A 113,289-nucleotide genomic window follows, 5' to 3' on the forward strand; every position below is an offset into this window, starting at 1 on the left:
AGTCCGACCTCACGCACCTGCGGCAGGTGAGCGGCGAGGTCGCGCGCCGCTAGCCCCCCGAGGCGCGGTCGCGCTCTTCCCCTGGCTCCCCAAGCGGGCCACTCCCACCGCACTCGCTAGCGACCAAACTGAGCGCGCAGCGGGGGTATAAAACATGCATTTTACACAGCCTGAGCATTAGCACGCTAGCGTTTAGCCCCTTAAGTCGCGCCGACCTGTATTCAGGCCCGAGTGGGTTTACGCTGGAATAATTCTGTAATTCTGACTACATAAACACACTCCACAAGGGTTGCATTTCAGAAACAACCAGGACCAGAACCCTTCAGTAAAAAGGGTTCATGCATAGCAGCCATTTTATTTTGGGTATGTTATTTTCAGGCTTGTGTTAAAAAAGTGGGCGGACACAGAAGAGGTTAACTTTCTCTCTGTTGGTCAGCATTTTACCATTCCTTCAGGAAAAAAAAAGCTTGAAACATTTTCTCATTCGGAAACACAACAATCTAGTTTCATCACATGGGGATTTTGGCCTGGTTTCTGGAGTTCTGAGACTGCATAGAGCTGGATGATGAATTTTCACGTCGAAAGTTTGTTTTAAACCCAAAAACCAACAGACAGACAAAAACACAGAATGGTTTGCCTGACATTGTTGGAACGATTCCACACCTGCATATAAAGAAGTTAAAGCATTAGGACTCATGGTCCATTCCAATACTCGAAAAATGCAAAAGGCTAGATTGCCAACAACAGCAGGTATCAAAATGGCCGTTCGTTTTTGTGGCTCATATCCTGCAGACAAATCCTGCAATTTGAGGCGGGCAGGCAGGTTTATTTATTTGCTTGTCCGTGAATGTTGCTTGAACAGACATGACTCATCATAAATAAGCATAGCAGCTACCATTATTTCATTACGTGGATATGCGTGAATTTATTCAACCAACGCTTTCCAAGGATGCATTTATTACCAACAAATTTGATTTCAGATGTTACAGTGGCAAATAAATTGTTTTTCAATGTGAATACTGAACATGGGGAAACAATAATATAACGTGACTCATCCATTTCAATAATGTACAGAACAGTTTCTGAATTAGCCTAGCTGAGGTGTAATTAACTGACAATAGAATGTAGACTGTCACAGTATTGCTACAATAGGTCTGTGTGAAGTGAATTAGTGCTCTAGTGTATGTTCAGACATTGTGCACATTGCTTGGTTTGTATACCACGTTATTGTCAACTTTGATCTAATGTTGCTGAGTACATGTTAATTAGTATCTCAACATCAACCGCAATGTCAGGTTCGTAATGGTACAGGCTGCTGTACATGCAAACACTTGTGCTTGAAACTTACGAGCCGTTTTGCAGCTTTCAATAGGCTGACCACATGTAAGATATGTGATTGGCTATTGGACTGTTTTTGGACTCGTCAAAAAGATGACGCTTACGATAGAGCTCTTTCATCAATAATTGACGTCGGACGTTTGATGACGGAGAAGCAGATAAGCTGTCCCAGTTTTCTTCACGCCTCCTTGTTCTCCGATTCCTCCGCTCATCTCCTCCCCTCCCTTCCTCCTCGTACTTCTGGGTAGGAGGTGAGTGGTGGTGGGTGGGGGGGGTGGAGAAAAAGAAGCAAGTGTGAAAAGTAATGGGACCCGTGTTCTCACTAACCTGCAGCGAGTCCTCCCGTCCACCAGGTGTCAGTGGAGGAGGGCCGGGGGCTGGCGCGGGAGTTCCAGTGCCCCTTCTTCGAGACGTCGGCGGCCTTCCGCTACTACATCGACGAGGTGTTCGCCGCCCTGGTGCGGCAGATTCGGCAGCGGGAGGCGGAGGCCGCCCGGGGGGGCGAGAGGAAGGCCAGGCGCCACCACTCCTTCTGGACGCGTCTGAGGTCCCCCTTCCACAAGAAGCAGCACTCCAAGCACTGAGGGAGGGGGGGCGGGGTGGTTGGGGGGTGGGGGGATAGAGTTAGGGTGGGGTGATTCATGGTGGGGCAGCACACTCCACAGAGAAAGAGGGATTAGGATTAAAAAGATGGACGAGGGATTGAGGAAATAAAAAAGAGGGATATTCAGAGGGAGGTTACCTTAATTTGAGGGAGGACCATGTTTGATGGAGGAGCGTACTGTAAAAAAAAAAAAATAGAAAAAGGAGAAAAGTTGGGAAGGAGAGCTGGATAGAGGGACTGTGCATGTCAGGAGAAGGTCTGGGTCAGTGAGTGAGAGAGGGAGAGTAGAGACGGAGAGGAGAAACAGGGAGAGAGAGAGAGGAGATATAGGGAGATCTTTGGGGCGCTGAGAAAACTGTGTGGATGTCTTTGTTTTTTGTTTTTTTTGTGATACCACAAACAGGTTCTCTGTGAATTATAGTCCAAATACAGTCTGGTGGCCATATACTATACACTGTGTCAATGTGCAGAGAACCTTTTGTTGTTCAAAAAAAAATGATATTTATTACATATGATATGGAAATGATACTTGGTACAGTTGGTTGGTTTTTTGTCTTCTGGCATGAATGGATGTCAGTTTGTACAACCGAAAAATTGTGCATTTTGAAACCACGGCTAGCTAACGTGCCTTAGCATTTAGGGTAGTTTGCCTCGATCGCTCAAAACCGAACGTAACCCGTTTCGTTTTTGTCCGTGCTCACGTCCACACCCGTGTCCGGCGAGGGCCGGCACATTTACCAAAACCGTACCGGCCGCCATTTTTCTTTTACAGTTCTTATTCACATCGGATGATTATCTCTGTGCTATCCAGTTCGTTTACAGCAGAAGCAGGCCGCGCACGTGGTGATGTGCAGTGCGTTGTGGGCGTGTACTCAGGCGATGTCCTTGCGAGCTTCCTGTAAACCAGCTGATGTAGAGAGCCCCGGATCCAGAGAAGACATCTCGGTGCATTAACAGTTCTGCTGATTCGCTGTCTGACAGTAGCTAAGATATTTACCCAAGTTATCTGCAGCTGGCTAATGGAGTTGATGTTATCCTAGTTTCCTGCCCAGCTGAAGATTAGAGAAGGTATTTACAGTCATTTTTGACACAGCTGGATGATATAGAGGATATGAACCCCCTTTTTGGGGCAGTTGGACCGTAGAGATGATATTTACCATAGCCTTTGTGGGTTTTTGGATAAGGTGGACACTATCGCTGATATTTACCCCGTTCCTCGGTTGACTTGTGGCACAGTTGGATGCTACAACTGATATTTACTCTGATCTTCAGTGGGTTTTCAATGCAGTTGTACCCTATAACTGATATTTACCCCAGTATTAGGTAGGCATTTTTAATAGAGCTGATGTTTATCCTGACCTTTGGTTAACTTTCAGCACAGTTGGACGTTAAGAGCCGATATTTACCCAAGTCTTTGGTAGGTTTTCAGAAAAGATGGACACAAGAGCAGATACTTACCCTAGTCTTTGGTAGATTTTCAGCACAGTTTGATGTTAACACCAATATTTACCCAAGTCTTTGGTAGGGCTTCACAAAAAGGTGGACACTAGAGTGGGTATTTACCCTAGTTTCATTAGGTTTTCAGATAAGTCCTGGGTGTGGCACAGGGGCACTGCCCTGCTGTTACCTGATTGGCCGGCACAGGCACTGCTGTGTAATATTAAAGACTTGAATGGCTTATGCCTCTCCACAATGGGATCTGAACATGACTTCTGTTTATAGCCGCCACTAGGAGGCCGACACACCAGCTGTGCACTTATTACACCCTGTTAAGTTTTGCATCTTGACTGTATGTGAGTTCTGGCAGTACTAAATGCTTTTAAAAAGATTTTTTTTTATATGGGGCCATGTACCAGACAGTGCTGTTAGTTTTGTGTGTGTGGGTGTATGTGTGTGTGTTTTCGTTTAGTTTTTTTTGTTATTGATGTCATTTTCTTATCATTGTGGTTGATTATTGTATTTTCCTTAATTTATTTTCTTTTAACATGCTAGAATAAAAAGGACTGAAATTTTCAATATTGGATTTGTGGTCTGTTAATAAAATGTTTTTTAAAAAAGAATCAAAAGAAATAACCCTCGAAGAGAGATTGTGTCGTCAGAGGTGGTACTTCTGCGCCCCCGCGTGGCCATTGCGTAATTCGTCTTTTTTTTAACAAGCAAATATGACAGGGACTACAATTCTGAAATTTATATATTTTTTAAATGAACAAATAAATTAGCACGTCTTATGTCATCGCTTAGCAAAAGACCGCTCGGGTCTACGTGAGAAATATAAACATGGGAGGATCTTGCTAATTTTCTGCCCTAAAATACGACACATGAGGAAATTAGGCTTACCCACAGTGTGAAAGATTTTAGCAATTTTATTAATATGCATCAACTACCCCGGGAAGCAAGGACTGGAATAGGCTTGTCGGTGATTTCGCTATCTAGATCAAGGACCTTGATCTATTTTGAAAAATATAATAGCAGCTATGAGTTGCACAGCAATTATTTCAATCGTGTTCTGATATCTGTATTGTCTACCGACCTACTGTAAAATAATTACGGTACCCGTAGTTGTGAAAATAGTGTAACTGGTAGTTTATGTAATGTAGTTTTCTAGTACTTCACATTGTAGTCTGTCTTTTACGCCAACGCACTTTCAGTCAGCCATACTCGATTTTGTCCCTCCGAAGACACCGTCGTTGTGTACAACAAAGTTCATGTTGAAGTGAACATATTAGCTAAAGCTGCTACCTTGCTCAAAGGCTGGGACGTTTCGGGAACGGTTTAATATACCATAACGCACTATACTCCATATTTTGCCAAGCTGAGCTATTCTACCCAAGGATATTTAACGTACTGACTCGACAGACGCTGTAGGGTGACATTGAACCTACTCCGGAGGAAGGCCCCACTACAGTCGGGGTTACGAGTGGAAGTCGGTCCCCGCTGAAGAAACATGGATTCGTGGGTTCGTTTCAATGCACAGAGCCAAGCCAAAGAGAAGCTTTTCAGGTGAAGTATGCTAACACAACTGCTATCGGGTTGCCTGTCATTCAGTCAACGTATTTTAGCAGAGAACAGCATTTACTTTGCAGCATTATAGCTAGTTGTTGCAACTGTGAATTATTCACCGGGCCTCCGCTGAAATTAAAATGATACACCTTACTCTTGCACAATACCTTGTCGATTGCCGAACAAACCTTTTCATTTCGCGCATTTCTACGATATGAACCTTTTATGAACAATTTGTAACTTGCCCAAATATAAAACAAGGAACATGACTTAATTGTTTAAAAAAAAACAAAAAAAAAAACGTAAACTACGTAAACTGGTGGCATGATTACTCTCAATCTAGTGAGCTAATCCGCTGCCATTCAACTATCGATTGTCTAAATTAGGTAGCTAAATATATTAGCTGGGAGCGTTCACGTTAACAATGCGGATAGCTAACACAGTCGTACAATTTGCATATTCATCATCTCTGCAAACTGATGGTTTCAGCGAGCTTAGTGTTTAGTGGTTGTTTAACCTAACTTTCTTACCGAATTCGCATGTCCAGTGCGGTGTACATATGGAATATTTTATGCATTGCTCATAAACACTCAGGCATGATCGGGTGGCTTCTAAAATAACCTCTCATCCAGCTGACTGACACCTGCAATCACTGGCTGTAATTGTCAAAGACTAGAAACCTGTGCTTTTCCTGAAATGGGCGCCTTTGCTTTAATTAAGTGACTCCAGAACTTGTAGGCCTGGATCTTGTGGGCACTGGTGGATTGTGGGTGTATCTAAAGTGGGTCGCAGGATATTCACGCGACTGTTTTTATCTGTTGTTTGGGCAGGACAGGGAACTCGCTGTAAAACATTTGTACTTCTGGTGCGTTTAAAATAATCTTTATACTTAATGTTTTTAAACCCCCAACACCAACCCCCCCCAGCAGCCTATAATAAACATGAAAAATATATTCCAGTTAAACATTGCACCTGTTATATGCGCTGCAGTAGTTATAGCATACTGTACACGCAGGTGGGTACTGGGCTCAGAATGTTTGACAATCCCTGTTTTGGGTAATCTCAGAATATTTATAGCCTTGTAATAGGTTGCGACAGAGATGCTAATAGCGTATTGAGGATACTGTTTTCCGCCGTTCTGATTTCTGAACTGTTATCCGTCTTCAGGGCCGTGCAGTACGCTTGCACATTGCTGGGCTATACGCTGCAGAAGGGCGGGACAGGCAGCGATCTCTTGACGAAGGTCAAGCAGCTTGAAGCGCACGTGAGCCTGGTGCGGAAACGTAAGTGAGCGCCAGACACGCTGCCTCACCGGTATTTAGAACTCGCACACCCGCTCTACAATCAAAATTTTCGGCACCAATACCGTTTTTTTTGAGAGAGGAGTGAGACTAACTGAAGTCTTGGTGCTGTGTGTTTGGTATATTGAGTTTTGACTCAAGTAACATGGCTGTGTATTTCTTTTCTTTATGCATAAGAGCTGCCTCGTTCATTGTCCAAATTTCACACTTCGGGGATAATGAAAGTTTTGTTGTCCATGCACCCCCTGCCCCGCCCGCAGTGATGCGGCTGGGGAACTCCGCGGAGGCGCTGGAGGCCGCCAAACGGGCGATTCACCTGTCGGACTGCGTGCTGCGGCTGTGCATCACCGTGTCGCACCTGAACCGCGCCATGTACTTCGCCTGCGACAACGTGCTGTGGGCCGGCAAGACTGGGCTCCTGCCCAAACTGGACCAGACCAAGTGGAGCCAGAGGTCCTTCAGGTGGGTGGAGCTGGGCGCGGGGAGTGGGCGGGGTTAGAGGCGGGGGCTGGGGCAGAGAGGAAGACCTTCCCTGATCCTGTCATGGTATAGCATTCTTCACCCACATTGAACATTAAACAAGACTAGTGGGGTCAAATTGCCTGTTCTTGTCATCGTAGTGCACAGGTGGGCAATGAAGGCTGTGTCTGTTTCTGGGTTTCTTACCAACTTCTGGCATTAATTATTTAACTACCAAGTATTTATGCTATCTGACGTTCTAGCTACATATCCTGATAAACGCCTGACTGACAGCCAAAGATTGTTCTTTGTGTCCCAATGTGAAACGTTTTAACTGGTCTAATCTGGGAGTGAACCAGTGCTGGTGTGTACAGCCAATCAGCTCTGCTAGAAACAAAAACATGCACTCACACTGGAAAAGAATTGGCCACCCGTCATAATGTATTCTTGTGTCCACCTCTCTCAGAAACGGAATAGACAGAGAACACACTTGAATTTGCAGGGGCCCCCCCCTCAGGTTTTGGATGGTGTGTAACGGACCCCTGGCTGTCTCTGTCTGCCTTGCCTCTGTGCAGGTACTACCTCTTTGCCCTCATCCTGAACCTGACCCGGGACGCCTACGAGATCAAGCTGCTGATGGAGAGGGAGTCCCGGAGCGGGGGCGCTAAGGGGGCGTGGCTGAGCCCGTCGGCCCCGCCCCCGGACGGCGGGGAGCAGCCACAGAGCTCCGCCCCCCAGTTCCCGGTCCTCTCCCCCGCGGGGGCCCTGTCCCCCCGCCTGCAGCAGGAGCTCCGCCTGCTGGTGACCGTGCTGCGGTCCAACCCGCCCCTCCTCCTGGACCTGGTCCGGAACGTCTGCGACCTGTTCATCCCCCTGGACCGCCTGGACCTGTACCGGACCGGGCCCGGGTTCGTGGGCGCGTGCGGCCTCGCCTCTTCCGTCCTCTCCCTGCTCACCATCGTCTACCCCTGGCTGAAACTCAAACCGTAACACCCCCACCCCCCACACCCACCCCACCCCTCGCCTTCCAGGGGTACCGCACGAGACCCCCCTCAGTCTGGACTTGGTTATTTCAGGGGAGTCGGAAGCGGAGGAGGAGATTGACGTGTGTGTGTCACATGGCCTGATGATGTCACTCTGAAGCAGCGTGTGTTTCATGCCAGGGCATCCCTCAGTGTTTTGCAGGGAGTAGCGTGTGTTTTTATTCTTTTTGGAAGTGGGCAGGGTCAGGACTGGATTCAACTACCCGTCTGCCAGATCAGTGGGTTCCAAACCCTGTTCCTGGAGATCTACCGTCCTGTGGGTTTTCACTCCAACCCTAACGAAGCACAGCAGCCAGAGATCTCCTTGAGCTGCTAATTAGTGGAATCGACAAAATTAGGGTTGAAAATTAGGGTTGTAAATCTTAAGGTAGATCTCCAGGAACAAGGTTGGTTGCCACTGTACTAGAGTGTCTCTCACACTCACACAAACACACAGCCTGTGTTTGTTTACACTGTGCAGTAGAGGACGGTCTAGATCCGCTATTGTGCAGCTCAATTTGTTTGTAATGGTTTGATTGTTTTGGGTGGGGGGTGGATATATCTACCCTCTTCCTCCCCCTTCTTATTAAAATGAATTTAAACAAACGTGGAAGTACTGGACCTAGACCACAGGCCATAATGCGGTTCTGTACTATACATACGTGTAGTTTTAACAGTTGCTACATTTTTCAAACTTGAGTTTAAGCCATAGTTTGTGTGTGCTTGTGTGTGAGTTTTGGAAGGGGTGTACAGTGAAATGCTAACTCGTATGCCGTATGTTAAGTGTGTGTTTTAAAAGAGTGATTTCATATACAGACTAATTTTGAAAAGTGTACTGAATTCTTGTTGGCCACACCTCAGGAGATTGTAGTCTCTCATACCCCCCCCCCTTTTTTTTTTTTTTTAAGGCAATGGTATTGTCCATCTTCCATTAATTTATGCGTTGGCCTGTTCCAAAGTCGGAGAGCGGGGTGAGCTTGCTTTGTGTTGGTGGTGAAAAATGACTGTGAACTCCAACAGTACAAGGGCCCTCCCTCTAGCCATGCTCAGAGATGGCAGGCTTGGCACCGGTCGTGGTTGAGCGAGGATGCATGTTGCCTGTAGCCGCCGTCTGGAGATTTAAAATAATTTTTGCAACCTGGTTTCACGCAATATTGCTTTTTTGGAAGGTGATTGCAGACAGATTTGTTTTTATAATTCAAAGAGACTTATGGGGCACCCAAGGCTGTTCTCCGTCATTCGAGTTTGCATCACCGTTGTTTACTGTGTGTAACTAATTACCGCCTGCAATAAGTAGATTAAACGTATAAATATTTTCTTCTGGGAAATGGCAGTTAATGTTTGAAAATTTAAATCTGCTAGGATAGTATGGCTTGGATGTACCCAGCGCCCACCCAAGGGTCCAAATAAGGCAGAGTTTGAAAATTCCTGGCATGTCCAACCAATCATTTTCCCTCTTTTTCTTTTCCCCTTTATGTATTTTTTATGAGCCGCCTTGGGTGCCTTTTTTTAAAGATCATGACCTCGCCAAACTATTGTAAAGCTGAATTACGAGCACATCTGATATATGTTAAATATTGTACGGTATTGTAAATGACCGTATTTTGTAACCAATTTATGGTTCTGGTTATGAAGGCCAGTGGAATGTTACAGATGTCTTCCTCTAATTTTGGAGAGGGGGGATTTCTTAGTTTTTTTTTATTTTTTAATAAAGCGGCAGGATTCCAAGAAAATTAAAATCTCGACTGTACAACGCAAGCTAATCTTAACGTGGCCACATTGATGGCATTAAATGCGAATGTTGTCATGCGAAAACAGAATGCGATTTTGGTTTGTGTTGTCATGCTTTTGCTGTTATGCCTTGCATAAAATTTTTGGCCGGAATAAATGAATAAATATACGAATCGGTGTCGGAAAGGCTACACTTTATGCAGACGTGTCGCAGTGTGAAATGTGAGTGTGTGGCGTCATCCTTCCTCTGACTTTGACAGAGTTTGAGTGTGAATAATAATTTATAATTTACTGATCCGTATTTTCTGACTTCCCCTACTTTGGAATTGTAATGTAACTATTGTGTTAGATTTGGTCCAGGTGGAAGATCGCCCCCTACTGGCCCATCAATACCTTGTATTTCCAAAGGTACACGTAAGCTGCGGAAGCAGTAGCCTTCCAGGCCTTGAGTTTCATGACCCTGTTCTAGAATGCTGCGACATCACCAGACCTGTGACGCAACTGAGCATTCCATTATCGCCACGGCTACATGAGTCATCAGTCTCTTACTCCATGGGCTACCACTGCCTGTAACATGGGTCAGAACTGTCTGTACTATTGAGACAAAATGGAAATGTACATCCCATTAGTCGAGAGGTACGAGGGTTAACCTGATGATGCACTCACAATAGATATTGCCCCCCTTCAACTCTGCAAAACAAAGTATTTACATGCACATTGCACTTTACCCTAGGTATTCTCCTAGAGTTGCTTACAAATAAGTGCATATTGCAAGAACAAGAGTTGCTGATCTGAAAAACCAATTAAGTCACAAAATGTAGGGGTTTTACCACTGCTGGTTGGTTCGCATCACTGAAGCGTCACACGAGGATTCCTAGCTATTTTGGGGGTCTGTGAGGCATTGTTCCCCCCTTTCAGTCAACCCATCTTCACCACATTGCCCATAAATGTGAAATATGAGGAAACGCACCAGCCCGTAATTACCGGTGTTCTCCCAGAAAGCACACCTGAGCTTCAGCAAGAACATTTACAGGCCATAAGAAGCATTCACTCCATATAAACAGCAACACTGGTCCTGAAGAGCCACAGGGTCTGCTGGATTTTGTTTTCACCTTAAAAATCAATGGCCAGTTCAGACCCAGAAAAACCTGGAATACTGAGTTAACCGTGCCATAAATTTGTCTGGGTTTAATCGATTGATTAATTTCTGAGTAACAAGGAAAACCAGCAGACCCTGCGGCTCTCCAAGACCGGGGTTTTACAGAAACCCAAACTGTTCTACATGCTGCAGTTCTTTCAATGGACACCAGAGGGAGCGCTTACTCTCTCAGTGTGGGCAAAAGGCTGGGTCAATGCTGGAGGTTTCTGTGAGGATTTTACACACACACACACACACACACACCAAACAAAAGTAATTATAGGAGACCTGCATCAGGTCAAATGAATTCTGCCTGTGCCCTCCGTGTCTGTCAGTTGATGTCTGCCTTTCTGTTCATCTGTCTGTCCGTCTGTCCTCTTACATAAAGTGCTGCCTGGGTGTAGATTTGGGGAGGAAGAGCCTGGCTTTAACACGTGAGCTCAGAAGTTTTGCAGATCATCTGTGCTGAAAGACTTCCTGTCTCCCTTTACTGGTGAAGGACAATACAAAAGAGACAGAGCATAGGGTACTTAATTCCCTCTCCATCTGCCTGCTAATGCTAATAATATGAGCCTAATATGAAAAGGTAAGAGAGAGAAGGGGCAGCTTGACTTGACCCTTTAAAATAGAGGTGAAAAACTGAATCCCAGGGGGACCACAGAGTCTGGGTTTTTGTGGTTTCCTTTCAATCAGCTGCCAATTAAGATCTTGAGATTTTTTTTTGTGGATTGCTTCGTCAATCGATGACATCAATAAAATACTTAAAAACCAGCAGAGACTGTTGCCCTCAAGGACTGGAGCTTGACACCTGTGCCAGCTCACAATTACGTGATTAGAATGTTCCTAACTGAGCATTCTAATGCTGATGTCACAATCACTACCGGTAATTGAAAGCGATTGAGTTCTAGAACATGGACTTATAATTTTGAGGAAAAAAAAGGGGGGGGGGGGGTTGCCGAAACGTGGGCAACCTGCTGGTGAGCCAGATGATGTCATGCTGGGAGGTCCATGTGTGGAGATGACTGTTCCACAGGTGTGTGTGCATGCCAATTACTGCTGTAGGCGTGTGAGTAGTGGTGACTGTCCCTCAGGTTTATGTGTCTGTTTGTATAATTACTTCTGTAGGTGTGTGTGTGTGTGTGTACATCTCTGTGTGGTGATGACTGTTCAGGTATGTGTGTATGTTTGTATGTGTGAGTGTGTGGTCATGACAATTCAGGTATATGCGTGTGTTTGCTTGTGTGTGTGCGTGTGTGTGTGTGCGTGTGTGTGTGTGTGTTTGGGTGTGTTTGTGTGTGTGTGTGTGTGTATTTGTGTGTGTGCGTGTCTGTGTGTTTGTGTATTTGTGTGTGTGTGTGCGTGTGTGCATGTGTGCGTGTGTGTGTGTGTGTGTGTGTGTTTGGGTGTGTTTGTGTGTGTGTGTTTGTGTGTGTGTGTGTCTGTGTGTTTGTGTATTTGTGTGTGTGTGTGTGTGTGTGTGTGAGAAAGAGAATGTGTGGGAGTAAACGTGCATCATGGCTCAGACAATGCCCCTCCCTCCCTCCACCCCCACACCACTCACTCTCTATTCCACATGCACTCATTATCAGCTGTCTAATTACCTCCGCTGCTCGTTAAGAGCTGCTCAGTCTCACCCTCAGCGTATACACTGGGATTTCACGTGTGTATGGGGAGGGCGGGAGGGGGGTGTGGAGGGGTTAGAGGGGGGTTTGCACTGTTAAAGAATAGCGTCAACAAATGCGGAAATACCGTATAAGCCAGAAACAAAAACACCATTTACTCCATTTCTCCCTCCACCCACGCTCTACGCATGAGTCTCTCTCTCTCTCTCTCTCGCTCTCTCCCTCTGCCCTCTCTCTCTTTCTCTCTCCCTCTCTGCCCCTTCTCTTTCCTCCTCTCTCTCTCTCTCTCTCTCTCCCCCTCTCTCCCCCGGAGTTTTGATTTTTGTTTATGAGCAGGAGAGGCTCGGGGGTGGAATCATTGCCTATACAGCCATTAACATGGCCGTTTGTTTTTAATCTGTTACTGTTGCGTGGGCATTTGCCAAGCTCCCCGGAGACCGGGGTGTTTGGTTATCGGGCAAATCACTTTTTATTTATTTTATTTTTGATTTTTGATTTTTTACATTTTCATTTCTCCCCCCCTGCCGCCACGGCGAGATGCACAAACACGGGCACGGCTGTGACATCACCGGTGACATCATCGGAGGGCCCGCGGAATGGCCGGGAGCAGACGGCGGGATCGCGACTCGGGTCGGAGTCCGCGCCCCGTCGACTGCAGGGGGGCCTGCTTCTACTTTGGGAACATTCTGCGCACATGGGACGAGCAGCGATACGTTCATCTGCCACAGCAGAGCGCCTAATACAGAAACCTATGTCACGAAATGCCAAAACGTGAGCAAGCATGAAACACCCTATATGACATTTTCCCTGAACTTCTAGCTTAATTTACGCTTTAAGTTTATAAGTTACTTATACAACACTAACATGAGTAATTGTATTTCACCTGTGTTCTACACCTAATATTTTCCTAAATGTATCCCAGCATGCATATAGGGATATATGACCAGTCAGGAACATTGCTGACTAAATCTGAGGTTTCCAAACTTTTTAATTTCAGCACCCCCTAAACTGACCACAATGGTCCTGAGGACCCCTTCATCCAGCTCAGTAGAATGATTAATCCAGGGGTCCCCAATCCTGGTCCTGGAGAGGATTCAGAATCACCATGTTAATCATACACTATATGACCAAAAGTATCTGGACACCCCTTGGTCTGGGGCTGTTGTTCATGGTCTGGGCTAGCCCCCTTAGTTCTAGTGAAGGCAAAGCTTAATGCTACAGCCTACAATCACATTCTAGATGATTCTGTGCTTCCCCAACAGTTTGGGGAAGGCCCTTGCCTGGCCCTTATCTGCATGACAATGCCCCCGGGGACACAGCGAGGTCCATATAGAAATGGTTTCGTTGAGATCAGTGTGGAAGAACTTGACTGGCCTGCACAAAGCCCTGACCTCAACCCCATCCAACACCTTTGGGTGTCAATTGGAAAGCCAACTGTGAGCCAGGCCTAATCGCCCGATCAATGCCTGACCTCACTAATGCTCTTCCGGCTGAACGGAAGCAAATCCCTGCAACCATGTTCACTCCTCCTCTCATCCCCCGTTCCGTCTCTCCTTTTTAGGCCCTCGTTCGACAGGAGAGGCGTGAACAAACACGACGGTGGAAACGAGCGGGAAAAACGTCACATTTGCTTTCCCTCTCTGACCACGCCCACACGCTTTGTTGTTCTCCCGCCCCCTCTGCATCCCTCTCTCTCTTCCCCCTGTATTCTCTTTCTCTCTCACTCATCTCTCCCCATCTCTCTCTTTAAAGCTGATTTTATGTAGATACTGTATATACTGCAGCTGTGAGTACCAAAGCAGCAGAGGCAGATAACTGTTTCCCTTCTGAAGTTAGAGCTGCTGTGTAATGACTGTATGTGTGGTTCAGCTGTACGAACAATGGGCCTCATTAGAACGTAAACTGCGCGTAAGAACGTTTCCAAACATTTTGGCATTCATCATTTTTTTCTTTTCTGTTAGTATTCATGGTTGTTTCCTTAACCTAATCACATGAACGGGATTATCCATAACATTTACAAACAGCATTCATCATCCCATACACCTGGGATATGCGCAAAAACAAAAGTCTGTGTCATGAATCCCATATTGGTTTTTCATAGGGACATTTTAAAGAACAAAAGTAAGAATACGTTTTGTGAATGAGGCCCAACATGTCTTTGATTTGTAATAATCAATAAAAGTGGTGTCATTCATGAGGCGCAATCGCCTGGCGCAAATTCCCCCTTTTACAAAACGGCATATTTCATATTAATATAAAGCGACCGGAAAAATGCACTTTAAATAGTTTTGTAATAATAACTATGTAATTACATGTGGATTAGGGTAGTGCAAAGCAAAGGATTGAACCCCTAAATCTCCCCAGAGGAAAAGGACCCCAATGCAGTAGTGCGTTGGTACCCTGTGCCTGTGGAAACCATAGTCCGGGTCGTGTGCAGGCATCAGCCTGTAACAGCGGTGCCAAAAAAATAAAGGGAGGGGGGAGAGATCGAGATAGCAGGTCGGGTGGGGGGGGCATAGAGAGGTCGAAAATATAATTTTTAACATAAAACAAAATACTGGAAGCACGGTAATTACCCCACGTCGCACCTACGAGCAGCCATCCGGCCGAATAGATGTAAATGACCGTGCGGTAAGCAGTACGGGAAAAACAGAGCGAAGTCGGCGCGTCGATTACCGGCACCTGCCAAACCTGGTGAGTTACAGCAAGCCCGTGTCTAACGGTGACGGACATGCGGGGGAAAGCACGTTCAGCGGCTGCCTCCCTCTTCGAGCGGACACGTGTAGCCCCGTGTCCGGGCGCTCTCTCTCTCACTCACGGGTCCGTTAGCCCCCGTCGCGCGCCGTCGCCCGGGGGGATGAGCATTTATGTCCTCTGTAAACAGCATCCTGAACAAAATAACCGCTTTAGCGCCCGGCACCTGGCGCGCTTATCTCCCCCTTCGGAATCGGACAAACACCGCCATTCAACCTGCTCCTTCACCAGGAAACACAGCCGCCGGGGCGGTCCTATTGTCAGGTTGTGACTATCGGGAATCCACCCCCTCCGATCGCACCACGGCAACGTGCGCTTGGTTGAGGCTTGGCGGAGGTAGTGGAAGGATGCTGCGTCGTCCTTTTCTCGCCGTTCACACAGATGCGGCTCCTCTCCACACTCCATGGAAACGGATTTTAAAGTTTCTGCGCAGCGAAATCCCCACCCCCGCCCCGTCCCGTCCCGTCCCGTGACATTTTCTCTAACTATGGTTCATTAAAAAAAAAAAAAAAAAAAAACAGTGTATTAGAGCCGTCGTCGTGTGGGATTCAGCCTTTGCTCTCAACTCAAAAAAATTAGCCCTTGAGCAATGTGTCACCTTCCTTGTTGGTTCATTTTTTTCTTTAAATGCTGATTTTTTTATTCATTTCAAAATTATTCTCGCTAGGGACGAACAAAATGTTACTTGAAAATGATGCTCAGTAAAATTGGTCACACGAGAAAACCCCGGTTAAATCGCATTTCAGTTGGTACCCATGGCAACAAATGAACTGGACAATTGAGAAAGGACTCGTGGGAACCTGACAGAAGGCTCGAGGCGACAGAATGCGTTTGGTTGAGCAGACCAAGAATTTATAAGTCTGCACAGCACTGAAAATGGTTATTAAACTCAGTAAATATACTCAGTGAAATATATATAAAAAATCCAGAGTTTTGCTGTTGGGTAGTCCTCAGCTGATGGTGTTTGAAAGCTAGAATTCCTCGAGTGAGCATGTCTGTTTATACTTTTTTTTTTCTGGGCTGTTTGAATTTGGGGGCTGGGCAGAGCCATTGTTGACAGTGCTGCTGAAATGATGGCCCTATTGAGGCCGACGGAGGCCGCGAGGCGCGCTGGGGGTCAGGTGACAGCTGCCTCGCGGCGCACGAGGGGGAGACGGTGACGCCTTTCCGGGGCGCGGAGGACGTAGCCGGGGGGGGGGGGGGGCGCTCCGCGTGAGGTGCACGGGCCACAGGGTCCGGGTCGCGCATGGCAGCCCCTTTCCGTTTGAGGTCCAGAAAGCCCGTCCGTCTCAGAACCAGGGCCGGGGGGGGGAGGGGGGGGGCATCTGCGAACCGCAGGAGACGCCAGTCTGGCTGCGTGAAGATGACGATGGTGACAGAAGGGAGGAAGGTCGACCCGAGCTCGCCTGTCCGTCTGTGTTCTGTTTCTATTTTAGTCTCTTTCCTCCTCTTCTGCTAATTTTAAACCGCCCCTCCTCCCTCCACGCACGCTCACATTCAGTTATTTACGTCAATTACATTCTCATGTTGTTTATTCTGTCCTGCCCCCCCCCCCCAAATTTATTCATGCACCCCCCCACCCACCTACCCAGGAGCTGAACCTACCTGAGGTTAAGCTCTGTACACAAACAAGCACAGAATGGTCCAGACCCACGGCGCAACTCACTTCCGCAGACACATTTTAGCTCGCACCACCTGCAAATGCGTCCCACAAAACGTCCCTCAAAGGTCGTCCGTGAGTGAGTGAGTGAGTGACCACAATTTGCCATGCATAGCCCATGGCGGCAGTTCCTGTGCGCCGTGCGAAAAATAATAAGTAAATGACGGAGCGGACTCCAGCAGACTAAAGACAAGGCGTGAGGTTAAACCGACTGGGCAAAGCAAAGGGCGGTACCCCAGGCGGGCTGTACCCCAGACGGGCTGACGTCAGACCGCAGCCGTGCCCGCCGCCCACCACCCCGACCTTTCCCTGAAGGAAACGCGCCCGAGCCCGTCTGTTTGGGGTATAAATATCCCTGCAGTGAGGCTCACAAAGCACATTTACTTACGTACTTACAGACATACACTACATGACCAAATGTTTCTGGACACCCTTTGGCCTGGGGCTGTTGTTCATGGTTTAGACGAGGCCCCTTAGTTCCAGTTAATGTTACAGCATACAATCACGTTCTAGACAATTCTGTGGTTCCCCAACAGTTTGGGGAAGGGCCTTTTCTTGTTTCAGCATGACAATGCCCCCGGGCACAGAGTGAGGTCCATACAGAAATGGTTTTGCCGAGATCGGTGTGGAAGAACTTGACTGGCCATACTGGATCAGAAGCCCGGACCTCAACTGCCCAATCCACCACACTTTTGGGTAATCAGATTTTGGTAGAATTAGCAGCGAAGGGGGGGACCAACTCTATTTTAATGCCTATAATTTTGGATGAGATGTGGATGTCAGGAGTGCACATACTTTTGGCCATGTAGGGTACATAAATACATACCTGTGGGCATTGAGCAGACAGTCTTATCCAGGGCAACTTAAACAGATTACATTTCTGCATACAATCCACTTATATAGCTGGTTATTTTACCTTTATCAATAGTACAACAGCAGTGACACCCTGGGAATCAAACCCATGATTTTGAAGTTACAAATCCACTCGGTTATAACTTGCACCATCACTCACTGTCTGCCGAGTTCAGATAAGTGTAACATCTCAGTGTTTTTGACCAGTTTACAGCAAAATGGAGGTACTTCCTGTTCATTAGGAACCATGTGACCTCGCTCTCTTGAAAAGGATGTACGTGGTCGATGTCCACACCCAAGCCATCATTGCCCCTCTGTCCCATAAACCTGGGGCTTGTTTGTTTAGGTTTTCCTTTTTCCCCCCTCCCCAATTTTGTCCTGCTGCCCACTCATCACAGGCTTATCACCTCTTATTTGTAGTTTGTTTGTGATGTTATCCCCCCATAGAGAGCCTGTAAGTATCACGTTTCATCCTACAAGCTTACGATGAGAGATATACTGTAAAAGCTAATCATGAGATACGATCGTATGATTATGTTACTCTGAATAGGTCGTTCAAATCCAAAACAAGTAGCGGCGGGGGCTAGACAGTGCAGTTTATTGTCCTCTGTCTTGTTTTCAGACGCGTTTCGCAAGATCGGCAAAGCCAATCCACTGAAATCTGATCTTGGACTTTGCTTAAGTTTTTTTCAGTTTGCATGAGGGCGCACAGGAAATCTGCAACACAAAATAAGCGAAACGTGTTTGAACACAAGTTCTACAGGGGCACGGAATCCTCCGGAAGAAGGCGGGCAAAAAAAAAAAGCTGTTTTTATGTTTTAGCTGAAGTGGGGGGAAAGTAGGAAGTGTGTAAACGTGAAGTTTAGATTAGAGTCACGTTACTTTTACTAGAAAACAGGATTTAAGGCATTCTCATGTTTAAAATGCCACAAAAGCTTGGGTAAGCGGATTACCTGCTCCCTTATCCCGTTCTGTCTTACCCCCTTCCTCTTTATGGGGTTATGAGAGGAATTTCCCCCAATCTGGTGCGCTATTCCATGCTTTCGCAAACTCCTTATTTCAGTTCCTGTCTGGAGTTGAGGACACGGCTATTTTCCATTCAGCCTATCGTTCCTTGTTTCTTACGTGTTTTTGGGAAACACGCACACCTTTTACCTGCTTTTGAGGACCCGGTGCTTAACGAGGGCGTCACAGGGGTGTGAAGTTTGGGGAAGACGTTGCCATTGACTGCATTATTTCATGAGCATGTACTGTTGGTCTGGTCCGCAGAAAGATGGTTTCAGGCACTGAGATGAACAGGAGTCCTTTTACAGGGGTCTCCTGCGTTGTGTTTGTGTGTGTGTGTGTGTGTGTATGTGTGGTGCGTGGTGTGTGTGTGCGTGTGTATATGTGTGGTGTGAGTGTGTGTGTGTGTATGTATGTGTGGTGTATGGTATAGGTGTGTGTATATGTGTTCTGTGTGTGTATATGTGTGGTGTGTATGTGTGTGTATGCATGTGTATATGCGTGGTGTGTGGGTGTGTGTGCATGTGTATATGAATGGTGTGCATTTGTGTGTGCGTGTGTACATGTGTGATGTGTTTGTGTGTGCATTTGTGTGTGTATATGTGTTATGTGTGTGTGTGCACGTGTGTGTATATGTGTGTATATGCATGGTGTGCATATATGTGGTGTGTGTATAGATGGATATACGTGTGCGTCTCTGTGCATGGTGTGCATGTGTGTGTGTATATTTGTGGTGTATGTGTGTGTGTGTGTGTGTGCGCGCGTGTGTATATGTGTGGCGTGTGTGTGTGTGCATATGTATATGTGTGGTGTGTGTGCGTGTGTATATATGTGGTGGCGTGTGTGTGTGTGAGTGTCTCTGGCAGCTCGAGCGCACATGCGTGTGCACGTGTGTAAATGTGTGTGTATATGCATGGTGTGTGGCTGTGTGTGTGTGTGTGTATATGTGGTGGTGGTGTGTGTGTGTGAGTGTCTCTGGCAGCTCGAGCGCACATGCGTGTGCACGTGTGCGATGGCAGGCGGCAGTTTGTGCAGCAGATCAGGCTCCGCACAACCCCCCCCCCCTCCCGTGTGCCGCCAATCACACAGCGTGCGCATGGCGGGAGGCCGCCGCCCCCGGCCGCCACCGCGCTCTCCGGCGCCGCGGGGGCAGCTCCGGCACGGCGGTTAGGGAACCAGATTCGGCGCTTCCAGGTCGGAGGTTCGATCCCCTGGTGGGACGCAGCCGTCGTGCCTCCTGACTGAAGTACTTAACCTGAGCCGCTCCGGTAAGTATCCAGCGAATATAAATAGATCCCATGCAAATTACAGGCTAGATAAGCCGCCCTGGATAAGCGTGGCTGCTATGTGCTGAAGTGTGAGGACAGTGGCTTTGAGTCAGCAGGGCCCCTTATTAAACTCCCTTGGGGGCAGAGGCGGGTCCACTGTGCTGGTGCGTGTGTGATGTTTTGTTCTTTAGCGTTCTCTTATCCGGGGTCACTTTCTGAAACACGTACATGAAAGGTCAGGTAAAGACCGAAGAGAATGCAAAGTCGCCAAAAGTCACGACCTGGGCCCTGTTTCACGAGGCGGGATTACTGAGTTAGCTGGATAACAGCGCTGCGTAAAACACGGAAACCCTCCCGAATCTGGAACATGGACTGAAGTGAAAAGAACTGTTCTGGGTTTTACTCAGCGCAGTTATCCAGCTAACTCAGAAATCCTGCTTTGTGAAATACTCCCCAGGAGTAGAAGCCGTTAAATAATCCTTGCAGTCCTTCCCCACACCAAAACCTGCACGCTTTTCACAAGCTCACACCGAACGCCTCCACCAATGAGAATGCGTAGGCGTGTCCGAACTTTTCGTTTCTTAGTCTCGAGAGAAGCAGTGTCCGCATGACAGACAGCTGGCGGCCTGAGGGGTGCTTGGCGGGGATATGGCAGCATTTCTATTACGATCCGTGCCACCCAAGTGCAGTATCAACACCAGGGCTGCCCAATCCTGTTTCTGGAGGTCTACCATCCTGTAGGTTTTCACTCCAGCCCTAACCAAGCATACCTCATTCTACAGCTAGAGCAGGGCTTCCCAACTCTGTTTCAGGAGATCTACCGTCCTGCAGGTTTTCACTCCAGCCCTAACCAAGCATACCTCATTCTACAGCTAGAGCAGGGCTGCCCAATCCAGTTCCTGGAGATCTACCGTCCTGCAGGTTTTCATTCCAACCCTAATCAAGCGCATCTCCTTGAGCTGCTTGTTACGAGAATCAGGAGTGCCAAATTAGGGTTGAAATGAAGACCGGTTGGGCAGCTCTGGTCTACACCCCGGACACTCAAATCGGGCCCTGGAGGCCAGTAGTTGCTGCTGGTTTTCATTCTTCCCCCTTAATCAGGGACTGATTTAATCCTGGGACACCAGGTGACTTAAATCTCTGGCCAATCTGAGGAATTAATCCATCAATTAACTATCAGTTAGGAAGGAGAACCAGCAGTAGCACTAGCCTCCAGGGCCTCCGGGGCCAGGTTTGAGTGTCCCTGATCTGCACCACGCAAGCACACGATTCCTCGGCGTGAGTTATGGGCTCCACTGGAATTTAATGGGGAAGAATGAAAGGAAATGAGGCTGCAGTGTTACACCTCGTGGGGGGGGGGGGGGGGGGGTGGGGGGGGGGGGTGCTGGGCATGGTGGGGGGGGTGCCTCCTCGAACACGTGTCCGTGCGCTCTGTCCAGGTGAGGAGCAGGCTCGTCCAGCATGGGGCATGGGCTTCACACGGGGCTGATTTGACAAAGGGCCCAGCAGACACCAAATTACCCACAATACCCCGCTCAGCGGTGCCGCCCGCCACACGGGGGCCGGCCGCTGCAAATTACCCAGGATCCTTTCTGCTCTGGCCACTTTACCCTGCATGGGTGTTCCATTTTCATCACTGCTTTCACAGAGACCCCTGAGCGTGTGCGTGTGTGTGCGTGTGTGTGTGCATGTGTGTGTGTGCATGTGTGTGTGTGCGTGCATGTGTGTGTGTGTGTGTGTGTGTGTGTGTGTGCGTGTGTATGCATGTGTGTGTATATGCCTGAAAGCATATTCCACAGGTTTTTTCACAAGATGCCAGCCTGCATCCAGTGACCAATCCAGTGCCTTTCACTCCCTCTGAGCCAATAAAGATTTGCCTTCACGAACCATCCACAGCAACGGTAGCAAATACTGCTGATGAATTAAATTATTACATAACTTATTGCACATGCATTCTGAAGGTCCCCTGAGGCTGCATATAATATAAAGGGTAAGGAAGTTAAATGATGGTTAAAAACAATGGCACTTATCTCGATAATGCTAATAAAGATGGAGACGGTGGTCCTAATGATGGGGGAACATTGCAGGGTCGATTTTGATACATGGTCACAGGACAGCGGCCGTAAATCCCCCGCATTACTGACAGGACAGCTTCAGTGCTGAATGGATCGTCCTGTTAAGAGTCAAGGGTCAAGGTTCAGGGGTCCTTTATTAGCAGCTAAGGGTACATTTATTTTGCAGAGGCTGGATTCAGCATTCCAGAGATTAAAATGCAGAAGACATCCAGGCAATACAACACAACAATGCAATACAAGAGACATCGTAGCAAAAGTAATAAAGTAGATAAACATCATAAAAAGTCATATGAAATTGCATTTACATGCAACAAAAAACAGTGGAGGGCATACCTTTTACACAGGGGTAAAGAAACTATGTCTAGGTGATGTTGAGTTGCTGTTCCAGAGTCAGAATTACTCTAAATATTACTGAGGCAAAGTACAGATGCTCAAACACAGTGAAAGTTTTTTCTCACCTGTAAGTTCTTTTTTGTTTGTTTGTTTTTTTGAGTGGATACAGAAGCCTGTGGTTGTGGGTGGACTGCTGAATGCTAGACAAATGCTGGTTCAAATTTCCTGACAATATTTAATCAAAAATTAGTATTCTGTATTGTTCGTTCTAAGCTACGTCTAGATGGGTTTCCGATAAGGCCATTTGGAAACTCCAAAAGTACATTTGTTAACCAAATGATATTAGGGGTCTATAGAGGTGTAAAATACTATATAATGTATGCACTGAAATGAGCTCCCTTTCTCCCTGCCTGTCACCCACCCTCCACCCTCTCCATATCCCTCTCCCTCTCCCTCTCCTTGCTCTCCCTATGCCACCTTTGTGGCAGCAGTACATCTGGAATATTGTAGAAAATAACTACATTACTTGATTAATACTTTAATTGAGGTCCATTGATGGAGGTTTTAGTCAAATACCTCACCCCCATCAACATGTCAAACACATCCAACAATTTCACATGCAACATTAATTATTCAAAATCTACTCCTTATTTATAAGCGTCCTGAATAGTAATAAAAATATTTAGAGAATGTATTTAGGTGCACACGATAAAAAATGAGATCAAGTTCTTCATTTAACATGCCCTCTGCCGTGGAGTCAAAGCTGTTTTCGCTGTCCTCCTCAAAAAATATCCACTCAGACAAGCGATTTCTTCCAAGGCCTCCAAATGCTGAGCCTTATGTTCAGACTTAGGCATTACAAAATAAACGTTTGTTGTAAAACAACAACCCTATTAGGTATGAAGTCTCAAGAACTTCGTTACCGGCGCGTAACGTTCTCAGTGTGTGTACTGAAAAAGTTATTGATTGATTACGCAGGAGAAACAATGCACGTCTTTAAAGCAGGTGTGTCTAACCTTATCTGAAAAGGGCTAGTATGGATGCAGGTTTTTGCCTTAGCCCAGCACTACGACAGTGGCCGTGTTATTGGCGTGCCTGGACTTAAAGGCTTTGAAACATGCTAACGGTCTCAGTGAATCAGGCCTGTTGTGCAAGGTGAGGCCTGAAAGGACAAACGGCTCCACGTCGCCTGTTCACCTGAGGGGAGAGGATGCTCGTCCACAGCCTCGCAAATCGACGGTGACAGCTGCGGCGCTGGACGCAGGGGGGAATATGACCGGACACTCCGGCGCGTGAGAAGAAGGGGAGGAAGAAAGAATGCTAACGTACATTCAGAGTTGGTTTGCGGCTCCACGAGTGAAAGGCAGTGTGGGTGCGCTACATCACTTTGACTGGGCGTAGCTGGATGACCAACGGGGGGGAAAAATCACTCTGAATGACATCACTGCAGAATCCCACCTGTGATGTCACGACCCACACGCGCACTTTCCTGTGTGTACACAGGAAAGACAGCGGGCAGGCGGATTAGTGACAGCCCAAATCTATCTATCTATCTATCTATCTATCTATCTATCTAAGCTGTTTTTTCAGGTAAGTCCCAGAGAACCTTGGCCAAGAGGCAGCGCAATTAAAAGCGCTTACACTACGAAGGAAAAGCGAAGGACGCGGGCAGCGAGTGTTACGCGTGGGCGTTAAATCTCACGCCGGCGTCCTCACACGGCGCTGCGTCTGCACACGGGAGGACGAGGGCCGGTAGGAGAACGGCGGCGGCGAGTGGAGATGAGTCAACGCGCGAAGGTCATGGGAACGCGGCGAAGGGAGCCACTGACACACATCGCCTCCTCACGTGCGTTCGATTAGCGAGGGGGGGGGGGAACGGGGCGGGGGGCGGGGCGGGGGGGTGTCGAGCCGAACAGGTGCGGCATGTAGAACGTCGCCACGTGCCGAGTGAGCGTGGCCAGGTGTGCGGAGAGCGAGAGAAGGGTCCTTCTGTGTCCGACACCATAACCCCCCCCCACCCCCCCAGCCCGTCCCCGCCGCCACGCTCGGAATGCCGGGCAGCGTGAGCGCGGGTCGCCCGCCGGAATCCCAGGAATGCTCGGAACGCCCGTTACTTTTCGGGCCAAAGGGGGGGGGGGGGGGGGGGGGCGGATTCGCCTGGCTGAGCTAAACCTATTTCTACCTTTCCATCGCCCTCCCAAGCTGTAACAGTCACCTCAGCTGTCAGTGCTGGTTAATGTTTAAACCCCCCCCCTCAAGAACCAGCCCCACCCCTCGCCCTGTTGTACACCCACCATTCATTCTCCCCCCCCTTTGGTCCTATTTTTAACTCGCTCTCCAAGGGGGCATGTTGTGTTTTTCACACCATTTTACTGTGATACTGAGATCAGAACTAAAAATTGGTCGTTTTTATTGAGCTTTGTTTACCGTTCTCTTTACTCTGCACCAGCACCTGTAGAGAGAGCATCATCGGTATGAAAGTGAATTCTGAAGAAAAAACATCCGAGCAGAACTACATTCTGAAAACACCCCCCCACCCCCACACACCCACACATACATACTAACACATACACACATACACTCTCTCTCACACACACAAATCCCCAACCCCCATACACACATACTCACATACACACATACAGTCTCTCTCAAACACACAAATCCCCAACCCCCATACACACCCATTCACGTATACACTAACACATACACACACATACACTCTCTTTCACACACACAAGTCAAAGCCTAATTTTGATCTTGAGGTTCAAGTACAAATTCCAAGGAGATCTCCCCTGAAGGCTTCTAGCCTGAGCACACACACACACACACACACACATAGACAGGCATTATACACACACTCACCACAAACACACACACACACATATGCACACACACAGTGATAAACTCCCAGCAGCAGAAAAAAGCAGAAAGGAAGAGTGTGTCAGCTTCACATTTGCAGGAGGAAACAGAAATAATCTCAGCGGTAGAAAAGGCGTCAGACGCTCTATTAAACGAATACCAGTAGTGTGCAGCTTCTCTCTGTAAAAACATTCTGTGACCCTGTTGGGCTGATCATGTGGACGTGACAGAGTCAGAGTTAATGGTTGATCACACTGTGTGGTTTCATACTGTGTGTGTGCACGCGTGCTTGTGTTTTTTGTGTGTGCGCGTGTGTATGTGTGCTGAGGAGAGAGTAGGGGGGAGATCACACACATCATCCACTGTTACGCCACATGCACCAGATCCCCCACCTGACTTCCAGTCAGACCCCCCAGCACGTTCCCTCAGATAACTGCAGGGGGCGCCACCTTCAAAAACACAGCGGCGGATTTGGGGCCGCGTGGTGCCTGATGCCGCTTAAGAGGAAGATTCTCTCGATCAGGCAGAAAGGCTTTGAACTGATACGCTTGTTGTACGTCGCTCTGGATATAAGAGCGTCTGCTAAATGCCTGTAATGTAATGTAAAGACTTAATCGACCTGCATCACAAACTTTGCGTGTTTTTACGGAAAAATCCATGAGGCGCGCTAATTCCCCTCGCGCCCCGCGGCAGGGCCCCCCCCGCTGATAAACAGGCGCTTAGTCATTTATCGAAACGCGCGGAATTTTAACATTTCTGGCGGCGGAACTGAGGCTCTCTGCTTCACTTGCTTGCTCAAAAAAAAAAGGAAAAAGAAAAATCACAACATGGTGGCGCTGTCTCGTGCCTTCCAGCTGAAGCCACAGAGCAGAAAATCTCATCTAAATCTGGAGGCCAGAGCTCCTGCTGGTTTCCTCTTCTACCTGACGCGTGGCAGAAAAGGAAATGTCACTGACGGGCCAGAGTGACCGACCGTATAGGGACCAGAGTGACTGACCGTGTAGGGACAAGAGTGACTAACTGCATAGGCACCTTAATCACAAGAAGATTCACACACCTTCTTGTGTGTGTGTGTGTGTGTGTGAGAGAGAGAGTTTGCACTCACTTACTGAGGAGGAAGACGGAGGTGGTGTGACTTATCACTTTTATTGTTTACAGACAGCCACTGGCTTAATTTCCCTCAGGAAATTGTTGGAATGTTCATACAGATGCAGGGCATGTTCATACAAACTCAGACGCAGGGCATGTTCATACAGACTCAGACACAGGGCATGTTCATACAGACTCAGACACAGGGCATGTTCATACAGACTCAGACACAGGGCATGTTCATACAGACTCAGACACAGGGCATGTTCATACAGACTCAGACACAGGGCATGTTCATACAGACTCAGACACAGGGCATGTTCATACAGACTAACTCAGACACAGGGCATGTTCATACAGACTCAGACACAGGGCATGTTTGTCACTAACACAGGCAGTTCATCAGCTCGACAGGGCATGTTCATACAGACTCAGACACAGGGCATGCTCATACAGACTCAGACACAGGGCATGTTCATACAAACTCAGACACAGAGCATGTTTGTTCACTCAGACACAGGGCATGTTCATACAGACTCAGACACAGGGCATGTTCATACAGACTCAGACACTGGGCATGTTCATACAGACTCTGACACAGGGCATGTTCATACAGACTCAGACACAGGGCATTTCGATCGACAGGCTCAAGACACAGGCATGTTCTCATAGGGCAGACTCAAACACAGGGCATGTTCATACAGACTCAGACACAGGGCATAGTCTCATACAGGTTACTCAGACACAGGGCATGTTCATACAGACTCGCACAGGCACTAAGTGCAGGATTATAAATCACACGAGCAGTCTCGACACAGGGCATGTTCATAAATCGGCAGTCAGAGACACTGGATACACAAAGCAGCAACGCTCGGCTGTTGTTACTGCAAGCTGTCATACAGATTGACACGGGATGTCAAAACTCAAACAATGCATGTTCATGTGGGGCTGTGTGCCTGGTGTGACTCGCGGCTGTTGTGCGCATGTTGTGCAGGGCATGTGTGGTGTAGTCACACTGCCAGGCGTACTCGATGAGGAGGTGGTGTGCTGTAGTCTTGTGCGCTGTGTGTGCCGGCGTGCATGTGTGTGTCTGTGTGCTTGTGTGTGTGTGGGTGTGTATGCCTGCGTACATGTGAGTGAGTGTGTGTGTGTGTGTGTTGGTGTGTGTGTGCCTAAGTGCATGTGTGCGGGTGTCTGTGTGCTTGTGTGTGTGTGGGTGTGTATGCCTGCGTACATGTGAGTGAGTGAGTGAGTGTGTGCGTGTGTGTGTGTTGGTGTGTGTGTGCCTAAGTGCATGTGTGCGTGTGCACGTGTGTGTACAGGTGCTTATTAGCTCAGGGAGGCGACTGCAGGGAGGTGAAGGCATTCCGAACTGTTTGACACTCCCGTTAATGATTCGCCAGCCACTCTCACAGGGAGTCTGCAGGAGGGCGAGAGCAGCCAATGGGAGCACAGCTCTGAAAGTGAGTGCTGACTCATACTCTGCAGGGCAGAACTCCTCCACAGTGCACTCTGGACGTACACCGAATACATATTCACCCTGCAGGTGGGAAGGGGGGGTGTGGCCCTTAAGGTTTTAAAGCTATTTTCACTTGGCAGGCACTATGTGGCCAAAAGTATGTGGACACATGGCACCTCACCCAAAATTATGGGCATTACAGTTTTTCTAACTCTAAACACACTAAAACTGGTTCTTTTAACTAACACACTAAAACTGGTTCTTTTAGCAAAAACTCCCAAATTATTATTTCAGTTCTCAGAGGACCAACACATCTCTCAAAACTATGAACACTTTTCACTTGTTTTAACACATGCTGCAAATTGTTAAACTTTTTCTGCAAATCTCTACAAACAAATACTTTCATGAATCACTGGTTACACACTGTGCTCATGCAACAAACACTAGTAGTCAAAACAGTTAACTCAAGTCATCACAACCTAAACTCAGGTAACACACCTTTCTCTAGGTACAAACACTTGGAAGCAAAATTGTTTACACACCGGTCACAATCTCTGGATCAATAAATAGGGCCACAGTTTGCATCTGTGTGCTTTTGAACAATGGATCCTCAAAATGGACAAGCTGTCCAAAGATCAGGAAGACAAAGGAGACGAAGAGGCAGGAGACAATTTGTCCCAGACGAAATACGTGCCACCTTGATTGACCATGTGCTGGTGCAAGGTATGATGATGAGGGAAGCTGGACAGAGAGTTCAGCCAAACTTGAATCGTTTCACAGTGGCATCCATTGTCCATACTTTCAGACAAGAAAACAGGTACTATAATTTACTGTAATGTTACATATTGTATCTGCTGTACTACTGTGAGAGGATATGCTGTCTATATAATGTTGAAGTGTATTTACAGACTATATGTTCTTTAGATTTTATTGCTGTTTTTGTTTATAGTGCTGCATATACTGAGTTCCTTTTATGAATGCTACTCTCCTTTGAAAATACTACATTTTTTTGTTCCTTCAACTGTGTTGTGGTTACTGTTCAGTACTTTTCACTCAGCATCACTTTTCAGTACTACAGAAAAAATATTTGGAAATTTGCACACTCCCTCATTTGTTAGTAGTGTAACATTGCAAAGATCAAAATCTGAAAACCATAAAATAAGTAGAATAACCAGGAGAAAATAACACCTGACTCACTGCTATAAAAGGTTTTTGCAGTAGTGCTTTGAATTTATCTCACTGGTGTGTTATGGGTAATCTACATTGTCTGTGTTTTCGATGGCTTGCGTGTGCCATTTGAAGGCAAAGTTTAATTTTGATGGAAGAGTATATGTTTTTGAGAAGATAATTTGAGTTTGGCATGGATGTTTGAGGTTTGTGCTGATTGATGTGTAGTTTTGGGATTGTGTTAATAGTTCTGAGAAAAAGGGGAATTGTTTCATCAAATGTGTCTTAGCAATCAAAAAAAACTGTATTCTGAATTCTACAGAATTCTAGGTTCCATAGTTCTACATTCCATAATGCTATAACTCTATATTCTGTGCCCTGAGGTGTTGTCAAGAGCGCTCAGTCCAAAAGGACCTATGTGGATGCAGGATTTTTTTTCTGTAGCCCAGCACTAAAATGCCTAATTCAGTGTATGGACTTATCAGGTTCTTCAATCAAGACCTAATTCAGTAGAATCAGGTGCAGGGCTAGAACAAAGGCCTACACCCACACAGGCCCTTCTCACACAAGACTGCAATGTGGAATGGAAGGTGAGTGAGTACCTTTACTAATGTCCTGCGCATAAAGCATACGTGGCAAATGAAAAGCATTCAGCTTTCAAGGACAAAAACAGCCCCGCACTTTGAGTCGCGTCTGAGGTCAGTCTTTTCTCGCGTCCATGGCTACCGCTCGACAGCACCAAAGAGCTGTTTTTAACAAGCTCGGTTTAATCCAATAAGCACATTCAATGAGCGTTCGTTTCATTTCCTTTTTTATCCCCTCGGGAGTTTGAGTTCGCTTCTGCCACAGAAGACAAGCGGAGGACAGGCAGCTTCGGGTCGCGTGCGGCTGCAACACGTGAATGTGGGGCCGGTGTGGGGGTATAGGTCGCTATTTCAGATAGTAGCTCGGAATATAGAATTCAGAATAGAGAACTCCAGAGAATTCAGGACCCAACGCATGTCAATGGCAGTTTCAGGCTACAGTATTTCAGAAGACTTTGACACTGCGGAACATCACCTTTCAGTTCCTGCAGGGCACGATGCTGTAGAACTGGGCCTTTGATTTCCTGCTTAATGTGGAACAGTGGAGAAAATGACAGGACGCTAGAGCAAGCCTAGATCACCAGCAGAAAACAAAACTTGTGTTACTTTCATTTTAACATGTCTACAAGGGCTGTAAAAGAGCAAGAAAGTGATGGAACTGGTCTGAAAGGCCGAAGGAGACAGCACAGGCCGCCTTGCTCTCGTGACACCCACACACACACACACACACACACACGCATACTAACACACACACACACGCACACACACACACACGCATACTAACACACACATACAACACATACTAGCGCACACACACACACACAGACGCACATGCACACAGACACACACGCACACACACACACATACACACCTGCACACCTGCACACTAACACACGTGCACACACACAAACACACACACACACACACAGACCTGCATCCTAACACACACACACTCATACACACAAACACACACACGCACACACAAACGCACGGCTAACCTCTGTCTGGCTGCACTTTGCTTCGGACACCGCCGACTCCTCCAGTCGCAGTCCATCGTGTTTCGTGCCGTGAGTCAGCGGGGCCGACGCGTCCGCGACCTTTCACCCCGTCGCCCTGGACGCACTCGCGCGGTTACGTAACGGCAGTCTCGCTGGACGTCCGCTCCATCCGCCTCCTTCGCACCTTTACACCAGCGTGAGTGAAGACACTGATCCGCCGCGCGGCGTGGACGTAGCTGCTGTTACTGACAACCGAGGGGCGGCCGCTGCCATCCATGCGCTCTTCTATATATGTATATATATATACATATATATATATATATTTATATATATATTTAATGGAAGTCACTGTATGTTTCAGATGTCTGCACAAAGGGAGGTAGGACAGGGTGAGGGGAGGATGAACTACAGCAGTCCTCATTATTAATTTGACACCCTTTGTCAATTCGATTAGCGCGCTGATCCAATCATCCCCCATTTACCGGCAGGCTGGCTGCTAACGGGAACATCTTGTCCCCGCTGTCGCCTCACTCGCCCCCGGGGTCGCTGTCGTTAGCCCAGCTCGTCTCCATCTGGAGCGGAAAAGGGGGATTTAGCGGCGGATTTTGAACCGAACCGCTTCCCGCTCCTCGCACGTACCCTCGAGGCACAGAACATTTAATTGGGAGAGAGAGAGAAAGAGAAAGAGAGTCCGCTGGTCGGCCACAAGCGGTAGTTTGCCGCCAGAATAAACCAGAAACTGTTTCAGTGATTAACAGTAAATGGGAATGACCTAGGAAAGGAAAAAAAAAACACTCACAAAATCTGAAAATTAAAGGAATTTGTCAGCGTTGAACAGGCTCCCAGAATTTTGTGATGCTAACCAATTGTGGGCTAATCAACAGGGCTAATTATTTACTTGACATTTCCTCCGATAAACAAAATGTACTAATGGAAAATTTGCTCTTGTTCTGCTCTATTTAAGAATAAATTCTTGGTCATTAGGGAGCAACGTTATTTATTCAGTCCTGCACACACGCATCACGTTTTTGTGGACGTGCATTGTTGTTAACCTGGCACAGCAGTGTGTCTTGCTAGCGCCACAAACGAGAGCCTGGTATACTTTATTCGGTAAGCAAACACACAGGTTTCGTTTAGACCTACCTGATAGAGTAGCTGATGTCCCAGACCAATGCCTGCAGTGTACACCTTTTTTAAGAACGTAGGCCTGCTTAACTTCACAGGGATAGTAAGCACTCTCGCGGCTACTAGAATCGTTTCTTTCCCTCCATCTCGGTTGAAAATGCAAAGAACAGAAAGACCACCTCCGTGTTCATGCTAGATCATCTTCTGTTGCTCGACACAGTTTTTGCACGTAAGGCTGTATTTTCTTATGTTAGTCTGAATGACATCAAATACTGAAACACACCCTTTGACGCCTGGGTTGAGCCCACTGATTCTAGAGAGCCTTGTAGGTCACAAATCTATTCGAAAGTAACAAGCAAACAAACAAAAAATGAATTTGCAGTTTTGGAGAGCAAATGAAGAGTACAGTTCACTCCATAGTCAGGATTACATATCATTACTGTTGCAAATCTTGCAGGCATGTTTATCACATCCCTGACAAAGTATTGCCCTCTTTTTCAGACCAAGATATCTATCCTGGCAGGATTTCTGAAAAATGTCTTGCCTGGTTAGGTTTGTTTGTTTCATTGACCATATATCGAAAGAAAAAAACAGAAAAACAGAATTTTTTCACGCAGAGAGTAGTCAATGTATGGAATAGCCTGCCAGGTCATGTAGTAGAGGCAGAAACTCTGGGGATGTTCTAAACTAGGCTTGATACGGTGTTAGATACTAATCAGAGCACTAATTTAGTAAAGAAAATGGCAAGCGCTCTTGGGCTGAATGGTCTGTCCTTGTCATTATGTTATGTTATGTTAAATAGCCAATTGAAAAGTCCAGTTATGTTCATTTTCATAACACCCTCCATGGCCTGTCCTCCTTTTTGACAACCAAAATGGCCGCCCTACCTGGGTCCTCAGTGTCCTGTGTGCATGCCAGCTGAGGCCAGTCAGCACAATGGCCTAAATCCAAAGTGCTCCATTAGCACCAGGCACGCACAGTACAAGAGGAACAGTGCCTACCCTGTAACTGGGGAGTACAACTTGAATCGCTGCAGCCCATTTTGAGTTTCTTTTCTTTTTGATGAAACGAGAATGGCGAGATATAACACAGGTGCTCCTTAACCCCATAAAACAAGGCCCTAAATTGGCTGCTGTTTCCACATGACACAGGTGCACAGACTCCTGCTAACAGCACAGAACTGTCCTGACTAATGTCTCCATCAGGTGGCAGTTCCCTCACCATGGTAACTGCGCGCCAGTTTTCCGAGCGAACGAGAAACGCGGTGTGATGTAACACGCTGATGGCTGTGCGGGTTTGTACGTCCTAGCGTTGAACAAAAACTGTGCCGTTTAGATGAAGGAGATAATACCAAAATGTAGAAGGAGACCCTCACCCCCACAGCTGCCAGTAGCTAAAGAGCAGTAGGATACTGCATGGGCGGCTGCGTCCTGACGTCCTTGATGAATATTCATGAGCTAGCTTCTCAGAGGAACTCCGGTCCAGTCATCCCGGTCAGCGAGGCTATTTGGGAAGGCAGGGGCTTCCGTGATGTAACTAGAGCGCGAGGGGAGAGGAGGCGCGGCGTGCTCGTAGTAATAAGAACCCGGAGGCTCGTCGCCGTGCCAACCGGTCCACGCAAGAGCCCACGCGGTGGGGATGGCGCCGCACGAGAGCTCGCCGTGCGCAACGACCGACGGCGTATCGCTGTCACGGCTCCTCGGGTCTGCGAGGCGGCGGCTGTGCGTGGGCTGCGTCGGCGGCGTTCGGATTTCAGTGAATCAGCCGCGAGAGGCGATTATGTCCAGCAAACGTGGCTGACGGAGCTGATGGAGAAAGCCCTCTTAATTGTTTGCTTTCGCAAAGGAAGCTTAGTCACGCAACGGGGAGCAGGCACGTCGAAGCGGTCTGCTTCTCCAGCGTTTAAATCCGGGATGCCACAAGATTCAGGTTTCCACAAAATGTAATGGTATTCATACTGGAGTTTTTTATTTTTATTTTTATAAAATGCTCATCAGATATAATTTTAGCGTACTTCTGGTTTGACAATCTAAATGTAATTGACCCCAGTGTCTTAGCTTGGAAGGGCATCCAGCTGTCCAGTAACTGGAACGACTGTCGTTTGATATAACCCTCAAAACAAAATGGTTGACATTAAAATCAAATGTAAAACAAAAAATGTATTAGAAAACTCGTCATAAAAAAAGAGCTTTACAACACACATCAGCCTAAAACGACCACGAAAATTAAGGGTAGCAATGGCAGAGAAAAACTCCCCAGGTGGCAAATAGGAAGAAACCTAGGGAGTAACCAGACTCAACGGGGGGTGTGGAGGGGGTCCCATCCTCCTGTGGCTGGCTTACGGTGCGGGATGGGGGCAGAGGGAGCAGTCATGCTGGGGTGACTGGGTTTGGTGGGGTGAGTTGGGGTGGCTGGGTTTGGTGGGGTGAGTTGGGGTGACTGGGTTTGGTGGGGTGAGTTGGGGTGACTGGGTTTGGTGGGGTGAGTTGGGGTGACTGGGTTTGGTGGGGTGAGTAGGGGTGGCTGGGTTTGGTGGGGTGAGTTGGGCTGACTGGGTTTGGTGGGGTGAGTTGGGGTGACTGGGTTTGTTGGGGTGAGTTGGGGTGGCTGGGTTTGGTGGGGTGAGTTGGGGTGACTGGGTTTGGTGGGGTGAGTTGGGTGCTGGGTTTGTTGGGGTGAGTTGGGGTGGCTGGGTTTGGTGAGGTGAGTTGGGGTGGCTGGGTTTGGTGGGGTGAGTAGGGATGAGTTGGGGTGGCTGGGTTTGGTAGGGTGAGTTGGGGTGGCTGGATTTGGTGGGGTGAGTTGGGATGGCTGGCAGGCGATAGGTGCATCCAAAAGGTTTCTCAGAATTGGGGTGGGCACCCCAACTGAGTCTTGTAAGTAGGTTTCATAGCACTCTGCAGCCTTGCACACAATAAAATCAATTAATAAAAGAAGCAGACAGATTTTAAACACAGCCTTCATCTATGTGACCGGCCCCCACCCAGATTTAGAAAGTAACCCCCCCCCCCCCAGTATTTGGTTCCAATCACCTGGATTTGCTAATTGGCACAATTCTCCAGCCCGGAGGTTGAACTGATTAGTGAAATCAGCTGGCTGAGTTCATGGGTGGAAGAAACACACAGCTGGACTTTCTGACCCCTGGACCCCTTCCACCTCAGCAAGATGCTTTGATTTTTTTTTACAGGTGAACTTTGTTTGTGTTTTCACCGGATATTTTTGACTAGGTTTGTTTCCCCAGCACGGTCATATTTGCGATGTTATAGTACCTGGCTACATGAGAAAGAAGGACTGTGGCCTATGGTGTCTGTTATGGCCTTATCGAAAATGCAGGTGACTCACACACTCTACCTGTCCTCAAACAGCGGGTGTCACCTTGTCCTTCGCAGGTGCAGGATGTTGAATGCAAAGACGGGGTGTGGCACAGGGGGTAAGGAAAGGCTTGTAACCGAAAGGTCGCAGGTTCGATTCCCGGGTAAGGACACTGCCGTTGTACCCTTGAGCAAGGTACTTAACCTGCATTGCTTCAGTATATATCCAGCTGTATAAATGGATACAATGTAAAATGCTATGTAAAAAGTTGTGTAAGTCGCTCTGGATAAGAGCGTCTGCTAAATGCCTGTAATGTAATGTAATGTAATGGGTCGCTTTGCTGATGCAAAAGTGCTAGCCAGCGCTGTCTGCATGCGTTCGTTACACCAAAAAACATTTTGTTAAAATAAAAAAGAAAAATACCAATTCACATCACACTCTGTGTTCAAGTACTAACACTAGTCTTTAAAAAAAAACAGTTTTATTTTGGCAACTTAAGTCATCTGCTGTACTGTATACAAACACGGTACAATTAGTACATGATTTAAAATGTCGAAATTGTACCCCCCACCACCAACCCCCCAAAAAGCTGGATTTAAAAGTAAAGGGTGACATCTTGAAAATCTGGGGGCCTCTGAACATTGTAAGCCATTGCAGTCATCCCACTTTAGTCAACATCATTACAGAGTCTGCAGCAGTTTATGGGCATACAGAGTAACACACAGACTTTTATTCAGGCTTGTACATTACATCTCATAAGACAGAGTTTCAAGACTTTTAGTTTTGGTCCAATCCGAATACTGGTCAAATATTAGTGATGCGGGTTTTATACAAAAATGTAAGGCCACAGTGACCAGTCCTTGGCATTTTTTTTTGGGGGGGGGGGGGGGTGTACTGAACAGCACAGCATGACAATATATCCACACAAGTACAGAGAAATTTTACAAGTCACGTAGTAATGGCCATTTTAAGTGCTACTTTTTATAGGTGTGCATAGATTGACGTTGACCCACACCACCAAGTCAGTCACAATCTGTTGTGCTACATGGTCTGGGCTTGGTGAAACAAGGGCTCCTGCGTTCCAGTTTTTAATATCTGCATACACACAGGCCAGGCAGACGTCAAACGACTTGATCACGTCACTGGGTAGCCAATGCCATTACAGGACGGAAATACTTGGCCTATAAAGCACAATCGGTCATTCCAGTCATAACAATGCAACTGTCAACTTTTATAACTGCCCTGTCAATCAGCCAGTCCGACCCCAAAGCGGGTTTCAGCAGTGCACGGCGCTCTCCGACTCCGCTTTCGAAGTCCGGACGTCTTGGAAACGGTCGCGCGCCACCGGCGTAGGACCTTCAGCGTGCTGCACGTGAGCACGGCCGCAGCCATCCACCTCGCAGCTTTAAAGTCGCCAGCTAAGCGACACGGCCGGGTGAATTAACATCTCCGATTTTATAACCTCGCCCCTGCTCGCAGTCAAAATAACCTAGTCGGTTCGTCTTCTCCCAAAAACTGCAGACATGCTCCGTACGATGCCCTTGAGCCCGGCTGGTCCCTTCTTAGTGGTCCTCGCCTCTCGGATGAGGTCGAGCAGTTCGTGGAAAACCAGCAACACGCCGTGGTAGGTCTCGGCGACGGAGATCTCGAAGAAGCCGCAATCCGAGGACAGGGCGAGGAGCGTGGCTTCCTCGCTGGAGACGGTGCGGCGGTGCTTGAGGTCTCGCTTGTTGCCCACGATGACGATCGGCGTCGCGCCCGGAACCTTGGCTTTGCCCTGTCTGATACACTGCACCTGTCGCCGCACCAGGTTAAAACTGGCTCGGTCGCAGATGCTGTAGACCAGAATGAACCCGTCTGCCCACTGAAGCTGCTTCTCGCTGATGCATACATCCGCGTCGGACTTCTGAAGAGAAAGGGAACGTTGGGTTTAGCTGACCGAACTTTAATTCAAATCAAAGTAAAGAAACCAAGGCCTGAACATCCCCATTTTATGAGCTTACATTATGTATGCTGAATGATGCATGGTGTGTAAACAATGAATGGATATCACTTAGGCGAAACAATTATTCGAAAAGGGTTATTTGGCTTGTCTTCATAGGGGAACCTCTTAGTTATTTTAGGCCAATAGAAGCCTGTATAATAGGTGTGAAGAGAATGACAACTCCCAGATTGAACCTTTGAAACAGATAGGGTTCCTCTATAGAGACAGAGTGTAGCCTATGCTTTTCATATTCGACATCCCAGGAAAGCTACACTGTAAAAAAAATAAAATAAAAAACCACTTATTTTTATTTTTTTTTACAGTAAATTTATCGGATTTCATCGTTTTTCAAAATGCTGCCTTATAGAATAACAACTCATTATTTAACAGCCACCCCATAAAATAACAGGATTTGTGTACACGTATTAAATGCAGGATTCAATGCAAATTTAGTGGCTAAACGACTGAGTGAGAGGGGAATAAACAGTTCTTACCTGCGGGTGCAACGAATCCCAGATATTGAAAGAAATTTCCCGTCCGTCAATTCTGTCACTGCGGCTGTATATGGATTCTGGAAGGGAAACGGGAGACGTTTTACTCCTGGCTACAGAAATGCGAACACAAGAAGCCCCAGTTAAGATGATCCAGGTGCGGGTTGGACTTTGAGACACTTCGCTTACCCATGTTTCCGTATTCGCCGATAAATCTTCTGGTGAGGAATCTCACTGTGAGCGCTGTTGACAGAGGAAAGGGGACAATAAGTATGTCGTTGAATTTTCTTTCATATAACATGTATTGCCATCAGTGAGCGTTAGCGTATGCATGCAAACTTTATGCCATGATTAGTCTGCATGAGCAGATGTAGATTAGTAGCCAATTCGTTCTAGTCAAAAAATGATGTTTTCAACAAACAGTGGAATGTCAAACTACAGGCTATATATTTTAACAATAATCGCAACGAGCTTACCAGACTTCCCGACATTTTCTGCGCCAAGTAGCAAAACATTTGCCTCCAGTTTTTGCTGGGTTCCGTCCATCGCCTTGCTGTTGCTGCCCGAGTTGGATTTGACTTGAATAACCATTTGTAGGCTACCATACACAAGCAAGTGATCCTTTGCTTGTCTTCGCGGGTGTACAGCGAACGCTTCGTTCCAGCACGATCTACGAACCTACTCTGAATTTTTGACGCTGGAGAATTTATATACAGGAGGGCGGATCCACTGCTTCGATGGAGGCATGAGCGAACCAATGAGAGGGCTGAGCGTCTGTTTGTGAAATTGACAGCTAAAGTGGAATTTTGAGCTAGGTCCCCTCCTGCTGTGATATGTGGAATTGCGTGTGGAATTCATGGAACATGAGGGAGGGGGCACGCGAAAGATTATTAGACCGGTTTGATTACCTACCTAACGCGACGGAGGTGACAAATTCAGTGAAAGCAACAGGCTTTCTCGCTAACCACAGCGTGTAGGCTAATCAATTTCAGTTGACGGCTACGTTGGTAACCAGTCTAATCAGGATCTGGAATTCTGCATACCGGAGCCAACGTTTACAGACGGATTCACGCATTTGAATACGCTAGCCTATAGGACCTACCCTGAACTGAGTCTATATGCCACCTGGGATCAAAATAGACTATTCGCATGTCCACCATGTTCGTCACCTACTGTTTCACATTTTAAACAATGCTAAATGTATAGGGTCTATCAACATGTTTCTTCGTCCCTGTTCACTAAGAGAATGTGCTAAAATGGTTATAGGCTTACTGGTTTAAGGAGAATAGCCTGAGTAAATGAGTATATTACATGAAAGAAAATTAAACTGCAGAAGAAATCGATTTCAACTATTATAAGAACAGACTGGATCAGCAACTACAAACGCCCCATGGAACGAGACGATCGGCTGTATCCCGCCGTTATCTATGTAGGTGAGGAGTGAGCGAGCCCCCTTGTTTATGACAGACAGGAGACTGCGTGGAGATTATCGCTTCTGCAATCCTGGCGAAACGTAAAACCAAACAAACACAGACATGGTTGTCCAGGCAAGGAAGTTTTTTTTTGTGTTTCCACGCAGCAGAAACAAATTCACCATTGTGGGAAAAAAATCCAAGATTACAAAATAAATAAATAATTCCAAAATGACGTATCCTAACCTGCAACACATTCTGTCCCTAAACGCTCTTTGTTCTGAACCATGGCAGGTGCCAGGAACATCAAATTTACTTTTAATATCATGAGCGATAATGGGCATATGGCTATCGTAACACATTTGAACAATAAATATTAAATCTGAACAACGCAAGCCGGGGTTGGGGGGCAAGCGTGGAATCTTTCACAATTTTTGGACATGCTCATTTAGCCTACAGTGAACATCCCGCCTGCATCACAGACAGTATACATACGCGAGAATCTGGTCGTTAAGTATGAAAGTATCACTAGCGCCCTCTCTTGGCCAGATGTCGTCATACAATGATAACAGGGGCCACCGTCCACAAAACGCATAAGGCCGACCGTGTGTTACTACACTCAAAAGTAGACAATTATAAAATCTACAAGAATTTAGAAGGGGCACAGGTGTCAGTAAAATGCTTGCAAACTATGTAACAGTCCAATTTCATACGCCCACATCAAATCAAACTCAAGACAAAATGTTACATTATTTGACATTACAATCAACTTAGTATATGCGGTCCTTATAAAAGTGGTCACATTAGCGCATGTCTGAGGCAGACAGAAGTGTGATTATCACCAAAAGGGCACCGAATATATTACAATTGTTTATTATAAACAGTGATAGAAAAGACAGTACCATACAACCAAATAAAAAGCAGTGAGCAGTGGTTTCTCTGTGAATAATGTCCCCTTGTCCACCACAGTACAAGAATAAGAATAGAATACCTGAGTTATCTTCCAAAAAGTGCATTTATGCCACCTGGTGGCGAAACACTGGTATTGTCTACTTTGGAGGATCTGTCAACTTGGAGTAAAGCAAGTGAGCCAGAGACACCATTGCTCCTAGCACTCCCACTCCCCCCCCCCCCCCCAAAAAAAAAAACAAAAGGAGGAAATGAGGCACATTCATGGTAATGTACTGGAATAAAATGGCGCCCTTCCTCTTCTCCCTCTTCCACCTCCTCCATCACTCCATCCCTCCCTCCCTCTCCTCATCCTTGCAGAGTTTCTTCATAGACGGCTCCGACAGCTCCTCCTTAACAGACTCCTCCTTCCTCTTCCTCTTCATCGTCTGCCTCGCCTCCTCAGCCCCCTGGGCTTCTGCGCCCCCTTCGAACGCCTCCACCTTCTTCCCCGGGGGCGACTCCAGGAGCGAGGGGTGCAGGCTGCTCCCGAAAGCTTTCCTCAGCCTCTTCTGGAAGGTTCTCTGAAGTTTCGCCACAGGCTTGATGTCCTGAGGGACAGAGGGAAGGGGGACAGAGGGAGGGGGCTCAGCGAATGAACACGCACGCCCGCTAGGGTCGGGTTATCGTTCCGATTCTGATTACCGTTCCAATTCTGCTCGTCGAATCCGGTTCTTACCAAATCCTGATTCCAATTCTTGTCATATTGTTTGAGTACGAAAAGAATACAAAATTTGTTGTATGAAAAACCACCGTTATTTTCTGCAGATTTACGCTGCTAACAAAAAAAAGTAAAACAGAGATGGTGCCTAACGCATCGCACAAAGACGACAACCCTCACGATAGGGGAAAAACAACTGCTGCGCTCCAGAGTTATTATAAGCAGTTGGTGGATTATCAAGATATAAAAATGATGAAACGTCGTTGTGTGGTGGGCTCATCACATCCTACAAAAAAACAAGCAAATGACTGTTTCTGACACTCTTAGCTACAGCTACTGAAAGTTAGAAGTACTCACCAGGGACAAAGTGGCTAACTTAGTAGAGAAATAGATGTGGTTTGATTCCGGGTTTCTCCTTCGCTATTTTTTCCTAAGTGGCTCGGTGTTTTAGCACAGGAAGACACACAGCTTAAAATCTGGGATCTTGGCTTTGTTATTTGTACAGCCTGAGATACAACAACGTTTCAGCATTTTTTATAATCTTGATAATCCACTGGCTGCTAATACTAACTAATGGGTTGTTTTTCCCCCATCGTGGGACCGGGGCCTATTACAGGCACGTTGATGCATACGTTTTACGTAACCAGCCATGTAGATGTCCTGGCTGTTGAATAAAATTCTTTGCATCTCACTCAGGATTCGATGAGCAGGTTCGATATGCACATCTCTTAACGAATTCCCGGTTCTTGGAACTGGTTCCAGATAGGAACCGACTCTCAATACCCAACCCTAACGCACGCACGCGCGCACGCACGCAGGCAGGCGCAAAATGGCCACACAGAAAAGTCTCTCACTTCCGGACTCTTCTGAAGGCTGTTCAAGAGAAGCCAGACGTCGGACACGAACTCCGAGGGGAGGTACGCCGGCGACAGTTTCTGCAGCAGCCTATCACGGATCAGCGTGATGTCCACGTAACGTGAGGAGGGAGACAGGAGCTGAAGGAGAAACACGGGACAAAATCCCATTGGCCAACACACCTGAGCACCAAAGTTACCATCAGCCAACCAGAGCGCACCTCGCTGCCATAGTTACCATCAACCAACCAGAGCGCATCTTGCCGCCAAAGTTACCATCAGCCAACCAGAGCGCATGTCGATGCCAAAGTTAACATCAACCAACCAGAGTACATGTCGCTGCCAAAGTTACCATCAGCCAACCAGAGCGCATCTCTCTGTTACCATCACACTTAGTGGCTGCAAGTGGTTTACCAGTTTGGACCGCCCACACTCAAATACACACCTCTGGCTGCCGGTACAGGAGAGCGCTGTGCTTCTGACTTATCAGGGTGAGAAAGAGACGTTTGCATTTCTGTGAGAGAGAGAGAGAGCGATGGTGAGAGGGGTGTGAGGGAGCGAACAAGATATCATTCTTCTGAGAATATACTTGATATCACAGGGTTCCTACACTATTTCTGAAGGAAAATCCAAGGACTTTGCAGGGACAGCTTTACAATTTGAATGTTCCCACACTTACAAGGCACCTGCAAGGCTTTTCAATGAACCTGTAGGAAGTTAGGAACCCTAGGATCACAAATATGTGATTAGAATGTTATGAAAAGAATATTCTAATGCTGATGTAACGATTACTGCTGGTAATCGAAAGCATTGGAGTTCAAGAATGCAGACTTATGTTGGAAAAACATCCCAAAGAATCTACTCTTCAAAGGGTTAAAGTAAGAATGTTTCCGTCCCCTGTTCACATTGCCCGGATGCCTGGAGAACCACAAGACAAAAAAGACTCCTAGACACTACATCTCCTGCCGATCTCACCAACCTAAATGTATCATAAATAAATTTGCTCAAACTACATCTATTCGTTTGAAGGTAGAAAAGAAGGCAATTTCCTTTGATATGAAAAGGGGGTGAGACTGGCAGGAGATCCAGTGTGTCATTTTACTTCCCCCATGATAATTATTTCATGCTTTGTAGCCAGACAAGCTCCAGGGAGACTTACGCTCTGATCAGGCAGTCCGAGGGCGGAGTCTTGCTCTGACACCCTGCTCTGGTGAACCTTGACCTCCCACAGGTCCTCACACACCATGCACTGCCAGCTGTCGCTACCCACAGAGAGAACGTGAGTCCAGGTTAACACAAACACCGTAAGGACCACCCCCACCCCTCCTACGAACCACACGCGGGTCCCAGTCTTAGCCAACAGCTAGGTGAACAGTTCAAATCATGTTACAAATGCAAAGTCAGGGTACACATCAGTTTGGTAACACTAAAAGAAACCCCGCGAGGGGGGTTTTAAAATAAGCCATCTTTTGCACACTTGCAATCTTAACGAGTCACATGACGCGCAATGGCTCCGCCCACCCCTAGCCCCCGTTTACCGAACAGCTCTGACGGGTGCATGCGTGTGTGAATGTGTATGTGTGTGTGTGTGTGTGTGAATATGTGCATGTGTGTGCGTGCGTCCGTGCGTGCATGCATGCGTTCGTGCATGCGTGTATGCGAGTGTGTGCGCCTGTCTATGCAAGTGTATGTCTGTGTGTGCATGTGAGTGGGTGTGAGCGGGGGTGTGTGCACCTGTGCGCGTGTGTGTGTTTGTTTGTGTGTGAGAGTGCGCACGTGTCTATACAAGTGCGTGTGGACGTCCTGTGTTGGCCTGTGTGTGTGTGAGAGTGTGTGCGTGAGTGTGAGTGTGTGTGCGTGCATTGCTCACCTGTCGGTGACGGGCGTGAGGTGGCAGTCCGCGTGGAAGCTACTCCCACAGTCCGCGCACTGGCTCAGCTCCCCAGCTTCACGGCAGACAGCGCACCTCACCTTCCTGGCCTGTGGGGGCCTGGGGGGGTGCGACAGCAGGACGGCGGCCCCAACAGCCGACTTGGGAGTCGGAACAGGGGAAATGTGGTAATGAATGGATGAATGGGTGAATGGATGATTGAGGGGGTTAAAGCTCTGAACCCAGACATGCCCCTGAACCACATGCCCCTGCACGTTCTGTCAACCACCTCTGTTATATGTCACCCTGGACAGGCCGAGCAACAGGAATTTGTTTGTGTGCACAAATGGCCTCGCCAAATACCACTGTGGGAGAGAGGGGCCCCGCGGAACTTGCTGGATTCTACCGGACAGTTTCAGGTGCGTGGACTTCTAGAGACCAGGATAAGCAACCAGGCTTTAAAGACACTCACACTCACATTCGCACATGCACAATGACAAACAATGTGCACAAACACCAGGAGTCTCTTGTTTCAGACACACTGCAGGCGAGGTCACAGCAGAGTTGAGCACAGTGAAGAGAAGCTCCCACCTGGTCCTCCTCGGGTATCTGCTCCAGGTGAACTTCCTGTTTGTTGGCTTGAGGGATGAGGCGGAACTGGGGCAGGGGGCAACCCGGCGGGGGGAAGGAGATGGGCAGCCGCACCAAAGAGACTCTGGGAACCAAGGGCCTATGAAAGGATCACTGGGTTACCAAGTGCCTACAACAGGATCACAGGGTTACTGATCACCTACAACAGGATCACAGGGTTACTGATCACCTACAACAGGATCACAGGGTTACTGAGCGCCTACAACAGGATCACAGGTTTACTAATCACCTACAACAGGATCACAGGGTTACTGATCACCTACAACAGGATCACAGGGTTACTGAGCGCCTACAACAGGATCACTGGGTTACCAAGGACCTATGAAAGAACCACAGGGTTGCCAAGCACCTATGAAAGAATCACAGGGTTGCCAAGCACCTATGAAAGAACCACAGCGTTGCCAATCACCTACGACAGGACCACAGGTTTACTGAGCGCCTACAACAGGATAACAGGGTTACCAAGTTGGCTGGCTCTCTCTCACACACACACACACACACACAAACTATGCACGTACATACTCACTCTCAAACACGGGCATATGCTCGCACACAGGTACTCATACACATTCTAAAACACGTACGCACTTGTTTACACGCACACACATGCATGCATGCATACACACACACACAGTCTCAAACACACATCCATGTGCTGGCACGCACTCATGCACTGGTACACACAAGTACATGAACTCTCCATCAAGCAAAGACAGTCTATCATACTGTATCTTATGCACAGCAATACATTTACCATTTCAATTTTTATTACCCATTGTATTGACTGTATTTGTTGTGATTTTATTGTTTTTAAAAATATTCTTTATTTCTGTTTCACGTATTACAACACCCCTCTATTTAGTACCTTTGGTCTACCTTCCTTGGTTCTTGAACACCTGGGAGTGAGAGAGAGGGAGTGAGAGAGAGAGGGGGAGAGAGAAAATGAGAGAATGAAGAGTCAGTTGAAGGCAGTCTGGAAGAATACAGTGTGGCTTTTGTTGTGTTGTGACCTTGGTGATGCCTGCCTGCGCTCTCTCTCTCAGGAACGAGAAGCCCCAAGTTAAGGTTAATCGCTGCGTCATTCATCACAAAGAGCGCGCCGTTCACTCCCGGTGAACATTTCTGTGGTGAAAATTCGGTGAAACGCCATCTAGGTGTTCCGGTGAAAACCCGGGCTACATTTGACTGAAAAGCGAAAGTTTTATAGCTGACTAGGAAGCAGCCAGGCTATAGCGGACTAAAAGTTTTAACAGCATTCTATACCATGTCAAAGCCTCTTCTGTAAGATTTTTGTTTTTACTCAATTTTTTATTTTCATTTTCTTTCACTTACTCCCAACGTCTGCGTCCCCCGTCATCTGGCTGTCGTTTTCCTGTAGGACAGTCAATAAAGAGCTAGGTTACTGCCAGGGAAGCCAAGGGCCTGACCGATGGGCCAAACAAAATGTTGCCATGGCACACTTACCTCCATGGGACGCCCCAACAGGTCACTCTCGTCCTTGCACCCAATCGGGTGGGCGCTTTGCAATTTTGACCCAACCGAGTCAAAAAATCTCACCAGCGCCCGTGGGTTCAACCCACCCAAACCTGGAGAGCTGACCGGAGCACTGGCATTTGCCGCAGGAGGGTCAGGGTGAAAGTGTGTGGAACACGGTTCGGACTGGGATGAGGGTATGGTGGAGGCCGCGGGTAGAGGAGGGGCACTTGGGAGGCACGGTTTATTTCGATGGGGCGGTCCAATATATTTGGGCCGACAGGGTGGACGGGGACTCTCGTTAACAAAGAGAATGAGAGATCTGATGTGAGGGGATAATGGAGAAACAGAATGCGGCTGTGACAGGGTCGAGGACAGGGTAGACTGGACGTGAGGGTTTGAACATAGAGCTGGAGGACAAATCTGGGCCTCACTGCACAAGGTGGGAGGTGTCTGAGAGGAAGTGGGAGGGACATGAACGAATGTGGGAGGAATATGAGAGGAAGTGGGAGATGTCTGAGAGGAAGTGGGAGGGATTTGAGAGGAAGTGGGAGGGACATGAAATAATGTGGGAGGAATAAGAGATGAAGTGGGAGGTGTCTGAGAGGAAGTGGGAGGGATTTGAGAGGAAGTGGGAGGGACATGAAATAATGTGGGAGGAATATGAGGGGAAGTGGGAGGGACATGAAAGAATGTGGGTGAGATTTGAGAGAAAGTGGGAGGGGTCTGAGAGGAAGTGGGAGGGATTTGAGAGAAGGTGGAAGGGGTCTGAGAGGAAGTGGGAGGGACATGAAGGAATGTGAGAGGAATAAGAGAGGAAGTGGGAGGGATTTGAGAGGAAGTGGGAGGTGTTTGAGAGGACATGGGAGGGACATGAAAGAATGTGGGAGGAATATGACAGGAAGTGGGAGGGATATTAAAGATTGCTGGAGGAATATGACAGGAAGTTGGAGGGACAGGAGAGGAAGTGGGAAGAACATGAGAGGAAGTGGGAAGAATATGAAAGAATGTGGGCGGAATACGAGAGTAAGCAGGAAGTATTTGAGAGGAAGTAGGAAGGATCTGAGAGAAAATGGGAGGGACCTGAGAGATAGTGGGAGGCATCCGACAGGAAGAGCTGTCAGCAGAAAGCTTAGGAGAGGGAGTGGACAAAGGTTGAGCAGGGAGCACACCTTGGCTCTTAGGGTTCTGGATTTTATGAGGGGGTTGAGGAAGTTTCCCTGTGCAAGCAAAGGGAACAGTTTTAACCACAACTTCACCTGGGAGGGGAAAAACAGACAAGGGAATTATGTCAGAGGAGCAGTCAGTTAAAATAGACAAAGCCATTCCTGATTAAAACCATGAAGTCCACCATTCTCTTTAAACACAGATGAGTGACTGGTTTGTGTTGGCGTACCGAAAGTTTGGATTTTACTGTAGACCATGCCGTCACAGCAGAACGTCGCAGCCACCATGGGGGGATTTGGGGAGATGTCACGGGACGCAACGTCTTGCAACTGCCGCCGAATCTGAGGACGCAGTGACAGAGCTAGTGCAACCTGGAAAATCTGCAGACTCAACGCTTTAAGGTGTAAGATAATAAGAACATTCTGATCGCATGTTTAACAGAACATTGTAAGACATAATAGTCACTGCTACTGGTGATTGTTCAGTGGAGTTCTAGAACCTTGATTAGGAATTAATTAATTAATTAATAAATAAATAAATAAATAAATAAATTAATTAATTAATTAAATGAATAAATAAATAAATAAATAAATAAATAAAAAAATAAAATTCCAAAACAACCTTCTCATCAAAGGTTTAACACGATGTTCACCGAGTCTGAAAGCACACCAAAACGAAGCTATGCATGAGCCGCTTTTTAAAAAGTCGCTTTCTCCTCCAGCGACTGGCAACTATTGCTGTGACCTTGCGACGATCTTCCAGCCAGGCTCCTGTCCACACATCGTGCTGCTTGGGTCAAAGGTAGACGCAGTACTCATAATCCAATTATAATTCCGGTAAAGATTTGCAAGGTGAAAAATGGTGACTGTCACAAACGGACCGCCGCCAATCGTCGAGGAATAACTCCTACACAGAGACTTCAATCAAGGCTACCCTTTAATACATGATATCATGGAGAGAAATACAGAGTCTGCAGTTCTCTGAGGAATACACAGTTTATTCAGCAAGCTTTATACAGTACCTCCCAGACAAGCAGAGAAACTTACAGGTCTTAAAAGATAAGAGACAACAATAAATCTTTCTCTGAGGGAACTAGTTAAAAATGGGAAGTTACATATTTGGCAACACGTCCGGACTCTATGTTGGGCAGCCCGGAAACCACGATAAGGCGCTAAACATAAAGATATACACTCGAAATATGCAATCTTTGTAATTTTCCACAAAAAAAAGACAGTCTGTAAAATTCATCCACACCAGCACACTGGGATTTGTGGGCCGTATGCTGCAGACAATCCCAACAGATGAGAAGGAAACTCACAGAGCACCAGAGAGAGAAATATGAGGCACCTATTGTCAAAAAATGATTGATTGATGCCCCGCCTCCTTAATATTTCACCCTCTGATATAGTCCGGTTTTCTATGATGTACATATTGTCAAGATTTGATTGATCAGTTTGACCTTTTGACCTCTGATATGGTTTGGTTGATGAGGGATAAGGGGATGGGGAAAGGGTGGGGTTGTGGCTGCCAGATGGTGAGGATAAAATATAGAATCTTTTAAAAAAAAAATAAAATTAATAAAAATAAAATTAAAAATTTAAATGTTCAGAATGCTTGGTGTAACTACACTCCTTGTGGGGCAAAGTGCTTGTGCAACTTGAAACTTTAAAAAAAAATGTTTTATCCTTTACCAGTATAACAGGCAATATGTGAGAATATGTAAGTAATTAAGTTTTAAAGCAGTGCTTTGGACGTTAGTTTAAAGAAAACAAGCCCAGGCATGTATGCATAGTCTTAATAAGCCGAATCGGGGCGTGTTAAAGAGAGGTTTTTAAGAAAGCTAAAGTAGAAAAAAGCATGCGTTAGTTACTTAGCTGATTTCCTGTGACAAAACAGAAGCGGAGGGTCTCTAGGTAGATGTTCACAGCTGAGTAGCGAGGATCAAAATGGCCACAGCGAGCCGGTAAGCATGGACAGAGTTAGGGAGGAGCCACTGTAGCTTTAGAGCAATGCCCCCCACACAAAGTTTCGAAGAGCCCCATCAATCAATAGTCGACGACGTTTTGTACGCCGGGAGATGCATGCAGAAGGCACAGACGCGCCCGTGACACATAGTGGGGATGTGTCGGAACAGGTGGTGTGCCCTGTGAAGCGCGGGGGGGGAGTACGCAGACACACAGGCACGTCCGTGACACATAGTGGAGATGTGTCGGAACAGGTGGGGTGCCCTGTGAAGCGCGGGCCCTATGGTAAACATCAATTCAAATTTCCCGCGAGGAGAATGTTTTATGCCTTTTCTTTTTCTGAATACAGATACAGCCCTAAACTTAAGTTTTTCAACAACCATGTAAGAAAGAAAACATTTCTTACAAACAACTTGATTAGAGTCTAAGAAAAAAAGGTTTTCATAATATTACTCACATTTTTAAGCCTTTCAAAAGGGGTTTAAGTGGAGATTGCACATATTAGATACCATATAAGGGTGTATAAAACATATTGATCTTCATAAAATGTATTAAAAATATTTTTAGCTAAAGCCTACATTGACATCACGTGTTGGTACAAATGGATGTTTATGGTCTGCTCTAGCCTCTGTGAATCCATGCACATGGCAAAGGCATCCCTGCTTTTCCAACGGGGCGAGTGAAGAAGTAGGACCAGAATCAACTTTTGCCATAACGCAACCCCGACGTCATGCTGCGGTGGCCAATCACGCAAGCCGGCGAAATTAAACCAGCAATACAAATACAGTCTCCTTCTATCATTAATCATTATCATTATAGTGAGAAAAAGAAATGTATGTATTAACAGCTTGTGTGTACCATCCTACAAACGAGAGCACTTGCTTTGTTTGTGTGTGCGCGCACGTGCGTCTTTTGTGGCAGTAACGATACTACAGTGATGATAATCAAAAGGAATTCTACAGATCTTTTAAGCCAACATGACATCACACAAATGGGCCATGTAGTGACACGCCCACACCTCCGCACAACCCTGCGGGAAGGTGCCGCGTTGCCAGATCTGGTCTGAATGCAGCCTAACAGGGGCACAGAGAGATCTTTGGACTGGGGGGGGGGGGGGGCGGGGGCGAGGTTTCGGGGGTGTACCTTCCGTCTGCAGGACAGCAGTGCCGAGTAGCCTTCTGTTTCCAGGGCTCTCTCTGTGAAGGACAGGAGGTAGGTCTGCCTCTCCTCGAGTTTCTTCAGCGCTTCCTGTCTCTCCAGAACACTCTTCCTCTCTGAATCGCACACCTCCTAACCAGTTAATAGCATCCATTATAACAAAAAACTATTAAAATGAAATAGAATTACTATTTTTCCTGAACAAGCTTTGATTGTGGTATCACTCAAAAAAAGACCCTCGCTTGGGTGTTCTACAAGCCCTAGATGGCTTCTCTAAGGCCTTAAGTCCACGCATGTTAACTGACAACCTCGTCTTAAAGGGGGAGATGAGAGGGTGTTTGCTGTCGGTGGGGGTGTACTATCCAAACTCTGCCCCCTTGTGGCCTGTCCCCCAAACTGACCGCAAGAGACAGGTGAGATATGAAATCAATAAGCCCTGAAGCCTAAGAAAGTAATAGAAAGTAAATCAATAATAATTTCGAAGGTTTCCAGTTCAAAAGCATATGGGTGGCAGTATTTTTTTTCCCTCTTTTTGCCAATATTAGATCTCCTTGGGGTGCAGTACCTTCATCTCGTCAGTCAGGGCCACGGCTCGGGTCCACAGTGCATCCCGAATCCTGAGGACCGCGGCCCGCAGATCCCCGTTCAGTTTGGTCTGCGAGTCATTCAGATCCAGCAGCCTGGTGGGTCAAAGGTCACAGAGAATTGACAACTTGATGCACGAAAACATGCGAAGACACACACACAAACACACACGCACACACACACACACACACACAAACACACACACACACACACACATACAAACCACACCCACACGCACACACACGCATGCACGCGCAAACACACTCACACACAGACACAGATGCGCAAACACACCCACACGCACACACACTTCACTGACCTCCTGTCCAGGTCTGACAGGCCCTCTCTCACTTTTTTCCTCTGCACTCTTACGTGATCCGCCAGAGGCTTGATGCTTGTCCTCTCATTAATTACAGCTTTCTTGAGAACCACAAGGCTTGGGAAAGAAAGAGAGGAAGACGATCAAACTACACTCTACTGCTGTTGCAGACAGGCAGTCACAACACGTGGACTTACAGTCAGTGGGTTAACATGATGCTTGAAAAAGCTGATTTATTGTCTTAGTCCGGCTAAAACTGGACTTAACTAAACATTGTAGTCCGACTGAAATCGTACTAATTCAAATTTTTCAAGGTCGGGCTAACATACAATAATGCTGTTGGGAGTCGATTTACTACGGCTTGTATACGCTTCCATTCTGCGGATGTTCCGTAATTTACATAGCAACTACTGTGGCCAAGCGGAATCGATAATGTTTCAGAAAATATATAACTTTAAAAGATTTAATTCAATCTTCTACTGGGACTTTTGCCGTTTATTGAGGGTGTGACCGAAGATTTTGGTGCCGCTGACTATAATCGAATGTTTTTCACATTTACCATTCGATTGAGCAAGTAGCCTACCATTCAAATTTTTATGGGTTAGTGCTGTCCGATTGTACCCTACTTCACATTAACCTTGTACGGCGATCAATAAAGGCTATCAGCACAGTACCACTTAATTATTGTCACTTCTATCACCACTGTAATGAACTAAAAAAAGGCGACAAACGACCTTTTCTGTGAGAAATGCTCACTCGCATACACTGCTGGCGACATAAAGCTCTGTTGTGCCCTCCCTAGTATCATGGTGAAAAAAAAACACATTTTTGGACGGACGAGGAGACCAACTTCATGCTATCGCAAATAAAGGAGTGAAATATCCTAAAATACATGGATTGAAGAAAAACGCGGAATGACGAACTATTCAAAAAAGTTGCGACACAATTGGAGGAAGCGGGATTTATAAGAAGCCTTCGTCAGACACACCTCCGGTCAATAAATCGATTCTTTCCGAGTCATGTATACTGGGACAACGACAATAATCCAAATAAATCTCATCTTTGGCCAAATCGAGCTTTTAACGTAGATCGATTTCAACTGTGCACGTAAACGCAGTGTGTGTAAAAAAGTATTTATAAAACGTAGAATCCTGAAAATAAGGTAATGAGGCCATAAGTATGATGAGGGAAGCTGCATTTACTATTTTACTACATTTTTAAAAGCACATTTTGCAATTTTGTCACAGAAGTGGAAATTTCGAAATTGGTGTCTCAAAGGTGCCAGATATCTATCACCTTTGAGAAACTGACAATATAATTTTATCTGGCAAATGCTGTGCTCAATTCTCTGCATAACCATTGAGAGAAAAACAAATAATATTCATTCAAAGTTTCCTTTCCCTCAAACCCCCCCCCCACCCCCACCCCCACCCCCACCCTCCCAAACAATTAACAAAGGAAGCAATTAAATCCTCGGGGCAATTAAGTCACAATGAGGGTCTGTTTTCCTCCCCTCCCCTCAAAAGTATAAAAACAGTCCTGAAGTCTCCCCTTGGAAGGTTTTATTACTTTACTACTTGAAGCGATCAGCCCGGCCACGAGAAGGCCATACAACGACCAGAGGATGTTCCTTTGATTTTAATGCAATCTGTGACATTTCATTGAAATCACTGATTGAAAATATGAATGTCATTATAGATAATGGTCGTTGAGGCGTGATAGTTGAAATCTACATTTTTAATGAAACCTTTCCAGCTTCAAGTGGAAAGTGGTTTTGGAAACTGCAATCTGGTTTTGTAACATATATTTTGACTGAAGCTGAAGATTACAACTGGCTGGCCTTCCCAATTATCTGTGAACAGATGTCACCTCTTTTCTCAGAAGCAGAATTAAACTTTCATGTTTTTTTAAATAGCTGAGCTGGATTACTTACTAACACATTCATATTCATATATCACAGTCAGTTTTTGGTGCTTAACTTCAGCCACTTAACATACATTGTGATGGACATTCTAGGGTCGATATCACACATTTCAAAAATGCCTCGAGACGTGGGCCTGCGGTCAGGGGCGTCATAGTGGGGGAAAAAGTGGGACTGACTACCCAGGGGCCCGAAGGGGGGGGGGGGCCCTCGAAAAGCCTGGAATGATGTGTGAGAGACATGGATCAAGAGAGGAAGGGGGCCCACAGAGGCTGCTTATGTACAGGGCCCAGAATTTTGTGCTACACCCCAGCGTGCGGTACCACACCTGTGACCGCTGTGCGAGGTCTGCCCGCAGGTGCGGCAGATGAGCTCATCGCAGGACCGACAGAGGAGGCTCGCGGCGTCCCCGTCGTGGGTGGAGCAGTGCACCGTTGGGGCACATTCTGAAAAGAAACGGTTCCAATAGGTAAAATTCACACACATCGACACACAGCCTGCAGCGTCAAAAACCGCCAGCCAGATTTAAACCTCGGACACCACGAAAGTTAAATCTCTGCCAATCAGAGGTATTAATCCTTCAATTAACTATGGGGAAGAATAGAAAAGCAGTAGTTCTACTAGCCTCAAGGGCCAGATTTGAGTATCCCTGATACAGGGTATGATGTTAGCGAACACATGACAGTAATATTCATCTAATTCCAAATGCTTAGCGATTTGAGCCATATAGGGCTTCCTGAAAATAGAATTTGCCAGGAAGCCCTAATGTACTTAAAAAATGTTTTTTCACAGTTTTTTTTTTAGCCAGCTTTTTCCTCTGAACAGTCATTATTTCTAAAACATGACTGAAAACACACTTCTATAGCCTTTCCTACACCCAACTCCCTTTACCATCCTCAGTGTTTTAACACACTTGCCAATGTATCTTTATTAGTGTTTGTGTGTTCAGTTTTATCAATATTTATGTGTTAATGCTCGTTTACACTGTCTGTTTTATACCTCTTTATAAGCCTACATGTTTCTAACTTTTATTCTCATTTTTTAACCTTGATTTGTATAGTGTGTCAATGACTTGCTTTTAAATAAAACTTGAAACTTGAACAGGCCCAGAAATTAGAGGTCTCACTCACCAGAGCCACTGAAAGAAGCAGGCTACTCTTGCATTTTGTTTTTCTGAAACAAGTTGTGCGCTGAAAATATGCCAAGTGGGAACGCTCGCAACAACCTGCCTAAATTTGACCGGGGGACTGGTGACAACAGGACGACTGGCCCCCCCAAGCAGCTGACCCAACAGGTCAGGGGGACGTGCGTACCTGTGGGGGGCTTCTGCGGCAGGACGGTGTGTTCGCGGGTCACCTTGACCCTCTTGTGGGCGGAGACGCATTCGGGGCAGAGAGCCTCCCCACACTCAACGCACCAGCCCCCAGCCCCCGCTCCCCCGCAGCCCCCACACTGAGAGAGAGAAAGAACAGGATCAGAGAGAGGGAGGGAGAGGTGGAAGGATGAGAACAGGAACAGCCCGTTTACACTGGCACGCATTCGAGCAGTGCAGTGCAACCAAGCTTGCTGGTGTGACCCAAATTGCCTTCGCACTCTTGCCGTCCAGCGACTCGGGGCACCCGAAATGTGTAAAGTCAACGTAGCACAAGCGCCCTGGCTGTGCGCGGTCTGATTGCTTTGCTAACTGACAGCTAACCACGGATGAACAGCATTAGCTAAGTGGCTAATGAATGCGGCTAACCACAGATGAACATCATTAGCTAAGCAGCTAATGAGTGCGGCTAACCATGGATGAACAGCATTAGCTAAGTGGCTAAAGAACCCAGTTAACCCCTCGAGCCAGACACTCACCTTACTGATTGGCTTGGATGGGCCACTCTGGGAATCCTTGTAGAAGAAATCATCAGTAACACCTGTGGGAGAGTATTCCACACCACACACCAGACATCTTTGGCTGGCTGGGGTAGGAGGAGACACCATTATGACAAGTCAAAATAAAAATCAGCAAATTGACACTGTAAGATGTAAGACCACAAAAACATATGTGATTAGAATGTTCTCAACTTAACATTCTAATGCTGATGTAACAATCGCTACTGGTAATTGTAAGCAATAGAGTTCAGGAACACTGACTTTGAATGAAAAAAAAACATTCCAATAAACCTACTCTTCAAATGGTTAATATTACATTGAGCATTGGTCAGCTCTCCAGTTTAAAACTGTGATTTTGAACCTCAATATCTCTGACGATTCAAAACCAATCTCAATTCCATTTTGCAGGTGGACTACAATTGCCATGGGCTCTCCAACTACCAATTTTGGTATAAGCTATGGTACCTCATTACTGTGCTGTGGATACCCCCTAAAAAATTTGCATGAAAAAATGACTTTTGTGAACATAACTTAATTCAAATCCCGCTTAACCCATTCTATATGCTGTGATAGATCCCTTGTAGTATTTCTGCCACATTCCATTCTACTGAAACTTTACACCAGGCTGGCCAGTGTAGGATGGGCTCCCCCTCCATAGCTGGGTTCCTCTCAATATTTCTTCCCATTGGGGAGTTTTTTCTTGCTGCCGTTTGAGGGTTTTCTCCACACTGGGAGTTTTTACCTTATATACCTGCTATTAAGATGTTCCGGCCTGGTGTTTGCTCTTTTTTTTCTGTTTCTTGCCTTGCTACTCTGTAAAGCCTCTTTGTGACAGTTCTCTGGAAAAAGCGCTATTGAAAAAAAATTGAATTGAATTGAATGTACCTACTAGTTAGCCAGTTCCATTAACCTCGGGAACTGTATTGTCTTTGCAATCTGTTAGCTAGGCAATTACAGCTGGGGTGTCACGTTATTTTTTTTAGTAGGATCTTCGTGGCAACTTTCATGTCTAGGGAGCTACCTAGCTAAATGTCTAACTTTAACTCATTTCATATGGCTACCTAACGACTAACGATGAACATTAGAGATAGCTAATAATTCCATTTCACAATTTTGTTTTGTGTATTTAAATTCGGTTACCAATGTGTTTAATTCATTTTAATTGGACCAGTGAGTGCATCACACAATTTCCCACACCCACAAAATCACTCAGTGGGTTTACATGATGCTTGAAAAGGTCGAATTATTGCTTTAGTCTGGCTAAAACTGGACTTTTAAAAATCATGTAAACACCTTAGTCCGACTGAAATCGTACTAATTCGAATTTTTCAAAGTCGGACTAACATACCTAGATAATGCGGTTGGGGGTCGATTTACTACGGCAATCGCTTCAATTTATAAGAAGTCTTAGTCAGACATACCTCGGTCAATAATTCGATTCTTTCCGAGTCATGTATTTTGGGACAACGACAAAAATCCAATTAAATCCCATCTTTGGCCAAATCGAGCTATTAATATAGCTCGATTTCAATTGTGCATGTACTGACTGTCTGATTTGATTACAACAGGAGTTTAACTTGTTCTTGCAATTAAGTAATCACAAACAAAAACTATGTTTTAATGAAATGTTTCCGTTTGCTGAAATCCTCAAAAGACAGGAAATTGAATTGATCAGCCTGCTCTCCATCAAGGGGCATCAGCACAGATCTTTGACTAGAAGAACTACAACCATGTTGCCTACTGTACTTCAAACAATATGTAGCCTACTGTGCAAAGTGTCTCCGTGTATACACCTTGATGGAGAGCAGAATGACGTTAGCGTTAGGGCTGATCAATCTAATTTGCTGTCTTCTGATGCTTTCGGTAAAAGCGAACATTTTACTTAAAATGCTGTATGTTGTGATTAATTAATTGGTAGAACAAGTTACATCTGCTGAAAGAGTAAATAGACTACTGCACAGAAGAAATATACATTTATGCAATACAAATGCCCACGCAAAAAAACAATTTATTTTTGTTAAAATTGAAATAAAATTGGTACTAGGCTATGAACTACACCCTGCCGCAGCTGCAAAACTTTAGGCTACTTACCCCTATCGTCCACGCCGAGAGCATGTGGGACACACTGACTGCACAAGGAGTGTAAACACGGTAGAAGTTGGGGACGTTTGTCTGGTCCCAGTTTTGTTCCGCAAGCACCACAATATCCAAAACGCAATACCGGTCGCAGCGATGAGACCGTTCTACAGTCATCATCCTTTTTCACTGGATGAGACTTAAACCCGTCTCCGCTCACACAGCCGTCGAAGAACATTTCTAAACGAAAAGGCAAATTTCTTTGGAAAATCACAAGGCAAGTGTACACAGGTTTTTGAATAGATTGCTCATATAGAAATGCAAATCAAAGGTGAAATAGCGTACCGTAAAAATTTCACAATGTACTTAAAATTTACAATGGATGCAAAATCCTTTCGAGGCAACACTGACTCATTGGAGTCCCCACAGTGACTTCCGGCTACCACATGTGCAAGAGCACCAACAAACTGGCTAACAAGAAACTTCGTACTTCGTCCAGCATTTCAAACTGCTCTACAGGAACACTGGTACTGAGTTTTGAACATGAAGGCTCGAGATTGCAACGGAGAAGTTATAAACGCATGCGCATAGGCGTAGATTTCGAGGGTATGCAGAACACGTGCATTGGTCCCCCTGAATTTTGTGTTTTCCATTTCCACCATAAATTGATGCAGAAACGGCACTAATTGGTGTATACAAATTTACAAGAATTTTGAGTGTTTGGCGCTCAAAATTTCATGGGGGAGGACCCTCAGACCCGTCCCCCAATGTTCAAACGAAACCTACGCCACTGCGTATACGTACCTTTCATGAAACTATAGAATAGCATTTGAACCGTAATATCTCAAGATCCATGCGAGGTTACCGAGGACCGTCTGAAATACTGTGGAAAGGAAGTGCACGTAAGCCTACGGCCATCACCACTATGATCATATTAACATTACTTATTACTTGTACAGTTAAGAGTGGTTAGACCATGGTCAAAGTATAAACAACCAGCAGAAACCTCCACATAATACAAGCACAGTCTCCTATAATGTAAACTTGGCCTTTCAAACAGACAATGTCATGAGTGATAGAACCTGCAGGGGCTAGATGAGGTGAACACCTGTCTTATGTAAGAAAGGGGAGGTGAACACTTATTTTTTTATATAAGAAAGGAAGGGGGCTTGGAAATAATGGTGTAAAATCTGTGCATAAAATGAGAAACGATGGTGTATTGTAAAGAGTCAAGTAAAATGATGTAAGCATGTGGGAAGTACTAAGTTTAAGCTCCACAACAGGAGGAGCTAAAAAGATAGGATAAAAAGGAGTGTTTGGCCCCAGGGGAATTCAGTGCGTCTTCTGTGTTTTTGTGAGTGTCTTATGGAGTGCTTGGAGAGTGTTTGTATTGATCTGTGCAGATCAGCCCGGGTTCTTGCATGTTATCTTTGAATTGCCTGCAATAAATCCAGTTGCATCAGACTCTGTGAAGTGTATATTTTGAAGAATTATTCAACAGTGTGAGGAGAACACCCAGCGCTTCTGGCCCAGGCTGGGGCCTGGTTTTCCCACATTGAAATGGCGAGCCAGCCAGGAGAGGCTCGGGGAAGCCGAACGCCTGGACGGAACTACTGACGCCTGGTTCAGCAGTGGCCACAAAAGCAATAAGGTAAGCAGAGCCATTTTTATAAGTCAGCACGCATAGTTGGATCTAAGAGCAGTGTGTATCCGCCCCGGGCCGAGGCAAATACGAAGCCTCTCCTCCAAAGAATCTAAAACTATGGTAAAAAGCTATGGTAAGAGAAAAGAGTCTGATGTGATGTTGTGCCTGAAATAAATGTTATGTGTTTGTAATGAATGTTACGTGTTTGAAAAATATGTAATGTGTATAAATTAAAAGAGTGAAGTGCGAATGTGAGAAATATGTCAGAGTGTGTGCTTAGGATACTGATAGTCTGTTGGATCCTTGTCTGTGCTGGGTTTGCTGGAGGTTTGGTGTATTTGGCGCTGAAGCAGCTCAGGCAGCGACAGTTCTGCGGATACCGCTCCATGGCCTATGTCTGGTGAGCTTCATCACCCTCGCCATTGTTCTGCCGATCGTCTTGCTCTTGTAGTCGTCTGCAACGTGCCTACATCCATGTTCCAAAACTGCTCGAAAAATGTATGAGGTTTTTGCGTTCTCTTGTGTGCTTATTTACCTGTGTTACAAAATCTGTGAAACGTACGATCAAAACCACCCTAGTCAGAACCGGTCTGACTGTGTAAACTGATGTGACACGGTGTGAAAAAAAGTACGTTTTACCCAATCTTCTTTCCTGTCTTATAATCTTATGTAACGGGATATAGCAAAACGCTGTGACAACAAAGGACAAAACAGATCCTGCTTAGAACCGCTAGCCGAGCATTGACCATGATAATTTATTCGTTATCAGAAAGAGCTGACGGAATGTTTCTCAAAAAACATTTCATGTGCTTGGACTTCAGTGACCACTCTGACTCTAGCAACGAAGGCAATCAGCCACGTGAATTGTCGTTGGAGTATCAAAATAATAGCTAAGAGACAGATTTATTTCAGCTTTTATGTACTATATCAGATTTTCAGTGGATCAAAAGTTTACATACACTTTTTTAGTATTTGGTGGCATTGCCTTTTAATTGCTTAACTTGAATCAAATGCTTGGGGTAGCCCTCCACAAGCTTCTCATGATACTTTGCTGCAATTTTTGCCCATTCCTCCTGACAGAACTGGTGTAACTCAGTCAGGTTGGTGGGCCTCCTTGCTCAGACACGCTTTTTCAGTTCAGTCCACAAATTTTCTATGGGATTCAGGACAGGGCTTTGTGATGGCCATTCCAATACTTTCACTTTGTTGACTTTAAGCCATTTTGTTACAACTTTGGAGGTATGCTTAGGATCATTGTCCTGCTGGAAGACCCAGTTGCGACCAAGTTTTAACTTTCTAGCTGATGTGTTGAGGTATTGCTTCAGTATTTCTAGATAATCCTCCTTCCTCATGATGCCATCTATTTTCTGAAGTGCACCAGTTCCTTTTCCAGCGAAACACACCCACAACATGATGCTGACACCCCATGCTTCACAGTAGGGATGGTGTTCTTCGGATTAAAGCCTTACCATTTTTCCTCCATACATAGCGCTGATCATTATGGCCAAACAGTTCAATTTATGTTTCATCTGACCAGAGAACACTCCTCCAAAGGGCTTGGTCTTCGTCCTGGTGATCACCTGCAAACTTCATTCTGACTTTTTTATGCTGGTCTTGGAGTAGGGGCTTCTTCCTTGTGTGACAGCCTTTCAGGCCATGGCGATGTAGGATTCTCTTAATGGTGGATGTAGATACTTTGGTACCTGATGCCTCCAACTCCTTCACCAGTTCCTTTGTAGTTGTCTTAGGGTTCAATTGAACCTTTCGGACCAAAGTTTGTTCAGCCCTGGGAATTAATTTGTGCCTCCTTCCTGAACGATAGTGTCCCAAGATTTTTATATTTGCATACAATTGTTTGTAGAGATGCTTGTGGTACCTTAAGTTGTTTGGAAATTGCTCCTAAGGAGGAACCGGACTTGTGGAGGTCCACAATTTTTTTCTGAGGTCTTGGCTGAGTTGCTTGGATTTTCCCATGGTATCAAGGGCAAAAAGGCAGTGGCTTTAAAGGTAGGCCCTTAAATACAGCCACAATTGCCAATTAACTCCCGATTAACTCCTAATTATGACGATTGGCCAATCAGAAGCTTCTAAAATGTCATTACATCAATTTATAGAATCTTCCAGACTGTTTAAAGGGACAATCAACTTGATGAAAAACAGCCTACGTGTATGTACATTTTTGGCCTCAACTGTATATATTAATGCCATAAATACAAAGGTATCTTGAATGACATGCAAAGTTAAATTAAAACACATGCTTACATACTTTTCTGTAACACTTTTTAAGCAAATCAATGTGGTTTAATGACCTAAATATTATAAAATGTGCCAAGAATGACAGTATAACAGTGATTAATAAAAGTGTGAATAAAAGAAGCATGGTTTGTTAGGCTGTAAGAACCTACATGAATTCTGCTTTGGTTTTGATGTTTGAAGGAGAGTGAGGGCAATTACGGAGAGAAAAACATGTCCTTATACAAGCACAAATTAATGAAACATTTATTTACAAACCATTTACAAAGGCAATTCCATATAGCCTAAGTTTAAAAAAAATCTTCAAAAAGAGACACCCATGGCACTTGACACTTCTCAGTCATTGCACATCTGAAGCGTACATCTAAGAATTTTTGTTCGGGGTTCTTGTGGCTTTTTCCTGCACTTTACAAACTCTCTAGAGAGCAACCTGAACCTATTCGATTTCGGCCCTATATACATATCGCCCAACAGATGGTGTTGCAGGAACCCGAGTGCCTGCGAGTATATTCGCGGATACTGTAAGTGAAACGTGTAGTATGTTGCCAGCAAGGTGACCACGGCATCCAGGACCGTGTTGGCCTGGGCGCGTGCGATCACTGTGTCCCCCACGATGAAAGCGTCCAGCAGGCTGTCGTCGGTGACGTGGAGGACGAGCCGGGGAGGGTGCGTTTCTCGGGAGTTCAGCTGTAAGTCGCTGGGAGACGCGGCCTGCGCAGGGAAAGAAACGTTTTCCCGTTTAACCGCGTTTCGCTTCCACGGAAACACATTCCATTTTAAAACAACCGCAATACACGAAGGTACCGTAAGCCTAAATACACATTAAATTACTTGATGAGTTATAGCCTTGCGATTGTAGCCGGTAAATGAATCTCCGTCGTGTGAAGGCGACAAATATGCACTTATGTTTTAGTGGAAGTCTATCGTGTCTGAAAACCATCATGACGTAGCACAAGCAGAGTCTGGTTTACCTGACTAATGAGAAATAGTCTTGTCTTGATGTCCTCCATCTACACAATAGGGATGGGTGATTTGATGCTTTTTAGTGCTTGAGTATGTGATAGAAAAATTATGCTTGTGTATATATAGATCAATGGAAAATTACTGGAACGTGTGCAGAGCATAGCGTGTCTGAGGACGTGTCCGTTTGTCCTTCCTCAGCCACACAAGGTTGTACCCGCTAACCACAAGAATTTATCTTTGATGCACACACAGCTGCAACACCTCAGGTAACCTTTCAACTTAATTACCCATAAAATAACAAATGGATAAAGCTGCCATGTAAAAACAAAGAATGAAGCTAAGCGTGTTAATTCGCCTGAATTTAAGTAATTTGTTTTCGGAGTATTGTCCTCGAGCAGTCCTCGTCTTTTGAGCACTTAAATGCTTGTGTACTCGTGACCATCCCTATGACACAATGCTTTGAATTAAACCTTCAATGCTCACTCTTTGGACGGACACTGCCCTAAAGATTTCCAGTCTAATGAATTCTGCGCCCCAGGAACCAGCGGGGTATTTCATGAAGCAGGATTACCCCCAGCTCTCTAGTAAGGTGTTATAGCTCTTATTTTCTTACTGGAACCGCACTGAGGGTCAGGGGGTGGGGCATATGCGTCTTCCTTTGTTCCTTAGTTTTTTTTCCCCCTCTGCACACTATTCCATGATGTTTCAAAGAATTGATCGCAAAAAAATAAAAAACAGAAATTCAACAGAACGGCGTCTCCAGGCCTAAGAATCCAAAATCATTTTTACCGTCTTTGATGTATGCTATGTGTACTGATAAACATTAAAAATGAGTTACCGTCCTAATCGTCAAATATAAACACACACTGAAAGGTTAAAAGGTTGTAAAGTGGAGTCATTTCATTATCTGCAACAATGATGAACAGGATTCCTACAGTTTCACAAGAATTTGCAGAATCAACCCGTAAAACTTAAAACATCTTAGCAAATTGACATTGCCTAATACAACCCATGCATTAGGAACCTGCAGAGGGGTGTATAAAATGTGCATATAATTGTTATTTTAGCAGTAGTGATGCGAAATGGAACACTTGGCACATTGTGTTACCTTGCATACAGTAATCACAGACGCAGAAATTTCCCTTTCAAATTTTGTGTTTTCCTCAATCATCGACAGCACAGGAAGCATCCTCAGCTCACCCTGCAAAAGGCAAAACAAAGCGAAAGTCCTTTAAGTGAACGCAATTAAGCCATATATAAAGTTAACTGCGCACACGTCCTTAAATACAAAACACAAAGCACCCTTTCCACAGTCTATTAAAGACAAAGTTCTTCTGCAAGAGGCCTACCTCTTTCTGTGCTCCCATCATAGACTCCATTACATTGAGGAAATTTTCAGCTCTCTGTGGAATGGCATCAAATTTCTTCCCCCCCAGCAGCATGGCAAACTCACACATGATCTGCAAAATTAAGGAGCAACAGCAATAAAAACATACATACTGAAAGTAAAAAAAACAACAACTCTTAATAATTTCAGACCTCCTTCAGATATGAAAATATGATTTGCAAGATAACGTACATTCGGAATAGAAAGTTCAGCATGACTAAATACTCACGAACGTTCCCAATCTGAAGCACGGGTAGGGTTTGCAGATGGGCAGGAGTTTGCCAGGAGGCTGTCCGTCAATCCAGGTCCTCCTGGTCTGGAAGGTCTCCTTCAGGACCCTTTTGATGCGGTCTTCGCTCGGTCTCGCTTTATCACACTCCTCTCTGATCTCCTCCGTGATATTCCAATGGTAGTCCTCCTGAGGAGTCCCAGTGGTACCCTGCACGTTCATGGATTTGGCTCTTTTGGAGGTGACCGGGGTAGCTGTACTGTTGAGGGGAGGGTCTTTCCTTTTCAAAGGCCATCGTATGCGGCACAACTTTTGACTCGGGCATTTTGTCAATGATGACTAGAAAAAAACAAAAACAAATGTTGAGCCATTACATTAAAAATACATCAACCGCAAATTTCAGAACAATATGTTGGACACGTAATAGACCAATAATGTTTTTCTGGTATACTTGGCGCTCTGCACAGTAAGTCCAGAGTCCAGAGCACAGCAGAGAGAAGATCCCACCTGGTCCTCCTCGAGTATCTGCTCCAGGTGAACTTCCTGTTTGTTGGCGCTGGGGACGAGGCGGAACTGGGGCAGGGGGCAACCCGGCGGGGGGAGGTAGACGGGTAGCCGCACCAAAGAGACTCTGGGAACCAAGGGCCTATGAAAGGACCACAGGGTTACTGAGCGCCTACAACAGGATCACTGGGTTACTGATCACCTACAAGAGGATCACACGGTTAACGAGCACCCCATGGGATACAGAAATGTAGTGGGAGGTCACGATCTGCAATGACTGTCTTATATGATTGTGTATTATACAGTGACTACCTGAAGGGGCACTGTGCATTGCATTGGACGCTCTCAATTGTTGACAAAAAATCTGTTGACAAATCTTGAAACCAAGCTTTACTTTAACCTTGTGTAATATTTACTGTATTTGACAATATGTTAAAAGCAGCACCTTTTGTCTGCTTCCCTGGGCTCCTGAAAACCTGAGTTAGAAAGAGAGAATGAAATGTATTCAGAGAGGAAGAAATACATGTATGCACACATCTCCTTCTGTGTCTGGGGTACAGCAGTTTTGGTGCGGTGAGTGACAGAGTTGGCCATTTACTTACTCTTGATGTCCAAGCCTTCAGTCTCCTCACTGTGGCCGATTTGCCAGTCCATGTCATTGCTGTAATCTGTCTTGCCTGCTGAGTCTGCATCTGTTTTCCGTACGACCTCCACAACGGCTCCCACGCAGGTTTTGTCGCTGTCCATCTCCGCCGCGGTGGAGGCGCGCCCGGTATCTCCGGCAGCAGGGTTTGCATGTTTCTTCCTGCCTGTAGGGGGAGGCCTCTGGGCCAGGAAGTCTGCCAGCACTTTCAAACAGGGCACAAGGGCTGGTCTAGAGAGAGGTGAGATTACATGAGACCAGACTGGCAAGTTAATAAAAAAATAAAAATAAAAATAAAAAAAAACATCTCTGGATGTCACTGAGTAAAAACAACAATCCATATCAAAATGGTGTCCCATAACAACAGCCTAGTTAGATGAGGGAAAGTGGCTCGTCCTCCACTCAGGACTCACAGTTTGACATGTCCAAATCTTGAAGGCTACAACAGCTGTCAGAGCAGATGTTCCAAAACTAGACCGTTGACACCAAAAACAATTAATTCCAAAAAGGTTCTAATACCCAACAGCATTGTGATCCGAGCTGGCTGGAAAAAGTCAGAGAGGATGACAAAGCTCAGGTGTACTTTGAGAAGGAGAAAATGTAATCAGTAAGACTTGGAATTGTTTTTTAACGTAATGGAGTAAGGTTAACCTATCCAAAATTGTTTTGCAGGGCTGTTCAGAGATTGTATATGATCGCAGCCATTACACTGTTACTTTTAGCAGCTGTATGTGAAATGCTCTCCCTTGAAGGCAAAAAATTTGAGACTAATTTTAAAACCCTTTCTTGTCGTTACTGTAGCACTTAAATGAGTACCTCCTATCTGCCTTCTTGGGTTTCTGATCGTCACCTGGAGAAAGAAGAGTGGGAAACAGAAGCAGACAAGACAATGAGACCAAGACAAAAGAGAGACAAAGGTGTGTTGTACACCTATGGGTGGTATTCATCTGGGGGTTAGGGGGAAAGGGGGAAAAAAGAAAATTAAAATCACTTTATGTCCCTCAGAATCGCATCGCCACACCACGCCACAGCCCCCCCCCCCCAAGCTAAGAGCATCTTTTCCCCCAAGCTAAGAGCATCTTTTCCCCCAAGCCAAGAGCATCTTTTCCCCCAAACCAAGAGCATCTTTTCCCCCAAACCAAGAGCATCTTTTCCCCCAAACCAAGAGCATCTTTTCTCCCAAACCAAGAGCATCTTTCCCCCAAACCAAGAGCATCTTTCCCCAAAACCAAGAGCATATTTTCCCCAAGCCAAGAATGTCTTTTCCCTGAACCAAGTGTCTTTTCCCTGAACCAAGAGCATCATTCCCTCGAGCCAAGAAAGCCAGTCCCCCAAGCCAAAGAACATCTTTCCCCTGAGCCAAGAGCATCTTTCCCTTGAGCAAAGAGTCTTCCCCCAAGCTAAGAAAGTCAGCTGGTGGTGGGTCTACTTACCCTCATTTGCAATGTTGGTCTCTTTGTCATTGTTGTCATCTTCCTGCAGGACGTAAATAAAAAAGACCAAGTCATTTCCGATGGTTGTGAGTGAGAACTAAGCTGAGTGAGATGCCACCAGAATGATGGATGGTTCTTTCTCGCTGGGCCTCTTACCTTCACAGGACATCTGAAGAGGTCACCCTGGTCCCCCAACTCAAATTGGGTGGGGTTTTGGGGGTTTGATCCAGTGTTACCTGGAGAGCAGGCAGGCATCTGGAGGTCTACCCCAGCTGAATCCAAGGAACCGACTGACAGCCCATTGACTGATGAGTCATCAGTGGCTCTGGAAGAAGCAATCTCACATGCCGAACTGGTATCAGATGTAGGTGTCGCCTCCTCGCTGGGGTCCCCAGCACACTCTGTGATGTCCGCCTCCACCACGGTGGACGTGGGCTCATTTTCAGCGGCAGCAGGGTTCACAGGTTCTTCCTGCGCACCACCAGCAGGGGGAGTCCTCTCACACGGGGAGTCTGCCAGCGCTTTCACAGGGGGCGCCAGGAAAGTTCCGTTGGCAGTCTGGTCTTCTGTGGACGCGGCAAGACCAACCACTGTGTCCAACGGCATAGACACACTCGAGTCTTGAGCTTCTGGGAGAATGGCAGCCTGTGCAACGGTCTGTGAGATTTGGCTGCAAGGACTGCTGGCAGACGTTTGTATGGCAGGAGTGTTGGCATTAGCCATTTGACCATTTGGCGTGAGAGGGATGGGGATCGTGGGGGCAGCGTTCAAGGAGACAGAGTACAAAGCGACAGGTAAGGAGAGGGGGAAGGTAGAAAGGAGGTAAGGCAGCATAACTGCCCGGGAAGAGAGGTTAGAGTTATAAATATCAGCTATGCTGTGACAGGGAGAAATTGTGGTGTGGGAGACAGCTGGGGTTCCGATAGGTCTGTAGGAAGAAGGGCACAGCATCTGAGAAAGACTGGGACCCTTAGCAGAGGAAGTGGAAGGGTTGCCAGAAGAAGTGGAAGGGTTGAGAGAGGAAGTGGGAGGGTTGCCAGAGGAAGTGGAAGGGTTGAGAGAGGAAGTGGGAGGGTTGCCAGAGGAAGTGGGAGGGTTGCCAGAGGAAGTAGTTGAGATGTGAGAGAATGCCGTTTGAATTTGGGAAGAACTAAGAGTGGGAAGGTTGTGACAGGAAATTGTCAAATCGTGAGTGGAAGTGTTAGAGTTTAAAGTTCTTGAAGTTTGGAAAGAAGCAGAAAGGGCAGAAGCAGCAGATTTATGAGAGGAAGTGAGAGAGTTGTCACAGTAAGTAGGAGGGTTGGGAGAGGATGTGGGTGGAGTTTCGGTGGTGAAGAAGACTTGGCTATTAAGAGTCTGGTTTTTGTGTAGATGAGGATTCTTTCCGATAGCATTTTCATTATTTGTACAAGCAAAAGGGACCTTTTCAACCACAACTTGACCTAAAAAAACAAGCAGGGAAATTGTGTCAGAATACACAGACACACTGTCACAACACTGAACTGAAATTCAACAAATTGAACTAACAACAGCATTCATAATTAAAAACATACCATGCAGAATTTTTACCTTGAAAATAGAAAATAACTATGCTAAGGAATATCTGTGGTACACTCGCAATCTTTGTTTCTATGCCCTTTTGCCAAATCTGTGCATCTTTACCTGTATTTGTTACTCTAAAATGTGTTCGAAATGTATATGGAGAGGTGGGTGTGTCTACAGAGCCTGTGGTTTCAGCGAAGTGTGTTGCTAGCCAGCTAGCTGCCGAAATAGCGGAGATGAGGCCCAGATACAGTGAAGCAAAAAGGCTTATGTCTTGGACAGTTCTTTTTCCAATTTCTCAGCCTCATAATGGCTTCCTTGACTTTCACTGACACAACTCTGGTCCTCATGCTGACAGATGCCAATAACAGACTCCAAAGGCAGACAAGACTAGATTCAAGATTCAAGACTAAATACAGAAAGCTCTCTCATAGTTGCAATAAAGAAGCAATTGATCAAACCTGACTAATCAGAAACACCTGCAAAGCCATTTGCCCCAGACATTATGACATTGGGGGGGGTGGGTGCTCAACCCAACTCCCCTCCCACCCAGGATGGGTAGCATGCTGCCCATAGCCATGTTTGCTCCCTGCAGTCCGGGCCTCTCCCCGTTTGGTTGTTTTGTTAGCCGCTATATTCGTTTTTGCCGAAAAGCATGTTTGTTTGTCTGATTGGGCCCACAACCGAAGTCACAACCAAATTCTGACGTGAGCCAATTTTCCACTCGAGCCCCTCTATTCCCATGCCTTTTTCGTCACCCATCGTAAAGCTAGGAAACTGAACTTCCAAAAAGAAGGCTCACACCAGGTGGGGGGGGGGGGAGGGGCGTGGTTTTGCCTTGGAGGACACACTCTTTGTAGTTCTATATCTTTTTGTATGTGCACACAATTTAACTTACATGCCATCAATGTGTGCGTGTGCATGTCAAAATGTTAGGTGGCAGCTAGACAGTAGGGTGGCTGGACTTGGAATTTGTCAAAACCAGACAACATACACACTTTTTGGACAGGGGTGGGGTGGTGGGGGTCTTCCTTGGAACTCATGTTAAGGGGGGGGTTCCTTGTAAAAACGCAGTCGGGGGGGGGGGGGGGGGGATGTACCGAACGTGGCCATGTGACCGTAGGTGTCCTGCGCGCAGTGGAAGGTCAGGTTCATCATGCAGTCTCCCGGGGAGACGGCGTGAGACATGACGTCCCGCAGCTGCGTCTGAATCTGTGCGAGCGAGGAGGCGGGGGAGAGGCGGGGGGGGGGGGGGGGGGGGAGTCAGAGAGTTATACGACCCTGGTAAGATATTTCTTGAACACATGACAGAAAGACTTCTAGAAAGTTCCAGGCAGGGAGGGGCTGTGATATCCTCTGCTTGGTACAGAAAGATAACCGGGACCTCAGCTGGGCCACACACAAAGAAGCCTTTTTCCCCCTCATGTATCAAATATTTGCCCATAAAAGGATGAAGGTTCTAAACCAGCCCACAGGAATGTCAACTTAGCTCAAGTTACAAAAATAAAGATATAATCACCATCCTATTATTATGCATGCATTTGAAAGTGTAATCCAATAGACTTCTTGCAAAAGGGCATATGGGTGCTATTCATCTTGGATAAGCAGAGCTCAGGTGCTTCCCTTATTTTTAATGCAGCAATGAACATTACAGTGGGACTGTGCTGTATTCCTCCGGCAGAAAAAAAATCAGTTATTGATTTTTTCAAAATAGACCCCCCCCCCCCCCCCCCCAATGTGTGCAGTGCTTTGCATCACATTCAGTTCAGTCAGGACAACTTGCATATTAAAAAAATACATGAACAGGGAGTACTATACTAAACAGGAGGAGTACCAAAAACCCCCCCAGTATTTAGAAGCAGATCCAAACCACAGGTGGTGCTGGGTCAGCGCCATTCTGAGCAGCTGCACACAAGAGCAGCACAGGCAAGCAGCAGCACTGAGCGGTCTGAGCAGAGTGTTGGTCTAAAAAGGCACTCCATTGGTGATGTGTGCCTGCGATTGGATGGGTAAGAGAAAAGTGTTGCGTGTATGCAATTGGCTGATTATGGAAACGCGCAAGGATGTGGTTACTCGGGTCGGCCGATTGGTCGGCTGCAATTTCGAGTTTGCTAAAAGAACATTCCATGCGCACCGCTCATTTGTACAACTGGCCAATTGACTGATCGATCGATTAACCGTCCATCACAGAGCCTGCCTGATCCTTGGATCAGAGACATAATGGTTTGCCCAGCATCATAAACAGACCATCGTCAGGGCACTGGCCTTCCTGAGCTGCGTGCTGTGGACAGTCACGATCGTGGCTGAGCACAGATACTCAAACCTGGCCCTGGAATCCAAATCCGGGTTTTCTTTTCTCCCCGCTATTTGACTGAACATTTTGACCTCACTGACTGGCCAGACCGTCTTCAGACCTGACCCCCAGGTAAAGGGAGGGTGGAAAACCAGCAGGGCTCAGCCGTCGAGGACCGTCGTTTCAGTAACGGGCACACAGAGATCTTTGGACTGGGGGGGGTGGTTTTCGGGTGTACCTTCCGTCTGCAGGACAGCAGTGTCGAGTAGCCTTCTGTGTCCAGGGCTCTCTCGGTGAAGGACAGGAGGTAGGTCTGCCTCTCCTCGAGTTTCTTCAGCACTTCCTGTCTCTCCAGAACACTCCTCTTCTCTGAGCCACACTGCTCCTGGTCAGTAAACCACAGCATATTTATTATTATTTATTATTTGCATGATTACACTTATGTCGCATGCAATATTTCCACACAAGACTGAGAGAGCTTGGTTTTGGGACCTTATGGTGGGTTAGAAGGGCATAAAGAAGAAGTCTGTAATGTCAAAATGGAGGAAGCAAAAAGAGGAAGAACAAGCCGTCTTTTAACAGATTTAGGAGGAAGAACAAACTGTGGTTTAACACAACCTTTTTCCTTCCGCGGCACACTTTCCAAATTTACAGAACCTCATGGCACACCACGCCGACAGGAAAAATCCGCAAGTCACGTACTGACGTTGCTGTGACGTGCCAACAGTAGGGCTAAATGTTCTTTTGGGGTTTTAATTAAGCGATATGCATTTTAATGACATTTATTTTGTGAATACATTTTGTGAATGGGATTTGTTGTTTGTGAATGTAGTTTTTTTTAATTCATTTGAACATTAAAATTTTTTAAAGGATTTTTCACACGGGTCACCTGACCTCACCTGACGGCACGCCAGTTGGGAAACGCTGGTTTAAACAGATTAATTTTCCCCAAAAAATCTAATTTTGAATTTTTCCCCCCATCACCCCGCAAAAAACCTGCATACTATGTATTGCAGTAATCTCTGTAATGTATTTACATATTTTATTGTAGTGTAGTGCTCAAGTATTGTATTGATGACATTAGGTGATTTTTTTGTCGAAACCTGCCCAGGTTTTTGGATTAAAATGTGCCCATTAGCTAACTCCGGCACATTTTACGCTGATGAGGAAACTGAAACATTGATTAACGTGCATTGTGCCTGCTAAATAAACAAATGAATAAACAAATAAAATAAAAAAGTGCCAAAAAAAAGACAAGCTGCACCATAAAACTCTACAGTATGTTTCCTTTGTAACCGTTAAACAGGCAACGTGCACCAGGAGATACAAACTCTTTAACATCCTGTAGGGGGCATGATTGAAGGTTTTCACCCAATCAAGTTATCATTTATCAAAAGTCTCTACTAGTATCTAGGTGACATGACTTGGTTCAGGTTATCTGTCATCGTTTAGTCAGCCTGATCAGACATCATCATGGCTGCCAGTGGTGCAGGACATGCTGACTGGAGGGTAAGTAATTATGTATTAATCACAGTTATTTTCAATAAAACAACAATATAAATTCATAAAACTAATTATGACTATTGTCTTAATATGCTGACGAAGAAAAAATGGTCTAACGGTGTTTGTGGTGTTATTCAGCAACTGAAATGTATGTATCCCCCCGAGATACATTGCCAGATTAGGGGTGGAAAGTTGGTCAATGTGTAGTATTCAAAATTTAGTTTCAAACTGGAAGACATGTTAATGTTAACTGCAAAAACAGGTATTATCATGCACAGAAATGCATCACTGCTGCCCTTCACAGCGATATTCAGTGTTTGCAGAATAATACTTTTTTGTGTGTGCCAAAACCAGACATCCAATCAGAGGACAGTACCTGGACTTCCGCAGCCAGGGTCATGGCTCGCTTCAGCAGGGCGTCCCGAACCCTCAGGATCGTGTCCCGCAGTTCCCCGTTCAGTTTGTTCTGGAGGTCCTTCACGTCCAGCAGCCTTGTAGGTCAAAGGTCAAAGTCAGAGATTTGGGGGATGGGGGGGGGGCGGAGAAATGCTCCCTGATCTTTCGTTTCACCTTGTGAACAGCGACTGTGCACAGCAACAAGGAAGGGGACAAAAAAAAAATGGCAAAACGTGCAGAAACGCTCCCATTCTCGCTGAAACACGCAACGCGACCGACCTCCTGTCCAGGTCCGACAGGCTTCTCCTCACTTCCTGCCTCTGCAGCCTCAGGTCCTCCATCACAGACCTGATCTGACCCTTCTCCTCTGCAACAGCTTCATGGAGAAACTGAAACCTGGGAGAGACAGAGGCCATCAAACCACCCTCCACATTGGCCTTCAGGACGCACAGGCCAGTGGTGCCCAATCACATGCCACGGAGGGCCGAGAGTATGCAGCTCTTCATTCCAACCAATCACTGCACATGCTGATTTCACGAATTAACACGCTTTAAACCAGAGAAGGGGGAACTAATTGGTGAAATCAGCAGGTGAATTGATTGGTTGGAATGAAAACCTGCATACTTTCAGCCCTCCATAGCAAATGATAGACCACCACTGTCATGGACTTACAGTTGAACCCTTTATGACAGGGTTTCTCAACCTTGGTCCTGGGGACCCACTGCCCTGCATGTTTTAGAAGTTTCCCTGCTCCAACACACCTGATTTAAATGAATGGGTTGTCATCAAGCTCTGCAGAAGCCTGATAACGACCCATTCATTTGAAACAGATGTGCTTGAGCAGAAAGACATCTAAAACATGCAGGGCAGTGGGTCCCCAGGACCAGGGTTGAGAAACACTGCTTTATGACAAGCCAAAATACAACTAAACTAATTGACACTGTGAGGTGTAAGATCACAAGTATGTGATTAGAATGCTCTGAACTGAACATTCCAATGCTGATGTAACAATCGCCACTGGTAACAGAAATCAGTGGAGTTCTAGAACACTGACTTGGAATGCTCTAAAAGCATTCAAGGAAGTTGGTGCATGAAAACACGAAATAGAGGGTATGCATTGACGCATTGCATTGTCACTTTCCCACCGGAATACGCCCCCTCAGTTGGGACTGAGTGGCAAAAATGGCTGCCTTTACTATAGGAAACTGCAAAACCGGGAATAAAACAAACGATTATCTGCTTAAATTAAAGGCAGTTGGACTTGACAATGATCCTTACAACTAACCAAAGAACCAGTGGTCCATGGACATTCAACAAGAAATCGGAGCTATCTTTTCACAGACTGCTGGAAGCTAAAGAAAAGAGAAGCGATGCATCGCTGTAATTCGCAGAAACAACTCGAATCCAGGCACCGAAACGTGGATTTGTGGTTGTCGTTTTGTGTCAGCTATGTTGGATTTTTGGGTAAAATCATACCTTAATAATTTATATGCTTGGCTAGCTAATACTATCTAACCATCCCTCCTTTGTTTGTAGAACACAAGGCTCATCATCATGGATGTTTTTTAATAAATGCTGACAAAAACTTTACAGTTACACAGAATATAAATGAAAGATGCTACATATGTAATTGACGAGTAGTCAATACAGTAGCCTACATAACTTAAGGTATGATTTTACCCAAAAATCCAACATAGCTGACACAAAACGACAACCGCAAATCCACGTTTCGGTGCCTGGATTCCAGTTGTTTCTGCGAATTGCAGCGATCCATCTGCTTCTCTTTTCTTTAGCTTTTGGCAGTCTGTAAAAAAGATAGCTCCGATTTCTTGTTGAATCTATTTGTACAGTCAATCGCACAACAGCTCTTTCCCATTTTAGATGTGTTTTTTGTGTTTTCACGGCATTCAAGCTGAACGCTAACGTTGACACTCAGTAGTCTTTCTGCCACTCAGTGGGTGTAACCGCAGTGACTTCCACCTACTGTGATGTCATGTGCATACCCTCTATTGAGACTCAGCCAGAGGTGCCGGGGGAGGGGAGTGGGGGAGGGAGAGAGAGTGACAGAGAGGGGGAGGTAAGAGAAAGGGAGGAGAACAACCAGTCCACAAAAGTTTCAAATCAAATTACTATTGCCAAACCACATGTTTCAAAGAAATAATAATAATAATAATAATAATACAGGCCAAACTCCCGCTCTGTTGCCATGATACAGGTACCGGTGCCTGTGAGGTCATACCTGTGGTTCCTGTGCAAGGTCAGCTGACATTCACGGCAGGTCGCCTGATCGCACAACTGGCAGATGAGCTTCACCCGCTCTTCCCTGTGCGTCGAACAGTACAACGTGGGCGCAGAGACTGAGAAGAGAGGGGGAGGAAGAAAAACCAGGTCAAACTGGCACGTGTGTACCGCCAGCCATCTCAGGCTTTTACCGGCATTGCATCACGGGGCCGGCTGTTCTGGCAGAGCGTGACTTGAACAGAAAACAAGGCAACGGAGGACATTATGGGCCAGTAGATAGACACAGATTAAGCTTAGTCCCAGTTTTGTATGGAAAAAAAAAAGAATTTTAGGACCAGTGTCTGTGAATCTGGCCCCAGGAGGCACAGTTCTGATGCAGTTGGAAAGTTGGCATTACATAGCCCGACAGTTGGAGTAACTAAACTACTATGTAAAATAGGGGAGGCTCCTAATCCTCTTTCTCACTCCTTTGTCCTCAATGGCGGGGGAGAAATGCAGCCCATTCACTACACTCATCACACAAAAGGACTGTCTGTCAGGGGGGGGGGGGGGGGGGGGCTAGCACCTTCCACACATGCATTTTGACCCGTAAATGTCCAGGAGTCAATTTTCTGTGCCAGCCTCATGTGTGAACACAGCCAATTTTCACAGAGTCAATTTTCCATACAAGACGTTCCTCCGATTTGCCCAGTGAGATTTATGGAAATCTTCTGCCCCGTGTGAACAAAAGCAGGAGCATTTCCGGGCAAATCCTTTCGTTTCTGCCATAGTTTCTTTTAAGAAATATTTACTTAATTTGCCCTCAACAGTTCCTTTGTAAATATGACGCCAGGCACCCACCGCACGCGTCGCGTAAGCGTCGCGTAAGCAGCACGGCGAAGCAGCACGGCGAAGCAGCACGGCGCGACGCGTAGCGTGTCTCCACTGGTTCCGTTTGTGTCGTGCAAAGGCTTGCTTAAAGCTCTATATTCCTAGTAGCTCTCACAGTCTGCAGTGGGCTTACATCGTGTATTTCACGTTTGTTCAGGACTTTTGATTATGGGTAAGTGAATACTTGGTGAGAGACCTTTTTCAGTTTGTTAATATGGTAATATTTTTTAACACATGTAAATACGTGAGAAAGTAAACGCTTTAAAGAATTACCATAAGCTTAAATCGCAACGTAGCCTACATAATAATCAATCTCAAACTGCATTAATTTATTTGCTTGGTTAACAAGCGTGCCAACTTTATGAAGAATATGTAATGATAATAATAATAATAATAATAATGATCATAATAATAATAATAAATAATCCGTAATCAACCATTGGGAATTCCCGTGTCGTCTTGTCATTCACGTCAAAACGTGTGTAGGATCAGATTTAGTAAAATCAGCTAATCATCAAAAAGATAGCGTAACAGTTTAATCTTGAAGGGATATGAACACCACAACGCCATGAACACCGTAAGCTTTGAAGTAAAAGTGCAATAAAGGCTTGCTTACAACTTCATTTATAAAATAGGTGCATTTTCATCGGCAAGACCACTAAATAATCTGATTTTTTAAAGCTCTGTGGATTATCTGATTTTTATTAACAAGCCCTTTTTGAAAGCACGGCGAACGAAGACATCGGAGAAGTCAAATAGACTGAGCAACGGTTGGTTAAACTACCTTCCAACACTCGAGCTAACAAACCGCTGCTCGTGCATTCACTTCTACATCATTCAATAGGCTACCTCTTTCTGTGGTGTATTTTCAAACTTATCCCACCCCCTCCGCAAAATAAGATAGCGAAACTAAGTTTGCCTTTTCCCCAGGTTCCAGTTTTTTTTTCTTTTTTTCTGCAAGGACAATACAAAAACGAAAAGGCTTGTATTTATTTAGCTGCTTATGAAATATCTGGGAGGGAACTAGGCACACATCCCCAGTATGATAAGGATGAAATATAAATCAGAGCATGTATACCTAGCATTTTAGAGCATATTTCTGTTTATAAACAGGCCACCGTGACGCGCGACAAGCCAAAAAAATAGAACAGAAGCGAAAAACTACGCTTCAGTTCGCTTGTGTCGCGCGAGCTTCGCAGCCGGTTCGCGACGCGTTCGCATCTGGTGGAGACGACGTCGCCCGCTGCCGTTGTAACAACAGTACTTCAACTACGCTTCAGTTACGCGCGTAGTACGCTCGCGGTCGATACGCGTGCGGTGGGTGCCTGGCTTCAGACAATGCACCAAGAAAAGATACTGGAGATGTGCGATCATGTGAAGGAACTTTGAACATTTTAGGAAGGGAATACACAGCGCCAATGTCCTTGCTTGACAGGGCTTTGTGTACTGTAACAGCACCAAGGTCTCCGACAAGACTTTTTCCGCACAGTGGACCCATGTGTGAACAAGGAAAATCACTACCTAATCCGGATATTTAAACCCGGCAAGGCTGCGGGCTCCATATTTTCTCCCATCTTTTTTATCTGGGAGGTCTGTATGCATGCATATGCATGTGTGTGTGTGTGTTTCTGAGAGATTAATTCTGCACATGCAGGATAATACTTCTTGTAAGTATCTGTCCTTCCTGTTTAGGGTCTTGACATCTTATAGCAATGAAGATGTGGAACATGCAATGTTAGTCCTTAGCAAAATGAGGTCTCGGTAGAGAAGGACTAGCATGCTACCGAAATCCACTCAGAGGACTGACCGCAGTTTCCTTGTAATACTGAAACGTTATGGATTCCTAAGTGGTACCAGGATGTTTTTAGGTCGAATCCTCTGTATGCCTGGGACAGGTAGGGGACGTGCGTACCTGTGGGGGGCTTCTGCGGCAGGACGGCGTGTTCGCGGGTCACCTTGACCCTCTTATGGGCGGAGACGCATTCGGGGCAGAGAGCCTCCCCACACTCGACGCACCAGCCCCCAGCCCCCGCTCCCCCGCAGCCCCCACACTGAGAGAGAGAAAGAACAGGATCAGAGAGAGGGAGGGAGAGGTGGGAGGATGAGATGGGAGGAGAGTGATAAGCTAACAGGAGGGAAGAGGGATAGGGAAAAAAATAAGGAAGAAAATAAACGGGGAGAGCAAAACAGAAGGAAATGGTGGGGATAAAAAGACATGAGTGGAGAGAGATGGAAAGAACAAGAGAAAAATAAAACAGGAAAGGGGTAGCCTAAACAAAGAAGGGGCGGAGAACTACTGGAATGAAAAAAGTTATTTCAGTCCAAGAGAGAGAGAGAGAAAGCTGCTGCCAGTTTTAGAAAAACGTTCAATAGCCTACAGGACATAGTTTACCATTCCCAAAACCAGAATCAGCCATGCCAAACATTTTGGGGCTAATAACGAAGGTCCCACCCCTACACCCTCACCTGAGTGGTCTGCTGGGATTTCTTGAAGAAGAGATTATCGATAACTTCTGTAGGAGTGTACACTGCACCACAGACTGGACACTCTGGTCGGACACAGGTAGGAGAAGGAGACGCCATTATGACAAAATTCCAAAAAGTAAGCTAATTCATTTTACTTTAACTAAAAGTAAAATGATTAATCGTAAGAGCTAGAAGAAGTTATACTCCTGCTGTTACTCGTTAACGTCAACCATTGTTTGCGGAGGTGGGAAATCTAGCGTAACATTTCTTTACTGGTCCAGGCACGTGAACCGATAGACACCAACACATGATGAGGCATACGCAACCTACCATGAGACAGCAAACGTTCTATTTTGGCCATACAGCTTTCTTTCTTTTTTTGTTAACCACCCCCTGTGATAACAACCTCTCAGTCTCACCCAGCCCCCCCCGTCCCCCCGCTATCGCTATCTATTCCTAAAATCTCCGCTACCGATAATACAGCATATGCACTCTAAACGGTCTGTGCACGGCGCTGCACTGTTCCCACTAGCTAAACGTTACACAAGAACGACATATCGTGGTCTTTCCCACAATATGCCCGAATGCAAAGGAAAGAACATGGGCTTGCTCGTGCAGAGAAAAAGAAAGCATACAAAACAAAATTCTGCAAGAAGTCATGGGAACTTCCGTAGAGAAAACGTTACTCACCCCTGCAGTCCACACACACACACTTTTGGCACAAGGAGTGTAAACATGGTAAAAGTTGAGGACATCCGTCTGTTACCAGTTTTGTTCCGCATGCAGCACAATTTCCAAAACACGCTGCAGGTCGCGTCGCTGAAACCTCCGCAGTATCACAATGCTCTTCCACTGGAGAAGACATGAAACGAGCTCCAGTCGCAGTCGTCATGAACAGACAGATAACCCATGTGAAACTCGTCACACATCTCTCTAATTTAGGAGTGTGATCGCTGCAAGCCAGTCGTCCACGTCGGTTTCGAAGTAGGGCGACCAACTCTAATTTGAATGACCTATTTTATTCTTTGAGTTACCGACTAGATAATGCTATTGCATAAAAAGGCTAGCTCCTTTCTTGCACTTTGTCCAATATCGCAAGGCGCTCCATTGACACAATTCGTACAAAAAAACAAGCTAGTTGAACCATAACTCAGTAAATTATCAGATTCCTTCTAAACAATGGAGACGATGATTAAAAAGTTACTTACCCGTACTAAAAGTTGCAGAGCTCATTGCGTCCATGTTCTCCGCACGCCATGAAACCTAGGTTCGGCTGAATACCGAAAAGAGGAGTTGCCATGTAGTTTTTAATCCCCTATTGGCAGATAGTAGGAGTGGATGCAACCGAGATGTTTACGAAAACGTCGCCCCCTTCTGGGTTGAGTAGAGTTGAGCCAGGTTGAGTCAAGGTAAGCTTGATTGAGGCTTCTAAATTCATGAAGGGGATGAACAATGTGAACCACAGGACATTCTTCAGGTTGAGTTCTGTTACAGTTTTTCTCAATTGTTTAAACGCGTTTCCTGAAACTATAGCTCAATTTCTCAAAACTCTACACACAAAGCACAGCAACAGTTAACCTTTTGCCAAAACTACACAAATCTCTTGCAAAACGCATTCATGCATTCAAAACCATGTTCTCTTTTCTCAAAACTGACTTTTTCCATCAAAATGATTCACACAGGCCTCATATGAATAGGTCTCATTGAGCATTGATTTCACACTGGTGCGATAAATTTAAAAACACAATCATCAAAATACTGTATATATGTTCTGGCCTCATGAGGTCATGTTACATATTCAAGTGTATAAAATAGTGTAAAAATTGCTTATTTTTTCTCCTTTTTTGAAGTTTTAGTTTTCTTTTCGAGGGGTCCCAAAATAGGCTGCAGTTTTACAGTAAATATAAAGACTGTTGCCATGATACAATACAGGGAATATATCATCATATAAATAGTGCATTTGCTAGGTAAACCTAATTCTAATTCAGTACAGTACAGCATGTGTGAACTGTTATCAGTTTGAGTGTTGTTGTTATTGTGTATGATACATTGCACATTTACTGTATTATCCTGCCAATGAGGTACAGTTGGACTGCACTCACAACCCAGGTTCCATCTTGAGTCATACTGAACATTGTTAGAAGTGTTTTTTTCATTTTCCTTATCAGTGCAATTATGAGTTTTGCCAAAATAGATAACATTTGTGTCTTCTCAAAACTAGAACATGCTTAGACTGTGTCGGTCTGGACAATGGATGTAATGATCTGTTATCATATATGAAATCAATGAACAAATTCAAAAAGGTAACAAAGCAAATCTTTATTTGTTACTGTAAAATAAATCTTTGCTCAGCAGACTGCAAAAATAAAAATCGTAGTTTGTAGCCCTGCTGTAAAAAAACAAAAAACAAATACGTGATCAACCAAAGTTGCACATATTTCATTTGAAATATTAGCTCGTCTCCCTCTTCTTCGTCCACCTCGTACACGTACACCTCCTCTACCTCTACCTCTACCTCTACCTCACCTCTACCTCTACTCTACCTCTACCTCTACTCTACCTACCTACTCTACCTACCTCTACCTCTACCTCTACCTCTACCTCTACCTCTACCTCTACCTCTACCTCTACCTCTACCTCTACCTCTACCTCTACCTTGCTGTGCTGCGTGTTGCTCCATTGTTTTCCAACACAATAGAAGTCACCTGAGGTCTCTTTTATGGTCTGACAGATAATTGAAAAGTTTAGCCAATTGAGTTTGAGCAGGTGTGGCATGAGTGTGACCAATTGGTACTTAAAGTTTGGCATTTGAAGGCCAGTGTTTTCCATGTGAACAAACAAGGCTTGATTATCACAATTGTGCTGAATAATGAGATTTTGTGTGTAGAGTTGTGCAAAAACCTTAGAATTGCTATTTGAGTGAAAGCAAAGGAATTGTGCTTAGAGTTTTGCAAAAATAGTCTTAGTCTTAAATAGTTCCAGTTTTAGCGTGTAAACATTTGAGAAAAACTGTAACTGAATCTTTTTTACTTAAGTAAAAAAAAAAAACAATTTCCTGAATCAGCAGTTCACATCACATAGCACTAGTGGAGAGCTTTTCCTCTGAATAAACCTCCTCACTGTCTGTCCTTGGACCAGGGACCAGAGACCAGGAGAACATTCCAGACATTCTCCCAGTTTGCTCAGGGGTAGTAACACCCACGCATGCAAGAAGAGAGCTGCAAGCACCGCCCCCCCCCCCTCCCCCCAACACAAACACAGCTTTGTTTTACCAAGTCACACAACATAACGTCTAGTAACTACATTTGCAAGGTTCCTTTTTGAAATTAGATGGCACCACACCTTTCCTCCTCCTCTTTTTCTTTCTGATCTATTCTAAACAAAAAATGTGTAATTTTGTAGTCCTCCTACCATGGGACAAGCTGAGAGATAACAATGCAGCAGGAATACAGACAGGGTGAAGAACTGACCTTTACCTCTGTGCATGAGACATGCATTTAACCCCTTCTGTAACACCCCCGTTAAAAAAAAAAAAAAAAAAACACAATCCTGAAAATGGCATACCCAAAATAAATGGGTTACTATTCTTGAGCCATTTTGACTACTGGCATAATCCTGGTTTCTTCTGAAAGGTAACCCTGGGGAGTTCGTTTTCCAAGTATCACAGAAACAAAGTAACAGAAGCTCAACACACAGTTAAGCTGGATGTTTTATTCTCACCTTTTGTTGAACGGACACAGAGGCTTGTGGGTGTGTTGCGTCTGGTGGGCTTGCAGTGACGTGAAAACGTTTTTTTGCCAACAACCCGATTTCCTCTATTACTGCACATTTGTCACACTGAATGATTTGAGAACTTCAAGCAAAATGTTATATTAGACAAAGGGGAACTGGGTAAATACAAAACAATAAAAATTATTTCAGTTATTTCATGAAAAAAGTTATTAAATACTCATATCATCATGGCGACATAGCTCAGGAGGTAAGAGCGGTTTGTCTGGCAGTCGGAGGGTTGCCGGTTCGATCCCCCGCCCTGGGTGTGTCAAAGTGTCCCTGAGCAAGACACCTAGCCCCTAATTGCTCCCAACGAGCTGATTGGTACCTTGCATGGCAACCTTGCATCGTTGGTGTGTGTGTGTGTGAATGGGTGTATGAGAGGCATCAATAGTAAAGCGCTTTGGATAAAAGCACTACATAAATGCAGTCCATTTCCCATTCATGTGAAAAAGTAATTGACCTTTAAGTTACTCAGTCAACTGACTTGTCCTGACTCGAACCTAATAAAGATGCTGTGGACCTGAATCAAGCCATTCATGCCCAAAAACCTCCCAGTGTTCTCAGAGTTAAAGCAAAGAAGAGGGGGCTAAGATTCCTCCACAGCTCGAATGGTGGTGCAAACAGTGAAGTTCAAAGGGGCAATTACTTTTTCACGTGCTATGTGTTTGCTAACTTTTTTTTGAAATAACAATTAAAAATGAAATAACTATTGAAAACATGCGTTTTATGTTATATACTCAATTTTGTTGTTGGCCTGATTTTTGAAATACAAGAAAAAAGAACCACATTTACAAAATTAACAAAAATCAAAAACAAAAAACACAAACAATTTAATAAATGAACAGGTCTTCAGCGGTTCTGGTCAACAAAGGAACCTGACAAAACATTCACTTAATAGAACTCTTTATTACATCAGAACAGGCATAAAATAAAACTTCTTAACCCGTGATGGGAAGTGCATTGTGTGTGAGGTTACATGTATGAACAGGGTGTTTGGTGGCCGTACACAAAGCCTGGCGTCATGAATTGAGCCCTCTCCCCCCCCAGCCTGCCCCAACAGACACCAAAAATTAGCTCCAGTGCTCCCCCACCATCATACGCACCATCGCTAAGGACCCTGGGGAAATGGCTGATGTCACGGGGGGCTTTGCTGCCCCGGGTTCGACCCCCCTAATGGATGAACTCGTTGCTCAGCTGGAGCTGGAACCCCTCCAAGTGTTCCTTCAGCCGCTCTCTAACGTCGCTGCTCCCCGCCGCGGTCCTGGTCTCAGCCTGGTTTTCGCCCCGCCCCTTAGTCCTGGGCACGCCGCCCCCGCCCTCCAGGCCCCGCCTCTCCCCCTCGGCCGCGACCGCTTTCTGAAAACCGGCCGCCGACACCACCAGGCGCTGGAAGGCCTGCCCGCCCGCCGCGGCTGCGACCGTCGCCCCGGCAGCCGTCGCCTCGGCGCCCGTCCTGCCGGCTCCGCCCCCGCCGTCCTCCTCCGCGGCCACCGGCAAAAGGACCAAGCGCCCCTCCACGCCCTCCTGCACCCAGAACAGCCGCTGCTCCCCCCCGCCCCCCCCCTCTTCGGCCGCGAGGAGCGAGCACTGCGGGGCGGCGGCTCCCCGCTGCAGCAGCTGCATGGGCTGCGTCGGCTGCATGGGCTGCAGGGCCTGCAGCTGCAGCGCGGCGTGCAGCAGTGGCTCCGCAGGCTGCGGCGGGCCGCCAGGGGCTGCCGGGTCCCCCGGGGGTTTCGGCACGGCCTGCTCCACAGTCACAAGGTGGAGCCCCGCCTCTCTCCCGCTAGCCCCGCCCTCCCCGTCCTCACAGTAGTAGTAATAGCAGCACTCCTCCGCGCCCGTCTCTCCACCAGTTTCATCGTCCTCCTCTTCCTCTTCCTCGTCCACCTCCTCCTCCTCCTCGTCTCTCTCCCCCTCCCACGGTTTCCGAGGCCTCCCCCTGGGTCGCTCCTTGCCCGGGATGTCCCACCCCTCCCCGTCCCCTCGCCCCCTCCCGCAGTAGAAGCAGAACCCCGGGTCTTCCCCCGGGCCCGCCTTCGTGGGCGGGGGCGGAGCCCAATCGCCCCACTCCCCGGGCTCGCCCGGCCCCGCCTCCAAAAGGCCCAGGTCCTCCTTCGATCGCTCCGCCTCGCTCTCTCTCGGCTCCGCCCCCTGGCGAGCGCCCTCCGCTGGCCCGCTCTCTGGCGCCGGGGCCCTGCCCCGGGGCCGGCCGTCCCCTGCCCCCGCCCCCCTCCCGGAAGCCGTGCCGGACGCGGGTCTCGCGGAGCCAGAGGAGCGTCTGCGCAGGCGCGCCTCCCGCCTCCGCGCGGCGTTCAGGAGGCGCACCGACTTCTCCAGGCTGTCCAGGGCCTTGTCGTAGCGCTTCTTCCACACCAGGGGGCAGAGCTGAGCGTAGCTGTGCTCCCTGGGGAGGTAGAAACCCGGGGGAGGCGGGAGGCGGCGCATGTAGCGGGACGGGGAAGGGGGGCGGGCGGGCGTTTCGGACGGCGGAGGGGACGGGGGCGGCGGGGAGGAGGAGGAGGAGGAGGGCGAGGGAACGGCGGCGGTCGAGGCGGGCACGGAGGAGGCCGTTTCGGACGGCGGAGGGGGCGGTCCCGAGGGTGGGCGGGGCGACGGTGGGGCGAGGGAGGCTGGAGGGACATGGGACAGCCCAGGGGAGGGGTGGGGAAGAGAGGAAGGGGGAGGAGATGCAGCAGGAGGGAGGGTCCGCTCTAAAGCTTTGGCCGCTCCCTCACTCTTCAGGTCATCCTCTTCCCAGCCGGCTTCCTCAGTCTTCTCCGTATCCTGGACAACAGCCCCGCCCCCTACATTTGGACCCGCCCCCGTCTGAGGGTCCGGCTCCTCCTTCTCCTGCTTCAGTGAATTAGACTGCCTCCTGTGAAATGCAGAATAAACACAATAAAGACGGTATTACACTCACACTCACACACTTATACATACACTTACACACACCTATATATACACATGCAAACATACACACACATACACACACCTATATATACACATGCAAACATACACACACACACTTACACACACCTATATATACACATGCAAACATACACACACTTACACACACCTATATATACACATGCAAACATACACACACACACTTATACATACACTTACACACACCTATATATACACATGCAAACATACACACACACACTTACACATACGCACACATACACAAATGCACACACACGTATATACACATGCAAACACACAGATGCACGCACACATCACCGCGTACACACACACATACACACATATACTGTGCACACATGCACTAATACACACGCGCCTGCACACACACACATATACACACATGTGCACGCATACACACACACTTAAACATATACATAGAATTACACATATGCCTGTACACACATGCGTGTGCAAACACACACATGCATGCGCATACACACGTGCACACATGCAGACACACACAGACACACGTGCACACACATGCAGATATACACGCACGCGCGCGTGCGCACACACACAGACACACGTGCGCACACACGTGCAGATATACACACGCGTACACGCACGCACGCACACACATGCAGACATACACATGTGCGAGCACGCACACACACACACACACACACGCGCATGCACACACACACGCGCATGCACACACACACGCGCATGCACACACACACGCGCATGCACACACACGCACACACACACACAGAGTTTTGGGTACCGCGTGCGGCTCTTGGCGCAGGCCTGCTTGCTCGCCCCTCTCTGCGCCCTCTCAGCGGCGGCACGTCTCTGTCGCGGGAGCGTCTCGAACACCGTGGGCAGCGCGTCCTCCTTCAGCCTCCGGTACCCGCTGTCACACCCACGGGGAGCAAGGGACAGAGGCCGTTACCCAGCATGCCGCAGGGCGCCCTCCTTCACAACACTACCGCACACACCGGGCACGGCACTGCAGGCTAAAGGCACGGTCACACCTGTTTTGGGCTGTTCACACTTAATGCGATTCTTCAGGGTCAACTGGATATTAACCCTTTAAAGGTGCCAGATCACAAATATGCGATTAGAATGTTCATAACTGTAAACGTGTGCCAGATGCTACAATCAGTGACTAGAACACTGATTGATATGCTGTTCATACAACATCCATGTCGAATCAGTGGAGTTCTAGAAATGACTGATGCCAAAACCTTCAGGACAAGTGTGCAGAGAACGAATTGAGACTCAGTCAGAGGTGTGGGGGGAGGGGAGTGGGGGAGGGAGAGAGAGTGGCAAAGAGGGGGAGGTAAGAGGAAGGAAGGAGAACAACCAGTCCGCAAAAGTTTCAAAATCACTGCTGGTAATTGAAAGCAATGGAGTTCTAGAACACAGTGACTTATAATTCTGAAAAAAACATTCCAAAAAACCAACTCTTCAAAGGGCCAAGCTCCTAATTCTCAACACTGACAGTTCCGTTTCCCTACCGCTGAAGCAGTGCTACCAACTTTCTCCCACGGAAAGTAGCTATAAAAAGTCGCTAGAAGTCGCTAAAAGACGGCGTACGCTAATTTACATATTTATGATGTTATCGTGTTACTCATTTGAATATGAAATAGTGAGTCTCACTGGCAGGCGGTGGACTGTAGCTTCTCTCTGCGCTAACTAACCAGCCGCTCTTACGCGAGCTGTACAGCGACAGAGAGCGGGAAACAGCAGACCCGCCAAACAGAGCTGGCGACGGCTTTCCAAAGGAGTTCGCGTCTGCTAAAAAAGTCGCTAGATTTGTCGCTAGGCTCGTTAAAAAAAAAGTTGCTAAAGGGGCCTGAAAAGATGCAGAACCTAGCAACAAAGTGGCCGAGTTGGCAGCAGTGCGCTGGAGCTGAAACACTCCGATGTGTTTCAGCTCTTGAAAAGCCATTAAAGGGCGTGACGGAGTACAGAGCAGCAGCAGCCGGTGTCCTGTTCTCTTGTAAGAGTGGCTAACAACCCACCGATTAAAATGGTAAAATGGTGTTGCGAAATCCACCATTCATATGCTACTAATGGGTACCCACCACAGTGGGTCTGGATCTCACTATACACAAAACACGGGACACTCACAGGAAACACAGGAAGTCGCGTTCCTCACAGGAAACACAGGAAGTCGCGTTCCTCACAGGAAACACAGGAAGCCGAGTTCCTCACAGGAAACACAGGAAGTCGCGTTCCTCACAGGAAACACGGGAAGCCGCGTTCCTCACACAAAACATGGGAAGTCGCGTTCCTCACAGGAAACACAGGAAGCCCCGTTCCACACAGGAAGCACAGGAAGCCCCGTTCCTCACAGGAAACACAGGAAGCCCCGTTCCTCACAGGAAGCACAGGAAGCCCCGTTCCTCACAGGAAGCACAGGAAGCCCCGTTCCTCACAGGAAACACAGGAAGCCCCGCTCCTCACAGGAAACACAGGAAGCCCCGCTCCTCACAGGAAACACAGGAAGCCCCGCTCCTCACAGGAAGCACAGGAAGCCCCGTTCCTCACAGGAAACACAGGAAGCCCCGCTCCTCACAGGAAACACAGGAAGCCCCGCTCCTCACAGGAAACACAGGAAGCCCCGCTCCTCACAGGAAGCTGAGTTCCTCACAGGAAGCCCCGTTTCTCACAGGAAACACAGGAAGCCCCGTTCCTCACAGGAAGCCGGGTTCCTCACAGGAAGCCGGGCTCCTCACAGGAAGCCCCGTTCCTCACAGGAAACACAGGAAGCCCTGTTCCTCACAGGAAGCCCCGTTCCTCACAGGAAACACAGGAAGCCCCGTTCCTCACAGGAAGCCGGGTTCCTCACAGGAAACACAGGAAGCCCTGTTCCTCACAGGAAGCCCCGTTCCTCACAGGAAACACAGGAAGCCCCGTTCCTCACAGGAAGCCGGGTTCCTCACAGGAGACGACACGGCGGGTGAGATAACCCCGCGGCAGAACTCACCTGACTCCTGACAGCTCGAAGCTCTCGGGGGTGAAGTGCTTGGAGCAGAAGTAGATGAACTGACTCTGGGGGTCCCACTGTCCTTTCCCCTGGGGGCCCGTGCGCCGCGAATTTAGGATCCACAGGGTACGGCGGGGTTTCCCGCGTTTGGGCAACCTGGATGAAGGAATGAATTAATTTAACTATTTAAAAATGAGATTTCATTCTCATTCCTTTAAAAATTCTCTAGGATAGAAATACACAAATGCCTGCAGGCTTATTTCCATTGTGGTCCTCTAACATTTAAATATACAGACATAACAGAAACATCCAATACAATACAGTTAATGCAATGCAGATATGACAGGACAACACATTCACCACAGGACAGGCAGCATACTGGCAGGTTGGCAAATTATACACTGCCTGGCAAAAAAATAGTCGCCGTTAGGATTTTTTTGGACAGTGCCCACTGTACAAGCCTCTGGAGGCAGTGTTATGATCTGGGGTTGCTTCAATTGGCTCAGCAATGTTATGCGGCAATAAAATGAAGTCAGCTGAGTACCTGAATGTACTGAATGACCAGGTTATCCCATCAATGGAGTTTTTCTTCCCTGACGGCACGGGCATATTCCAGGACGACAATGCCAAGATTCATTGGGCTCAAATTGTGAGAGTGTGGTTCTGGGAGCATGAGGAATCATTTTCACTCGTGAATTGGCCACCACAGAGTCCTGACCTTAACCCCATTGGAAGTCTTTGGGATGTGCTGGAGAAGACTTTACGGAGAGGTTCGACTCTCCCGTCGTCAATACAAGATAATGCAGTTCTGGATGGAAATAAATGTTGTGACGTTCCATAAGGTTGTCGAAACAATGCCACGACGAATGCGCGCCGTAATCAAAGCTAAAGGCGGTCCAACCAAATATTAGAGTGTCTGACTTTTTTTTTGGCCAGTCAGGGTATATATATATATAAAACATAGACCACGAACCCTCAAATCTGGGCCTCCAATGAGAGCCTGATTTAAACCTGACGCGCCAGGCCAGTGTAACCTCTGGCCAATCAGTGCCATTACGGGACTATGGACTGTCGGGCAGAAGAGAAAGCCAGCAGCACTACTGAGTTTGAGTACCCCTGAGAAACACAGTGAGTACCAGAGAACACCCTCCCTCAATATCGTGCCCACAGCACAACGTGACATCATCACTGTGGTAAACCAACAGGAAACAGTGGGAGGAGCCTGTGGGGTGGGGTGCGGTGCGGTGGGGTTGGAGTTGAGGGATGTCGGGCCCGGTGCAGCTCACCTGTGGAAGGTGATGCCGGCTTTGCGGGTCTCTCTGGTGTCCCGAGACTTGCAACCTGCGGCAGAACAATGCCTGGGCATCTGGGGGGGGGAGAGGGGGAGAGAGGGAGGGCAGGGGAGAGAGAGAGAGGTGGAGGGAGGGAGGGTGGGTGGAGAATGGAGGAGAGAGACAGGGAGAGAGGGGGGGGGGGAGAGACAGAGAGGGAGGGAGAGGGGAGAGAGAGGGGGAGGGAGAGGACAGAGAAACAGGCAGATGGAGAGAGAAAGTCTTGGCATCAAACTATATAGGCCCACTTATCACATTCTGGACTGATCCAGTCACATACACATTCTTCTAATTCCTGCTGACTCAGGTCTGAGCAAAGCATCTTTCTCTCACGGCCGGGCAAAACAACTTCACCCAACCGCTGACGAACAAACGGAGAAAGTGGGGGGCGGTGAAAGTTACAGACTATTGTTAAAACACAAAAATTCCTAGTTAACCATAGCAACCTAGCTAACGTTAACAAGTTCAGAGCGGACAAGAACATCGACTAAGATCACTCGGCACTTGTAGTAAACACTGCAGCAATATTGGGGAGAAATAATTATTTTTACAATATGTTGTGATATCCATACTTAGTTAAACTATTTACTAAAGGATGTAGGAGTGGTTTGGCAACTGGGGGAAAGAGGATTTCAGTGCTATGGGGGTGCGAAGTTATGTCCCCCAGGAAGAACACTTTAGAAAAACAGCACTTAAATGCTCATTTCTAGTGACTCTCGGCAGTATTTATTCATTTGCAGTTAAAAATGCTTATGTAGCTGGCTCACATCCTGTATCATTGGATATTATCATTGAGCCTGCATTCAATAAAGAATGTATGATTTAAATGTGTTCATCTAATTGACTGCTTCATATTGAATTAAATTATTTAATCTTAAAACCTGGTATAGAGCTTGTTTTGACTTGTTGGTTGATTCCACCAGTGCACTGTAGACTGACTGACCCATCAATGAATTCGGCGATTTAATAAATAATTCTCATTTTAAATAACAATTATTATTATTATTAAATTAAATCACGTAAAATATATTTTACATGTTGGGTAAGTGAGGTGCTTTAACTGGTGATTCGCTTGTGTTCGGTATTCAGAGTGCCGGACATCAAACGAGGGTGTTAACGGTTAAAACTGGTGGGTTTGGACAATTAAACATATTTAAATTAATCCTCACCTTGCTGACACAAGAGACCCCTCAATTCGAGCACTGATGCTATCTACAATAACCCGAAGATCATTTACTTAACAGTAACCCAGATGATTACAGTAGATTTTAGTTTTGAAAGTACAATTGATCTTTCGCAACTGAAACCAGACATAATTAATATGTAGGCTATAGAACGTCACTTCAATGAAGAGACAGCCTACCCATTACGAGTTTTTATGTCTCACACGTTTTCTCAATGGCTGCACTTGCAATCAAAACGCAAAAACCTAATTTACAAATATTGATCGGCAAAAGGCTAGCCAAGCCATTTTCTAGACCAGTTTTATTATGTTTTATTCCTGGAACATAGCACAGATCATTTCAAAATTCTGACACTAAACACAATCAAGAACACAATGGAAAACGCGCATATTACTTCTTATAGTTATCCAAAACAAAAGTTAAACGAAATTAAGTAAAGCGATCCGAAAAACAAATGTTTAACAGTGCGAAAACATCCAGGGCCTCAAATCAGGGTGTTACATTTATAGAGCGCCAGCCCCGCCTAGCGTGCACTCCGTAAAATCGCGCTTTTCTCAAAATATAAAACTGCATCAGCGGCCGCTTGTCTTTCTATTTAACTCGAATGAGCTGGCTAGGTCGTTTGCAAGCAGTATCGGCACAATATACTCACAAATTCAACCCCACGCTTAATTTCCGAATGTTTCTCCCACAAACCAGAGTCCACTTAAATTCCTTATAAAAACATGCAATATTATTATAAAGTTTAAGAAAGTCTTAACGCGAATAAACAGCCAAAATCACTTTAGCTAGCCTGCTACGAAGGCACTGCGTGCAATTTTCCAGATTTACGCTTTCTCTTGTGCGAACCACTGCGCGATGACTGAAATATATAAATGTACAAGCGACACAGTATTTAAGCGCAGGCGATTTGACTGATGCCCCGGAGTTATATTTTTGTAGCAAAGTTCAATTAACTCACCACGCAATCTCTCGACCTCACGAAGATGGCCGCTGTCTTCTTCCTCGCTAATGTTTTTTTGATGTAGGCCCGCCTCTGTACGACCCATCTTTGTTCCAACGGACCAATAGCCTTACACGGTCATAGCGAATGACATGAGCCATTATCCAATAGAAATGTTATTTTAGAAAACCATCAAGGGATACTAGTTTACTGGGATTGCAAGGTAGCAATCTACATATTAGATACATTAGATAAAAGATACATCTAAATAAAAACGTTTTCAACGTACAAAAATGCCTCATGCATACAAAACACTGTCGTTAGTCATTAGTTAAAACTTGCTAAATCTAGACCTGTCGTTTTTTAATATTAATATTTAATATTAATATCAAAATGGGGCCAAGTTACATCAAACAATTTTGGTTCTTAGCACACAAAGAAATTAAACAAGCTCTATTCCAAAAGAATGTTAACCAATGTTTTGTGAATTTTTATATGTAACCTGACCCTGCATTTTTTCATCTCAATATCTGAAGAGAATGTGGACATTCAAAGTTTATGTGTCACATGAAAGTCTCCAATGCCAATGATTTATAGTGAAAATGAACTGCTATTTTGGCTATTTTTAAAAATAAATTATAATACTATTTTACTTATTTGGTAAAAGTATGTGACTTGCAAGTATACAGTACATTAATGGGGCAAACATATGTCTGGATAGGTTTGTAAGATTCAACATCTTTTTAATAGGCCTAAATATTTAGAAATTTTATCTGTATTTATTTGTATTTTAGATGGCACCAGAGTGACTGCTTCTCACTCTGCAAAGAGCCTGAGGCTGGTCCTGGGTGAACAGCTGGACCTCAAGGAGCACATTAAGGCAACATCACGGTCCTGCAGATTCCTCCGTTACAACATCAGGAGGATTCGACCATACCTGACCATACACTCCACCCAGCTACTTGGCCAGGCAATGGTGACCTCCCATCTCAACTACTGCAACTCCCTCCTTGCAAGTCTGCCAGCTTATGCCATACAGCCACTTCAGATGATTCAAAATGCTGCTGCTCGACTTGTCTTCAACCTTCCGAAGTTCTCCCACTTCTCTGCTGAGGTCACTCCACTGGCTACAGGTCACTGCCAGCATCAGGTTCAAAGTCCTGACCCGCGCCAGCTCAACCACTCCGCTCTGTGGCAGCAGGCCACCTTTCAAGCCCTGCCGTCCGGGTGAATGGTTCTCACTCATCCCTACCACAGAGCTTCTCCACCCTAGATCCCCAGTGGAGGAGTGAACTCCCTGTTCCTCTACAAACCACTCCCTCATTGCCAATCTTCCGCCATGGTCTGAAGACTCATCTCTTCAAACTATACCTGGACTAAATAACTATCACCTCTCTGCCGGACACTCCCAATCTGGGATCATTTTCATCACTTAAATCCAACTCTCATGCTACACATGTACTGTACCTCCTGTGCCACTTTCATGTACCTCCATCCAGCACTTAAATTGTACTTTGTATCATTATCTTGATGCTGTAGCTTGTCATGACTCCAAGTTTAACTTGGCATTGGTTAGATCTGTGCACTGGACTTAATGTGTTCATGGCTATGAATAACTGTTACAAAGTCAGTACTGTACATTATTGGACCTGTGTTTTGTAGTTGTTCCAATGACCTTCAGTATGCACTTATTGTATTGCTTTGAATAAATGCCTCTGTCAAACAAATGTAATGTAATGTAATGTAATGAGAGAGAGACATGCATACACGTACATACTATGAGCTCCATAACATTTGGGACGAATACATTTTTTTTTCTTCTTAATTTGGCTCTGTACTCAACAATTTTAGATTTGTAATTGAACTATTTACATGCAGTTAAAGTGCATATTCTGAGGTTTTATTAAAGGGTTTATGCATTGTTGTTTCGACTTGTAGAAATTACAGAACTTTTGATGCATTGCCCCTGTTTCAGAGCACCATAATGTTTGGGACAAACAGCTTCACAGGTGTTTCTGATTAGTCAGGTGAGTTCAACTGCTTCCTTAGTGCAGCTATAAGACAGCTTTTAGCATCTAGCCTTGATCCCAGGGTTTCGATTGCCTTTGGAGCCTGTTATTGCCATTTGTCAGCCTGAGAACCAGAGTTGTGTCAGTGAAAGTCAAGGAAGCCACTATGAGGCTGAGACACAGGCCAAAGCTTAGGCTTAGAAAAAGCAGTTGTTTGGAACATCACTAAAAAGCGCATTGGTGAGCTCAGTAGTCGCAATTCTTCAGTCATAAACCGTGGAGTTCTTCCTTAGCCTACCCAGCCCGTTGTGATTTTGTTTAAGGTTTGGCTTATGTCTTGGACAGTTCTTTTCCTAAGTTCTCAGCCTCTTAGTGGCACCATTCAAGCCACACGAACCCATTCTGGCTCATCCCAGTCCTGCTCCTCCAGGGACTCATCGAGGGGAACCCCAGTCATGGCCCAGACAGGGATGCAGGCCCTCCAGGGCCCGTCCAGGTCCGACCCTGGGGCTGGGGCAGGCCTTGGGTGGGGCACAATCAACAGAGCACCGGGGACCCCCACACCACTCACAGGGCAGCTCTGGCCCAGCCCCCTCGTCACCCCCCCGAGAGACATTGTCTGCAAATCGGACGTGTCCCAGACAAAGGCCCAGGTTCTCTTCAAACCTCTTGTCCCGTACCCTACCAAGGGAGGGGTAGGCCTTGGCCTCCAGACTTTGGAGTTTCCCCAGATAGTCCAGGGGCAGGTCCCCACCTCCACCCATGTATAGACCCGTATGGGGCCGGTGGGGAGGAAGGCTGGCTCGCTGTGCCTTTTGTTGATGGTGCCTCTTCTGCTGCCTTGCTCACCAAAAACAACAACAAAAACAAAACAAAAATTCCAAGGAAAAAAATGTATTCAATGAAACCATCTGTCCACCAGGGGGCGATATACCTGCATTCGTCACCACTGTGATACAGGGCTGGAGCGGCCACTGTATCACGTGGTGAACAGACAAAAAGGGATGATTGGCTTATTGCTCTGTATTAATTCTACATAGGCTTTAGATAAGCAATAAACACACTGCAGCGGAAAAGGCCAAGGTTGGAAACTATGAACTAAAACATTGCCCCTGAAAACAAAACAAAACCCAGTGCCCTCTTACAGTCAGCAAGTCCCAGAAGTGTCCTTCCAGGCCTCAGACCCTGGCCTCTTTCATAAAGCCCAGCCATAGGCGAAGTGATTACCATGAACCACAGCTGTGGCTATAATATGGCAGGTGCTGCCCCCTGGTGGACAGCACAAGTGCCTTCCTGGCATCACAATGTAGATATATACACAGACAAGTGAAAAATTAAAGGGAAAAACTTGAATAAATGAGTGGAGAAACATGACAAATTCAGATGCTTCCATACAGGTGTACTGCATGACACAACTAAACAATTAACATCCTATCATGCTCTGTGGCATATATTAAAATGCTGAGCAGGCCCAGTGGACCTCAATTTTGGATCAAGATGGAAAGAGAAGATCTAAGTGACTTTGAAAGAGTGTTCATTACTGGGGCACGGATGGGAGGAGCTTCATTCACAAAAGACTGCTCAGCTGGCTAGTCTTTCATTAGGAACAGTGACTAAAGTGACATCTGCATTTAGATCTATGGGAAAGACATCAGTAAACAGGGCCAAAAATTGTGGTGGAAAGCGCACATTCGATAACCGTGACGGTCGTGCAATAGTACGCTATGTAAGAAAAAAACAGAAGAGCAACTCTTCCTCAGGTGACTCAGAATGTCAATGCAGGACACAGTCAGACTGTCAGCAACAACAATCAGTCAACAAATAAATAGAGAGGGATATTATTGTAGGTTTGCAGTGCGTAAACCCCTAATTACAAAGACAAATGCACATCTGACAGCTCCGTGGTGCCAAAACCATAGGCACTGGTCTACAGAGATTTGAAACGAAGTGATATGGTCAGATGAGTCATCCTTCACCGGTCTCTCGACAAGCTGGCAACCGCGTGTGTAGCACAAGAGAACAGCACAGGCCTGAATGCTTGGCCCGTGCAGCAAGCGGCTTCAGCTCATTGTGGGTGTTGCAGGAAACGTGTTGCTTTTCTGTTAACGAAGAGTAATTTTGAAGGACATCTGAATTCCCCCAGTAATATCAGGAAGGACAATTAACGTTTTCAATGTATCACCTCTTATTTCATGCTGGGATTTAAAAAAAAAAAAAACATTTTTGCTTTAAGAGAATAATAAAATATTTGCCTTCATCTTTAGTAAACACTATACATATTTTAGAGAATTAATAGGTGGGATGACATAGAAGAATTTGCTGCATTATTTTTATTGCCTGGCTTGTTGGGCTACAAGTGTCTCCAGATTTCTCTGACACAAGACTATCCACATCTCCACCAGTACATGAATGACTCCTTATTATAGTTTTTTACGATTGCTTTGACTCATTTTGCACAACATAGTTTCAATGTGCAAAACTCTTAACACAGAATGCTATACTGCTCATTTTGGGTTCAAAATGTAATATAGCATGCAAAATAAAAATACCAGTGTCAAATCAGAGAATATTATATGCCAAAGTTTATCACAGCACCAGAACATTAGATATGTCAAACAATGAAGTTAAATCATTGCTGCATTTTCAATATACAACAGTCATCATCAAACGATGCTGCCAAACACAAAATCCTTCTTATCAAAAAAGAGTTTGAAAGTGTTCTTTGGTCATAACGCAAAATACTATACTCCTAATTTTGGGCTCAAAAATCATATATAGCATGCACAATAGAAACAACTGAACCAAATTAGATTGTATTTCATGCTAAAGTTTATCATAGTGTCAGAACAGTGGATATGTTCATCGTTGAAGTTTACAGTTTTTTTCAATTGCTAACAAGCATCGATCAATACTGAAGCCACTTTTTTCAAAACTCTTCATACAGTCTGGATTACCAACATGCATATTGGCCAAACAGTTAATCTCACTTCCAAAACTCACTCAAACCACCAAAACACTTCATACATGTCTCAAAATAAACTTGTTCGACCATAACACTGGCAACAATTCTCACTCAGAGAGCATACATTGTCACTCATAACATACTGGCCTAAAAACACTAACAACAGGGAGCATTACATAAATGATGAACTTTTATCTTTGAAGTTTGAATGATTTTTCACATAAATCAGTATTTCACTATAGAATAAGAATAACACCTTTTCACTTTATTGACTGTACTAAAGTATATGTAACAAGAATGAATCAGAAATGCAGCAATGTGCTTCAATATTCTTTATTTTTCATATAGTAATTTAGTAATTTACTTGTGAAAAATAAAAAGTTGAAACAAAAAAGAAAACAATTTCCTGAAATTCCAGGGCTGCAATAATAATCACGAAAAAAACAACAACATGTATAGTATAATCACTCATACTGTACAGTACTGTAAGGGTTCCAGTTCTCCCTCTCTACTGCATTTGGCCACAAGTTCTCATCAACATCACATCTTATGTCTTCTCTGGCGATGCATCTTGGAAAGTATCTTCTGGAATGTCTAATCCAACCCAGCAAGTCTTCAGGAGAAATGTCTGCATTCATGGCATCCAGTAAGGACATCTGGTCATGTGAACGGTGGTCATACACCTTCCACCTCCACGCAGAGAAAAACTCCTCTATGGGGTTTAGGAAGGGGGGGTATGGAGGCTGGAATAGTACTAACATCCTGGGATGTGCAGCAAAACAGTCTGTGACTGTAGCAGAGTGGTGGATTGGCACATTATCCCACACAACAACGAAGGTAGGGGAGTTTCCTGCCCCGCTCTCCTCCGCTGGCACAAGTCGATTATGCAGGTCATCCAGAAAAGAAATGAGCCTCTCTGTACTGTAGGGGCCAATGAGTGGTTTGTGTAACAGCAGACCATCATTGGACAGTGCTGCACACATTGTGATGTTAGCTCCTCTCTGGCCTGAGACATCCACAGTTGCTCTCTGTCCAATCACATTTCTTCCCCTGCGGCATCTTTTTGCCAGGTTGAATCCAGCTTCATAGGCCATAATGAGCTCAGTTGCCAAAATCTCAATTCTGAAATTCAGTACCCAGTAGTTTACTTGTACCTGAGATGCTTTATGTATCTGTTTATTAATTTAGACCTTATGCATTGTAGGTAGTCTTTTCAAGTTCATTCTGCAGGAAACTGTATGGACTAGCATCCTATTTTTTTCCTGAGCATTTTGTAGCGACATAATACTGTCAAAATTAAATGTGCAGCAGCTGTCCGAACATTCTTTTACAGTTGGGCATTGTAACAGTTTTTGAATAGCTAATTGCAATACAACTGAACATAGCACTTAACCTTCAACATATATACTTGAAAATGCATTAGTCATGAAATTAGGTTCCAAATTACTTGTTGTCTGTCAATGATGACTTTTGGCTCTATCAATGTTATTGATTATTGATCTGTTTAATTAATTTTAACGGAGCTAAAACTACTCATATTTGGCGGAGGGCTACATATCAGTGTAGTGTAAAATGTAAAATCTTTTGAATTGGCTATACATTTTAGTTTTATGAAATATACTGTAACACAGACAGCAATATCAATTTTACAGTTACTGTAATTTCAATATACAGTGACTGTACAGTAAATGACACATATTGACTTACCACAGTTGAGGTTTGGCTGCACAACCCTCCCAGCTTCAGCCAGTGTTAGACCTCTGTTTACCACATGGTCGACGATAGTGGCTCTAATTTCATTTGACACAACTGCTCTTCTGCCTCCTTGGCCACAACTGCGACCGCGTCCACGACCACGACCGTGACCCCATCCACGACCCTGTCCTTCTTTACCAACCTCAACCTCACCGACCTGCTCCATGTTGGCAGAAACTGCCATTTCTAAGCAGCCTTTTACATTACATTACATTAGCAGACACTCTTATCCAGAGCGATGTACAAGTGCATTAGTTCAAGGTGCAGAGGTGCATAAAAACACACTAGAGTGAAGTAAAGATCGTAGTGCCAGAAGTGACCACATAGATCAGGACTCCAACCCTGTAGGGTAACCTGTTCAGCAAACAAACAAACAATCCTGCCAAGTACAAACTAGCACTGAAATCACATTTGCCTAATCAGAATCAGACAAAAACAATCCTGCCAAATAAAAACTAACGTGATCGCATTATGTAGTGGTGAAGAGCTTATCAATTGTGTTGCAATGCTACTCACCTGGGCAAGGTTGTTGGAAGTACTGAGACATGACTACAAACACCTGTTGAATTGATTTAGTGATTTGCATTTGTAGTAATAAGCATTTGAACATTGTTATAATATTAGGTGGCTGTATTCTGAGAATGGAGCATATGATTTAGAGTTTGGCACTTTGTATTGACAGTTTTGCACTTTGTATGTCAGCATAGGATGTAGTGTCTAAAGGTAAGAATTCTGCAAGTCAGTTTAGCACTTTGCGTTAACAGTTTTACACTTTGTATGTCAGCATAGGATGTAGTGTCTTAGAGTATGAATTTTGAAAGGCAGTTTGGCACTTTGCATTTTGAGTTTTGTACATTGAAATTATGCTGTGCAAAATGAGTCAAAGCCATCGTAAAAAACTGTGAATGTGTGCCATATATACCAATATTTAACATCTGAATAAAATTTTGAAGCCGTGTTTTGTCTTTATGAATGCTTTATTGCTGGGAATGACAATAGTTCCTGAGTGAGTGAGCAGAGTAGGTAAAAACCAGCAAAAAAAGGTGAAAAAATAACAAAAAACATCAGCAAACAGCTTCGATTAACACTGGCGGCAAATATGCAACAAGCTTGTATAAAATAGCTGTAGCAGGAAACGGCTACATTGGACGGGTTGCCGTGGGGACTACAAACACGAACGGAGGCCTCTCCTATTCGCCGACGTGGTCCTCGAACCCGGTGCGGTTCCCCGCGAGCAGCGCCTCCCACTGCTCTCCGGCGAGGAACCCGTTTCGGGAGTGGAACCTCCTCGCCAGCAGGGGGCTCACGGGGGAGGGGATGTACTGCTGGCAGTCGTCGCCGCCCAGGCTGGGGGCGCAGGTCACCTCGTAGGAGAAGAAGAAGGTCCCGTACTTGAACATGCAGCTGTCGGACACCTTGCCCCGCTTGAGCTTGAAGTCGCACTGGCCCAGCAGATCACTGTTCCACTTGCTGTCGGCGTCGTACACCGTGAACTGGAGCCCCTTGAGCGCACCCATCCGGATGGGCCCGAATCGGAAGGTCTCCGGCCACTTGGGGTTGTTATCGCCGTCGATCACGCGGGTGCGCTCGGTCTGGTCGCCGTAGGTCACCACCACCGAGCCGTCGGTTCCGTATCCCCAGTCGCCGTACAGGTCCCGCGCGTAGAGCCCGTAGACCCTCAGATCGGCCAGCCCCGGCGCTGTGGGGCAGCAGGTGGAGGTCATCCGGCTGTTCTGCCCGCAGACGCAGCAGCAGGAGTCCCGTCCGCTCCTATGCCCCACCTGGCAGGACCCGCTGCACTTCGTCACCAGCGCATTCTGTCCGATGTACTGCTGGATGGCCTCCTTCAGCCCCTCCCTGGCCGGGTCGCTCTGGCTCATCAAGAAGAACAGGGGCTTGGCGGAGTAGTACACTACGTCAGGCATGGTCTTCAGGGACGCCTGCCATTGCTGGTGGGCCTGTTGATCGTTTGAGAAAAGCAGGTTATTCACCTCGACCTTCCCCCCCACCACCTCGGAGTGGCGTTCGCTGAACATGGTTCTGAAGCTCTCGCTCGTGCCCATCTTCTTCTTGAGCTCGCGGCAGTGCTGGGCCTCGGAGCTGAGGGTGACGGTCTTCTTGTACGTGGCAGAGGCCTCCACTTCCAGGCAGTCCTTGACCGCTGTGCTGGTCAGTCCTTTCATGGCGGCTTGGCAGTCCTTGATGGCTGTAATGCCCTTCAGTCTACCCCCCAGCTGGACCTGTGTTATGTAATGAGTGCCGTACGTGTCGATCAGGTCCATGTAGGCTGATTTGGTGCTTGGGGTGTAGCTTTTTGGGAGTTTTTTTAACGACTCCACAAACTCTTCGTGAAGACGCTGAGTGGAAGCCAGGGTGTAGCTGAAAGGCAAGGGGAGGGAGGACATTTATATCATATGTGTGGGTGTGTGTGTGTGTGTGTAAGTGTGAGTGTGCGTGTGTGCGTGCGTGCGTGCGTGCGTGTGTGTGTGTGTGTGTGCATGTGTGCATGTGTGTATTTGTGTGTGATTGTGTGTGTGTCTTCTCAACACAACATCTAAAACAGAATTTGTATAACGTGATGTTCAGAGCTGCCAGGCGGCTGGTGTTTTAGTGTGTGTTTTGTGATTTGCCCCCGAACTGGCACTTCAAACCTCCCCTTTCCACCCCTCAGTCTGAAGGGCTGCCTCACCTGTAGAAGCTGCAGTGGACCTGGTGGCTGGTGAAGCTGTACTTGTCCTGCTTCGACTTGTCCATGGAGAAGGTGGCTTCACGGGAGTGGGTTCCTCCAATGGACACGCTGGCCGCCAGCGGGATGCTCAGGCCCACCTTCCAGTTGTTCGTCACGATGGAGGTGGTGTCCTTGACCAGGGACTCGCTCGATTCGTACTGCTTGCTTGTGACGTGCATCTTGCATTTGGGGATGCACCTCCAGTTCGTCACGCCGGCCGGAAGCTTCTGCTCTTTAGAAGACAGGCACGCGTTCCTCACCAGAGTGCAGGTGCCATTCCTTGTCCGCCAGTTGTCCAGGTTCACCACGTAGACGCCTTTGCGCTCCATCTTTACGATGTCCAGGCCCTCTCCCGCCAGGTTGTGTCCGGGGACAAATTCGGCTTCCTCGCACTGCTTAGGGGTACCGGTGAACTTGGCTCCGGAGACCCCCGGACCGCACAGGAAGTGACACGCACACCCCAAAATCAGGAGTCGCCACAACCCCGCCATCACTTTCTCATCCAAAAATATTTCTGTCCGATAAGAGAAAGAGAGAACATGTAAATATATGTTTTAAAAATGTGTGTTTTGTAAAAAACATAAATATATGTTTTTGCCCCACATGGAAATATGTGTATAGGGAATATTCATTTATAACGAAAATGAGCGCGATAATTAACAGCATAGCTAAAGCATTTACACAGTCCTGCATTGCTAGCACAGTTTGCATGTTTGTAGACCACAGACAGTTGTAATTTGCTGTTTTTTTAGCCCCATAAACATAGGCTGTTGCCCTAGCTGTGCTTTCACAGAGGGGTGAGGGTAAGGAACTGCTCTTATAACCTAAAGGTCATAGGTTTGATTCCTGGGTAGGACATTACTTAACCTGAATTGCTTCAGTATATATCCAACTGTATAAATGGATGCAATGTAAATGCAAAATGGTGCTGGACAAAAGCATCTGCTAAATGCCCGTAATGTAATGGGTCACTGGATGCTTCTTCTTGCTCTTAGCATTCGTATGGAGTAACCTTTCTGCGTCAGTGCATGCAGATACACGTTCTGTGTCTGTACATATGTACAGTAACATTCCAGCATTTAACAGACACTCTCATCCAGAACGATGAACACAGGTTGCATTTTGCTTCACATGCGATTATAATACTGCTGGATACTCCCTCACAAGGGAATCGAACCCATGACCTTTTGTGTCATTCCCCAACCATCATGTTACACCGTCAACCCTTTTACCGGCACTTTTCAGCCGTATTTAAAGCGACTGTCTGTTAATAACATAACAACCGCAAAGTTAGCTTGTAAGCTTTTTTTTCATATTTCTGCAAAATATATAATATTGGTATATATTTGTACCCAAGTCAAAAGGTAAAAATAATGGAATGCTACAGCTCCACACTGCTGGACTATTGAGCACCTATGTTCCTTCTGTAGAGTGACTTACCTCGTTCTGCTGAGTAATTGAAGACAGTATCTGGTTAACGCTGCTCTTCGTGTGTCTTTATATAGGAATGCATGGGCTTTGGTGCACAGCGTTAGGGGTGGGGCTGTATTAGTGAGAGAGAACCAAAAATGGACATAGCAATGTATGCTAATACACCAGGTTTTGCTGAGAGGAAAAAGCTTCCAGTTGGTTCAAGAACGAGATTGATCAGAGATTGACAGTTTATTGTAGCTCCGCCTTTTATGTTGTTCATGAAATTGGACCTCTGTGTTATTATGGGCTGTTTGTGCACTGTATACACAAAAAGCCAAGGAGAACACAAATAAAGGCAACTTCGTACATCCATGGCATCACCCCGGTGGAGTTTCATTGGCAAATAATCCACACCATCGTAATCCAGAACGTATCATAGCAACGTCATTGCGAAATTTTCCTCCACTTCTGGTAAAAATAAAGCATGTTTTTCCTGAACGCTGTCTCAAGCTTACCGCTAACTCAGTTTCCTCTCACCAGTGTGTCATCTCCTGCTTGGGCAATTTCTCATCAAAATATTTTAAGCAGTGAACATTCCAAGAAGATGTGCCATCTGAGCAGAATCAGTTTTGTTCTGTGTGGTGTTCCTGTACACACAGATGGTTATACTTAGATAAATACAATCCTATTTACCATCTCTGTTTTGAGACTTCACCGAAACTTCAGCTTCACCAAAATGCCCGAGTCTTCCATAAATTAGAACATACTATGAGCGGATAAAATGGAATTGCCTCCTTTTTTGATCTTATGATACTGAAGAAGTACACAGTACTACTGAAATAATGACTGCAGTCACGATTCCCCTTGCCCATGGAGTCAGCGTATATACATTACATCATTACTTAAATAGCATTTATTCTGACGCTCTATCCAAGCGACTTACAACAGTTTAACTCAAACCAGTGATCAAGTCCACTTGAAGTCCATTGAACAACATGCAGTATAAAAGCCTTTACTATGAGCAACATTTTAGGAGTCAAACAAGATGTCTAACCAAAAATAATTTTTTTTTTTTTTTTTTTATAGTTAATGGGAGGTTTAAGTGAAGAGACAGAGGCAAAAAGGGTGCCTCTTTTGAGTTTCCGTTGAAGAGTCTCAGTACACTCGACTGTTCTGATCCTTCCCTGAAGTAGATATACAGTGAGCTCCATGACGCTTGGGAAAAATACATATTTTTTCTTGATTTGGCTCTGCACTCCACAATTGAAGATGATCCATCAAACGATTCACACGTGGTTTCAAAAAAATTCTATACACTTTGGTGTCAGCATGGAGCAATTACAGCACTTTTCATACAACACCCCCCCCACCTCCATTTCAAAGCACCATAATGTTTGGGACATATGAAAGTTACACAAATGAAAGCAGTCATGTTTAGTACTTTGTTGCATATCATTTGCATGCAATTACTGCTTGAAATCTGTGACCCACAGACATCACTGGGTGCTGAGTATCTTCTCTGGTGATTCTCGGCCAGGCCTGTACTACAGCCATCTTCAGTTCCTACTTATTTCGGGGGCCAGTTATCTCAAGTTTTCTCTTCAGCATATAAAGCATGTGTTTGAATGGATTCAGATCGCAGGGAATGGTTTAGCCAAGAATTTTCCAGTTTTAGCTTTGAAAAACTCATTAGTTCCTTTAGCAGCATGTTTGGTATCATTGTCTTGCCATAGGATGAATTGTTGGCCAATGAGTTTGGGTGCAGATAAGATGCTTCTGTTCCCTTCAGAATTCATTCTGCTGCTGCTATCAGCAGTTAAATCGTCAATGAAGTGACCCAGTACCTCTGGCAGCCTTGCATGCCAAAATCATAACACCTCCACCACCATGTTTCAGAGATGAGGGGTGCTCTGGATCTTGGGCAGTTCCTTTTGGCCTCCACACTCTGCTCTTGCCATCACTTGGATACAAAAATTGTGGGAATGACAATCTAGCTTCACACTGGGCACCACTTATGTAGGCGTAGCAGTGTAACCACACAATTAAAAATCAGTCTCATATGATTTTTCATATGAGTGACTTGAAAGAATTGAGGAAATATTGGGTAGCATTGCTTTGGAATACATCTTATTTATTTTCGGTGAGGCAAGATAGCCTATATTGTTTGTAGTACCGTAACTTGGCGTCATTTTGATATCAATACTTTTAATGGCAGGCCTGGATTTTGGTAGTGTGAATGAATGAGTTATAGACGGTGTATGTCTTGTATGTGTGAGTAACTTGGCATTTTTGTACGTTGAAAACGTGTTTTTTATGAGATATCATTTCTTTTGCAAAGCGTTTTATTATGAGAGTGAGAAAAGCGAAGTGACCCTGTAAGAAACGGTTGTGGATTATGGCTATCCTTGTGTGAATTTGTACAGTCTGATGAGCGTGTTCCGTTTAGCAGTTTCGGTTTGCTATAGCCAATATGTGAAACAGTTCAGAAGGGTGCAGTGGCGTAAGCGTAAATGCATCAGAAACGCAGGTGAAATATGGCCAGTGTATGTACTCATGGATTTGACGGCCATCCAACGAGCCTTGATTGACAAAAGAATCAGCAAGCACGTAGAATTAGAGCTCCCTAGGTCGCAACCTGTGTACCCTTCTGTCGTGCTCCGTTGTCTGTTATTTCGTGGAGGTGCACTTTTAGTGTTTGTAAGGTTTATAAGGCATTTTGATAGGCTTATCTGCAGGTAGGAATCCTCTTAGGAGCAGATGCATATGTCCCAGCAGGCTTTGCATATGAAAAAATAACTACCGTGTGAGATAAATTAGAAATGATGAAATTGCGTAGTTGAAACAATATGTTTTTAGCAGAATGGGCATGTAGGGGAAGGTTGACATGATCACAGACTATAGTGCGAAGTAAATTAAGTGACCATGAGCGAGCTTAGTTTCCTTATCGAACGGTATATATACCAGTCTGTATAAAGCATTAGTCATGAAAGTGGAGGGTTAAGTTATGTGTGAAATCTATTGCACTGATGTGCTTTTCTCCTCTTCAGTGGTAGTTGTAATTATGAGTGAGTCATGATTTTAAATGTAATGTTTTAATGGGGAGTTGCAGAACGTACATACGTAGTAATTGTGTGTATGTGGCTAGATAGAGAACAGGGTGAGGTAACATGAATGTAGAAACGTGGCGTTTGCTGAAGGTTTTGTATGGTAGCCAAGTGAATATAGTTAGTAGAAATGGCACAGTGGTGAACTGGTGTAACTGTTTAATAAAAGAAATACATTTGCCATCATGAAATGCATATGGGTGGCCGTGAGTGAGTTTTGGTAAAACAAATATAAGCGTAAGAAAACGTCAGTGTAAAAGAGGAAATTATCTGCCTGAGGGCGAGGCGGGATTGAATCCTTCAACCGGAGGTTTACCAGTCTGTGACTTTGTTAGTGCAGCACCATGACATAGCTATGCAATGCGTGAAATATCATTAGCAAACCTGTCCGTGGTTTTAAAGAAGAACACAGGCCAGTAAGCACAGAAGAGCTCCCGTTGAATCCATATGGCTTTGCAATATTGTAGCCGGTTAATAACTGAACGTGCAGACGGTACGGCATAATGAAGTGTATACGTTCGGTGAACGGTGGGTAGATATGGCGCAAAAGCAATAATTGAGATGTAGTAGACAATTATTAGTGAGGGTAAAAGCAGGTTACAGAAACATGCTCCTAGCTAGGCTTGAACCTAGGACCCCGTGTTCCCAAGACTGTAACCTTGCCCACTAGGCCACAGCAGACTAGCTGTTCAAACTGGAAATGTTTCAGAATAAAAAGGTATTGGTATTTTGCGTGTGTATGCGAGTTTTTGATTGGGTCGTGTAGGTGAAGATTTGGCTGTTGTCGGTAAAGTGTCCAATGGGGAGACATGTTGTTAGTGGGATAGGCGGCAGGAAAAATAAGAAGAAGAAGTAGAAGAAGAAGGAGAAAACGCAAAATCCCCTTAGTTTGGGGCTTTATTGTGTGGACATGTGAAGTTGTTTATGAATTCTGTCTGTTGAAATGGGGTGAGAATGTACAGAATTTAATGTTTTTAAGGGCTGAGTGTCTGTGGCTGTTGTGGTTATTTCTGTGGGGAACCCTGAAAAGTGCCAAACTCTCGGTGCTGTATAGGTATGGGGCATGCCCCCGCCAAGGCGTAACTTGGCGGGATGGCATACCTGCCATCCCAATAATGTAATCGGCGTGACTAAATAACTTTGCTCGGCTATGAAGGAGTATTGCTCCCAGTAGTGCCTGTGTAAAAGCCCTGAAAAGAGGGAATTTTTAATGAAAAATACACGGACACAAGCTTTCCTCAGATCGTGTATGTAATAACTGAATCCTCAAAATAACCACATACAATGAATACATATGCTAGTACAAGCGTTACAACATGCACAGTTCTCTTAAATGTTTACAGTAGCCTACCGGAGTATAACAAAGACTCACAGACTGTGCTGAAATATTACCATAGAGAATGTACATCACAACAGCAACCTGAATATTCTATGACTTAGCACTAGCGCTTGCATTAATGTTTTCAACTTTGAATATCAGTAATAAAATGAAACGCGTACAGATAACCAAATAGGCTACGGCAAATCACGAAATAAACTGTAATGAACTCTGCTCGTTTCTATGACTCAAATGACTCATCATTTATACATGCAACGCTAACGGTATACTAAATTAATAGCACGGATATTTCGGCAAACATACACACAGGAAGATATACAAACTACCGCTCTAACCTTATGATTTTCCCCCAACACTACTCCATAAACGACTGCGGTTTGCACTACACGCGGTTAGCCTGCGGCTAGTAGTACACGTGGTTAGCGTGGCTAGCTTATTCATGTAATTAACTTACAGTTTTTCTCAAATGTTTACACACTAAAACTGGAACTATGCACACGATGGTGAAAACTTGAAGCTCATATGTCAACAACAAAGACTATTTCTGCAAAACTCTAAGCACAATTCCTTTGTTTTCACTCAAATAGCAATTCTAAATCACATTTTTGCACAACTCTACACACAAAATCTCATCATTTAGCACAATTTTCATATTCAAGCCTTGTTTGTTCACATGGAAAACACTGGCCTTCAAATGCCAAACTCTAAGTACCAATTGGTCTCACTCACGCCACACCTGCTCAAACTCAATTGGCTAAACTTTTCAATTATCTGTCAGAGCATAAAAGAGACCTCCGGTGACCTCTATTGTTTTGGAAAACAATGGGGCAACACGCAGCACAGAGAGGTAGAGGTAGAGGTAGAGGTAGAGGAAGAGGAGGAGGTGTACGTGTATGAGGTGGACGAGGTGGATGAAGAAGAGGGAGACGAGCTAATATTTCAAATGAAATACGTGCAACTTTGGTTGATCACGTATTTGTTTATTGTTTTTTTTACAGCCGGCCTACAAACTACGATTTTTATTTTTTCAGTCTGCTGAACAAAGATTTATTTTACAGTAACAAATAAAGATTTGCTTTGTTTCCTTTTTGAATTTGTTCATTGATTTCATATATGACAACAGATCATTACATCCATTGTCCAGACTGACACAGTCTAAGCATGTTCTCGTTTTGAGAAGACACAAATGTTGTATATTTTGGCAAAACTCATAATTCACTGATAAGGAAAAAGGAAAACCACTTCTAACAATGTTCAGTATGACTCATGATGGAACCTGGGTTGTGAGTGCAGCCCAACTGGACCTCATTGGCAGGACAATACAGTAAATGTGCATTGTATCATACACAATAACAACACTCAAAGTGATAACAGTTCACACACTTTGCTGTACTGTACTGAATTAGAATTAGGTTTACCTAGCAAATGCACTATTTATATGATGATATATTTACTGTATTGTATCATGGCAACAGTCTTTATATTTACTGTAAAATTGCAGCCTATTTTGGGACCCCTCGAAAAGAAAACTAAAACTTCAAAAAAGGATAAAAAATAAGCAATTTTTACACAATTTTATACACTTGAATATGTAACATGACCTCATGAGGCCAAAACATATATACAGTATTTTGATTGGTTGTGTTTTTAAATTTGTCGCACCAGTGTGAAATCAATGCTCAATAAGACCTATTCATATGAGGCCTGTGTGAATCATTTTGATGGAAAAAGTCCGTTTTGAGAAGAGAGAACATGATTTTGAATGCATGAATGCGTTTTGCAAGAGATTTGTGTAGTTTTGGCAAAAGGTTAACTGTTGCTGTGCTTTGTGTGTAGAGTTTTGAGAAACTGAGCTATAGTTTCAGAAAACGTGTTTAAACAATTGAGAAAAACTGTAATTACTTCACAATACACGGACATCCCGCAATACAAATACTTCCCTGGCCACATATACACATTCACCTAATACACCCGTTAACATGAACTGTTCATATGAAGGGACTCATACCTGAAAAGGGGGAATTTATATGAAAAATACACAGACACAAGCTTTCCTCCGGTCGTGTATGTAATAACTGATGGGAAGAAGCAAGTGTCCCTTAATGCAGCTCAACAGCTCTATACTCCCCCAGCTGGAACTCTCCGGTACTACGACTATTCTTGGTACTGTATTAAAACTTCTGCAACTGACAGCAACCATTTCAAACAGAAAATATAACATGAAAATGCTCTATATTACATCTGTCACATACTTCCCCTCAAAATTAGATGTTGTCCTCAACATCATTACCTTGAAAAGCTTGAATACCATCAAACATGTACAAAACACTGGTTTACAGGCTGGAACTATTTTGTTACATTCAGTTCTTTTCACACCATGAAACATGTATATGTCTAGCGTGTATAGGAGTGTCAAAACTGGTCACAGTACTTTTAAATCAATCACAGTCAGCTTTGTAACAAAGTCCGCATGAGGTCTGCACGTGTGTATGACCAGCAACACTCAGTTGTCCATGAGTGTGCAGCATTTTCAACTGTCTAAGGCAGATATCAGTCTACATCCCATACAAATAAAAGTGCTGGTTATGCCATTGCGGCACTGGTTGTGTCCATACCTGAGGCCTTGCATAAGGGGGCAGTGCAGCAAGACTGTAACAGGATGGGGTTCCAAATTTGTCATATTGGAGGGTCTTTGGTGGCCTACGCTGTCTCTGAGGTCGCTGAGGTCTCATCTCCAGCTCGCCTTCCAGTCCATTATCCACTGAAGACAGTGGTGCGTCCTCTTCAGTGTCAGGTGAGTTATCGCCCTGGACATCCTGCCTTTCCGGTGGGTTGTCATCATTGCCCTCTAACGGAGGTGGTGTTGCAGGTTTGCTTGGGCCAGGTTCAATCGTATCGTGTGCAATGACAGGGGTCTCTTTGACTGGTCCTGGTGGCTGAGCCGGTGGCTGAGGTTGCAAGTCTATGAAATAGTAATCACCCTCATCATCGTCTCCCTCTGAATCTTCTCTGACTTTATCAGCCACTGTGGTTTTCTTTTTTGGTTTCACAGGCAGATGCACTTCAACTTCCAGCGGCAGATGATCGCATGGTAAGAGGAGGTTTCGATGAAGAATCCTAGACTTTCCTTTCCCGTAATCAGGTCTCAGCTCATGAATGGGTACATCCTCTCCCACTTGCCTAACTACAGTATGAACGGTGTCTTCCCAGTGATTCCTCAATTTTCCAGGTCCACCACGGGGGGTCATGTTCCGCACTAACACGCAGTCACCAGGGTACAACATTGAACTCCTCACCTTGCCATCATGTATCCTCTTGTTTCTCTGTGCGGATTTATGTGCATTTTCTCATGCAATAGCATATGCCTCTTGTATTCCTTGCTTCCACTGTTCAACATTCTCACGGTGACTACCACTTCTTGCTTCAGTGGGCAAGTTAAACAACATGTCAATGGGTAGTCTCGGGGAGCGGCCATATAGTAGGTAAAATGGGGAGAAGCCTGTTACCTCTGTACGTGTGCAGTTATAAGCAAATATTAGCTTATTAAGAGAGTCTTTCCATTCAATTGGTGTGTGAGATGGCACCACCTTCGCATTTCCTTTCTTATGCCACTTTCTTCCCTTTGGTTGTGAGCTTTCCTCTCTAGCAGGTCCCTTGGTAAGATCATAAAGGGGGCTGGCAATTTTAGAAAAGTCCTTTATATACTGGCGATAGTAGCTCAACAGTCCCAGAACCTGTCTCAACTCACCAACTGTTTTTGGTTTTTTGTCTTTCAGATACAACCATTATAGCGACGGTGTAAGGGAGGATCATTTTATTCCTCTGCTTACTTTCTCGCTAGAGTAGCCCAGGTTTGAGCTTGAATACTCCATTTGCTTGGTTTCAATTTGATTCTTTCGATTCAATTTTGCTTCTTTAGCTGCACTAAGTGGGTACACAGATGTAACTGACTGGGCTGTACCAATAACTACCCTTCCTGTTAGCATGATGTCATGGTCAGTGGGATTCTGAACACTAAGGATGATGTTTGGTTGTGCCCCTTTCCCCACCTGCACTAGTGTGTCACAAAATTCAAGTCCCTCTGGCCACTGGGGATTGTCATCGGGCTCAAAGACTAATGTGGTGTCTTCTTTCAAGGGTTTGACATATATTCTGCATGTTACCTGGATAGCGCTGTGACTCACTGTCTGCTATATTGCAAATTCCCTAATTGCCGTTTCCACCCTCTCCCCCACGCTGCCGGCGGGGCTCTTGCCCCAACCCTCGAGAGTGCTTCAAGAGTCGTCTGGTCTCCCCCACCTCTGCGGTCCAGCCCCTCCTTCATCATTGCCTCCACCCTACCCACATCTGCCGCCACCTGCTGTTCCCCATCACCGCCACCCGGCCCCATCCATCATCTGAGCCACATCACATATCATATCTTGTGCATAAACTGGCTGACATGCTGGTCACCAGTCGGCACCCTGAGCTGACCAGAGGAGGATGGGTTTCCCCCTTGAGCCTGGTTCCTTCCAAGGTTTCTCCCCATCTGCCACAGGGAGTTTTTCCTTGCCACTGTTGCCTTAGGCTTGCTCCTGTGGGGGTTTAGGCTAGGGTTGTCTGTAAAGCGTATTGTGACAACTGTTATAAAATACGCTATACAAATAAAATTTGATTGATTGATTGATTGATTGACTCGGCACACTCTCTGACAGGCTGTTCTCACTAGATACTCACTTGTTCGCTCAACACTCACTTCCTTGATAAATGCCTTAACTGTTTTTTTCTCTAGGTTAGGAAATGCCATGTTAACAGTTTGTATCAGTTTCTCTCGCTCTACATTATTTGTCTGGTTTTTCTGACTGTTAACAACAACGCGTTCAATTACATTGAAGCCTATTATAGGGCGAGGCTGTTGGCTACCTCTCATAACAAGCACAGGGACATGAAACTCCTCAGAGCCGGCTGCTAGCCTGAAGGTCACTTCTACCCACCCTACATATGGCTCTGTACCATTAGCTGCCTCTATCTGCAAGGGGTCACTTGGGTCTACTATTTCTGCAATGTCTCTCAGCCTGATGTCAGGTAAGTTGTCCGCTTTCCATACCTCATCAATGGCAGACACCTGTGAGCCGGTGTCCCAGAGTACTTGGGTTTTCTTCCCTTGTAGGTAGCAGTTGATGAGACATTTTTTTCCAACCAGATCTGTCACTGTAGAATGCTCCTTTGTCACTACGTTTCTTCTTTTGTCAGTTGTCGAGTTGCATGAATGTGTTCGTGATGTTTTTGGCTCACTGTGCGTGGATGGTTTACAGTTTCCTTTGTGTTCTGGCCAATGATGGACCTGACATTCCCTGGAACAATACAGTGCTGTTTTACACACTGAGCATTGTTGAAACTTCTGACATTTCTCCTTTTCTCCACAGTTGGTGCATTTTTGGGACATTCTGACTGATCCGGTCACTCCCTGTCCCTCGGGGGCAACCGCTCCTCGTTTAAAGGGGTCCTTCTCGCTGCACTAGACTGTCCTCCATATCCTCTACAGCCTGCACGGAAGTGCTCGCTACTCCCACATCTGTAACAATGCTGGCAGTATTCCTCGCCTCGCTGCTGACACCCAAAACATCTCGGCCGGGGACGTAGCACTGGGTATCTCTGTGGTGCGAACCTCTGCTGAAACTGTGCATTTCCTGTCATTAACCTCGGGTCGCCAGGGACTCGGTACTCCTGCAGTGGTCCACCTGGCTGATGGAAAGCTGCGGCGCTCTCTCCATTCCAGGCTGTGAAGTGCGGCTGGACATAAGCTGGGTGGTGGGCTGCCACATAATCTGTCTCTTTGCTGGCAGGAGGATACAGCTTTGGTGCAGTTTCTGCCTTATGGATGGACTCCCTGATTTGTGATACCTCTGCCTTGAGATCTTTCAACAGTAAATTTGAAAATGCTCATTATTCCATCTGTCACACCTGCTTAAGGGATACATGCAACCAAGCCAGTTATTCTTCCACTATTGACTATACTATGAGTGTGGTGTCATTAGGGTTGGAAAGTTAGTCGGGGAGAAAGAGAGGGAGAGAGAAAGACCACGTGCGTGGTTGTATTCCATCAGTTACATCGCCAGCGCAAATAATTTTAGGACAAAATGGGAACACGCAATATCACATTAAATTCAGTACAGTCTAAACAAAACTGCTATTGCCTGGGATGTATAGTCAGTGTTACTGATATTCTTCCATGCGTGTTGTTGTCTCCAGTGGTCGTGGTTGGGTCCTGGAGAGAACAGTCTTGGCATGGTGAATTTGTGGAGACGCGGAATCCGAGTCCATGGTCCGTAGCAGCAGCGATGTTGTCCTCCCCCCAGTCAGTCGTCAAAAGGGTTCTTCTTCGTCATAATCGGATAGTCGACACGTGGTTAGTTGTGAGAACTCGAGTTAGGCCCATAGGAGTTTCTCAGTGTGTGTGAACTCAAAAGACAATTTGGGTGAAAGACACCGTGCAGGAAGAGAGTGAGCAATTACTGTCCCTCACATTTATGTCCGTTGTGGTTTTTCACACCAGTGGTGTGTGACAAAGATCTAGAATGCTGTGCGCACAGATGGTGTCATCAGATGCACTTCATGTTCTTAAAGAGAGTCATTTTCATTTGGACGGTACAGACTGACCGAGTGTACCTACACAAGTGAATCTTGGTCTCATCATCTGTACATAAGACCTTTTTCAAGAACTCTGTAGGCTTCTATTTTAGGTGCTTCTAACCATCCTGTTTTCATGGTTAACTAGTGTTTTGTTCCTTGCAGTGTTGATAAGTCTTCTGTGGTCAATGACACATCCACACTTGCCTCATGAAGAGTGTTTCTCATCTATCAGTTGTTTGGACAGTTGTTAGGGGGGTTTTTCTTCAAAATGGCGAGGGTTCTTCAGTCATCAACTGCAGAGGTCTTCCATGGCCTACCAGGCCCCCTGGGACTAATGAGCTCACCAGTGCTCTCTTTCATCTTAATGATGCTCCAACCTCCGGTTGATTTTGGTAAGCCTAAAATGTGGCCTATGTCTTTGACTGTTTTTTTTCTTCTTATTTCTCAGGCTCATATTGGCTTCCTTGACTCTCATTGGCACAACTGTGGTCCTCATGTTAACAAAAGCCAATAACAGTTTTCATAGGCAATCAAAAGCCTAGAATCAAGACAACATACTGAAAGTTCTCTTATGCCTGCACTAAGGAAGCAATTGAACTGACTAATCAGAAACACGTGAACTTATTTGTCCCGGACTTTATGGTGCCCTGAAATGGGGTGACTATGTATAAATAGTCACCCCATACTATACATGGTGAAACCAAAGTTAAGAAAAAATACACTTTAATTAAAGCTGAGATTCTGCACTTTAAAATGTGCATTGTTTGATTTCAAATAGAAAAAAAGTGAAATACAGAGCCAAATAAAATAAAATAAGATAAACATCTTTGTCTCAAACATCAGGGAGCTCACTGTGTGTACTATAATGGCGGATGACAGTGTCTGACGGTTTTTAACTGCCTTCTTGAAATAATGGTTTTCCTTTTCAGTTTGTTCAGCGGCAACCGTCCCATAAACAAGCTTTTTGCACTTGCGGCCTGCTGTCCCCAGGTGTGTTGTTTATGGTTTTTAATGTGTGATTTAAATTGATGGTTTTGGCATAGCAATGACTATGAATCATGTCGCACTGCCTCAAGTGCTAGTTCCTCTTCCTGTAACGCTTTCGTCTAAAAATTGTCTGCATGAGATAAAATTTCAGTCCAGGGTTCGCATGCATTCTGAAAACTTAGAGTACAAAGGTTGTACAATTTAAAATACAATTGGGATTGTATTCATTTCTAGTTCATTAATACTGTGTTGCCATAAAACAGCAATGACAATAACAGCTGTTGAGTAGTTTATTTATCGACTGCCCTATCTAGGGTAACGTCCTGTGAAGTGTGAGCGCTGAAAAATTGAATTCTCAAAAAAACAACATTATCCAGAACCTAATTTAATCGTAAACGCAGTTGACTATCCAAGCGGCTTATAGTAAGAAATCCTATTTGCCAAAGGGTGATAAGTTAGAATATATGATGAATGGACTGTGTAATTTGCAAAGAAAAAGAACAAAAATCAGGGAAAAAAAGAATAAAAATGAACTTGTTACCTACAATAGTTTAAAATGACAATGAAGACAATGCTTTGTCCGGTCCATCAGTGGGGTTCTCCTGGTTAATTAAGGGTTAAATAAAAATAAAAATAAATAAAAATGGGCTACCTGTGCACAAAAAAGGGGTGATGATTGGCCAGTCCATGCACTCGGAG

The 113,289-nt window shown here is 45.7% G+C and overlaps 6 protein-coding genes and 1 long non-coding RNA gene across 13 annotated transcripts in view; 2 read left to right on the top strand and 5 right to left on the bottom strand.

Annotated features, from left to right (window-relative positions):
• The window catches only part of rit1 (Ras-like without CAAX 1), a 12,908-nt gene extending 8,950 nt beyond the window's left edge, over positions 1 to 3,958 (top strand). Inside the window, exons 5-6 of the mRNA XM_064345504.1 lie at positions 1 to 26; positions 1,692 to 3,958. The exon at positions 1 to 26 is cut by the window's left edge and continues 166 nt beyond it. Of these exons, the coding sequence (XP_064201574.1) occupies positions 1 to 26; positions 1,692 to 1,922 (257 nt within the window). The 3' untranslated portion in view covers positions 1,923 to 3,958. The remainder of the gene's footprint in view (positions 27 to 1,691) is intronic.
• LOC135260260 (uncharacterized) lies at positions 941 to 5,688 on the bottom strand. The gene is made up of 3 exons (XR_010331518.1): positions 5,473 to 5,688; positions 1,666 to 1,918; positions 941 to 1,578 (listed from the first exon to the last, which is right to left on the bottom strand). It is a non-coding gene; the product is annotated as an uncharacterized LOC135260260 (long non-coding RNA).
• On the top strand, positions 4,607 to 9,628 carry pex11b (peroxisomal biogenesis factor 11 beta). 2 transcript variants are annotated; one of them, XM_064345492.1, is made up of 4 exons: positions 4,607 to 4,942; positions 6,110 to 6,225; positions 6,504 to 6,705; positions 7,278 to 9,628. In XM_064345492.1, the coding sequence occupies exons 1-4, from the start codon at positions 4,887 to 4,889 to the stop codon at positions 7,690 to 7,692; spliced, it is 789 nt and encodes a 262-aa protein (XP_064201562.1). In that variant the 5' UTR covers positions 4,607 to 4,886; the 3' UTR covers positions 7,693 to 9,628. The 2 variants fall into 2 exon arrangements, with proteins under 2 accessions (XP_064201562.1, XP_064201561.1); XM_064345491.1 differs by lacking the exon at positions 4,607 to 4,942 and adding an exon at positions 5,821 to 5,957.
• A 25,591-nt stretch (positions 9,629 to 35,219) lies between these two features.
• Positions 35,220 to 37,919, bottom strand: zgc:64022 (Ras-related and estrogen-regulated growth inhibitor-like protein). The gene is made up of 4 exons (XM_064345502.1): positions 37,707 to 37,919; positions 37,420 to 37,473; positions 37,234 to 37,310; positions 35,220 to 36,661 (listed from the first exon to the last, which is right to left on the bottom strand). The coding sequence occupies exons 1-4, from the start codon at positions 37,819 to 37,821 to the stop codon at positions 36,245 to 36,247; spliced, it is 663 nt and encodes a 220-aa protein (XP_064201572.1). The 5' UTR covers positions 37,822 to 37,919; the 3' UTR covers positions 35,220 to 36,244.
• Positions 37,920 to 39,499: 1,580 nt separating this feature from the next.
• On the bottom strand, positions 39,500 to 77,888 carry LOC135260232 (transcription intermediary factor 1-beta-like). 4 transcript variants are annotated; one of them, XM_064345455.1, is made up of 20 exons: positions 77,738 to 77,888; positions 77,220 to 77,381; positions 76,530 to 76,612; positions 75,976 to 76,114; positions 73,192 to 73,309; positions 71,232 to 71,348; positions 70,933 to 71,047; positions 69,292 to 69,438; positions 67,861 to 67,972; positions 65,375 to 66,660; positions 65,219 to 65,261; positions 64,602 to 64,635; positions 63,745 to 64,016; positions 63,588 to 63,618; positions 63,146 to 63,284; positions 42,976 to 43,136; positions 42,265 to 42,367; positions 41,551 to 41,619; positions 41,106 to 41,246; positions 39,500 to 40,141 (listed from the first exon to the last, which is right to left on the bottom strand). In XM_064345455.1, exons 1-20 carry the CDS (start codon positions 77,769 to 77,771, stop codon positions 39,875 to 39,877), a joined length of 3,573 nt encoding a protein of 1,190 aa, XP_064201525.1. In that variant the 5' UTR covers positions 77,772 to 77,888; the 3' UTR covers positions 39,500 to 39,874. The 4 variants fall into 4 exon arrangements, with proteins under 4 accessions (XP_064201525.1, XP_064201527.1, XP_064201526.1 ...); XM_064345457.1 differs by lacking the exons at positions 63,146 to 63,284; positions 63,588 to 63,618; positions 63,745 to 64,016; ... (10 more) ...; positions 77,220 to 77,381; positions 77,738 to 77,888 and adding exons at positions 43,567 to 43,705; positions 44,492 to 44,522; positions 44,959 to 44,998; ... (9 more) ...; positions 56,177 to 56,401; positions 56,507 to 56,738; XM_064345454.1 differs by lacking the exons at positions 39,500 to 40,141; positions 41,106 to 41,246; positions 41,551 to 41,619; positions 42,265 to 42,367; positions 42,976 to 43,136 and adding exons at positions 60,289 to 60,770; positions 62,131 to 62,223; positions 62,372 to 62,482; positions 62,639 to 62,977.
• Positions 77,889 to 81,189: 3,301 nt separating this feature from the next.
• thap7 (THAP domain containing 7) lies at positions 81,190 to 89,810 on the bottom strand. Of its 2 annotated transcripts, none has more exons than XM_064345465.1 (5): positions 89,700 to 89,810; positions 87,510 to 87,589; positions 86,224 to 86,379; positions 84,013 to 84,141; positions 81,190 to 83,178 (listed from the first exon to the last, which is right to left on the bottom strand). In XM_064345465.1, the coding sequence occupies exons 2-5, from the start codon at positions 87,587 to 87,589 to the stop codon at positions 81,474 to 81,476; spliced, it is 2,070 nt and encodes a 689-aa protein (XP_064201535.1). In that variant the 5' UTR covers positions 89,700 to 89,810; the 3' UTR covers positions 81,190 to 81,473. The 2 variants fall into 2 exon arrangements, with proteins under 2 accessions (XP_064201535.1, XP_064201536.1); XM_064345466.1 differs by lacking the exon at positions 89,700 to 89,810 and adding an exon at positions 89,391 to 89,671.
• Positions 89,811 to 97,365: 7,555 nt separating this feature from the next.
• Positions 97,366 to 100,726, bottom strand: LOC135260238 (perforin-1-like). Of its 2 annotated transcripts, none has more exons than XM_064345473.1 (3): positions 100,576 to 100,726; positions 99,097 to 99,649; positions 97,366 to 98,786 (listed from the first exon to the last, which is right to left on the bottom strand). In XM_064345473.1, the coding sequence occupies exons 2-3, from the start codon at positions 99,624 to 99,626 to the stop codon at positions 97,598 to 97,600; spliced, it is 1,719 nt and encodes a 572-aa protein (XP_064201543.1). In that variant the 5' UTR covers positions 99,627 to 99,649; positions 100,576 to 100,726; the 3' UTR covers positions 97,366 to 97,597. The 2 variants fall into 2 exon arrangements, with proteins under 2 accessions (XP_064201543.1, XP_064201542.1); XM_064345472.1 differs by having other exon boundaries at positions 100,572 to 100,643.
• Positions 100,727 to 113,289: the final 12,563 nt, after the last annotated feature.

The sequence above is a fragment of the Anguilla rostrata genome, chromosome 8, assembly GCF_018555375.3.
Source record: "Anguilla rostrata isolate EN2019 chromosome 8, ASM1855537v3, whole genome shotgun sequence".
Taxonomy (NCBI): domain Eukaryota; kingdom Metazoa; phylum Chordata; class Actinopteri; order Anguilliformes; family Anguillidae; genus Anguilla; species Anguilla rostrata.

What these genes read in the sequence shown, in the direction of transcription:
- pex11b (XM_064345491.1), top strand. Translation starts at nt 5,884, where the DNA reads ATGAAAAATATATTCCAGTTAAACATTGCACCTGTTATATGCGCTGCA. An exon ending in CGTGAGCCTGGTGCGGAAAC is followed by an intron (nt 6,226 to 6,503) that starts GTAAGTGAGCGC and finishes CCCCGCCCGCAG; the next exon opens with TGATGCGGCTGGGGAACTCC. An exon ending in TGGAGCCAGAGGTCCTTCAG is followed by an intron (nt 6,706 to 7,277) that starts GTGGGTGGAGCT and finishes GCCTCTGTGCAG; the next exon opens with GTACTACCTCTTTGCCCTCA.
- zgc:64022 (XM_064345502.1), bottom strand. Translation starts at nt 37,821, where the DNA reads ATGGTTATTCAAGTCAAATCCAACTCGGGCAGCAACAGCAAGGCGATG. An exon ending in CGGCGAATACGGAAACATGG is followed by an intron (nt 37,311 to 37,419) that starts GTAAGCGAAGTG and finishes TTTCCCTTCCAG; the next exon opens with AATCCATATACAGCCGCAGT. An exon ending in GGGATTCGTTGCACCCGCAG is followed by an intron (nt 36,662 to 37,233) that starts GTAAGAACTGTT and finishes CTTTCTCTTCAG; the next exon opens with AAGTCCGACGCGGATGTATG.
- LOC135260232 (XM_064345454.1), bottom strand. Translation starts at nt 77,771, where the DNA reads ATGGACGCAATGAGCTCTGCAACTTTTAGTACGG. An exon ending in CGGTCACATGGCCACGTTCG is followed by an intron (nt 66,661 to 67,860) that starts GTACATCCCCCC and finishes TTGTTTTTTTAG; the next exon opens with GTCAAGTTGTGGTTGAAAAG. An exon ending in CTGTGATTACTGTATGCAAG is followed by an intron (nt 60,771 to 62,130) that starts GTAACACAATGT and finishes TTCCCTGCGCAG; the next exon opens with GCCGCGTCTCCCAGCGACTT.
- thap7 (XM_064345465.1), bottom strand. Translation starts at nt 87,589, where the DNA reads ATGCCCAGGCATTGTTCTGCCGCAGGTTGCAAGTCTCGGGACACCAGA. An exon ending in TTCGAGCTGTCAGGAGTCAG is followed by an intron (nt 84,142 to 86,223) that starts GTGAGTTCTGCC and finishes TGGGTGTGACAG; the next exon opens with CGGGTACCGGAGGCTGAAGG. An exon ending in TGCGCCAAGAGCCGCACGCG is followed by an intron (nt 83,179 to 84,012) that starts GTACCCAAAACT and finishes TGCATTTCACAG; the next exon opens with GAGGCAGTCTAATTCACTGA.
- LOC135260238 (XM_064345473.1), bottom strand. Translation starts at nt 99,626, where the DNA reads ATGGCGGGGTTGTGGCGACTCCTGATTTTGGGGTGTGCGTGTCACTTC. An exon ending in GTCCACTGCAGCTTCTACAG is followed by an intron (nt 98,787 to 99,096) that starts GTGAGGCAGCCC and finishes CTTGCCTTTCAG; the next exon opens with CTACACCCTGGCTTCCACTC.